Source organism: Aedes albopictus, chromosome 2 (genome assembly GCF_035046485.1).
Source record: "Aedes albopictus strain Foshan chromosome 2, AalbF5, whole genome shotgun sequence".
Taxonomy (NCBI): Eukaryota; Metazoa; Arthropoda; class Insecta; order Diptera; family Culicidae; genus Aedes; species Aedes albopictus.
In genome coordinates, this window is record NC_085137.1 from 54,671,330 (window position 1) to 54,815,508 (window position 144,179).

General features: G+C 39.0%; 2 protein-coding genes and 1 long non-coding RNA gene across 4 annotated transcripts in view; 2 read left to right on the forward strand and 1 right to left on the reverse strand.

The window, feature by feature from the left end:
- Positions 1-33,526: 33,526 nt before the first annotated feature.
- On the forward strand, positions 33,527-97,428 carry LOC109409202 (protein IWS1 homolog A). 2 transcript variants are annotated; one of them, XM_062854854.1, is made up of 7 exons: positions 33,537-33,676; positions 33,912-33,987; positions 89,041-89,371; positions 94,658-95,858; positions 95,915-95,972; positions 96,814-97,008; positions 97,196-97,428. In XM_062854854.1, exons 3-7 carry the CDS (start codon positions 89,092-89,094, stop codon positions 97,268-97,270), a joined length of 1,809 nt encoding a protein of 602 aa, XP_062710838.1. In that variant the 5' UTR covers positions 33,537-33,676; positions 33,912-33,987; positions 89,041-89,091; the 3' UTR covers positions 97,271-97,428. The 2 variants fall into 2 exon arrangements, with proteins under 2 accessions (XP_019538175.3, XP_062710838.1); XM_019682630.3 differs by having other exon boundaries at positions 33,527-33,987.
- LOC134288627 (uncharacterized) lies at positions 58,292-61,267 on the reverse strand. The gene is made up of 2 exons (XM_062853988.1): positions 59,571-61,267; positions 58,292-59,510 (listed from the first exon to the last, which is right to left on the reverse strand). Exon 1 carries the CDS (start codon positions 61,265-61,267, stop codon positions 59,720-59,722), a length of 1,548 nt encoding a protein of 515 aa, XP_062709972.1. The 3' UTR covers positions 58,292-59,510; positions 59,571-59,719.
- Positions 97,429-144,103: 46,675 nt separating the features above from the next.
- Positions 144,104-144,179, forward strand: part of LOC134288922 (uncharacterized) — a 399,892-nt gene continuing 399,816 nt past the window's right edge. The window contains exon 1 of the long non-coding RNA XR_009998176.1: positions 144,104-144,179. This exon is cut by the window's right edge and continues 467 nt beyond it. This is a non-coding gene — a long non-coding RNA (uncharacterized LOC134288922).

Sequence of the window (144,179 nt, forward strand, 5' to 3'; positions counted from 1 at the left end):
GCTATCTTGAATTTGCAGCCACCATCTTGGATTTCAGACCGCCATGTTGGATATTCTAGTCGCCATTTTAGGAGTCCAGACATCTTCCCCATATTAAATATTCCCATCTAGCATGCTTTAAGAGCCTAAACCTCTAGTAAACAGCCGCAAGATGGACCTTGAACATTTGGCTGCCATCTTGAGTTTTGGGCCGACATCGTGGAGCTTCTGGTCTCCAGTGTTGATTTCCACACAAAACTCGTCAACCATGCTAAGGGTTACAAAAATTGCCGCAGTTTGATTTATCTCATGATAGGCTAGTTCAGTTTTATATACGGCCAGTTCTACCGGTGCTGGTCCGGATCACTGAAATGGCCATAACTCAGGAACGCCTTGGCCGATCTGGACCATTCTGGATAGCAAACAATTCCAGTTCGAATCAAGCTATAATCCGAAAAATCGGCCAATGGGAAGTGCCTTAAAAGTGAGTGAGCTTATTTTCCGCATATACATACACACATACAGACATAATCTCAATTCGTTGAACTGAGTTGACTGGTATATACGACTTGATCCACCGAGCCTTTTTTCGAAAAATCGTTTTTTGAGTGAGGGAGCATCCATTAAGTACGTCACGCTAAAATAGGGAATTTTAAGCCCCCCCTCCCCCATTCGTACGGGGTTTTCCTATACCTAATGCATTACTTGTCACACTTTCACAAGACCCACCTCCCAACCCCCCCACCGAAACCGTGACGTACTTAATAGATGGCCCCTGGACATATTTTTAGTACACTAAGTGTGCGAGAAAGGCAAAACACCACTTTGAGCAAATTTAATAATCTTTCAAATGCGATAAATTTGACCATTTTCAAGTTAAGCCAGCTTGAGACAAGCAAAGTCAAAAGCATGTAATGTTCATAACGGTTGAGATTTGACAATATGCGTAAAACAGGGTGGCCACTCAATTTTAGTTTTGGAATTCCCGTCTTTTTCCCGGTTTTCCCGGTACAATTTTTCAACTTTTCCCGGTTTTTCAAAATGGACATTTTTGGAGTATGTAACACGCAACTCTCGTTTTAAGTAAAAAATGGAACAATGTAAAAAAAATCACTCAAAATTATGCATTTAACTAGTAAATACTAATACTTTTCCTCAATAAACCATATTTGAGAACGATTATAGTTTAAAATAATCAAACTGTTTTAGCACTGTCTTGCAACAATGTTCTAAATGATGATAAGAATAAAGATTTTTCAATCTTTTCTTTTACGTGAATTCTAACTTAAGCTTGTTTTTCACACAGCAATGAAGAAGTACTTTACCCTCTCGGTCTTTAAAAAAATCACCAACCAATGATTGAAAATATTCTCAGATAATGATCGGTCACCCCACAAAAGCTCAGTGTATTGGACGCAGCTCAATTTTCTCTAATTTCTCCCTAATTATTTATCCCCGAAAGTACAAATATGTTTTACTAAATTGCAGAAACTTATTCTTATAACAAATTTTACTTCAATCAATTACATCAGATGTGGAGTAATTTGAGTAATATGCAATCAAACGAATCGATTCGAGGATCTTACAGTCTGACAGTGTGAGTAAAGTACTGTCCATGTACATACTGTAGCTCCTAATACTAACATTAGTTTTCTGTTGGAAGTGTATCAAAGAAAAGTTTTTGGGAATACGGTCCTGTTGAAGATAAGGTGAATATTTTCGTGGCATCGTAAAGTGAACGTTGAACAGAAAAACCTGGCTGGTACTTACGCTACTTCTGAATTACTTAAGAAGTTATACAGGGGGTGGCCAAAATGTTTGGGATAGGCAACTTTTTTTTCTTTCACAAAAAAGTTCAACAAGCTGTAACTTTTTATAGAATGCATCAAAAAATCTCAAATTCTGACTGTTTGTCAACTTAGTACATATGTGTGCATCATTGGTACTCATTTGGGCTCGATTGATTAATCTTTCACGAAGTTAGAACCGTTCCGGTAAAACAATATTTTTTTTAGAAAACTAATTTTTGAACTGTCATGTCTCGGAAACCAGTAAACCGAATTGAATGACATTTTGATCGTTTATGAACATTTCTATTTTTTTTTTGCAAATTACCTTACTTTGAAATAGTTGTAAATTAATAGTGATTTTGTATTTTTGATAAGGGCTCTACTATTTTCACAAGTAGTTAGTAATTAACTAATGGGGTAACAATAATATTCTGAAAACTATTACATATATCTAATTCAGTTTGTCTTAAGTTCGTCGAAAATGTTAAAAATTCTGATCGAAAGACACAATTCTTCATCTTTAAATTCACTTTCAATAATTAACCCTTTACTGCCCATGGTTGCTCTAGAGCATCATCGATGTTTGACGAACTCGAAACAAACGGAAATAAACAAATATGATGCAATAGTTTTTACAATACAATTGTAATCTCATTAGGAAAGCCCAACTACCAACACACGTTTCAATAGTAGAACTATTGATAAACAATCAAACAACTAATGATTTACAACTGTAAAACTTTTTCGTTGCTTTCGAAAACTTTGGCCAATTTTGAATATATTTTGTTCGAGCACTTTTTTCGAAAACGCTTTCTTGACATATAAATAGTTGTTCAAAATCGTGGGAAGTAAAGGGTTAAAACAATCCATTATTTCATGTTGAAACTACCAAAGGGTTAATCCTTTATGAAATTGTTTATGTTTGAAATGATGCTGAAGTTCTAAATTTATTCACACATTCGATAATGAACTAGCAAAAATTTGAGAAAAGCAAGGTTGTACAGGATCTGAATCGATAATTTGAAATTAGCTTGCTCATACAGATTATCGATGATTTGCATAAAATTCAAGTATGTATGCTAACCAAATTTCTCTCAACAATCATTTTCCCGGTCATCATCTCAAATTCCCGGCTTTTTCTCGCTTTTTTCCCGGTCGTTCTGAATTCCCGTCTTTTTCCCGGTTTTCCCGTTTTCCCGGTTCGGTGGCCACCCTGGTAAAACATTTTTTTCACCGCTCGGAACCTGTTTGCTTGCCAACGTTCATAAGGTTATCAAAAAATCATAGCCTTGCTGTGTCGCATACATAGGTTCAGTTCAATTTTATATTTAGCCGCTTTCGGAGGGACACCCGGAACTGGTTACGGCACTACCGGCTGTCCCTAATGTGGTCCTAACCTATTTCTTTTATAACCAGTCATCAGGTTATCAGAAAAGCCGTTATTTGTTGTATCGCATGCATGGGTTTGGTACTCTTTTATATTTGGCCACATCCGTCGAGACCGGAACCGGTTCCGCACAACTACCGGTTCAGATATGGTCTGATACTGTTTTCCTGCTAACCGTTCATCAGGTTATCGAAAATGCCTCTGTTTGATGTGTCGCATGCATCGGTTTGGTTCACTTTTATATTTGGCCATTTCCGGCGAGACACCCGGAACTGGTTCCGGAATACAACCGGCTGTCTCTAATGTGGTCCTAACCTATTTATTTAATAATTAGTCATCAGGTTATCATAAAAGCCTTATTTTTTTGTATCGCATGCATGAAATTGGTACTCTTTTATATTTGGCCCCATCCGTCGGGACCCCCGGAACCGGTTCCGGAACACTACTGGTTCAGATATGGTCTGATATTGTTTTCCTGCTAACCGATCATCAGGTTATCGAAAATGCCGCTGATTGATGTGTCGCATGCATGGGTTTGGTACTCTTTTATATTTGGCCACTTCCGGCGGGACACCCAGAACCGATTCCGGAACACTACCGGTTCAGATATGGTCTGAGATTGTTTTCCTGCTTACCGTTCATTAGATAATCGTAAATGCCGTGGTTTGATGGGTCGCATGCATGGGTTTTGTGCATTTTCATGTCTGGTCCCTTCCAGGGGTACCGGTTCCGGAACACCTAAATGGTCATAACTCCGGAACGGCTGGATCGATCCGAACCATTTTCAATAGGAAACAATGGGACCAGATTCCGCGTCGAATGAGCCGTCGATCGTAAAAATCGGTTGATATTTACTATCTAAAAGTGAGGTGACCTTTTTTTGTACACATACACACACACATACATACACACACACACACATACACACACACAGACATCATCTCAACTCGTCGAGCTGAGTCGATTGGTATATGAAACTTGCCCCTCTGGGGGCTCTATCGAAATTTCATTTTTGGAGTGAACATATAGCCTTTCGGTACACCTTGGTGTACGAGAAAGGCAAAAAGTTATGACATTTCAAACATTTCACAATTTTTTACATTTAGTAGAAAAAATTTTTTTTACCGTGTAAATTATTTCGAGAATCACAGTTTGGTGCTGTTTTTTTTGTTAAGGGTCTTGCGGGAGTTAAACAAGTTGTTTTTACGATATTCAATATTTGTGTATTCATTTGTATTATGTATATTATATGTATAAATATTATATGTATTTATATTATATATATATACATGTAATATATATACATATAATATATATACATATAATATTTATACATATAAATGAATTCTCAAATTACACAACAATAATCATAGATTTGACACAATAGGGGTAAGAGAGGGCTAAGAGTTTTGGGTTTGGATTTTATTATGGGTTATGAGATCATGAAAACAGTTTTACTTATTTTTTATTTGATTTTATTTATTTTTTTACAATATCGAACACTTTGGCATTATTGTCAGAACAGTTTGAGTATAGTTTTGCTTTAATTTTATTTTCTGACAATGGAATCAAACAATGGAATTTTTGGGTTCCTTGGATCGTTTTCGCGTTATTATATTGCTCGCTGAGCTCTGAAGCCTTTATTTCGTACTCTTCCGTAGTAGTAAAACAAAATGATAATTTGGTTAAATCTTCTTCTTTTCTACGATTCGCCCATTCAAAAAGTTCTTTCGCAGTTTTAATTGGATGCTCACGTTCTTTGGCTAAACTTGCTCTTGTGGCCATGCGCTTTATTGTTCCTCCAATAGCATCACAAGGACCTTTGCCATGTGACGTAGCAAAAAAATGCCATTCTGCATCAATTCCGTACATTGATTTAAATTGACATAGGCTCGAAAAATTCTTACGGTTTTTGTACTGCGACGCTGCTCCATCAGACATAAAATATATCTTTTTGACTTCTTTATGTTTATCAACGCGTAAAAAGTTAATCATTTTGGCAATGAACAAGTTTACGGATATTGAATCGTGCCTTAAATCTTCGGAAATTACAATGAAACTAAAGTGTTCAATTTGCGAACTTCCATTAAAATAAATAACGAATGGATGAATTGTAGCTTGTTGCACGTTCCAGTGATGGGACTGAACTTCATCTTGCAATACAAAACTGTAATTTTCAGAAAAATCACAAATGACTAAAAATTCACCCTTTTGTAACGTATTTTTCGTATTTTTTAAAAAGCTGGATTGCTCTGTTTTAATGAAATCGTGAGGGATTAAACTTTCTAATTTCAAGCAAAAATATGACACAAACTCATCTACAGGTTTTACAATTGTCCCAAGTAGCACCTGCAACTAAAATGGAAATGATCATCGTTGCAAACATGTTGCAACTGAGTTTTCATGAAACAAACAAAATTAAAACCTATTAAAATCCTGTTGGTAATAACAAACTGAGGTATAACATTTTTATAACAACTAGCAAAATGAAAACAAACGTCATCATTAGTCGAAACTTGCGAAACCAATTTGTAACTGAAGTGTAATATTATTGTTTCAACGAATCTTAGTTACAACCGTTTTCAAACCAAATCAACCAAAACATTGATTCTGATTGTTATAAACATGTTGCGCCTGGAACTTAGGGCCCATATAGCCGAGGCGGTAAACGCACGGGTATTCAGCATGACCATGCTGAGGGTGACGGGTTCGATTCCCGTTCGGTCCAGGATCTTTTCGTAAAGGAAATTTCCTTGACTTCCTTGGGCATAGAGTATCTTCGTGCCTGCCACACGATATACACTTGCGAAATGGTCATTGGCAGAGGAAGCTCTCAGTTAATAACTGTGGAAGTGCTCATAGAACACTAAGCTGAGAAGCAGGCTTTGTCCCAGTGAGGACGTTACGCCAAGAAGAGGAGGCCTGGAACTTATTTGGAACATAACGAACAATTTTGACAGGTGAGGTAGAAGTTCCAAAATGTGCGGCAAAATGTTTTTGTGATCATGAAAAATATAAAATGCACTATAAAAAACCAAAATGTTTCAAAAATTATGAAATCATGTACAAATAAAATGTAATTTTTTCTTCATAAATTTATCGACATATTCCAAATTTTATAAAGTTAAAGTGGTAAAATAGAAAAAAAAAATCAGATTGGAAGTATAATAATGACTCAATAAAAAAGCCTCATTTTCGCAGCACTGAACGACTGGTACCTATCACTGGGAATATATGGGGGTTTGAGAAATCTAACGTAACGTACAAACATATTGGGAGTTTCCCACGACAAATTTTACAATGGGTTAAATAACATTTTTTACAAAAAACGTGAAATTTTCCTTACGTAGTAAATGAACAGCCTCTTGTCGACGTAAATGGGAAGCAATTTACCTAGCATAAGTTTAATCGATTCCCGCAAATGTAATAAGTCAACATGGCCGAACTATGGGATTGCGTGAAAAGAATCCAATTTTGGGTAGTATGGCGGGTCCGTGTACTGCGTGCAGCATTGTTGTACTTTGTCAATACGAATTCCCATAGACATGATTTAGCAAATAGTATCTTTCTAAATTCTAAAATTAATTTTAAGCATTTTACGGGTGCATTAAATAAGCTGCTGAAATGCACTCCGCTAAAGCAATATGGCGAGTTAATTTTTACCACAAATGCCTAAATTTTCACTCGCAAATTGATAGGTAGACTGAGGCGCGTTGGGAATACGGAGCCAAAATGCGTGACTTACCGATAAATCTGGAGCGGCACACAAATTGACGTTCTCGGTCAGACTTTTTTGCGGTATATTTGTGCACATAATTATTGATCACTTGAACGAAACTGTGGGTGCATAATCACTGGCAGTGACGAATGTGGTGACTAGCTGACTAGTTGTCGAACCGGTCACAGTTTGTAAGTCGACTATAAGTTGTATCTTGGTTATAATTCGATTGCGTGTTAAAACCGTTTATATCACGAATGGATGTTTTATATTGGCTCCACCTCTTGCGCTTTTTTAGTTGTAATTTAGTCGTTAATATGACGATTGGTTCAAATGGCATAACTTTCAATATAGTTGCATACAAATTACAGGAACTTATTAATGTCCAAGTGTGTTGCTTGGGGTTTCTAGGTCACACCTATCCGTGGTTACCCATTGCTCAAATGATAACTGATCAATATATTTTTCTTCAAACTCACCGAATAAAGTATTTTCCAATAATGAAGAATCTGGACAATCCGAACAAGATCGTAGATAGCAATTTGATGTTGTATTTTCACACAAAAGACTACCAGTTAACATTTTAATATCCTTTGTTAAATTTATTCTTTTCAAACTATGTAAAATAAGGTTAATATTCTCATGGGTTGTGCACACACAAACATTATGTGTTCCTGAATTGGAAAGAAGCTTGCATTGCCTTGGCCGAAGGCTTGCAAATGAGGAAAAACCTACTTTAATATTATTGTGAATTTCCTTGAAGCGTGTGTAAGCTTCTTTCAATGTCGTCATCATTAATCGTTTTTGGATTGCTTGACGCTTTCCATCTTGTTTTACTGATACATAATCTTTCTGGCCAGGCATAGCTCGACTTACTTCATCATCTTCAAAATATTGAACTACTATTTCTTTTGCCTCGTCTGTTAACGCATTACTAGACCTAGTATTTTTGGTTGAAAGACAGTTATTCTTAAATAGTTTTGCCTCTTTTACTGTATATCTATTGGTTTCGAACTCATCAATGGCATCTTGAATAGACCACGAACTTGGCAGCATCGACAAAATCAATAATTTTTCTTTCCTTGTCGTGGCCGGATTCGAGAACCTTTCCTTCATATTCATAATTACCTCATCGTAGTCTGTATTTTCCACATCCTCAGGTCCTAATTTGAAGAGGTTTCTACGTACATTTACATTTACATACATTTCTACGTACGTTTATTTCACGGTATTTTTTCTCTGGATAATAAACGTAGTCCATCTTCGTCCATTTGATCGGAGTCACTTTTATCCCAGCTATGCCCTCGTTAAAGCGTTCGATGTTTACCTTTTGAATACACTCATCTTCCGATTGATTTGTTGAAACAGATGTCGCTGATGGTACGGTGGCAAGGCTCTCTGCACTTGGAACTTCTAGTAATTCCTCAGTTGTTGTCGTTTTCGAACTTCCTGCGCCCTGCTCTTCCGATGATATACAGATTGCTCGTTTGTCAACGTTTAGACGGCAGGACGTGCAAATGCGTAAATTTGTATTCAATGTGGACATTGGAGCATAACCTGTCGCTTTCAGTTTATCTATGGTGCTTTCGGTGAGATTTCGTAACTCTTTTGAGCACTTTTTTTCTGCAAACGGCCTACAACAGTTGAGAAAGCGACTACTCATGTTGTTCGTTAGATTTTAAACAAAATCACTTTCATGTTTTTACTGACTAGTTTGGTGTCGTTTACTTGACTGAAGAAAACTTTTACTTTACAATCCTTAATAACCATAGCGGTAGTAATTTTTTGCTTTTTCGTGAGCATTGCCATGGTACCTATCATGCATTTGTTGTTGTTGAAGTTACTCGCTTCCTCCCGATATTTATGATTCTATTCTCTGATAGGTAAATTTTTGCAGGTAAACTAGACGTCTAGAGCATTGTCGTGGTATGCACCTATTATGTATTTGTTGGTGTTGCAGTTACTCGCTTTCTCCCCATCATAAAATCTATTATCTAAGAGGTAAGTTTTTTGCAGGTAAACTAGACGCATTCGTCTATATAAAACTTTTGTTTTGCAGCTTTTATCTTAAAAATAATATTACTTATGTTTCTTATTATCAACAGGTTTTAACCCTATTAACAGAATTTTTCGCCAGTCACGTACAATAAAAATAATGACACTATCAATACTTTTGATCACTACACTGGATCGCGTCTAAGTTTCCAATAGATGCTATAATAGTTATGAATAATTAAATAAAAATATCATGAAAATAACTTGTTTAATTCATGCGGTAGCCTTAACAATAAAATCAGCATCATAATGCGATTCTCTGAATAATGTACACGGTAAAAAAAACATATTTTTTTTTACTAAATGTAAAAATTGTGAAATGTTTGAAATATCATAACTTTTTTGTTTATTAGTTTACCATCACCAAATTTTTATGGTAGATAGCTAATATAATGGACCGTTTTCCCTGAAAAAATCACGTTGGTAAAAAGATAGGGTTTTGAGATATTTGAGTTTGTGTGACAAAAATGATATTTTTTTAATGCAAAAAAAAATTTTTTTTACAGTGTATATTTTCTTAGCAATCCCCATTAAGTTATCTAACTTTGCTGAAAAAATCATAACAATCGAACGAACCGTTTTTGCTGTGCAGCTTTTTGAATATTTTTCAACCATTTTCACATACACCCTTTTGAAAAGTTAGACGTGACTCTATATGAAGATTTGATATCGAAAAATGACGTTTTAGATGAAATTGAAAAACTGTGCAAAGTTTCAGATATTTTTGAAATGGTCGCTCAGGATCGACTTGCGTGCCTCCGTGGAATCCCTCTTCTTCAATCACTTAACCTAATTTACAGCTCTTTTGTCCACTAGGGCACTGCGTGAGCGATTCCAATTGGCAGTTGCACTTACACTCTTTTTGTGCAGCGCCTAAATTCTAATTCTCTTAGGGTATGTGTCCCATCAGTAATCTTACGCTCCCATATTCATCCTATTCGAAAACAACCGATTACGGCACCGATTGGTTCCGTTCTTTTTGTTTTCATGGGTGCTCACTTCTAACAAAAAATACAAAAATAAGAAACAAAACAAAAAGCGCTTCAATCGTTTGTTTTTCGTAGGATGAAAATGGGAGCCACATGCTTAACAAGGGAACCAATACCCTATATCGAACTGGTTGCCGTTGTGCTGCTTTCACTTTCCACCCTATCATGGTAGATTGATGAGCACGAGGATGTTGATGTGTGGCTGTTGGTTGTTCCTTTTTCCAGTCCGATTGGGGGTTCATTATGAGGGGCCGTTCGGCGTTGTCCAAGTATCCGGGTACATTTGAGCCATGGGCTCAGAAGAGGGTCAGTGTCAGCTGCTCTCAGGGGGAAAGAGCAACTGACAAAAGTGCCGGGGCTGGGATCGAACCCATGATCATCTGCTTATGAAGCAAACGTGTGACCAATTGCGCCACGGGCCCCGGCACAAATCATGATATTTATAACTCTTCTTCTTCTTCTTTTGTGGCTCGACGTCGCCACTGGAACTTGGCCTGCCTCGCTTCAACTTAGTATTTTTTGAGCACTTCCACAGTTATTAATTGCAGGGCTTTCTTTGCCTGCTATAGCATAGATTTGTATATTGTGAGGCAAGAACAATGATACAATATGCCCAGGGAGTCGAGAAAATTTTCCCGACCGGAACGGGAATCGAACCCGCCGTCTCCGGATTGGCGATCCATAGCCCTTACCACTAGGCTAACTAGGGACCCCAAATGTTGTTTCATAACTCATTGTATTATAATTTAGTTTTGAAGCTTCTAAATTTGGGAAATAATGTAACAAAATTGTATCAAATAAATCATGTAAATTATAGTGGTATTTTGAAAACACCAAGGATGTTGAACATGATTATATCACAATGAGTTATAAATATCATGATTTGTTAGGATTATGTTATATTTCTGTTACAACTTTCTAGTCGGGAACCAGTAACCCTGAGGCTAAAATTCAAATCACATTTTGATATAATTTTGACATGATCATAACAAAATAGGCTATAATCATGATTAGACCAGTGTACTTTTTGTTACAATTTTAATTATTTTAACATCATCCTGCAGCTAGTTTATAACATAATGAGTTAGAAAACATATTATAACATCACAACACAATATGATACAAACTTGATATAATTTTCTAGTCGGGATAGGAATCGATTTCTAAAAACTCCTAATTTCTAATTATCTTATGCATATAAAATCTTCCTAGGGTGAAATTTACAGAAACAAAACAAAGACGACCCAAACCGGACGTTCCGTTAGCGAGTTATAAGCGGTCCAATACGATTAATTATGGAATAAATATCATAAAACTCCTGAACGTATTGTTTGGCAAATTCCTTAAGGATATATGTAGAAAATTCTCGACGAATCTCTAAAGAAATCCACGATGAGATATTGAGGGGAATTTACGCTGGAATTCATAAATGAAGTCCTCAAGGAATGTTCGGGGGAGTTCTGCTACAAATCTTTTGAGAAGTATCCCAAACAATCCCAAAGCGGTTCCCAAAATAAACCCTGGGAAAATTCTTCAAAGATTCTTGGAAAAAACTCCAGGAAGGTATCTTTAAAATGCTTCAATAAATTCTTGTAGAAATTATTATTAGAAAACTGTTTAAATTATCAATGAAATGTGCAAAGGAAAACCTGATAGAAACAATTGCATGAATTCCGTAAGAAATTATGTAGATGAATTCTCCGAAGAATCCCTTTAGAAGTTTGCAGAAGAACCCCAGTATGAGTTTCTGAAAAAAAAAACACTATAAGAATCATTCTACAAATTACTCTAAAGATACTATAACGATCCATAGAAAAATTTCCCAAAGAAACCCTAAAGAAATTCCAATGAAATTCTTCGAGTAATTTCCGATAGATTTCCAGGATTGATTCCCTAATGAATTGCTGGAGGAATTAAACACAGAATACCTGGAAGAATAATTGAAGGAATTATTGAAGAAATTGCCCAAAAACCATGAAATAATTCCTGATCGAACGCCAGGAGAATTTCTCGATAAAATACCTGAAGATATTGCTAATGGAACTGTTAGATAAGTTCCTGAAGAAATCTCCGAAAAAAATCTTCAACGGTTTCCTTGGGAAGTTCTTCAAGAAATCTCTGCATAAATTTCTCCAAACAATCCCCAAGTAATTGGTGGGAATTCCTGATGGAATTCCTCAAAAAGAATGCCTTGTAGAAATCCCACAAAATAGCCGGTGGAAAAACTCTTCAGAAAAGGATTATAAAAGAATATCTAAAGAAAATTCCCTAAAGATTTCTTAAAAGAATTCCTATGAGAAAATCTGGAGTTCGTCCGTAACGAATCCTTATAGGAATTCATCAGAAGTACCAGAAATTCGCCAACAAGTCCCTGAAGAAATTCTCAAAAAAATAGTTGAAGAATATTCTCTGAATGAAGAAATTACTGGAAGAGCACTCCCTTGAAAAAAAATACAGATGATTCCTGTATAATATCTCCAGAGAATCGTTGAAGAAGTTCCAGATGGAATTCGTGAAGTAATTTCCAAAAGAAGTTCCTGAATGAATTCTCCAAAGACCCATTGAAGTGACATTTATTGAAATACCTAACGAAATTTCCAATGGATTTCCCTCCCTGGTTGCCCTCAAGCAACTTCCGGAATAATTTTCTAACGATACTCTTGAAAAATACTACAAGGAATTCAAGCGGCAATCCAAAAACAAAACAAAAAAAAACGATGGTGAAGTAAACCTCGATAGAATGCCCAAACGAGCCGTTTTGAGGAATTTTCCGAAAAAATCTCTGAAAAAAATCCCAAAGAACTCTTATGTAAAAAACTAAGACTGAAACTCATAAAAAAAAGATTAAAAAACAAACAAATATTCACTTTGAGTGATGATATACTTTGTGTTCTCGGAACTGCTCAAACCATCTCCTGTCTCTCTGATAAGTACCTTTTAATGTTGCCCTCGAAATCAACGTGTTCGACACAAATTTAAATTCACTCAAACGATCGTAAACCGTTTACTCCAGCCATTTCGCCAAATGCACACCGAAAAAACCCGGACACATCTCGAGAATTGCATGTATCTTCGACGTCAATTCCCTCTAGCAGTCAGACAGTCGGTCGGTCGTAACCGGAGAGTCCATTGCCTGGTTGGGTTTCCCCGCGCTTACGACGACGTGGCCCATCATGAAATGGCTATCTCTCCACATGCCAAACACCGGAACTAACTCGGCTGCTAGCTTGTGCAACACACTCGCTCGCTCGATGCAGACCGATTCGGGTTAGATGACTTCGTCGAATTCACTTTTTAAATAAATAAGGCGAGCAAAATGTTTTCTCCATAATTTAGAATATTCTTGGTTGTTGTTTTTTTCCTTCTGGTGTGGCCCCAACTCTTTCGGCGTGGTTAGCTGCTGCTGCTGATGGTGTGGTTCAAGAGTTGGACCGTTTTTGCAACCCACACGAAATTACTCTCTCCCTCTTTGCTGTACTAAAAGTCTGCACTCTGCTTTTTTATTAATGACGAAGAACATAACACCAAGGACTACGACAGGGGTTTCCAAGTGGAGATGATTTTACTTTAATGGGAAACATTTACTGAGATCTGAATTGATATTGTAGATGTCGTTGAAACTTTAGCACTTTTTGTTTAATATTCATTAGAAGTTGAAAAAAATAATGAAAACATTGTATTCGCTAAAATTCACTAACAAGCATTGCCTTTTCGAATATTTACGTGCAGTGTATCAATCAATTGTCCGTACAGCAATTCTTTGGTCAAAATAATTTTTCATTCAAATGTTTATAACTTTTTTAAACGTCAATCAAAAAACGCTGAAACTTTGACCAATCATAAACCATATATTGAAGCTCCATTGGTAAAATTTTTAACGAGATCGATTAAGTTTCCTGAAAGGTATAGAGCTTTTAGTAAAACTTATAAGAATTTTAAACACATTTTTAAAACATTATATCTCAATATGTACTCGTTGACACTTTTTCAATATTTTTTGTAATACAGCTTATACCTAAGGCTTTCATATGCAGCTTCATTTGAGGTTTTATATTTACTACAAAAAATATGAAAAATCTGTATATGTTCAGAGATTTTTTTGGAAATTTATCATATCTTGATCAATAAAAGTGCCAAGTGTTTTCAACTTTTTTAAACTCTCTTAATGTAATATTTTTATACATGACCTACTAAACTACATCTGAGAGTAGGTTCTATGCATTTTTCGTTCAGTTAATGCACTTTTATTGGTGGAAAACGTTTGGCAGATTATATGTGCAAAACTATGGTAATTTTTTAAATATCGTCAACTACATAAGCACATTTTTCATATTTTTTGTAGTGAATATAACACCTCAAACGTAGCTGCATATGAAAGCCTTAGGATTGAGCTGTAACGCAAAAAAAAATGAAAAAGTTTCATCGAGTACATATTGAGATATAATGTTTTAAAAATGTGATCAAAAATATTATAAGTTTTACAAAAAGTTCTATTACTTTCAGAAAACTTATTCGATCTCGCTCAAAATTTCACCAATTGAGCATTGATATATGATTCATGATTGGTCAAAATTTCAGCGTTTTTTATTGGCGTATAAAATAGTTATAAATATTTGAATGAAAAATTTCCTGTACGGACAATTGTATGATACTGATACACTGTACATTACATTACATTACATAATTAAACTCGTTTTCAACCAATCCTTCATGATTCCATCTTGAATTTTGAAGGCACTACAACATATTCTTATTTAATCTCGTATTTCGTCAAGAAATGCTTCAAAATTCTGATAAGGATTTTTTTACTGTGATTGTGTTAATTGGTGAGCTCGTTCCATGCTAAAGTTTCATTGTGGAAGTTAAATAGACTGTTTCTCACGTATATCATGAATGCTGCGTAGCTGTAGAACAAAAGGTCGAAAAAGAAGAGGTCAAACGAACAAAATGTCGACCGACAAAGGGTTCAAAAGAAAAGTTGCCTTTTTTAATTATGCTTCGCTTAACATTTCAGCACTTTGTCGTCATAAAGCTTTAAACCAATTTTTGTGTATTTATATTTGATACATGGAGATTTGAAATTTAAAACAGATGAAGAAATTTAGTTATCAAATTTTCCTTGCCTTGGGAAAACATTGACAACCTCTAAAGTACAAGGACGTCGCCGATGCTTGTGGAACGAAATGCAAGTTAGTTTATTTTTTCCCGTCTTCGTCTTTCGGTTTGCTCTTCCGTGAAATGTTTATGCTTGGTACTGTTCCTGGTGCAGCAGCATCCATCCCCTAAATTTGAGTGGGGGGAAGGGACAGTTTTTTTCTGTACTTTCTTAGAATGGCGCTGCGACCGGACTCATTATTAATGAGCCGATGTACGTGTTTATGTACGGGTGCGCGGCTTTGAGTATGCACATTTTTGTGGAACTTTTAGAGCTGGGGCGTGCTGCTGCAGAGACGACGACGACGGCCACGACCGACCGGCAGAGAGCGGTTGTCGTGTTGTTTTAGATTGAATTCAGGCATGCGATAAGGAATGCACGTTTGATTCAGCACACTGTCAGATGCAGTTTTCCCTGCAGATTCGCAGTATGCATCTACATTTTCCGCACATTCATGCTCGGTGGAAACGATTAGCCATTTTTGGGAAATGCTACATGGGGATAATCCAAATCAACACCAGACCAAAAAAAACTTCCACATTTTTCGCTAGAAGAATCCACCCACGCGAATGGTACGACATTCGGTCGTGGCAAGAAATTAACTCAAGAATGTGAGTACGAACAGTACGATCCGGCAATCATAAACATTTTTATTTCACGTTCGTGTTGCTGCTCTGCATTTCTTATTCGTGGTAGCACTGAGTACGGAGCCAAGACGACTGTGGAGCAACTAGTTCGGGATAGCTTTACGACTCTCTCCCTTGTGAAATGTTATACGTGCTGCAGCATAAAAATGCATACAGGATAATTAAATATAAATAATTCGGGAGTGTGTGACGGAATGGGGGGGAACAACATGATCATTGAGTGTTGAACAACATTTGAATTGTTCATGACAATATCCAGAAAGTGTATAGAAAATTGAATCAGAGCACATTGCGGTAAGAAGTATCAGTATGCAACTTACAGGAATTGTTGTTTTAAGTAGGTGACTAAATAACAGAATAACAGAATAACAGTATAACAGTACACTAAATTCTGTTTTTACGCGATTGATGCGTTCGCGCAAAAAAAGATCGTGTAAAAAAAATCGCGTAACTTCGAGAAATCGCGCAAAAAAAATCCAAAGGAAATTTTTTTTACGCGATTTGCCCTCCGCAAATGACCAAAATCGCGTAAAAAAAAGTCGCGTAACTTCGAGAAAATCGCGTAAAAAAGTCGTGCAAAATAAAATCGCGTAAAAAAATGCGTGTAAAAAAAGAATTTAGTGTATAACAGAATAACAGAATAACAGAATAACAGAATAACAGAATAACAGAATAACAGAATAACAGAATAACAGAATAACAGAATAACAGAATAACAGAATAACAGAATAACAGAATAACAGAATAACAGAATAACAGAATAGCATGAGCATGAGCATGAGCATGAGATGACCGTACAATTCGTAGTTGCTACTCCGTTACTGACCAGAACAGTCAACATTGCACAGGGAACCAAATGGATGGGGCCTGGGTGTAGCTTTCCATCCTCAATGTGCAATTTTGAAGGTTCAAAACTTTATATTGTCAGTACCGGCGCCGGCCACGTCCTTACGGTCATCGGGGAAGGGAAGGAATGTTGGTGTGACATCCGTTGCTACTAGAGACCGTGTGTACCTCCGCATCCCCACGGTTGTCACAGGAAGGAAGTTTGTTAGAAGGAAGGAAAGGGATAGAAAGTTACATAGATCTGGATTCACATTGGTAAGTGATGTGAGCTATGCAACCCTTTATATGATTTAGTCTTCCGCCAGCCGGCTGTCGGAAGAATACAATAATTTTATTGTATGTTTGTGTATTAAATTTAATTATATACCGGGTATGAATAATTTTTAAACCAACACACGTTTTAAGCTTATCGTTTCTCAGTCAGAAAATAAACTGAATGCAATTTCGTTTAGTGTTACTGCCAATGCTGAAAAACCGAAACCCGCGCCGTAGCTTTACGAGAAAACTGGACAACTAAACAACTAGAATCGTTGCTTTTGAGTTTCATCTATGTTTTTGTATTACTTTTTTCGCGTTCCCGTGTTAATAAGATTACGGATAATAAAACCGTTGTACATATGCATTAACCGCGAATGTTCGCAACGCGTAATATAAATTGAAGGTGTGATGAACAAAAATACATTATCGTAAATGTTCGAAAAAGAAATCGAAATTATGGAACTAGGCACGAATAAATCGACGCGGAAAACGTGGTTCACTTGTCACTGTATCGTACGGTAATCTTGACCTTTCTAAGGAAATTGATTCCAGAATAACAGAATAACAGAATAACAGAATAACAGAATAACAGAATAACAGAATAACAGAATAACAGAATAACAGAATAACAGAATAACAGAATAACAGAATAACAGAATAACAGAATAACAGAATAACAGAATAACAGAATAACAGAATAACAGAATAACAGAATAACAGAATAACAGAATAACAGAATAACAGAATAACAGAATAACAGAATAACAGAATAACAGAATAACAGAATAACAGAATAACAGAATAACAGAATAACAGAATAACAGAATAACAGAATAACAGAATAACAGAATAACAGAATAACAGAATAACAGAATAACAGAATAACAGAATAACAGAATAACAGAATAACAGAATAACAGAATAACAGAATAACAGAATAACAGAATAACAGAATAACAGAATAACAGAATAACAGAATAACAGAATAACAGAATAACAGAATAACAGAATAACAGAATAACAGAATAACAGAATAACAGAATAACAGAATAACAGAATAACAGAATAACAGAATAACAGAATAACAGAATAACAGAATAACAGAATAACAGAATAACAGAATAGCAGAATAACAGAATAACAGAATAACAGAATAACAGAATAACAGAATAACAGAATAACAGAATAACAGAATAGCAGAATAACAGAATAACAGAATAACAGAATAACAGAATAACAGAATAACAGAATAACAGAATAACAGAATAACAGAATAACAGAATAACAGAATAACAGAATAACAGAATAACAGAATAACAGAATAACAGAATAACAGAATAACAGAATAACAGAATAACAGAATAACAGAATAACAGAATAACAGAATAACAGAATAACAGAATAACAGAATAACAGAATAACAGAATAACAGAATAACAGAATAACAGAATAACAGAATAACAGAATAACAGAATAACAGAATAACAGAATAACAGAATAACAGAATAACAGAATAACAGAATAACAGAATAACAGAATAACAGAATAACAGAATAACAGAATAACAGAATAACAGAATAACAGAATAACAGAATAACAGAATAACAGAATAACAGAATAACAGAATAACAGAATAACAGAATAACAGAATAACAGAGTAACAGAATAACAGAATAACAGAATAACAGAATAACAGAATAACAGAATAACAGAATAACAGAATAACAGAATAACAGACTAACAGTCTAACAGACTAACAGACTAGGGGCTGTCCATAAACCACGTGGTCATGAGGGGGGGGGGGTTTCGGCCAATCACCATTTTGTATGGACGAATAAAAAAAATTGTATGGACTGATGACCACGCGGGGGGGGGGGGGTGGTTGAGAAGTCCCAAAAAAATGACCACGTGGTTTATGGACAGCCCCCTAACAGACTAACAGAATAACAGACTAACAGACTAACAGACTAACAAACTAACAGACTAACAGACTAAAGCCGTTCGCAATGCTGTTATATTTTGTATGGCGAGTTTTAAAAATTTTAAAACTCGCCATACAAAATAAAATAGCATTGCGAACGGTCTAACAGACTAACAGACTAACAGACTAACAGACTAACAGACTAACAGACTAACAGACTAACAAACTAACAGACTAACAGACTAACAGACTAACAGACTAACAGACTAACAGACTAACAGACTAACAGACTAACAGACTAACAGACTAACAGACTAACAGACTAACAGACTAACAGACTAACAGACTAACAGACTAACAGACTAACAGACTAACAGACTAACAGACTAACAGACTAACAGACTAACAGACTAACAGACTAACAGACTAACAGACTAACAGACTAACAGACTAACAGACTAACAGACTAACAGACAAACAGACTAACAGACAAACAGACTAACAGACTAACAGACTAACAGACTAACAGACTAACAGACTAACAGACTAACAGACTAACAGACTAACAGACTAACAGACTAACAGACTAACAGACTAACAGACTAACAGACTAACAGACTAACAGACTAACAGACTAACAGACTAACAGACTAACAGACTAACAGACTAACAGACTAACAGACTAACAGAATAACAGAATAACAGAATAACAGAGTAACAGACTAATAGACTAACAGACTAACAGCCTAACAGAGTAACATAATAACAGAATTATAAAACAACAGATTAACAAAGTAACATACTAACAAACTAACAGACTTACATGCTGACAGACTAAATGCTTAAGAGACGTAGACATTTCTACATTATTTCAAAGTGAAACTTCTGGAGGAAGCCCTGCAAAAAAGTTTGAAACTCCTTAGAAATTTCTTGAAAGGATGCCTAAAGGAACTCCAGTTGAAATCCCTCAGAGAATTCCAAGAGAAATTCCTAAAGGTATTCTTGGAAAAATCCTTCAAGAAAATCGTGGAAGAATCCCAGAAAGAATTTCTGAAGAAATCCCAGAAGGAATTCTCACAGGAACTCCAGGAGAAGTCTTTGCAGGAATTCTTGGAGAATATATGATGAATTTTCTGGAGAAATTCCTGAAAGTGTTTGCAAATCCCCGATGGAGTTTTTGGGTGAATCCTTGAGGAGATCTTGGGGGAATCTCTTCAGAAATTCCAGGAAATATCCATGCAGAGAACTGCCGTAAAAATCCTGAAATAAACTCCTAGAGAATTACAAGAAAAAATCGTAGAGGAATCCCCGAATTAAAAAATTCCTGGAGAAGTCACTTGAGGAGTTCCTGGAGGAATCCCTCTAAAGAAATGTATGAAGAAATCTCTCAAGGCATTTCAGAATAAAATCTGAGAAATTTCCGAAAGGAATCCTTGGAGAAATCCCAGAAGGCATTCTCGGAGAATTCTCTGAAGGGTCTACTTGTACAGTTTCTGGAAGAGTTCCTACAGAAATCCATGAAGAGTTCCTGGAGAATCCCCTGAAAGAGTTCGTGGAGAAATCTCTGAAGGAACATGGGAAGACATTTCTGAAGTAAGTTCTGGAGTAATCCTTGATAAAGTTCTTCAAAAAATCTCTCCAGAACTTCCAGGAAATTAGTCTCAAAGAATTCAATGGAAATCTCTGATGAAATTCTTATAGGAATCATCGCAGAATACCTAGAGAAATAGGTTAAGGAGTTCCTGGAAGAAACCATGAATGGTCGGTCGATGAAGAAATTTCTCATAGAATTCTAGGAAACCCCCCCTAAAGATTTATACAAGAAATTTCTGAAGGAATTCGTGCGAAAATCTTTGAAGAGTACGTGGAGAAATTACTGGAGGAATCACTGAAGAAAATTTCCAAGGAATTCCAAAAGTAATCCATTAAGGCGAAACTGGAAGCATTTCCTCACTTTTTGGTTTTTGATTTTTTATTAAATAACGAAGCAATATTTTCAAAATCGGTTCTCGTACACATGTAGCGTATGGATCAAGGTATCTCCTGATTTTTTTTTTGTGGTGGAAAATGTGTTTCGTTTTTACGGAAACCATTTTTGATTAAAATTATACAAAAATAGTTTCTGAAAAAATGGAAAACATTTTCCACCACAAAATATACAGAAGATACCTTGATCCATACTCTACATGTGTACGAAAACCGATTTTGAAAATATTGCTTCGTTATTTAATGAAAAACCATAAAAATTAGGAAATGCTTCCAGTTTCGCATTAAGGAATCGCAGGAGAAATTATTGTAGAAATTCCTGAAGGAATCCTAGCTACTGAAGGAATCACAGAAGGAGTTCCTGAAGGAAGCTTTCATGTAATTCCTCATGGAACTTCTATAGGAATTCCTCAAAGAATTTCAGGAGAAATTTTTGAAGGAATCTTTCAGAAGAAATTATTTAACAAATCCCTGAACAAACTGCTGGATGAATCTCTGATGAAATTCCTACAGGAATCGCTGTAGGAATCCTCAAAGGAACTCCAAGAGGAATCTTTAAAGATATTTCTAGAGTAATCTCTGAGGAAAAAAATCACAAGGAATCTCTGCAGAAATTCCTGGATGAATCGCTGAAAAAATTCTTGGCGGAATCCCTGAAAAAAATCCAGGAAAAATTCCTGGAGGAATCGATGTAGAAATTTCTGGACGAATCTCTTACGAAGTTCCTAGAAAAATTAAAATAGTAGTTTACGCAACAAGGTGCAGAATGACGATTTTCACAGCACGAGTTGTTCATTTATCCAACGAGACTTGCCGAGTTGAATAATTACGACGAGTGCTGTGAAAATAGAATTCTGCACCGAGTTGCGTATAAAGTTTATTGCAATTTCATGAATTACCGCTGGAAGATAGTTTTAACAAAAAATTTTCATCAAACTGCAAATTGATGTTCATAGCCATGATTAAGAAAAACTGATCATAGCAGGTTATACTGTGCAGTTGTCGCAATTTTTCATAACTGCGTCCAGACAGCATCAAAAAGTTGATCAAAACTGAAAACAGTGCTGTAATGGTTCATTACGCAACACAAATCAGTGCTGTAATGAATCATTACAGCACTGTTAATTTGGTGCGATAAAGTAGGCCTTTTTCTGGCAGATTTGCGTGAGGTAAAATAGCCGAGGCTTGCGAAACGCCTAGACGACTGACGCCGCTAACCGCACGACCACGAAGCCCACAGTTATTCATGGATTCTTGTAGAAGTTTCTCCAGAGAATCCTCCAGGAATATCTTTTTTGCTATTTCTTCTTTGTTTTCTTCTTCTTCTTCTTCTTTATGTCTCGACATTCGCATTGTAACTTGGCCTGCCTCTCTTCAACTTAGTGTTCTTAGAGCACTTCCACAGTTATTAAAGAAAGCCCTCCATTCTTTGCCAGCCATTGCATGAATTTGTATATTGTGAGGCAAGCACAATGATACGCTATGCCCAGGGATTCGAGAAAATTTACCCGACCGGATCGGGAATCGAACTCGCCATCTCCGGATTGGCGAGCCATGACCCTAACCACTAGGCCAACTGGAGACCCAGTTGCTAAATCTTATAATAAAATGTTATGGGTAACTTTGAATAAAATAAAAACGATATCTTAAAATACCTATATTTGATGGAGATGGTACGATAAGGTTACATATTAACCCAAACTTGGAGTATAACTTACGAGACTTTAATTCCTTAATCCTGTGTAAAAACTGCATATTACTTCAATACATTTTTCAAAAGTTTTTGTGTTTTTTTTTCAATACAATTCCAAAGTTAGGGTTATACTGTTTTCGGCAAAATTGTACAAGTTTTCCACACAAGAATTAAAATTATGGTTCCTGGTCATTTGGCCGAATGCGATTTGGTTGAGGGTCAATTTGGCTGAACGCCGTTTCACCGAATGTCGTTTGACCGAAAAATACGTGAAATGATCATGCCACTACTGTTCTCTATATCAGTATAGCTCAAAAGAACAGTCTATGATTTACAGAACCTCTGAATGATAAACTGAAAAGAATAGCCTATGATTAAAAAAAGGAAATATTTCTGTTGATCATATTGATAGCTGGAACTTCAAAAAATGCCTACAAATTCTTTAGATTATTAATCGGCCGAATGACGCATTTGGCCAAATGGCGTTCAGCCAAACGACATTCGGCCAAATGGCTGGACACACAAAACTCTGTACTTACTTATTTATTTTTGTTATAAAGTTGTTCTGCACAACACATTATGCAATTCCACGAATTGGTGAGCTATAACCATGTACAGGGGATAGTCAAAATAATTGGGACAGGTAGAATTTTCACTTTTCAAAAAATGTTCAACTAGCTGTAACTTTTCGAAAAGGTCGTCAAATATTCTCAAATTTTTACTATAAGTTCATCAACTAGTTGTGTATCAATGGTTTAAATTTGGAAAAGAAGTTAGAAAGATTCTAGAAAAAGGTATAATAAAGCCTGTATCCGCAATAATCGGGACACAGAAGTACGGCTGTAGCTCTGTAATGAATCGGCAAAATAGGCCAAAAAAATGACTGAGAACTCTTTGGTGTATGTTTATTATTTGTGCCAAATTTCATAAAATCGATGCGTTACTTTCAACTGTGGATAAAAAACAAACAGACGTGGTTTTAAACATTTTGTACAAACATGACCAATTTTCATTAACATAGTAGATGGCTCTTTTACGCTACAGTTCAATGTCCTGTGATGATAATTATGAAATTTCGTTAGCAGTTATGATACTTATAGAGACACTTTCAAAATTTCATCAACGTTTATCAATTGGTTTGAAAGCTACTGGTGTTGATAGAGGTGAGTGTTAGTGAAAATTATTCGTGTTTTTCATGTGCGATATTTGCCTATTCATAACCTTTTAATTTCTCTGCCAATTTTCATGAAATTTTCACAGAAGGTAGTTGATTTTGTGTTGCCTGCAAAATTTGATGATTATTGGTATAATACTTTCTGTAGTACAATTGAAACAATAAAGGGTGCTGACTAATTGCTGTCGGAGGGGCTAAATTCACGTTCAGTCCCAATACATGTTTCGGCTATAAAATTGTTGATAGTGCATCGATTTTTTTGAAATTTTGCCTATGCAACAGATGTAGATTGAGAGGTTTGTGTTCAAAATATCAGCCATTTCCTGATTTGGGACAAAGCCATTTCCTTTGTCTAACTCAAAAGTTGCAGCACTGACAAGCAAAACTAGGGGCTGTACAAAATTCAATGGCGCACATTCTACTCTTTTATTGCTACAACATAAAGTACTGCATCGATTCACATGAAATTTTGTAGGTGAAATGAACACATCTTAAGATGTTATTAGGCCAAATTTGAGTAATTTTGATGTATCTATTGCCGAGTTACAGCTGTATTTCGGTGTCCCGAATATTGCGGATACAGGCTTTAGTTCTATAGTTAACTTTGAACTTATATATCTCCGGATTGAACAAACCGAATACAATGACATTTTGATCATTTATGACTAATATAATGAGCTATTGAAAACTTTTGACTAAACTTAAAATTCTCAAAACGAAAGACAATTATAACGATTAGATTCTTCTCTTCTTCTTTATGGCACTACGTTCCCACTGGGACTTGGCTTGCCTCGCTTCAACTTAGTGTTCTTTGAGCACTTCCGCAGTTATTGATTGAAGGACTTTCTTTGCCTACCATTGCATGAATTTGTATATTGTACACTATGCCCAGGGGGTCGAGAAAATTTTTCCGACCGGAACTGGAATCGAATCCGCCGTCTCCGGATTGGCGATTCATAGCCTTAACCACTAGGCTAACTGGAGACCCAATTAAATTATTTTTCTAATATAACACCACTTTATCTAAAACTTCATTATCGTTTCAAAATTCGAGATCGTAATTTTTGCACATTTGAAATCCCTCTAATTGACTTCAATAAATTTATGTTTCGAAGGATAGCAACCAAATGGCTGGTATTAAACTGAAAAAGTAATGGGATGCATATAAAGCTAAAAACCATAGAATAAATTTAATCGCAATAACTTTTTTCTTATAATCAATATCAAATTAAGTCAAACGTTTTTCAAAGTTCATTATATTAGTCATTGATGATCAAAATTTGATTGCATTCAGTTCATTGAGTCCGGAGATATAACAGCTCAAAGTGGGCTATCGGATAATTATACCTTTTTGTTAAATCTTTCTACCTTCGTGTAGAATAGCCCGATCTTTTCCAAATTTGCACCACTGATCATACATTACTAGTTGATGAACTTACAGTAAAAATTTCAGTTACAGCTAGTTGAACATTTTTTGAAAGTTCAAAATTTTTATTCTTCAATCACTTAAACTAATTTACAGCTCTTTTGTCCACTAGGGCACTGCGTGAGCGATTCCAATTGGCGGCTGCACTTAGGGGATGGCCAAAATGTTTGAGATATTCAATAACTTTTCATAGAGTGCATCAAAAAATCTCAAATTTAGACTGTTTGTCAACCTATTATATGTGCATCATTGGTACAAATTTGGGCTCGATTGATCAATGTTTCACAAAGTTAGAACCATTCGGGTAAAACACTATTTTTTAGACAACTCATTTTTGAGCTGTCATATCTCGAAAACCAGTGAACCGAATTGAATGAAATTTTGGACGTACACTAACAATATGTAAATGCGTCACAAACTATCTAAACATTGGTGCTTTTTAAACGTTGAAAAAAGTTTTCATGGATAGACACTTTTTGGATTTTTCTCGAAAAAATGTAATTTTTTTACTTCAATGTCAATAAATTTTAGTGTTGATATCCAAAGATTTTCCACTTCTGTTCTCAAGTTATCTCTAATCAGATACGTTATAGCCTATTTAGATTGAAGGAAGAACACATTTAGTAATTTTTGTGTGGTATTGTAAATTTGACTTATTTTCCTCTATATGGGTAAAATTTTCAACCAGGTATAACTTACTTCGCCGTGAGAAAATATTTCATTTTATAACGTCGTATTAAGTATCAATATGTCGTTGATAAACGTTAAAAAATTCATTCAATTCGGTTCACTGGTTTCCGAGATATGACAGTTCAAAAATTATGTGTTTAAATAATAGTGTTTTACCCGAACGGTTCTAACTTCGCGAAAAATTAATCAATCAAGCCCAAATTTTTACCAACGATGCACATATAACAGGTTGACAAACAGTCAAAATTTGAGATTTTTTGGTGCACTCTATGAAAAGTTACAGCATGTTGATTTTTTTTGTGGAAAAAAAAGTTGCCTATCCCAAACATTTTGGCCATCCCCTGTACACTTTTGTACAGCGCCTTAATGTATTCTATTAATTCTACTATATTGAACTGGTTTTGCCTTTTGCGCTGCTGTCACTTTTCTACCCGATCCATGGTAGAATGATGAGCACGAGGATGTTTATGTGTGGCTCTTGTTCCTTTTCCAGTCCGATTGGGGGTCCGTTATGAGTTGCCGTTTAGCCGATATCCATGTTTCCGGGTCCGGTAGAGCATATGCTCAGAAGAGGGTCAGGTATCAGCCACTCTTGGGGGGAAGAGCAACTGACGAAAAATTGCAAGTGCCGGGGTTGGGATCGAACCCATGACCATCCACTTATGAAGTGAACGTGCAGCCACTACGCCACGGGCCCCGGCAGTTCAAAATTTTACCTGTCCCAATTATTTTGACTATTCCCTGTATATTTATTCGACCTGGATTCGTTTCTGTTGGTTCGATGAGATTCATGGTCACTTAGCTTCAATCAAGGTATCGTACCGATTGCCACACAATTGATGACACCACGTTTGTAGCTTTTTCATCGTGATGACATCTGTCCTTTATTGTGTTCTCTCTCGCATTGTTTGATGAAAACTTCTCCTCACGGTGCTACGAATGCAAAGCATTTCACTTGGTAATTATTGTTATTTTTGAATTCCCAACGTGATCTGGAACCAGCATCTGGTAGCGAAAAATTCGAAGCTCAGTCTATCTGGGCAGAAGAAAGTTTAATGATTCTAGAGATTTTGGTATGTAGAATGGCGACTTCATCGACTTCGCTGCTCAATAACTATCAATAATAAGTGATTTAAAAATGATTTTGCACAAATTTGGTTTCGAATCCCATAAGCAAACATATTTTTGATTTCCAAATTACTAAAAATAGTTATTCATTCTTCAAAAAATAATGATAAATAACATGTAGCAATAGCTGTAAAAATTTGCATATAATAAAATCATAAAAATCTGAGATTCGAAACTACCATTCTTTCACTGTATTCTTTGCATTGAAATCGATGTGGGCCAATAGCAAATAACTTCTCTCGGAAACGCGCGTGGAATCTCAGATGGAGAAAAATAATATTTCGTTTTCCAGAAGTGGAGTAGCGCTGCTCATTTGCAGGAATGGCTATAGGGGTTAATCGTTTTAACAAATGTGACAGGCCATAAATATACATTTTAAACAGCCCGTAGTTGGCACGGCGCTTTCGCTGAGGGTTTTAGAGTATACTCGAGAAATAATTGGTATTCGCCACGGTTCAACCGATTTCTTATTTCCATGATACACCACCGTTAGGAAAGTTAACGTAATGAGCGTACGATTGACACTATTGTGTGCCAAATTTATGGCATGGAAAATCGTGAAACTCTCTCAATTCAATTGCTTCAGCACTTCACCTTGTATCGTTCTCACCTAATCCAATTAATTCCACTAACAAGCATGATGAACAGTTTCTCAATGCAACAACTGCGAGCGTAACTTTCAGTCGCTTCAATTGGCTCTTCAAGTGGCAATCAATTGTTCTGTAAATCGTCGGGAGAATTCAATTAAATTTCCCCACCATTTGACGGCAGATAATCCGGAATAGAGAAAGTACTACCACCACGATGCGATGATAAACCCTATTATTCCGCATCAAACAATCGATCGGAGTATGAGTAGGATAAGACAAGACACGGAAGAATCGGGCAGGCTTAATTTCCTGTTACACAGAAATCGAAGCCAAGGCAGCAGAAGCGCATTCAACGTTGCTCATTTGAGTCTCTATCATTGCGCCCTTCGCCCACGCTGCCACTGGTTTGCAGGCAGTAAAAACCTGTTCCCCATTTCCCGGCCAAGTGGAAACTTCTCCTTATTGCGATTACCCTCGCGAATAAATTCATAAACTGCGTTTAAAGATTATAAGCCTCACTTCCATTCGACTTGCGAATCTGGCAAAACCCGGTATTGTTTATTTAAATAATAATATAATAAAGCGACATTAAATGAAACACGGCAAAGAAAAGGAAAACACGAGCTGCGCTGGGGAGGAACAGTCTCAGGATGCAGAATAGTCTCAGCGACAGAAACTTTTGGGATACACAAAAGCCGAGGGGAAAAACTTTCGCTTCGAAGATTTCGTCGTTCTTTTGCCATGCCATGCCACGCCAAGGAGCCATCAGCCACCTTTGCCAAAGGCAGGTTTTCCGTCTTCGGGGCGGCAGAACACCACGCCACGTGGGAATCTCGAATAAGCTAGTACCTATAGTTGTAAAAGGGGACAGGGCACGAGTGAATGGGACAATAGTCTCAGTTTCGAACAAAAGTTGGTTCCTCAAAAAGTTATTCAAATGAAAAACAAATTGATTATTGTGTTTTTCACTCCACCAGAAGCGGTGCAGAATGAAAGGCAGATCTCTAGCAGGGGAATGGAAATCCGGGAGTTCATCTCATTTATGAAAATGACTGACAAGTGGAATGGGATGGTTAGGGTATTCGAATATTTTAAAATTTCGATGAAATGGAGATTATTTTGAAATGGTTGTCGATTAAATGACATTTATTCATTTTCATTTATTTAGTATTACATCAAATTCGAGATAAAACTAAATCAACAATATTTCTCCATAATAACACGGTTCGTGGCTGCCGTTTTCCATCCTCGATCACGCCCGATGCTGGCCAAGTCACGCTCCACTCCACCTGATCCGCCCATCGTGCTCTCTGTGCTTCACGCCTTCTTGTGCCAACCGGATCTGTCGCGAACACCAAATTTGCAGGGTTGTTGTCCGGCATTCTTGCTACATGCCCTGCCCATAGTATCCTTCCGGCTTTGGCCACCTTCTGGGTGCTGGGTTCGCCGTAAAGTGCAGCGAGCTCGTGGTTCATCCTTCTCCGCCACACACTGTTCTCCTGCACACCGTCGAAGATCGTCCTCGTGTCCGAAGAGGACCACCGGTCTTATTAGTGTTTTGTACATGGTACATTTGGTGCGTGGGTGAATCTTTTTAGACCGCAGCTTCTTCTGGAGCCCGTTGTAGGCCCGAATTCCGCTGACGATGCGCCTTCGAATTTCATGACTCTCGTTGTCAGCCGTCCAGTGCTTGCAAAATGAAGCGTTTTCCCCTGAACGAAGCAAAATTTGCTCCTCTTTGACCGACGCTGTTCAACCCAGAGCGGTAGCTGTATACCTTCATTGGCTAACATGCTTCAGAAGCAAGTGGGAGCATGAGCAATCAATTTTATTATTGAGAGTGAGAAACGGTGGTTCATATGCGTGGTGGCTCTCTGAATCTTTCTCTTCGCCGGCGTATACGACAATGAATATACTTAGTTTTTATCCCGTTATTACAGTTCAAATAACTTAAACTCAAATCAAATCGATTACAATAGTCACGTACAACATTCCCATACCAACAGAATGAATGTTTTTACAAATTTTGAACAACAAATAAAACCACTGAATCATTTCCCCATATTCACACTCACCGCAGCAACTGAGCATGAACGATCACTAGTCAGTTTGCTTCACAAGCGAACTGACCGATGAGGAACAGCAGTCGCAGTTGGTTCGGGTTTACTTCGCTCCCTTTGCGTATTAGTTCGTAGTGGTTGCTGGCGCTGATAACTGGCCGTTTTCTTCATATTCACTCAATTTCAAGCGCTGCAGCCGTCAGTAAGGATCCGAGGTAGAGGAATTCCTCCACCGCCTCGAAGGTATCCCCGTTGAAACCGCTTATGACCCTGGGAGCTACTGCTGCCCCTGAAGGGGGACCACCTAAACCCCAAGCAGCTGGTCTAAGCCGCGACCGCTTACTCGCCCTTGGTCTACCGTCGTGCAGGTTATCCGCTACGATCCACGTGGATAGAGAATGGTGAGCCGGCCGCCTTGATAGCGCCGTGATCGTAAAGTTCGTTTGACCTGAATTCCTGGTGATCGGTTGGCGTGTGCGATGCAGTTGCCGAAGCCTTCCACCTAGATAGGGGGGGGGGGGGGTGCTGTTTGGTAAACTTGAAATTTACGAACGTACGGTGATTTTTCCCGGAACCTTCAGGCACAAAATTAGCACCGATCGCGCAGACGTCCGTGTGCCGACGAGCGCTGATTCCGACTAACTCGGATATTGATCGGCTGGCCCCTCTTCGGCCCGATCTTCTCATTTGGATTCCATCGTTTCTTGATATCCGTTGCCTGCCACATTGCTGCCGTCTTCAGTACTGGGTTGGTAGACCCACCGACACGCCTTGCAACTGGTGCTACCGCACAGTGCTTTCAAAATGCACGTTGACGCGATGGAATTTATCTTTCTTTTTCCCGAGCCATTAAAACCGTCTATCGTGACATTACTACCCAGACGGATCTGGCCGCGTTCGGTTCCGCCTACCAGCATGTAGGTTTGTTTTTGAGGCATTCACCACCAGTCCGACCTTTGCTGCTTCGCGTTTCGGGCAAGTGTACAGCTCTGCCACCGTTCCAAATGTTCTGGCAATAATGTCCATATCGTCCGCAAAGCACACAAATTGACCGGATTTTGTGAAAATCGTTCCCCGGCTGTTGAGCCCGGCTCGTCGCATCACACCTTCCAGAGCGATATTGAATAGTAGGCCTGTGAGTCCATCACCTTGTCGCAGTCCCCGGCGATAGTTCATCCGAAACCCTTACGCAGTTGTGCACACCGTCCATCGTTGCTTTAATCAGTCTAGTCAGCTTCCCAGGAAAGCCGTTTATGTCCATGATTCTCCATAGCTCTGCGCAGTTGATACTGTCGTATGCCGCTTTGAAGTCGATGAACAGGTGATGCGTTGGGGCCTGGTATTCACGGCTTTTCTGGAGGATTTGCCGTACGGTGAAGATCTGGTCCGTTATCGACCGGCCGTCGATGAAGCCGGCTTGATACCTTCCCACGAACTCATTTGTTTTAGGTGACAGACGACGGAAGATGATCTGGGATAGCACGTTGTAGGCAGCATTTAAAATAGTTATCGCACTGAAGTTCTCACATTCCAACTGGTCGCCTTTCTTGTGAATGGAGCAGATTACCCCTTCTTTCCACTCCTCCGGTAGCTGTTCGGTTTCCCAGATCCTGACTATCAGCCGGTGCCGACAGGTGGCCAACTTTTCTGGGCCCATTTTGATGAGTTCAGCTGCGATACCATCCTTACCAGCTGTTTTGTTAGTTTTGAGCTGATGAAAGGCATCCTTAACTTCCCTCAGCGTGGGAGTTGGTTCATTTCCGACCTCCGCTGCCCTGGTGTCGTCGTTTCCTTCGTTGCCGTGGTATCCTGTGCCTACGTTCTCCACGCCATTCAGGTGCTGATCGAAGTGCTGCTTCCACCTTTCGATCACCTCACGTACGTTCGTCAAGAGGCCTCCGTCCTTATCCCTTCACATTTTGGCTCGTGGCACGAACCCGTTGCGGGATGCGTTGAGCTTCTGGTAGAACTTCCGTGTTTCTTGGGAACGGCACAGCAGTTCTTCCAGGCGGCACTTTTTCTCCCGAAAAAGGCGGGTCTGCTGTTTCCGCTTCTGTTTGTAACGTTCCACGTTCTGTCGAGTCCCTTGCTGCAGCATTACCGCCCGCGCTGGGTTGTTCTCCAAAAACGGTTTTGCATTCTTCATCGAACCATTCCGTTCCACGGAATGGTGCTTTCGGCTGCGTCGTTTATGGCTGCTTTCACTGTACTCCAGCAGTCCTCTAGTGACCCCTCATCGAGATCGCCATCGTCTGGCAACGCGGTCTCGAGATTTTGTGCGTATGCTGAGGCGACATCCGGTTGTTTTAGTCGCTCTAGGTTGTACCGTGGCGGTCGTCGGTACCGTACATTATTGATGACGGAATGTTTTGGGCGCAGGTTGTTGGCGCCATGATAGGTCCTGACGTCGATAATGTCGGAGATCGTTTCGTCGTGCACGTTTATTGTGCTGAAGTTCAAGAATCGGCCCTTGATCTTCAACCTGCACATTCTTTCGTCGATCGGCCACCAACCAATCACGCGCCTCTGCATATCACCCATCACGATGAAAGCTGTTCCTAGCTTGCTGATTCTCCAAACTTTGCCTTGTCTAAGTAGACAGTACTGTCTTTTTACGTTCCAAGGCCTATTTTTCGAAAATGTTATTGTCCCATCTTCATACTAGCACAAATGTCCTAAAAGGAGGATAACGTGCCTCTTCTGATACCCATCTGTGTTACCTCATTACTCATTTATTTAGTAGATACCTAGGCAGATACTAAAGGAACAAAATGAAAACGGATTTAATCAAACATTCCGTTCGCAAGTTATACGCCGTACCCTTGCATTTTTACAGTTTGGAGCACCCTACTACAAATGCAATGCCATGTTGGTCGAAATGCCTATTTTCTTTTAGTCAGAAGACGTTCGAATCTATCGATGATGACACAAGTGAACGGAAGTGTTCAGCAAATGCACAGTAGTGGAACCGGCGTAATCTGAATCATATTCATTAAACTGTAAATACCTGCCTCTTTCGAGGCAGGTGGAGTTTTTTTTGGTGTAATTTTCTTGTTGATTTCCGCGGTTGCCTTTATTTCCCTATGTAGTAGCAGAGGATTTGTAGATTGAAAAGCTGAGAATTCTCATTGTGATTTCTTAGCTGCACTGTTCAACATTATTGTTAGTCCCCGTTCGCACCCATCCATGTAAATGATCTCTTTTCAATGGTGAGGATGCAGCGCATTGTTGTGTAAGAGCAGCTGAAAGTTTCTGTCGTATTATCTTCGAATGTACTTATTCAAAATCGGGAACTATGGTTCACTGGAGATGAGAATGGATGGGAGAGAAGAAAACAACCTATTTCAATTACAAAATTGATTCTTCAGAAAACAGCGATACAGGTGTGTTGTGAGTCTTAGACCAAGTCCTTCAACGGGTTTGTATGTTATACAAAAAACAATTCACATTTTGTTTTAAATATTTTATCCAATTGGGTCAATAAAAGATTAGAGATAAAATACTGACAGCTGAAAATCACAACTGGACACTGACTGGCACATTTTTTTGCGTTTATTGTAGAGGTTTTAAACCAGAAGGGTTTATTCACCTTTGACTGGTACAATTGAAATAAGAGATCTGAGGAATCTCTATAATATATACATAACACTAACCATTGTTTTGCACTATAGCCTTCAGTACTTACTTTGCCAAGTGTGCAAACTTTTCCGCACGCATCAACCAACAGCAAAACATACGATTGACATTTCAGATGTTTTGTCAATGTTGAGACCACTGTTGGTTTGTTGGATTATGCGTGTGGAAAAATTTGCATACTTGGTAAATTTCTTGAGAAGTTTGTTCGAGAATTCATGTATGAGTTCCATAAATTCTCGAACAAACTTCACAGGGAATTTCTGGGTGAACTTTTGAAGGAATTCTTAGGGAAACTCTATTTTCAGGTATTTGCATACTTGGTAAAGCGTGCACTGAAGCACACTGAAGGCTTAAATATTTGATTAATTTACCCTGAATCGCTGAATCCCTATCAGACCTTGAACCCAGTAGGCCGCAACCATGCCTGTCATCTGGTTGATGGCGCTAGCAGTGCTAATGTTTTGGCTTAGAAAATACCGAAAGACGCGCGATTACCGTCGAAAGCTTTGCAATCCAAAAAAGTGACACGTGAGCCTCCATTCCAAAAGGTGAAATCCATACAGTAAGGTGCTTCCCACCGCCACCACAGACTTTCCTCCGTTGCAACAAAGAACCGTTTGGATTTTTCCGGAAGTGCATTGCATCCCTGCTGCACTGTATCTACGGCGTATCACAGCTGGCGTTTGTGCTTGTGCGGTCGTAGCGGAACACGATCGAGATGAATTTGAAAATATTTTTAAATATTCAGTGGATATTTTTTATTCTATTTTATGGATGGTGCAGTAGCGGTAGCAGCAACAGTATCAGTGGTAGCAGCAGTGGAAGCAGAATCATCAACAGCAACCGAGACTTCCCACAGGTAAGCAGCGCGGCGCAGATAGAAATTTACTACCGAGGTGCACATACAGACGTTCTTTATGGCGGGAGTTGGCTCTGCTTCAGGTCTCGGTCGTGTCAGTTGTTTTGGTTTGTCAGAGTGCATTTTTGTGTATTGGATTTTATTCTATGTAATGATTATATGATTTACGTGTAGTTTTTATTTGTGTTTGTTTTTTTTACTAAAGTTTGAAAATATTTAACGAAGTTTTTGAATTTGTTGATACAAAACATATCTATCTATATATATAAAAATGCAGTGGCATACGTGGGACCGCGCATAACTTGCGAACGGAAGGTCCGATTTTGATCGTCTTAGTTTTGTTCTGCTAGTTTTCACCCAAGGAAGGTTTATGAGGCAAAAAACATGGAAAAATTGAGAGTTTTCGAAAATCGATTTTCTATACATTTTGACCGGGGATTTGGTCTTGGCTAGAAACCTGAAACGTCAAAAACGCAGTAGGCAAGACAAAGTTTGCCGGGTACTGCTAGTTGTTACATAAAAATGCAATTGAAATGATATACAGTAAAACCTCCATGAGTCGATATTGAAGGGACCATCGACTCAAGGAAATATCGAGTAGTGGAACAAAAATCCTTTGGGAAGCTTTTTGGGGGGACCATCATAGTAACCCAGAAATTATTTTTTAGTATGGAAAAATTTACCTCCGTGAGTCGATATCGAGTCAAGGAACATCGACTCATGGAGGTTCAACTGTAGTTTGATAACGACCAATTTTAAGTAATGTCAAAGGTTTTTGAAAGTTAAATTCAGTTAGGTTCAACATTTAATTGAATTCGATTCTTTGAAAAGTCAATGATGGACGTCTCGTTAATCGCCTAACAGTCAAAATCTTGCCAACAGTAACAGCTTATTCATTTTTTTTAGTGAAAAGTGAAAATTTTGTCTATCTACGTTAAACGTTTCGTGAATGGACCGTTACCTCTTTTACAAATTACAAATTACAAATTACAAATTACAAATTACAATGATGGTTTTTCAGTGCAATGTTGTTGTTCAAAAGGTTCAAAAATGGTTCTTACACTCATTGGTCGAACCTGTCTCTGAAATAGCTCTTTTGCAATTTTTTCCTTTCTCAGTTCAGTGGCAGTGTTTCCAAGCTTAGAAAGAATCCTTTCATTCTCGGTTCGAGTCAAACATGCTGCAGTTATTGTTGAACTTTTCGATTTCGAACATATCCTGGAAAACCATTTCCTATAAAATGCAGCTCGTCTTTGGCGGTGGCTTTTATGTGATGCCAAACTCTAAACCCCCTTCATCTCACCCTGTGGTTTATTGGTTGGTTGGTTTGGTAATGGCCGGTGGTTTACTCCTGTTGCCGTTCGGGAAGTTTTATTTCTTGTTCGTTCTTTTTCTTTACCGGTTCTTGTGTCGAACTGTGAAATGATCTCGTAACACTTGGTATCGTTTCCGGTAGGAGGGCTTTCTCTTTGGATTTTTCAATTTTCGGTTCATGCTCGTTTCCGTTGTTTCAGATGGATAAATGGATACCTATAGGTTGGGTTTCTGTTAACGTTTTTTGCCGCATGATTAAATTTTAAATCACGGTTTGTTATGCTGGGAGCTGTGGCTGAGAATACCGATGGAAACAAGAAGGCGGGACAAATGAATTGCTGTTTTACTCGGTGAGTTGTTTCTGATAGACTTGTATGTTTCAGGAACGCTTCCCGTGCTTGATGTATGGATGTTTTCGTCTAAATATTTCAATTCGCCACAAACATCTCATTGAGTTTAATCTTCAATTGAGGTTTTCAGAGAATCCACTATCCGGATTATTGCATAATCAGAACCTTCTCCTATAAATAAACCGGAATTTCATTATTTCTGGTATCGTTAAACTCATTCCAAAACTCAAGTTTGTGTAAGATTTTTTTTCGAGACAAACGTATTTTCTATCTAGGGTAAGAAATCAAACTTTGAACTAGTCAAATTGTAATCATAATTTGAACCATTTCGAAATTCATTAAAACGACGTATTTTTTAGGCAAATATTGTCCCGAAAAAGATGGTAAACAGCTTTCCGTAATATAACCTGATAACATGGACTTTAAAAGCATTGAAAAATGCGGTTTTTGACATGGAAAACAGGCAATTAAAAAATCACTGAGATTCCACCCATTTCTCCCCAGAGAAAGCACATTTTCGGTGCACTCGTACAGCTCATGCATTGTATCACACGCAATAAGTGAACACGTCAAATGAAAGCTTATTTATCGTAGAATCGACCAACCGAATAATATTTCGAATTATTTTTCATAAAATTGTCTAATTTACGTGATTTGTGCTTGGAGAATGTTATCTTGAATTGAACCATTTGTAATCTAGGTTTGAACTAGTAAACGGGGGCGAGCTGCCAGTGTTGGCCGACAGACTGCGCTAGTGGTTGCTTTGTTTACTCTTGAGGGGTGGAAAATTCCTGATTTAGTTTCCGAATTCTTGAAGAATTCTGATCATTCTGAGCTGAGATTCCACTGCCTAATGATAAATAGTAATAAGAATTAGCAGATTCAAGTGATTTTTGATTGTTTAGCAATAAATTGGCTGTTGTATGAATTGCTCGAGCTGCTGCCGCCAGTAGTTCAAACCTAGATTAAAATTGGTTCAAACCATGATTACGATGGTTCAAATTAAGATTAAAATCACTATTGACAAATAATTGAATTTCTCAATGAAATTTGGTGCAAATGTTAACTTTTTGCCACTTTACGGAAAGCTAATACCCGTGGCTTTCATATACGTGAGACCTTACCGTAGTAAATTATTTCCATGTGGATGAAAAAATCGATCAAAAGTGCCGCTGCTTCAGAAAGCCGCAATTTGGTTCAATTCATGATTACCTACCCTATAAAACCAGAGAACCGTCAGTCTATCAACGGAAATTGAAATTTTAGTTATTTATTAGACTATTTAAACGATGGTATTGGAGCGCAATAAAATTGAGCTATAGAGGAGCTGAAAGTACTATGTACGTCTATAGGAGCCAAGATGCATCAAGCCAACCACATAATTTAGAAAACATTTTGCAACAAAAATCGTTGAAATAAGGATCAAGATTAAGTTAAATCGAATTCTGTTGGAATTCTTCTCAGGATTTTTTGGGAGGTTTGCCAGGCTGTCGTTAGTGATTTCTTCCAGAATTCCTTATGAAGATCTACACAGGACTTGATTGGGGAATTCTTACGGGGAATGTTTCAGGACTGTTTCCTGACATTCCATTAGGGATTTGCTTTATCCTGAACAGGATTTGTCCAGAATCCTGAACAGGATTCGTCCAGAATCCTGAACATGATTCGTCTAGAATCCTGAACAGGATTAGTCCAGAGTTCTGAACAGGATTCGTCCAGAGTCCTGAACAGGATTCGTCCAGAGTCCTGAACAGGATTCGTCCAGAGTCCTGAACAGGATTCGTCCAGAGTCCTGAACAGGATTCGTCCAGAGTCCTGAACAGGATTCGTCCAGAGTCCTGAACAGGATTCGTCCAGAGTCCTGAACAGGATTCGTCCAGAGTCCTGAACAGGATTCGTCCAGAGTCCTGAACAGGATTCGTCCAGAGTCCTGAACAGGATTCGTCCAGAGTCCTGAACAGGATTCGTCCAGAGTCCTGAACAGGATTCGTCCAGAGTCCTGAACAGGATTCGTCCAGAGTCCTGAACAGGATTCGTCCAGAGTCCTGAACAGGATTCGTCCAGAGTCCTGAACAGGATTCGTCCAGAGTCCTGAACAGGATTCGTCCAGAGTCCTGAACAGGATTCGTCCAGAGTCCTGAACAGGATTCGTCCAGAGTCCTGAACAGGATTCGTCCAGAGTCCTGAACAGGATTCGTCCAGAGTCCTGAACAGGATTCGTCCAGAGTCCTGAACAGGATTCGTCCAGAGTCCTGAACAGGATTCGTCCAGAGTCCTGAACAGGATTCGTCCAGAGTCCTGAACAGGATTCGTCCAGAGTCCTGAACAGGATTCGTCCAGAGTCCTGAACAGGATTCGTCCAGAGTCCTGAACAGGATTCGTCCAGAGTCCTGAACAGGATTCGTCCAGAGTCCTGAACAGGATTCGTCCAGAGTCCTGAACAGGATTCGTCCAGAGTCCTGAACAGGATTCGTCCAGAGTCCTGAACAGGATTCGTCCAGAGTCCTGAACAGGATTCGTCCAGAGTCCTGAACAGGATTCGTCCAGAGTCCTGAACAGGATTCGTCCAGAGTCCTGAACAGGATTCGTCCAGAGTCCTGAACAGGATTCGTCCAGAGTCCTGAACAGGATTCGTCCAGAGTCCTGAACAGGATTCGTCCAGAGTCCTGAACAGGATTCGTCCAGAGTCCTGAACAGGATTCGTCCAGAGTCCTGAACAGGATTCGTCCAGAGTCCTGAACAGGATTCGTCCAGAGTCCTGAACAGGATTCGTCCAGAGTCCTGAACAGGATTCGTCCAGAGTCCTGAACAGGATTCGTCCAGAGTCCTGAACAGGATTCGTCCAGAGTCCTGAACAGGATTCGTCCAGAGTCCTGAACAGGATTCGTCCAGAGTCCTGAACAGGATTCGTCCAGAGTCCTGAACAGGATTCGTCCAGAGTCCTGAACAGGATTCGTCCAGAGTCCTGAACAGGATTCGTCCAGAGTCCTGAACAGGATTCGTCCAGAGTCCTGAACAGGATTCGTCCAGAGTCCTGAACAGGATTCGTCCAGAGTCCTGAACAGGATTCGTCCAGAGTCCTGAACAGGATTCGTCCAGAGTCCTGAACAGGATTCGTCCAGAGTCCTGAACAGGATTCGTCCAGAGTCCTGAACAGGATTCGTCCAGAGTCCTGAACAGGATTCGTCCAGAGTCCTGAACAGGATTCGTCCAGAGTCCTGAACAGGATTCGTCCAGAGTCCTGAACAGGATTCGTCCAGAGTCCTGAACAGGATTCGTCCAGAGTCCTGAACAGGATTCGTCCAGAGTCCTGAACAGGATTCGTCCAGAGTCCTGAACAGGATTCGTCCAGAGTCCTGAACAGGATTCGTCCAGAGTCCTGAACAGGATTCGTCCAGAGTCCTGAACAGGATTCGTCCAGAGTCCTGAACAGGATTCGTCCAGAGTCCTGAACAGGATTCGTCCAGAGTCCTGAACAGGATTCGTCCAGAGTCCTGAACAGGATTCGTCCAGAGTCCTGAACAGGATTCGTCCAGAGTCCTGAACAGGATTCGTCCAGAGTCCTGAACAGGATTCGTCCAGAGTCCTGAACAGGATTCGTCCAGAGTCCTGAACAGGATTCGTCCAGAGTCCTGAACAGGATTCGTCCAGAGTCCTGAACAGGATTCGTCCAGAGTCCTGAACAGGATTCGTCCAGAGTCCTGAACAGGATTCGTCCAGAGTCCTGAACAGGATTCGTCCAGAGTCCTGAACAGGATTCGTCCAGAGTCCTGAACAGGATTCGTCCAGAGTCCTGAACAGGATTCGTCCAGAGTCCTGAACAGGATTCGTCCAGAGTCCTGAACAGGATTCGTCCAGAGTCCTGAACAGGATTCGTCCAGAGTCCTGAACAGGATTCGTCCAGAGTCCTGAACAGGATTCGTCCAGAGTCCTGAACAGGATTCGTCCAGAGTCCTGAACAGGATTCGTCCAGAGTCCTGAACAGGATTCGTCCAGAGTCCTGAACAGGATTCGTCCAGAGTCCTGAACAGGATTCGTCCAGAGTCCTGAACAGGATTCGTCCAGAGTCCTGAACAGGATTCGTCCAGAGTCCTGAACAGGATTCGTCCAGAGTCCTGAACAGGATTCGTCCAGAGTCCTGAACAGGATTCGTCCAGAGTCCTGAACAGGATTCGTCCAGAGTCCTGAACAGGATTCGTCCAGAGTCCTGAACAGGATTCGTCCAGAGTCCTGAACAGGATTCGTCCAGAGTCCTGAACAGGATTCGTCCAGAGTCCTGAACAGGATTCGTCCAGAGTCCTGAACAGGATTCGTCCAGAGTCCTGAACAGGATTCGTCCAGAGTCCTGAACAGGATTCGTCCAGAGTCCTGAACAGGATTCGTCCAGAGTCCTGAACAGGATTCGTCCAGAGTCCTGAACAGGATTCGTCCAGAGTCCTGAACAGGATTCGTCCAGAGTCCTGAACAGGATTCGTCCAGAGTCCTGAACAGGATTCGTCCAGAGTCCTGAACAGGATTCGTCCAGAGTCCTGAACAGGATTCGTCCAGAGTCCTGAACAGGATTCGTCCAGAGTCCTGAACAGGATTCGTCCAGAGTCCTGAACAGGATTCGTCCAGAGTCCTGAACAGGATTCGTCCAGAGTCCTGAACAGGATTCGTCCAGAGTCCTGAACAGGATTCGTCCAGAGTCCTGAACAGGATTCGTCCAGAGTCCTGAACAGGATTCGTCCAGAGTCCTGAACAGGATTCGTCCAGAGTCCTGAACAGGATTCGTCCAGAGTCCTGAACAGGATTCGTCCAGAGTCCTGAACAGGATTCGTCCAGAGTCCTGAACAGGATTCGTCCAGAGTCCTGAACAGGATTCGTCCAGAGTCCTGAACAGGATTCGTCCAGAGTCCTGAACAGGATTCGTCCAGAGTCCTGAACAGGATTCGTCCAGAGTCCTGAACAGGATTCGTCCAGAGTCCTGAACAGGATTCGTCCAGAGTCCTGAACAGGATTCGTCCAGAGTCCTGAACAGGATTCGTCCAGAGTCCTGAACAGGATTCGTCCAGAGTCCTGAACAGGATTCGTCCAGAGTCCTGAACAGGATTCGTCCAGAGTCCTGAACAGGATTCGTCCAGAGTCCTGAACAGGATTCGTCCAGAGTCCTGAACAGGATTCGTCCAGAGTCCTGAACAGGATTCGTCCAGAGTCCTGAACAGGATTCGTCCAGAGTCCTGAACAGGATTCGTCCAGAGTCCTGAACAGGATTCGTCCAGAGTCCTGAACAGGATTCGTCCAGAGTCCTGAACAGGATTCGTCCAGAGTCCTGAACAGGATTCGTCCAGAGTCCTGAACAGGATTCGTCCAGAGTCCTGAACAGGATTCGTCCAGAGTCCTGAACAGGATTCGTCCAGAGTCCTGAACAGGATTCGTCCAGAGTCCTGAACAGGATTCGTCCAGAGTCCTGAACAGGATTCGTCCAGAGTCCTGAACAGGATTCGTCCAGAGTCCTGAACAGGATTCGTCCAGAGTCCTGAACAGGATTCGTCCAGAGTCCTGAACAGGATTCGTCCAGAGTCCTGAACAGGATTCGTCCAGAGTCCTGAACAGGATTCGTCCAGAGTCCTGAACAGGATTCGTCCAGAGTCCTGAACAGGATTCGTCCAGAGTCCTGAACAGGATTCGTCCAGAGTCCTGAACAGGATTCGTCCAGAGTCCTGAACAGGATTCGTCCAGAGTCCTGAACAGGATTCGTCCAGAGTCCTGAACAGGATTCGTCCAGAGTCCTGAACAGGATTCGTCCAGAGTCCTGAACAGGATTCGTCCAGAGTCCTGAACAGGATTCGTCCAGAGTCCTGAACAGGATTCGTCCAGAGTCCTGAACAGGATTCGTCCAGAGTCCTGAACAGGATTCGTCCAGAGTCCTGAACAGGATTCGTCCAGAGTCCTGAACAGGATTCGTCCAGAGTCCTGAACAGGATTCGTCCAGAGTCCTGAACAGGATTCGTCCAGAGTCCTGAACAGGATTCGTCCAGAGTCCTGAACAGGATTCGTCCAGAGTCCTGAACAGGATTCGTCCAGAGTCCTGAACAGGATTCGTCCAGAGTCCTGAACAGGATTCGTCCAGAGTCCTGAACAGGATTCGTCCAGAGTCCTGAACAGGATTCGTCCAGAGTCCTGAACAGGATTCGTCCAGAGTCCTGAACAGGATTCGTCCAGAGTCCTGAACAGGATTCGTCCAGAGTCCTGAACAGGATTCGTCCAGAGTCCTGAACAGGATTCGTCCAGAGTCCTGAACAGGATTCGTCCAGAGTCCTGAACAGGATTCGTCCAGAGTCCTGAACAGGATTCGTCCAGAGTCCTGAACAGGATTCGTCCAGAGTCCTGAACAGGATTCGTCCAGAGTCCTGAACAGGATTCGTCCAGAGTCCTGAACAGGATTCGTCCAGAGTCCTGAACAGGATTCGTCCAGAGTCCTGAACAGGATTCGTCCAGAGTCCTGAACAGGATTCGTCCAGAGTCCTGAACAGGATTCGTCCAGAGTCCTGAACAGGATTCGTCCAGAGTCCTGAACAGGATTCGTCCAGAGTCCTGAACAGGATTCGTCCAGAGTCCTGAACAGGATTCGTCCAGAGTCCTGAACAGGATTCGTCCAGAGTCCTGAACAGGATTCGTCCAGAGTCCTGAACAGGATTCGTCCAGAGTCCTGAACAGGATTCGTCCAGAGTCCTGAACAGGATTCGTCCAGAGTCCTGAACAGGATTCGTCCAGAGTCCTGAACAGGATTCGTCCAGAGTCCTGAACAGGATTCGTCCAGAGTCCTGAACAGGATTCGTCCAGAGTCCTGAACAGGATTCGTCCAGAGTCCTGAACAGGATTCGTCCAGAGTCCTGAACAGGATTCGTCCAGAGTCCTGAACAGGATTCGTCCAGAGTCCTGAACAGGATTCGTCCAGAGTCCTGAACAGGATTCGTCCAGAGTCCTGAACAGGATTCGTCCAGAGTCCTGAACAGGATTCGTCCAGAGTCCTGAACAGGATTCGTCCAGAGTCCTGAACAGGATTCGTCCAGAGTCCTGAACAGGATTCGTCCAGAGTCCTGAACAGGATTCGTCCAGAGTCCTGAACAGGATTCGTCCAGAGTCCTGAACAGGATTCGTCCAGAGTCCTGAACAGGATTCGTCCAGAGTCCTGAACAGGATTCGTCCAGAGTCCTGAACAGGATTCGTCCAGAGTCCTGAACAGGATTCGTCCAGAGTCCTGAACAGGATTCGTCCAGAGTCCTGAACAGGATTCGTCCAGAGTCCTGAACAGGATTCGTCCAGAGTCCTGAACAGGATTCGTCCAGAGTCCTGAACAGGATTCGTCCAGAGTCCTGAACAGGATTCGTCCAGAGTCCTGAACAGGATTCGTCCAGAGTCCTGAACAGGATTCGTCCAGAGTCCTGAACAGGATTCGTCCAGAGTCCTGAACAGGATTCGTCCAGAGTCCTGAACAGGATTCGTCCAGAGTCCTGAACAGGATTCGTCCAGAGTCCTGAACAGGATTCGTCCAGAGTCCTGAACAGGATTCGTCCAGAGTCCTGAACAGGATTCGTCCAGAGTCCTGAACAGGATTCGTCCAGAGTCCTGAACAGGATTCGTCCAGAGTCCTGAACAGGATTCGTCCAGAGTCCTGAACAGGATTCGTCCAGAGTCCTGAACAGGATTCGTCCAGAGTCCTGAACAGGATTCGTCCAGAGTCCTGAACAGGATTCGTCCAGAGTCCTGAACAGGATTCGTCCAGAGTCCTGAACAGGATTCGTCCAGAGTCCTGAACAGGATTCGTCCAGAGTCCTGAACAGGATTCGTCCAGAGTCCTGAACAGGATTCGTCCAGAGTCCTGAACAGGATTCGTCCAGAGTCCTGAACAGGATTCGTCCAGAGTCCTGAACAGGATTCGTCCAGAGTCCTGAACAGGATTCGTCCAGAGTCCTGAACAGGATTCGTCCAGAGTCCTGAACAGGATTCGTCCAGAGTCCTGAACAGGATTCGTCCAGAGTCCTGAACAGGATTCGTCCAGAGTCCTGAACAGGATTCGTCCAGAGTCCTGAACAGGATTCGTCCAGAGTCCTGAACAGGATTCGTCCAGAGTCCTGAACAGGATTCGTCCAGAGTCCTGAACAGGATTCGTCCAGAGTCCTGAACAGGATTCGTCCAGAGTCCTGAACAGGATTCGTCCAGAGTCCTGAACAGGATTCGTCCAGAGTCCTGAACAGGATTCGTCCAGAGTCCTGAACAGGATTCGTCCAGAGTCCTGAACAGGATTCGTCCAGAGTCCTGAACAGGATTCGTCCAGAGTCCTGAACAGGATTCGTCCAGAGTCCTGAACAGGATTCGTCCAGAGTCCTGAACAGGATTCGTCCAGAGTCCTGAACAGGATTCGTCCAGAGTCCTGAACAGGATTCGTCCAGAGTCCTGAACAGGATTCGTCCAGAGTCCTGAACAGGATTCGTCCAGAGTCCTGAACAGGATTCGTCCAGAGTCCTGAACAGGATTCGTCCAGAGTCCTGAACAGGATTCGTCCAGAGTCCTGAACAGGATTCGTCCAGAGTCCTGAACAGGATTCGTCCAGAGTCCTGAACAGGATTCGTCCAGAGTCCTGAACAGGATTCGTCCAGAGTCCTGAACAGGATTCGTCCAGAGTCCTGAACAGGATTCGTCCAGAGTCCTGAACAGGATTCGTCCAGAGTCCTGAACAGGATTCGTCCAGAGTCCTGAACAGGATTCGTCCAGAGTCCTGAACAGGATTCGTCCAGAGTCCTGAACAGGATTCGTCCAGAGTCCTGAACAGGATTCGTCCAGAGTCCTGAACAGGATTCGTCCAGAGTCCTGAACAGGATTCGTCCAGAGTCCTGAACAGGATTCGTCCAGAGTCCTGAACAGGATTCGTCCAGAGTCCTGAACAGGATTCGTCCAGAGTCCTGAACAGGATTCGTCCAGAGTCCTGAACAGGATTCGTCCAGAGTCCTGAACAGGATTCGTCCAGAGTCCTGAACAGGATTCGTCCAGAGTCCTGAACAGGATTCGTCCAGAGTCCTGAACAGGATTCGTCCAGAGTCCTGAACAGGATTCGTCCAGAGTCCTGAACAGGATTCGTCCAGAGTCCTGAACAGGATTCGTCCAGAGTCCTGAACAGGATTCGTCCAGAGTCCTGAACAGGATTCGTCCAGAGTCCTGAACAGGATTCGTCCAGAGTCCTGAACAGGATTCGTCCAGAGTCCTGAACAGGATTCGTCCAGAGTCCTGAACAGGATTCGTCCAGAGTCCTGAACAGGATTCGTCCAGAGTCCTGAACAGGATTCGTCCAGAGTCCTGAACAGGATTCGTCCAGAGTCCTGAACAGGATTCGTCCAGAGTCCTGAACAGGATTCGTCCAGAGTCCTGAACAGGATTCGTCCAGAGTCCTGAACAGGATTCGTCCAGAGTCCTGAACAGGATTCGTCCAGAGTCCTGAACAGGATTCGTCCAGAGTCCTGAACAGGATTCGTCCAGAGTCCTGAACAGGATTCGTCCAGAGTCCTGAACAGGATTCGTCCAGAGTCCTGAACAGGATTCGTCCAGAGTCCTGAACAGGATTCGTCCAGAGTCCTGAACAGGATTCGTCCAGAGTCCTGAACAGGATTCGTCCAGAGTCCTGAACAGGATTCGTCCAGAGTCCTGAACAGGATTCGTCCAGAGTCCTGAACAGGATTCGTCCAGAGTCCTGAACAGGATTCGTCCAGAGTCCTGAACAGGATTCGTCCAGAGTCCTGAACAGGATTCGTCCAGAGTCCTGAACAGGATTCGTCCAGAGTCCTGAACAGGATTCGTCCAGAGTCCTGAACAGGATTCGTCCAGAGTCCTGAACAGGATTCGTCCAGAGTCCTGAACAGGATTCGTCCAGAGTCCTGAACAGGATTCGTCCAGAGTCCTGAACAGGATTCGTCCAGAGTCCTGAACAGGATTCGTCCAGAGTCCTGAACAGGATTCGTCCAGAGTCCTGAACAGGATTCGTCCAGAGTCCTGAACAGGATTCGTCCAGAGTCCTGAACAGGATTCGTCCAGAGTCCTGAACAGGATTCGTCCAGAGTCCTGAACAGGATTCGTCCAGAGTCCTGAACAGGATTCGTCCAGAGTCCTGAACAGGATTCGTCCAGAGTCCTGAACAGGATTCGTCCAGAGTCCTGAACAGGATTCGTCCAGAGTCCTGAACAGGATTCGTCCAGAGTCCTGAACAGGATTCGTCCAGAGTCCTGAACAGGATTCGTCCAGAGTCCTGAACAGGATTCGTCCAGAGTCCTGAACAGGATTCGTCCAGAGTCCTGAACAGGATTCGTCCAGAGTCCTGAACAGGATTCGTCCAGAGTCCTGAACAGGATTCGTCCAGAGTCCTGAACAGGATTCGTCCAGAGTCCTGAACAGGATTCGTCCAGAGTCCTGAACAGGATTCGTCCAGAGTCCTGAACAGGATTCGTCCAGAGTCCTGAACAGGATTCGTCCAGAGTCCTGAACAGGATTCGTCCAGAGTCCAGAGTTTCAGAAATGCATCCAACAATATATTCCTGGGGATTCTTCCTGGATCTTTTCAAGGATTTATTCACAAAAATTCTTTCGAAGTTTTTTCTCATTTATTCCGCTATTTCCCTTCAGATCGCTAGGACTATTTTTTTCCTTTCTTCAAGAGATTTCTCCCGGAGTCTTGTAGGAATTTATCCTGTTATTTTTCCAGAGGTTTCTTCAAGGATTCCTTGAGGAGTTCCTTTCGACATTTCTCTTGAGATTTCTTCAGGGATTTCTTCTTAGATTTCTACAGAGATTTCTTCCCAGATTTTGTCAGTAATTTATTTAGGGATTTTTCCTTAAAACATTCTTTTACAGATTTCTCCAAGATTTTCGAGGGGCTACTTATGAAATTATTTAGATTTCAAGATTTTAGGGATCGCTTCATGGATTTCTTCCAGGCTCTTTGGATCATTTCCGTAATTCCTTCAGCTGTTTGTATTGTGAAAAGTAGCATACCTGTTGGTTCAATTTCCATCCGTGAACGTAGATTTTTTTTTCGCAATTCAGTTCTCAATTATTTCATCGAACATGTGTTTCTGCTGTGTACATGAATGTCAACATTACAAACCGTACTAATCATCCTTCCAGAAACATTCGAATAACATATTTTTTCTTGACCTCCCTGAAGAAGGCCCAACCAATGATAGAAAAGTCAGATGAAATAGTATCAGCCCTTACAGCATAGACAGTGTTAGATAAATGATCATGGATATTACGCTAAAGTGCAGGCGATTTGCGTACACTTTACACGCAGTTAAATGGGAGGATTTACGCATATGGACTCATATGGCATCCTATTCTACATCATAAACGGCTTCGTGTAGACTGGCTGGGCTGGACTCCAATTTAAAGAATGGTTTCACAGCAAATCATCCCAAACCCATTGACATTCATAACAATTCACACATCATCTCCAGTCTTATCAATCAGCTTCCGGGCAAATGATTCGATGACTTCCCCTCTGTTGCAGTGTAATTTTCATCGTTCAGAATCGTACGAATATTCATCCATCATCGTTGTAATTTTTGGCTTTTAACGATACAAAACTCACATGTGTTGCATAATTAAAAATCAACTCAACCCCTCTCAATTTGTTCGCATCAACCATCAGCCATCGAGAGTCGAGTCGGGAGTGTATAATTTTCCCTTTCAGTAACAGCAGCACCAAACAAACTGGGAAAAATGTGTAGGTGTTGTTCCGCAGAGGAAACTCACCACCCTCCTCCGATGGACAAGTATACATAGCGTATAGGTGCCCAGATATTGGTCTACTTGTTGGCGCTGGCTGTCGACAACCGTTCGCAATGAAAACATTCAACCAAACTGTTGCACCACCTATTCACCACCAATGCTCGGGGTGTCTTTTCACTCTTCACACGTGACGACGACGTCTCCAACGGTGGCTACCTACATACAGCAACTCATCCGACACGGCCTGGCAGGAGGAAGGCTAATCAACATAATGTTTCCACCTATCACATACCCCTTTTCCGTACACGCAGAAAAATAAATTGTAAACACAATTAAATTCTAGTTCAAATCAACCGATTTTTCAGTTTACTATAGCGACAAACTGATTTCTAGTTTAAACTGAACTGTCCTATTTTTTGATAATACAAATATTTTCGTTTGTCGAAATTGTTGACAGTTTGTTAAAACAAACAGAGATTTGGTATTTTAAACATGAAATAATAGATTGATTCAAACGACTGCACTTTTGCCACTAACAAACCCGGAATGTTATTGTGTTGGTGACGGCAGCAGCTGCGGTAGCTCGGAAATCTATTTTTAGACCGTCGGTAAGCGGATGGGGAGGAGAACGACTAAAAAAAGTCAAAAAAGTCGAAACCGATCAACTTTTTGTGGATGCTGTCGTGAGTACCTGCGCGTTATCCATCATGACCAAAGCTGCACTTGGAAGTTGGCGTGATGGATTTGCTGCACCTTCTTCGTTGTGGCGATGGTGGGTAAGCATTTTATAGATGTGTGAGTGCTTTCGGACCATGTTTATGGTTTTTATTTTGTTGAAACAAATGAAATTTTTGACATTATATGAAATGATGGTAATCGGTTGTTTTCATCGATAAACTCTAATTGAAAACAATTAAATATAACTTTGGAATAAGTAAATTCTCAGTTTGAAAATCAACCATGCGTTTTATTGTTTTAAACAAGCGCCATTTTTCTGCGTGTACGCTTAACGATACCTAACATACATACCGTTCTAGTTGGGCATGCACGTCCAATTCTACGTACATCTGCACAGCACTCACCACGCTGCGGGTGAGTTGTTTCCTGTAGGCGGTAAAAAGGCTATCCAGTGGACGTATGAATGTGAGATGCTGAAAGACATTCCTAAATGGTAGCACTTAGAAAAATCGTTCTCAAAAATGATCTCTCCCAGGCACCTGGTCGAATCGGAAACATGTTTCGTGGTGTACCTTGACAAAACAACAGAAAATCATCACCGCTGCTACACTGCTGGTACACAATGCTCATCATAACTGGCATATCACTTTCTTTTTATTGTTTCGTGTAACGTTTAATTTCCATCTCTGACCAAAAAAAAAATTCTCATTTCGCATTCCATGGTCGTTGGCCTTACCGTACCTATTAACAAACTCCTTCCATTTCCTTTGGCTTCCGTTTGTTTTTGGTTTACGTCACTCATTTTGCCTCCAGCTATTGCACACCTACGAACCGTAGATCGGGGTGAAATTTATAAGTTTTCACATGCATAAAGTTGCTAAAGTTTTGTATTGTGTAATTGTTTCTATTGAATATAGAAATAACTTACCGTCCTGAACGGGTGTATACATATTTACAGGTGTTCCTGACAAAATCATCGAAACAGGTAAAATTTTTACTGTTCAAAAAATGGTCAACTAACTGCAATTTTTAGAGAAGTGTACCAAATGTTCTCAAATTTTCACTAAAAGTTGATCTACTAGTTGTCTATTAATGGTCTAAATTTGGCAAAGTTCGGGCTATTCTACATGAACTTCAAAAGAATCTAGTAAAAATCATTATTATCCGATAGCCAACTTTGAATTGTTATATCTCCGGAATCCATGAACTGAATGCAATGAAATTTTGAGCATTTATGTCTTATATAATAGCTTCGAAAAACTTATACTTAACTCAAAGTTTTCAATCCAAAAAAAAAAATAGTGATCAAGTTATTTCTCTAATAAATCAAAAATTGGCTAATTTAATTTTTCGACTTCGCCTAAAAATTCAAGATGGGAATTTTAGCTCATTTGAATTACAAACTGAATTGACCACTAGTATGGGACACGCTTGTATGGAAAAAATAAATCCTCGCTCCAGTCGACTTTTAAGATCCCATTTAGGTCCCATATCAACTGTACAAAATTTCAGCTCAATCGGTGTAACTATAATTTAGCGCAAGCGGTTCAAAGTTTTCATAGGATTTACTATGGGAAAAGTTACACTTTCAGATAAAAAATCCCAGAGGTCGCCCCTTGTCTCCTTAATTTAAATTGATCAACGCTTCTCGTAGAAAAATTATTTATGAAACTTTCCTTCGAAGACCGCAAAACAATTGGATGCTTGTGGAAAAATTTATTGATTTATTACCGATTAGTGATCCAACGAACGGCTTTTTGTTTTGTTTTATCAGCAGCACTGGTGCTGCCGTTGTTGCATGGGGTGGCGGGAGGCATCACCACCCCCAGAAACAGCAGCAGGCAAGGCAGGAGCTACAGTGCTGCTAACAAAACAAAACAAAAAGCCGTTTGTTGGATCACTAATCGGTAATAAATCAATAACTTTTTCCACAAGCATCCAATTGTTTTGCGGTCTTCGAAGGAAAGTTCAATAATTGATTAATCTACAAGAAGCGTTGATCGATTTAAATTAAGAAGACAAGGGGCGACCTCTGCGATTTTTTATCTGAAAGTGTAACTTTTCCCATAGTAAATCCTATGAAAACTTTGAACCGCTTGCGCTAAATTATAGTTTCGCCGATCGCGCTGAAATTTTGCACAGTTCATATGGGACCTAAATGGAATCCAAAAAGTCGACTGGAGCGAGAATTTGATGTCTGTCCCATACTATTGACCACTTGAATATGTTTTGAAAGAAAGTTGAAAATAGCCAGCAATAAATTGAAAAAAATGTTATGGAATGCATGTTAAAAATAGACCAATTTTCTAAAAAATCATACAACAAAATGAATCGCTATTTATAACTTTTTTTTCTTATAAACAATTTAAAGTTATGTAAACGATACTTAGCACGAATACTTGCATAAATCATGGATGGAGTTGCAAAGATGAGTATATTGATTGCCATTGCAGATTTTGCTACTATCTACTATAAGAAAGACCCACTCTTCTCCATACACCTGGCCAAGTCCTTGCAAGCATTTTTATTAATTTTATTATCAAGTTAGAGATCGTCCAGAACTGAAACGGCTTCCAATAGAAGATAGGATGGTGAAAATAGCGAATAGTCAAAAGATGTTTGGCCATGTAACAATTTGATGGACGAATCAGTAATCGGAAAGATCTCACCAATATCCGTCTCGTCGAACGATTGCACCCACGCTTTGTGAACTTTCTATTCCTTCTAAAGCACTCAGAGCAGCAACTCTCAGGAAATACCCCAAGTGCCGATTTCTTATGATGCGCATGGGATAGCACTGGCGATGATATCGGAATCCTCGACGATGCAATCCATCAATCCGGCGAACAACCAATTGCACTACATACAGTATGCACTTTGTTTCGTTTCACTGATTACGAAACTGTATAAAACAAAAATCCACTATAAAAAGCAGCATCCGTACGCGAAAACTCTTCGATTTCATAGGTGCACCAAGCACTTGAGTCAAAAAAAAACTTAATAATTCAAATCACTGTCTCTTCTTTTTCTTGTTTTATTTTATTTGTTGAACTAGTGTTGTTTCACGTCATTTTTCTAAAATTACGAATGATCTCAGAAAATTGTTTGTTGAATTGTTTTCTGGATTTCTGATGTACAAGCGTAGTTTTCGATTTTACCAATCGCTTCTTTCCGGAATCATAACTGTCTTTCACTAATATCATTATCATAGAACATTTCAGTGATATACAAACGACCAATCCAAGCAGAAATATCATAGGTTATCTAAGTTTTTGAAATTTACTACGCTCCAGGACAGTAAATGTCATTAGAAATGATTTTCCACGACTTCATCGATTTCCCATAAAAAAATAAAATTACATATAGGTATTGCACACGAATAAAAATTCGCGTAGGTAATGGTGGAAACTGAAAAATGTCATGACATTTTTTTCTATGATAATTCGTGACATTTTTCATCCCTGACCTAATAGTTTTTTTTTTGTAAAACTTTCAATATTGCTCCATGGATTTCGTTAGAAATCCTCCAAGAATTCCAATTGAAAAGTCTTACACGGATTTTTTTTCAAAGTTCTTTAGAAAAAAATCCTCTAGAATTTTCAACGGAATTTTAATTAGAGAAGCCTCTAGAAATTCCTCTCATAAATTTCTCTTGCAAAGCTTTTATGGATTTCCTTAAAAATCCTTCATAGATATTTTTAGGAATCCGTACTATAATTCCACGGAATCTTTCGGAAATGCGTTCAGCGATTCTCCAGATTTTTTTCTTGATAATCTTTCAGAGACTTTTTCAGATATTTTACATATACTACTTCAGAAATTCTTTCAGGGATTTGTTTAGAAATTTCCCTATAAATTCCTTCAAAAATTCCTTGTGAGATTTATCCATAAATTGGCCCAAAGAAATCTTCTATGGGTTTATTCCAAAATTAATCCATGGAGTTCTTCAGAAATAGCTTCAAGAATTCTGTCTTAAAATTTGCCAAGGTTTCTCCTTTGGCTATTTTTTGGATATTCTTCCAGAAACTCTCTAAAAAATTACTCCACGGTTTCCTTCTGAAATTCCCTGCACAAGAATTCTGTTTCTGGTTTCAGTAGATTTCTATAGTTTCTGGTAGATTTCTATGAGCTGCTTTTGAAACTCCACCAGGAGTTACTCTACAAATTATTCTGAGTATTCGTTGAAAAAAAATCATCGGGAATTTTTCCAGGGCTTCTTACATAATTTGCTACATGGATTTCTTTAACAATTCTTTGAAATTTTCTTCAATAAATTTTCCCACTGGTTTATTCAGGCGATTTTCCGGATATCCATTCTAGAGATTCCCTTAAAATTCCCACATGAAATGGTTCAGGGTCTCCAGTTAGCCTAGTGGTTAAGGCTATGGATCGCCAATTCGGAGACGGCGGGTTCGATTCCCGTTCCGGTTGGGAAAATTTTCTCGACTCCCTGGGCATAATGTATCATTGTACTTGCCTCACAATATACAAATTCATGGAATGGCAGGCAAAAGAAGCCGTTCAATTAATGACTGTGGAAATGCTCAAAGAACACTGAGTTAAAGTGAGGCAGGCAAAGTCCCAGTGGGGGGACGTAGAGCCATAAAGAAGAAGAAGAAGATGAAATGGTCCAAAGATTTCATCAGGGATTAATCCAGAAACCCTGCAGAAATTCCTACAGAGATTTTTGCATAATTACTTTCAGAAATTCAGGCAGGAATTCTTCCAGTGATTTCTGCAGGAGCTCATACAGTGATTCATACAGAATTTTCACCAGAGATTTCTCAATTTTCTACCCCAGGAATTTATTCGGCATTTCCTCCAAGCATTCCTCCAATAATTTCATCACGGATTCTGTAAGAAGTGAAGTAGTCCTCACATAAATGAAGCAGCACTTGTTTATTGCGTGTCTCGATCTGTCTCGATTAGGAATAATACAATGAGTGTCAAACTAACCTATGCTAACTTGATCGGCTTACTAGATCTGCTCATATGCTACAGCTCGGCCATCCTGATCAAACACATCGCCCCCGATGTGCACTATGCCTGATCGACTTCCGTTTTCCACAATTTCATATTTGTCGGATCGAATATACCCGTAAAAGGTAAACGAGTTAGTTGGTATCCTTCTATATCACCAATTACAATTACGATTATTCGCGAGCACCTTTTTAACTATGTAAGGTCCCTTAAAATGTGGTTTGAGTTTAGACGATCCACCGGAATTTGAATGATGAGGTATATACACTAGATCACCTTCTTGATAAACTGAAGTAGACTTACATTTAGAATCATATTGTTTTTTATTATAAAGCTGAACGGCTCTATTGACAGCTATGGGTTTTTCTCGAATTTTCGTCAAATCTCTTATCATTTCATTATTTGAATTTAGAATATTTTCTACGTTTGCATTTTCAGAAAACCGTTGTGTTATACCAAAAAGAACATGAGATGGTGTATTAGCAATCGATCTACAAAACGTATTATTTATAAAATGTTCAGCATCTTGTAAAATACATGTGAATAAACGACGAGGATTTGAATCAACTAACTTTGCCAATACTGGAGTTAGAACTCTGTTGAATCTTTCAACCTACCCATTAGCTTGAGGACATGCAGTAGCAGTTAGAATGTGCTTAACATTGAATTGCTGTAAAAATTCATTAAAACTGTTAGACGTAAAACAACTTCCGCGATCGGAGACTATTTGAACAGGTGCTGAATAACTTGAAAAATACAATTTTAAGTGTTTCAAAACTTCGCTGGTATTCGTCGTTTTACATGGGTATAGCTTTAAAAATTTTGAAAAAGCATCAACCACAACAAAAACATATTTAAATTTACAATTGGACAATGTCAAAGGTTCAAAGTGATCAATATGAACTGTATGGAAAGGAACACTGCCTTTCTCTACTATATTCAATGGTCCATCTCTACTAAAATTTTTCTTCGAAAATATAATACATTAAGACAGTTTTCAATATATTTGGATATTTTTTCTTTCATTTTTGGAAACCAATACGATTTAATAATATTTTCATAAACTTTTTCAGTGCCAAAATGTCCAAAATCATCATGATGCATTTTTAATATTTGGTTGACCATGTTTTTGTGAACATAAAACAGTAATTGATTTCTTTTCCCCTTTCTGTAAACAATTCCATTATTTAGCTCATAGTTTTTGTCATCTTGAATTTCTAAAAGTTGACGAATTTTTTCTATCTCGGTGTCTTGAATTTGACTAGCTATGATAGCCCTCTCAAAAGAATCTAAATTATTTTCAATAACACAAATTTCTGGGATTCTAGATAAAGCATCAGCATGTTTCATATTAGAAGAATTTCTATGTATGACGTCGTAATCATATTCAGATAAAAATATTTCCCATCTTGCTATTTTAGCGTTGATATCTTTCTTTTTTAACGTTTCTTTCAAAGCAATACAATCCGTAACAATAGTAAATGAAATACCTTGTAAATATATATTAAACCTTTTAATACAATTTACTACTGCCAGTGTCTCTAATTCAAATGAATGTAATCTTGATTCATATTTATTTGTTCTTTGGCTGTAGTACATGACAGGATGCATGTTTCCATTTGATTGTTCTTGCATTAACACACCACCAAATCCATGAGAACTTGCATCAGTGTGTAGCAAGCATGTTCTAGCTGTTCTAGCATGAGGTGAATAAATTTTCAAAATTGGATCCGCAATTAGTTTATTCCTCAATAATTCAAAAGCGTTCATCTCTGTCTCTCGAAAACTGAAACATTTTTTATCTTTTTTTAGTAGGCCATATAATGGTTTTGCAATCATAGAAAAATTAGCGATAAACTTTCTAAAATAGCTTGTCAAACCAATAATAGTTATTTATGCAACAAGTTGCAAAATGATGATTTTGTCAGCACGAGTCGTACATTTATCCAACGAGGCTTGCCGAGTTGGATAAATACGACGAGTGCTGAAAAAATCGAGTTTTGCAACGAGTTGCATACAAAGTTTTTTGTAATTACGAAAATTTATTTACATCACGGATATTTCTTGGAATTGGAAAATTTTTGATGCATTCAATGTGTTTTTCGCTTGGCTGTATACCATTTGCACTTATATGATATCCGAGATATTCGATATTGGTTTTCAGAAATGAACATTTTGCCAATTGTAGCTGCAAATGATTTTGGTTTAAAATTTCGAAAACTTCTTTCAATATTTCATAATGCTCTTCGATTGTCTCAGTTGCTATTAAAATGTCATCCATATATATCCTGATTTTTCCTTTTTTCAAAAGAGATCTAAATATTGTATTGATAAATCGCATAAATGCTGAAGGTGCGTTACATAATCGAAACGGAACTCGCGTATATTCAAATTGACCTAAATGTGTAACAAATGCAGTGAATTTTTGAGAATTTTGATCAATATGAAGATGATGATATCCATTTTTGAGGTCTTAAGTCGAAAAATATTTTTTTGTTTTTTAAACTATCAAGTTGATCCTCTATTAACGGTAATGGATATCTATCCTTTATGGTTATTTTATTTAATTCTCTGTAATCGACACACATTCTCCACGATTTATCTTTTTTCTTTACTAGAAATATTTTACTAGCAACAGAACAACTTTCTCTAATCACACCATCTTTTAATAGTTTATCTATTTGGGATTCAACTTCAATTTTCTGGCTATGCGATAAACGACGTGGGGAAAAGTTGAATGGTCGGTTATCTGATAAATTGATAGTCATTGTGTATTTAAAATCTGGATTTATCGGTTTTGAATTTAGATTACCATAATATTCATTGAAAAGAGATTTGATCCTATTAATATTTTCCAAAGAAATCCCTGGGCTTGGATTATATCTTCCAGGAAGCTTTGATTTCAGGCATGTGGTCGATGTGCTTTGCAGTAATGATTGGAATAGCTGAATGTATAATCAATGGCAAACAATTCTGTAAAAATCAGATCTTCGAGTCATCTGATATAGTTATACTGATCATGACGCTGCATAGTATATCGAACATTTCTCGAAGTCATTTATGTGCCGGGAAAATATAATTCCAAGTTGGAGAGAATATTACAAACTGAGGGAGGGTAATAGGCCCAGTCAGACCCCTGAATGGGCAATGTGGGTTAGTGTATGGGAATGCCATTGAAGGTTTGTAATATTCTCCGAGGCTTTCGAAATCCAACAGGGCGCGTCCCCGGGTTGCGGATAGGGGGAAAAGGGAGATTTTTCACATTTGTACTGTAATCAGCCAATGTGGTATTATCTCCTATGGTGTTGTAGTGCGAATGAATGATCTCATTCTATGGGAATTCGAACCTTGTAATGTATTGTTTATCAACTTCAATTTTCTAAGCTTGATAAGGTTTTGAAGACAAACATGAGATAAGAGAATTGCCTAATAGGAAAGTCACATCAGCAAAGCTTTTACATATGCAAATACTATCCATGGGGTCATGTCTAGCATTTAATATGTATGGCAATGACTAATTCTTACCTAGCAGGGGTACTACAAGATCACGCGGACAATTCGATTAAAGGCTTAATTGGGGATAATATATTTTCCAGAACTGAAGGGACATTTTTTCCGGGGTGACTGGCGAGTCGGAGAGGGTAGAAGTTTCCGTTTGTTATAATTGACAAAATAAACAATCGGGCGCTTTTTCTTTCTATGACTTGCTTGGTATTTTGTGGATTATTGTTTTTTGGTTTTGGAAGGTATGCGATTCACTATTGAGCCTTAAAATTATTTTGCATCTGAATAGCATTGATATCGTCAAGTCTGCACCAACACCCTAATCCCACACCAAAATACCCTTTTCCTATCCCATGGCGTTTATGTGGTCAGCAAAGACTATTCAGCCATTACCCCTCCTTATCATCGGCTTTGGACTGACTTGCGCTCTCATTGCCCCACCAAATGCTGCAAAATGAAAATGAAAATGAAAAATGAATTAATTGAAGAGGTTGGTTGGTTATCCGAACGTCATTAGGTTTTTGTAGTTTTTTTTAAAAAACTATTTTAAGTTAAAAATTTATTAACTATTGTGAAGGGATGCTGGGGTTTGGTGGTTTAACCCTCCCCATTACCGACGTTTCATACACTAGGCACCCCACCGCCTTTTGCCGAAATTGGGAAAAACCCCACCCTTGGCGCCACTTCTGTGCACGGGCCTGACTCAGGCTCATGTCATTTTACATCATATCCATATACACTCCCTCAAAATTACCCAATCTTCTGCGGATGGATTGTATGAACAAGTTACTCGCCTGTTCAGGTCGCGTTCTTATTTACCGGTAATCATGTGTTATTTGTCTACGACGCATGTCCAGGAAATAAGGATTCACCCTCATTCTAGTTTTTGGACGTATCCACTTTCGAACGTTTTTGATTCGTTCTAATCCGTATCTCATTTAATTTTGCTGGCGTAAACAGGAATACCTACCAACAAAATACGTTCGAAAGTGGATATGTTCGTAAACAAGAATAAAATGAACATCTTGTGCTTTCTTGGCGCAAAGCATTGATTGCGAAAACATGGCAAAGAGCTGTTTAGGAAGTCAACCGGTTCACTTTTCGGGCGATCGGGTGACCCGGATCATTCTAGAACAGAACCATTGCTCTATAACTCACTTCACTGTGGTCCACACGTCCGCTTTATAAGCGGATGGTCATGGGTTCGATCCCAGTCCCGGCACTTGCAATTTTTCGTTAGTTGCTCTTTCCCCCGAGAGCGGCTGACACCTGACCCTCTTCGGAGCATATAGCTTTAACGGACTCGGAATTTGGATATCGGTGAACCGCAACTCATAATGGACGACCCCCAATTGGACTGGAAAAGGAACAGCAGCCACACATCAGCATCATCGTGCTCATCATTCTACCGTAGACAGGGTAGAAAAGTTGAAGCACCACAAGGCACCAGTTCGATATAATTGAATTAGAATATAATACATGTAGGCGCTGTACAAAGTGTAAGTACAGCGTCCAATTGGAATCGCTCACGTAGTGCCCTAGTGGACAAAAGAGCTGTAAATTAGGTTAAGTGATTAAGAATAAAAAAGCTCACTTCACTGAGTCAAATCTTCCATTTTTTGCATATTTTTTTCATTTTAAACATTGGATCAGGCTGTCAGCCATGAACAGCACAAACAATCAAAATATATTTGATGATTTTGTTAATATTAGTATTAAGGACAAACGTCTTGAAATCCCGCTTCAAAAGTGCATCAGAACTTCAAACGCACAAATCTCAAAATGCAAGCTTCAAACAACAGTGCATTTGATTATTCTGTTCTTGCTCACTTATAATAAGCTTAAAATAAAAAGATCAGGTGCACTGGTTTTGTTTACGAAGAGATTTGTGCGCTCAAAATCGTGAGTAGGTGCCAAAGTCGGCCATTGCGGCGGCCATTTTGGGATTCTAACAAGTCTGTCCTTAATATTTTTGATTTTTATCAAAATTTTGATACGAGATCGGACTGTCTAACCCCTTGTAACCAACTTTTCCTTCTGTAACGTTATATGTTCTGCCGTGTTCCTTGCTGCAGCATGACCGCCTAAGTTCTTCTCCACTTAAATTTCTCTGCTCTCCTCGTCACTCCAATCGATCTGTTGACTCCGTCCCAAGCATCCGATGGTTCTCTCGGCTGCATCGGTGATCCCTTCTTTAACCATATTCGTCAGCTGGTAAGCGCGTAATTTTCCAATCATCGGTCTATACTCCTCCTCCTGGAGGCCTACCTGAACAATGAGCATTTCGGTCTCCTGTAATGATCTTGACGTCGTGGCTCGCTTGAACAGCGGTCATACTCGCGTTTGAGCTGCGTGTAGAATGCACCCTTCTCATATGTTGCCGCAACTCTGGTAGATGGTATGATTATCTCTAAATTTTTGCTCCATGGAACCTGTGCAACACACGTCCTGCAACGCTGCGATACCGAATCCGCGGCCGTTTACTAAATCGGGGAGATTGCGGGTGCCCCCGGTGAAGTTATGACAGATCGTTAGTTAGTTAGTTAGTTACCTTGGTTAGTTTAACGTACGAGCTTACAATCACAAGTCCTTTTTATTCGCAGGTGTCGTTGCCATTGGTTTTGATTCGTATTATCTCTTGTTGCTGAATTTAACTGAAGTGAACGAAGCAACTTGGTTCTTAGAAGAAGGTGATTTTATCGGCCGTATCAGTCTAGGTAGCAGCAAAAACGGTTTTGCATCTACATCCGACGGTTTCGGTAATTTATTTTACCTTTTTCAAGGACTCTAAAAAATTGTTTTACAAATAATTTTAGTTTTACATAATTGTTCCTGTTTTGTGCATCCCTATAACTTACAGAAGCTCGTTTTCTTGTGAAGACCCGATTGAGCTCTACGGAATGTTGTCCATGTATTGGATTAAAATGGCGCTCACTTTGGCTAAAGATAGTGGATTAAACAGTCAACTATTTTTCATTTTAAACATCTTTTTGAACTTACTGCATGTGTGCCAATAATTGTGGTGCACACTGTATTGTAGGTGGCGTGTTTTATGCACAGTGACTAAATCCCTGTCTCTGATTTTCGCTATAAAATTTTGATTTTCTTCTCTACGTTCCACTTGTTTGACAGCCTACGCGCTGGTTTAGCTAACTTTGTGTGTATTGTTGTGTGGATGGGCGATCGTTGGAGCCATGTGTATAGGTGTTTGCATGTGTACCTGTGTTGTTGACATTCTCATTTTCGTTTTCGTTTCGTGTTTTGTTTATCTTTCCTATTTCGTATAGAATTCCGGCATAGACCGAATGCAGACCTTCAGTATCCGATCTTCTGTTTATACTATTTTTGTTGTTTTTTATGTGACACATTTCGAGAAATTGTAGTGTACGTGTGTTTTTGTGTTTGTCTAATACTTTTACCTTTTTTAGGTCGAAGCGGTGTTGTTTTATGATGCTGTGGCTCATCAGTGCGGTTCGTTCCCCTAGTGTTGTCATCTGTGGATCGTCGATGTTTATACCCTCTTCTAACATTTTATCCATTTTGTTGTAGTGTGATTGATGTCCATTCATCCTTGTTTTTAGGCGATTAGACGTCATCCCTACGTATGAGGCTTCGCAATCGTTGCATAGAATGCTGTAAACAACATTCGTCTGGTGATCCAATGGTACTTCGTCCTTAACCCTGGTGAACATATCCTTGACTGTTTTCACATTGTATTTAGCAAGTCGTATGTTATGATAGTCCTGCTTTAGTACCCTGTCTATTTTCGAAGACAGGCGAGGTATGAATGGAATGCTACGGTAGGTATGTTCCAGGTTATCCAGCTGTAGCGACCGCTGCGTGAGAACTTCATCGGATCTATTCTCGTTCATTCTGTTTGCTATTCGGTGCCTCAGAGACTTTGGGTAATAATTGATTTTCAGCTGTTCATCAATGATTTTGACCTTTGCTTGGTTGTCTAGGTCAGTGGAAAGCAGGTTTACACGACTGGCAAGATTTTTAGCCATGTTCAACTTTTGGCTCATTGGATGGCAAGAAAAGTAATTCAGAAACCTTCCGCTTGCAATGGGTTTCTGATACCATTGTGTTGTTACCTTTTGGTTACTCTGCCTGATGAGGAGCATATCCAAGAAAGGTAATTTGTTGTCCACCTCTAGTTCGTAGGTGAACTGGATGTGAACATCATAGCTGTTGAACGTTTCTAGTACGTGTTGGAGTTGATTTAGTGGAATGGCTGTTATAAGATCGTCCACAAACTTTCGCAGAAACGGTAGGGGAATCTTGAGCATGCGAATAACGGTGTCCAGCAGGGTTTCCATCACCCAGTCTTCTATAGACGGTGAGAGTGGGTTGCCCATGGCTGTACCAAATACTTGAAGGTAGTGTTGTCCATCGAACCGGAAGTAACTGCTGTCAATGCAGAACTCCACGATTTCGAGGAAGAGGTCCAAGTTGATGTTTGTATTTGGACTGATTTCGTTCCACCGCATGATGATACTGTTAATCACTAGGGATTTCGGTATCGACGTGAATAGTGCTTTGACATCCAAAGAGATGAGCACGTGATCGTCGGGTAGGGTGACGCCGTTTATGAATTGGCAAAACAAGAACGAGTCTTTGATGTTGTAGGAGCTTACCAAGGATTGTTGGATGATCCGCCCTACGTATTTGGATAGCTCGTACGACGGGGACGTCATGTTTGGTACGACGGGTCTCAACGGTAGTCCTGGTTTGTGAGCCTTAGTTTCACCAATCAGTTACACCCTACATTACGGTATTTACATCGGGCTTGTTTTATGCTTCATATTTCGCAATTTTAAAGCCTACAAGGTGACTTCCCCTCCTTTCCTGTCAGAGCTAACATTTTCTCAAGCTATGTAGCTCTTATTTTTTTGCAATTTTGTCCAGAATCGTTGCACAAATCAAAGATTACAGAACAAAAAGGAAAGCCGACCCTCACTTTTCCCGTCCACAGAACAGGTCCCGGTGTCCCTACTATGGGAGCTACCCGTTTTCCCAAGGACGACGAGCCGTGATGGACAGCTGAAATGAAACCTCCACGACTCGAAGAAAAACTCACCGTTATTAATGAAAGAGTTGCCCGTCGGTCGTTGGTCGTCGTCGTCGTCGGAGTCGCAGCCGCTCCCGGGATGATGATGGACCACAATGAAAGGCAGCGAGAGCAACGGAGTCGGATGCCTTTGTCCTCCCACACTCGTTTTGTTCGTATACCTATTCGCTCGAAAACCGCAAGGTTTGTTTGTTTTGCTCATTTTGGTCGCGTGAAAAGAAATTATGAATTGTTTTCGTATTTATTTTTGCACTGCTGGTTCTTGGTTGGCCAGGACTTTTTTTTTTGAGTGAATGCATCCCCTATTTTCTAACGGACGATGCTCTGAGGTACTGAATTCTGTGACAGTTTTTGAATGATTAAATGCTGAGATTGAAGCATGAAAAACTGGCAAACTTTTTTCCTTTTATGTGATGTTTTTTTCTGTTTATCCAAAATGCTTTTTAGATAGAAGTAACTCCATCATCAAAAATTAGTTTTACTTTGTGCGGCAGCCGTGATCATTGTCCGAAAGGCAAGTTACAAAAGCCAAACAAAATAGTGATATCAATATGGTAAAAAGCTTTCACAGTAATAACATGCTCTTCATTTAGCCTACTAGAAGGAAATGTGGAAAAGTGATTGTGTGATTAGAGTATACAATTATAATGACATTTTATGCAATTTCCGAGAATTCTGGGCCTAGATTCAGTAGGCAGATAACCAGTATGAAATAGGATCCAATCAGCCTAGCACTCCAAAGTACCACATGGTTGTTGATCAGCTATGCACCGTAAACGAACACATTTTCAATTTTCCCTATTGGACATCAATCACATCCGTCTGAAGTCATCCATCTGACACCCTCTATTAACCTGAGATATTTGTGCTCGATATCAACCTCCTTTCGTTCCCATTCTAGTGCACTGCACCTTTCAAGAAAAAAAAAATGGAAAACAAACAAACCACGTTACTTACACGCCCGTTTCTCACCCCCACACAAATCCTTCCCATTCCACCACGTGAACGGTGAACAAACCATTTTAGCGGTTCCGAGGTTATTTGTTTCTCTGATCCGCAGATTACTGGCAATGTACACATTTCGAGAGCTCTGGGGCGAGCAACTTCGAAAAAATACTCTCTTTCACAACTTGTAGTAGGGGAACGTGGAATAATATTCATCGTCCAACCACTGTTGATGAGGGGATCCGACTGTATTTTGTGCAACTCGGATTTCCGGCTACGCAGTCTAAAGGAATCAAAAAGGGTAGTTAGGGTATCGCGCCACTTGGGCGGTGGCTTCTATATTCGTCTGTTTTCCACTATAACTCAGTCAATTTTGAACCAATTGACTTGAAAAGTTGTACACGGGTAGATACTATACCTATTTCCACGGGATATCTTCAAATATTTCTCTAGCAATTCATCCAAAAGTACTTCTTTTCTGCAGGAATTCTGCTGGAAATTTTCTTCGAAAATTACACCAGGGATTTATCAAAAAATTTCGCTCGGATTCCTTTTAAACTAACGCCAGAGACTTCTTAAAAAGTTTACTTTTTTTAGAAATTTCTATTTTTTTTTTGAACCCTGAATTGGTTTTTTCGGAAATTCTTCCAAGGATTCTTCCTCCAGTTCCATCAGAAATATCTCGTAAGATTCCTGCAAGAATTTTTCCAAAAATTGTACAAAAAATGCTGGAAGAATACTTGATAAAATTCTTTAAAAAACTCTAGGTTATTATTTTGAAGATTAACAGAATCAATTCTTTAAAACATTCTGGATGTAATTCTGGACAAAAATTCCTGAAACCATTTCATCAGTTATCTCAAGAATGTTTGAGAAAATACCTGAAAAACTTCTAAAGATTAGACAATTTTTATAAGAAATTGTAAAAGCAAACCTTCTGCACAAAAATCTCCAAAGTACTGCATGGAGAATTTTTTTAAGGAACCCCTGTAGGAAGAAAATTGAAATCCGAGGAAATCACTGAAGACATTTCTGGAACAAAAAATGATTTTTTGAAGGAATCATTGACAGATTACCTGGAATATCTGGAAAACTCTCTGCAAGTATTCATAGGAAATTATTTTGAAAAATTACATGAAAATGCCAAGACATACGTTCTGGATTTTTTTTTTACAGGAATTGCTGAGAGAATATTTGGTGAAATTCCTCAAAAACATCCCTGAAGAATGGTCTGAATAAATCCTAAGCCATCCATGCTGGAAGAATACCTGGATGAGCTTCTGGAGAATCTATCGCAATATTCTTGAAAAGTTGCTAAATAAGTGCTTGAGAGACTGCACGAGCTATTGTAGCAATCCATGTAAGAATTTCCGAAAGTGAACTTTTTCAAATTGATTTTTTTTAATTTCTTAAGAAACTCTTCCGAAGACTAAATTAATGTTTCAGGAAGAGTTTCTAAAAGAATTGCTGGAGAAATCCCTGAGGAATATATTATATACATGTATGAGAATGCATTCTTAAGGCGAAACTGGAGGGATTTTTCGGGAACAATGCTCGCTGAAATTCCTAGAATAATTGCTCCAAAAAACTTATTTCCATATAAATTCCAGAAAAAAATGATAAATTCTGAAAGAATTCCCGTTAGAATTTCTGGCGGTGTCCCTGGCAGTAATCGTGGAGAAAATTCTAAAAAGTACATGGAAAGGTTTACATTCTAAAAGAATTTGCGGCGGAATCTTTAGAACAATTAGAACTTAAAAAGAGTTTGAAAAAATCAAGAATAACAATATTTACTTGACATTTCTTGATTTATAGACTTTATGTTATTTATGTTATTTATTTATTATATATTTATGAAGTTGATCAACTTTTTGCCATAATGCATCTCATTCCTGCTGCGTTCATGACCTTGTCATAAGCCGGTGTGGAAAAGTAGCTTATACTAAAATGAATAAAATAATAGTTATGTTGCAGAATGAAGATTTTTACAGCGCGGGTCGTACATCTATTCAACTAGGCCTGCCATACACCTTAATTGCAAATTTTTGGATTGGACTACGATAGATTTTAGCTTGAAAATAGCTCTTTCAGTCTTGACAAAATTCAAATACAGCTATTTTATCTTGTCCGACGTTTCGGTCTCATTTAGGACCTTCCCTTTTTAATTTAATTTAATTGAGTCCCTCCCTGGGCTTTGGATCAATATTGTCTAGGGAAGAGTGTCTTCTGAGGGCCCTCTTGTTTCACTTGTTGCTAGTGTTGTTAAACCATATTTCTTTATTACTTTATTGTTATTTTTCTGATATAACAACATTAGATTAATGGGTGCGACAGGAGTGACCATCAAAGCCACTTATGTACCCAGGATAGTTCGATCCAATAGCCAACGGCTTCCTCAATGGCCGACTGGGTGCGTGCTTTGGGTGGCGGATTTAAGCAAAGGAAGGGGAATCATACTTCGATTGACTTCATCGGATAAAGTGCCTTCCGATAAGCGTTCTTGTATGAATCACCTTCCATCGTCTCGCAGTCAAAATTGAATTTAATAAAGCAATTAAATGTTAAAAAACTGTTAAATTGTATTACAGATTATATTACAGATTTGTCCTCATTTCAACTCTAGACATTATTTTCATTACTGTATTAGTTTCAATATTTAGTTATAAAATTTGAGAAAGAGTATAGCTACATGACTGCGAGACGACGTGGACCACATTGAGGAAATAATTAGTCGATATAGGGTAGTTGGACCATTAGGGAGGGGCCTCTATTTTGGGCATTTTTCTGCTGTTGCTCGGCCGGTTGCACTGGTTGACTGTATTTCTTTTGCGCGATGAGATACTTGCATTATCTACCCGAGCACGAGAATTTGGGTCAGTTGGTTCGATGTTGATTGGGTTGTGCCAGGGGAATGCCTGAGATGGTTGCCACTGCCCAGATAGTTCGGCTTCCTAATCAAATGTTGAAATGTTTAAAGGCCCAGCTATGCTGCAAATACAAAATATTTTATTTTCTTGCAAATTAAATATAATTAAAAATACTTTAAATTATGATTGATATTCGTGATAATTTTTTTTCCTGTTTGATCACATACACACTAATACTAAAACAGTTACTGCTATTATTTATAAACATAAACACTAAACACATAATAATTACTAATCCATTTTTCCTACTTTGTTTTTCTCTATAAAATTTTGCATGGTTCGCATCCTTGCGAAACATGAACGGTGCATAAGCACAAGCTTTTTCAGATTAACACATGGAAGATCTTCGAAAGACAACCAGAAGCTAACAAACACAGTATATGGGGAAGTATCATCGACATATGTAAGTAAACAAATGTAAAATACTCTCCACGGAACCTGAATTCTAAGCGTGCAAAGGTAAATAACTAACATACGGCGGGAAACAATAATTTATCAGGAAATTAAGTGGATGGAAAATTATTGTTCGCAGTGTAAATGAAAATTTAACTAAAGTTACGCGTACGAATGAATAACTAGTTTTCAAGTAGTTTTCTTCTTTTTAAAAGCTCTAATTCTCTTTTTTTTTGCAAATTTGTGGAGCTTTTGCAGCCGAATAGCATTGATATTGTCAAGTCCGTACTAACTCCCGGCCCGAGTTGCAACACTTAATTGTGCTTATATAGTTCCGAAGCTAACGCGTGATCAATAACGTCAATGCGTCTCGACACGACACCTACTTCTTTGACTAAGCTGGACAACATTACTTATGTATGACAAGGAAAATATGTCTACGTTTTTAAATGTTGGTATTATATGAAAAGTGAAGGAGTATGACGTGTTTTCTACAAGAAAAACTAGTAGGACTGACAGAACAATTCGAAGATTTAGCCGTATATTGCCTGGATCTAGGAGCATTTACTGTTAGGTGCAAATGTTTATTAGTTATGAAGCTAATACGTTTTCAATGAGACCAATTAGTCTGGACATCTTAAATAATAATCTGCAATAAATGACGCAAAAACATTATGACCAGCAATTACTGACATAATGAACATAACTACTTGATATAACACTTCAATAGAGTAGATGCTACATATTTGATATGGGGCAAAACAGTAACGCTACTTAAGTTTGGGAATCTAAGGCAACTAACTGACAAATTGACAAGGACCTAACGTACAGCATGGACCTTTTTACAGAAACCAATTTCATACTGTCTACCGTATTTGCATTATTGTGTCTCAAGTCTAGTCCAATACCTTTCCCCAACCTATATCATTACCCTTCCGATGGTGTTCATGTGGTCCGCACGGACTATTACGGCCATTACCCCTCCTTGATCTTCGGCATTGGATTGACTTGCGCTCTTATTGCCCCACCAACTGCTGCAAAATGAAAATGAAATGAAAAAATGAAATTTAATTGAGTCCCTGAAAAAGGTCCTAAACGAGACCGAAACGTCGGATAAGATTAAATAACTGTATTTGAATTTTGTCAAGAGCCATTTTCAAGCTTATTTTGCAAAGACAAAACTTCACTGCAATAAAATGATTTGCTTTAGTATCATTGTGTATCATCTGATGGTACAATGGAAACACCTGCTTGTTCTAGACTCGAAATTTAAGTCAAGCCAGCCGTGCTACAACCGTCACTTCTTACCGTGGAGTAACAGGTTGTTATAAATGTTGTTATCCAAACAATTACGTTATGGTTTATAAGACAACCGGAATGAATTGCATTGTAGTTTTGTAACCAATACGGCAAGTATAAAATGGAATTTATTGAGGTCGATTAGCAAATAGTTATTTATGTAACGAGTTGCAAAAAGTTGATTTTTTCAGCACGAGTCGTTTATTTTATGCAATGATTTTTTTCATAATGCAACCCATTTGAGTTGCATAATGTTCATAATGCAACTCAAATGAGTTGCATTATGAACATTATACAACTATTTTTCATTATGCAACTCATTTCAGCTGCATAATGAACCAGTTCGGAAAAATAGCAAATAGTTATTGATGTGACGAGTTGCAAAAAGTTGATTTTTTCAGCACGAGTCGTACATTTACCCAACGAGGCTTGCCGAGTTGGATAAATACGAAGAGTGCTGGAAATAGTAGTTTACGCAACAAGGTGCAGAATGAAGATTTTTACAACACGAGTCGTACATTTAACCAACGAGGCTTGCCGAGTTGGATAATTACGAAGAGTGCTGTAAAAATCGAGTTCTGCACCGAGTTGCGTACAACATTTTTTTGCAATTTCATAGATTACCACTTAAGGATAGTTTTCAACAAAAAATGTTCATCAAACTGCACACTGATGTTCATAGTCATGTTTAAGAAAATCTGATCATAGCAGGTTATACTGTGCAGTTGTCACAATGTTTCAAACCTGCATCCAGAAACCATCAAGAATTTGATCAAAACTGAAAACAGTGCAGTAATGGTTCATTACGCAACGCAAATCAGTGCTGTAATGAACCATTACAGCACTGCTGATTTGGTGTGGGAAAGTAGGCCTTTTCCTGGCAGATTTGCGTGAGGTAAAATAGCCTATTACGATGAGAAATTGAAAAAAAAATGAGTTTTGCAACGAGTTCCATACAACATTTTATGCAATGATTTTTTCATAATGCAACTCATTTGAGTTGCATAATGTACCGGTACGGAAAAATAGGTCATTATAATACTGAAATGAGTAAAATAAAATTGAAATTATGATACTGAATGGCATAAATATTTTTATTAATAAAAAAAAATCGACTTTAACAGCACTTGTCCTATTTATTCAACTTGGCAAGTCTCGTTGAATGATGTATGACTCGTGCTGGAAAAATCTTTATTTTGTTACTCGTTCTTCATAGGTTTTGTAAAATAGAAATTATCATAATAAATTGCATAAAGCTGATTTTTTCAGCACGAGTCGTACATTTAACCAACGAGGTTTCTAGATTTACCAGAAGATACATATTAGTCCACCATCCCATAATCGACAGTCGCTTTCGCTTCCTGTGCCTTGGTCCTCTTACCACCATCGCATCGTGTCACTGGCAGCCACACAATATGCCTGGAACGTCGCCCGGGCGGAAACCAAACGAAAAGATAAGATTTGTCTCATACATATAATACAGCACCGCACCGAGGTGAATCTCTGCAACCGTAAATGCTAGGTAGACCATCTTTTCCGTGATAGAGAAGGAGGATTCCGAAGTCATGTTATTATGATTATTATCCCTCTTGTAGTCCCGTTTCCCATAGCTTTGCCATCACACCGTCTTCGTCGCCACCGTCCCCTGAAGTGGATAAGGGTAATCATCTCAGCAGCCTGGAAGGAACCACGTCCGCGGTTCGTTCGACCGACCGACCCATGTCGGTCGGAGTGTGTGAATAAACAGAACGAACGGTAATGCTCCCTCTCGATATCGTTCGCTGGCTCAGGGTTTGCACGGATAAATCGGAGCTCGCAGTACACATAGTAGGATTGTCACGAAAGTATGGTTCAGCATTTTCGGAGGAATGCAGTTTCCCGACGAGGATATGTTTGTTTGTTTCGGAACTTTTTCCAATACGCTTCGGAGTCATTTGTTTCAGTCATTTACCCCCGAAACGGCAGTCAGTGCTGTTGGAGCAGATGGTCTTGGGCAAAATTAATTTAGAATTTTTCGCATAATTCGAGTGGCTGGCTGTGCTCCGTCAGCGGACATAAGGCCAAATTTAGTGACTTGAACGATGGAGGACCAAGTCGAAAGAATTTCAGTGGGTTTCTTTACCAAATAAATGCTACACCACTTGAGGCTATTTCGCCGTCGGTCGATCCGTCAGCCGCTGATGTTTGCCATTGCAATTGAAAGAATAATGTTGGCGGAAATATTGTGATCAGTTGAATTTTACATGTTTATGGCATATACCAGATTAATTGGTATTTCGGATAGTACTTGGAAAGACTTGAAAATTAGATTTAGAATGTTGATTATTTGGCAAAACGAGAGATGAAATTATAAAAAAAAACATGTTCTATTGGGATTCGAGGCCACGACTCCGTAACGTTAGACCAGCTATTAGTTTTTTTTACAATTTCATCCCTCAATTTGCCAAATTATCAACATTATGTGTCTTCCTACATATTTTCAAATTTTGCAAGCAATTGAATTTCCTCTAAATATTTATCTGGTTTTTAGAATTCAAAATTCAGAACTATCACAAAATAGTGTTAACTTTAGATTCATTGAATTTAAGCCGATGTTAATCCCATTATTTTCAAGTTGGGACAAACTTATGTCGCAGGGGTTGTTTTGTCGCAACAAATACAAGTTGCGACATTGTCATTATTGTTGCACGATGGTTGAATTTTGATTCACTGGGCTCTCTATTGGCCGTATAATAGCCCTATAAGGTCAAAATGGCGAAATATAGTGTTAATAATAACTTAAGTAGATAGTTATCAAGTAGAGTTTTAGGCTTCTTTATCGCGAAACCCAGAGCAGATAAAAAGTGTCGTCTTCGACAAAGCTCAGATGTGATTCTTGTAGCTGGTGGTTTTGCCGCCAGGTGGTGCCAGGATCGAAAGCAGGTAGAAATGTGTCATCCTCGACAAAGCTATTAGGAAGGACAAGAACATGCTGGTGATTCATCAACTCTTTGGTGATATCGACGCTAGGTGGCGTCAGTCATCAAGTAAAATTTTAGACTTCTTTATCTGGGGATCGAAAGCAGATAGAAATGTATTGTCTTTGACAAAGTTGTTTAGAAGGACAAAACATTCGGGTGCTTCTTCATTTGGCTGGATATTTCGCCGCCAGGTGAAGCTAGATATCAAGTAAAGTATTAGACTTCTTTATCTTGGGATTCAAAGCAGATAGAAAAGTGACAACTTCGGCAAAGTTGTTCAGAAGGACAAAGTCATTCTTATTGTAGAGGCGTTTGATGAGATAAGAGGAAAATCGTTTGTTTACATAAAAAAAGTCAAATTTTTGTCGTCAGATTTTACTAATTTTTTGCACTAGAAGTTGCTATTTTCGATTTGCAATAGCTTCCATTATCATCATTCTTGATGCCCACGCCGACAGCTACCGGATTGGTCAGCTAACAACAAATCCGGGAGATCGCCCGCCGGAGGCATAGCAAGAGCTCCTCAAATTAATTACATATATTGTTCGTAAGTACCTACCGGATCTAAGCGCATCTGAAAGAGAATTTAATTTTCTTTCCAAAAAGTGCTCGTTTGTTTCTCTCCGATGCTGAATTCGATACGAAAAAGTGAAAAAGTGCACTTTGCCTATGCTGCGCCATGGCACTTTTTAGCGGAGTCACTCTTTTCGTAGGGCTCTCGTTCCTGCCACAAGATGCAGAGGGACCGTTAGCTTCCGTCTGATTTGCCTATATAGTAAAGTTTTCGACTTCTCTATCTAGAGATCGAAAGCAGTTAAGAATGTGTCGTCTACGACAAAGTTGTTTAGAAGGACAAAATTATTCTGGTGATCCACTTATTCGTTGGTGATTATGGCGTTTATGGCGTTTATGGAGGTGGCGTTAGTTATGAAGTGAAGTTGTAGACTTCTCTATCTGTAACGTCTTCGACAAAGTTGTTCAGAAAGACAAGAACATTCTGGTGTTTCTTCAATTGGTTGGTGATCTCAGCAGATAGAAATGTGTTTTTTTCGACAAAGTTGTTAAGAAGGACATGAAAATTCTCGTGCTTTTTCAATTGTCTGGTCTTTCACCGACAGGTGGTGCTAGTTTTAGACTAAATCTAAGTCTAAATTTTAGACTTCTTTTACTTGGGATCCAAAAAAGATAGAAAAGTTTCGCCTTCGACAAAGTTGTTCAGAAAGACAAGATTATTCTTATTATTCACCAATTATTTGGTGATTTTGCCGCTATATGGAGCTAGTTTTCAATAAAAAAAATACTTCTCTATCTCGGGATCCACAGCAGATAGAAAAGTGTTGTCTTCGGAAAAGTTGTTCGGAAGGACAAGAGCATTCTGGTAATTCTTTACACAGCGCAACATTTTTTTGTCTCAAGAGCAAAGTTATGTGTCTCTGACAGATTTTGGGCCGCTGAATCTGAATCCGGGCTCAGATTTGCTCCAACACGTCACAATTTTGAGCTATACCTCAATTTATAGGGCAAAATATGCGATTTTGGACTTTTTTGGCTGCAAGCCATTAAGTATGGAAATATTTTTTTAAGCAATCAAAAGGTTAATTGGTCAATTAACATCTAAATTAACGACTCATGCAAAATATTTCGTTTTACCTAATCAAATTTGATAGATTTAAGCATTTATGTTAGTATGAAAACTTGCATGCAACTTTTGGAGAGTGACTTGTATGGGAAATATCGTACCTAACATAAATCGCTTAAAACTATCAAATTCGATTTGGTAGAACAGCATATTTTGCATGAGTCGTTAATTTAGATGTTAATTGACCAATTAACCTTTTGATTGCTTGAAAAAATATTTCCATGCTTAATGGCTTGCAGCCAAAAAAGCCCAAAATCGCATATTTTGCCCTATAAATTGAGGTATAGCTCAAAATTGTGACGTGTTGGAGCAAATCTGAGCCCGGATTCGGATTCAGCGGCCCAAAATCTGTCAGAGACACATAAGTTTGCTCTTGAGACAGATCAAAAGCTAATTTTTGTTACGCTGTGTTAGTTAGTGATTTTGCCACTTGATGTCGCTTGTTTTCAAGTAAAGTATTAAGTACTCCCCAGATAGAAAGCAGATAGTTTGCTTCAGGTGCGCATGGAAATGTATGGAGAAAACGTGGCTTGATTTACAAAACTGCAGATAACTTTTAATAGGAAAAAAAGACATTTCTTATTTTTTGATATGTTATGTATAAATGTCTCAGCATTCAGTTGAATTCAAATTTTGAAAATCGGTGGTTGCCATCATGTTAAAAAAAGTTTTGGTATAAAATCCAAGATGGCGACCAAAATCAATATGGCTGACTCAACTTTTTATAATTGTAAATAGTAACTTTATCTTTCCTCTTTTCAACAACATTTTATTTTGAGGTGGTTTGAAACGAAAATTCCGATTTATAACTGTTTAAATGAGCCACCATTTGACCAAAATCGAGGGGTCTGCAAAAATTCTTGTGGCTCTAATTAACGAGGGGTCCATCAATTTGAGTAACCAAATGCATTTTCCTTACTTTTTTAGCGAAGACTTTCAGAAAATCGCCACCTGAAACATTTTTTAAGATAAGGTGTAAATAGTGGGCCGGTCTCAGCGAGAATTACTCATATTCAGGGGATGACCAACATGTTTGGGATAGGCAACTTTTTTTCTCTCACAAAAAGTTTAACATTAAATTTCATTACATAACCCCTGTATGTATTATCTTAAAACTGTGATGATCGATGTTTGACATTATACAGTGCTGCCAGTGTAGAGATAATTTTGAAGAATCAAATTTTACAAAGACAAGTACTTAAGATAAATCTAGATGACTTGCTGATAATGTGCTACGTTGATTCAAACTACAATGAACATGAGCACCATCCCAATTGTAGTGAATTACACATTCAGATTTGTGTGAAAAATTAGCCTAAGCTAAAATTCACGAATAAAAAGAATTAAAAACAAACATTCAGCTTTTTATTAACAGTTCAGCAGTGTTGCCAGCTTGAAAAAAAACTTCGTTTTATTTTATGCAATAGAGTCTGATATATTACTGACATTGATAAGAAAATATTCAGTAATATATGATTGTATTTGAACAATGTTGCCATCTTACATAAGAAATAATGATATCAGGAGCTATCACTGGTTGTCCTTTATTTTCGTCTTTGTTTTAAACTTCAATGTTTCAAGTTTTCAATAGAGCAATGTTTGAAATGGACGTTAATCTAAATTTTGGATGTAAAAAGTGGGCGTAAATAAATTCGGCGTAAAATAAACCGACGTAAAGTGAGGTCGGAGTGTACTACGGGCAGTTTTGCTTGAACATTCTCAGATGGAAAATAAATTAAATAATATCAAGCCTTCAAATTTCTATATGAGCATTTCATTTCTGTCAGTACTGTAACTTCCGGACGTCAACAGCCAAAACAGCACCCACCCACGCCTCCGTTATTGAATGGTCCCCCCATTCACAGAGGGCGTATAGTATTTCGTTTGCCCGCAGACACAATTACCATCAATCATTGTTCCATTTAGAAAACCGGCTGCAAAGGCGAACCGAACTAACGAGTGCGATCATTGAAAAATCACGCGCCAGTCAATAAGAGTAATCGCGATGATTGAAACCGGAAAATATACATCCCCACCGGGGCTGAGGCGGTGCAGATAATCACTTCCTGCCAAATTTCGCGGGTGAAATGAATCCAACCAGCGCCAGCTCATGGTTGGCAGTAGGTGCTACAGAATGCCTGACTAATGAAAAGCTATTGGTTCGCTGTAATTGTCGGTTTAGCTTGCACTCGACTGGAGCTTGTTAGAAATGGTTCACAATAGATCCATCATTGGGCCATTTGCAATGAGCAGAAGTGGATTTTCAGTTGCTAATGCTGTTCAGTGATTTATTGTAGTAACTCGCGAAAAAGAATGAAAATTTATTTTGAATTTTTCCAATTTTAAATCATTTTATAATAAACACGAGCTTCAAGCTAAATAAGAGTTATGAAAGAATCGGGTACTATAGCTCTGAGGTTCAGATTTGTTATTTTTGTAATTGGGGATATATTTCCCCACAGGGAACGTCTGGCAGACTCACGAGCGCACAAAAACGTGTCATAAAAATTGCAATCTTCTGCAGCAGTTCAAGTACCTGCTAGACAAGTCAAAATATTTCCAAATTGCTCACAGGAAACCAGAAGAACCTCTCCCACCATTTGCTCAATTCCTCTTTATAATCTTACAATTAGGTGGCTTAAGATGCATGCCTCGGTTTGGCCGCGGAAATCAGCGCGACTGTCATATTCCCAACCATTGAATTCAGTTTCATCGACATGAAACCGTTTCGAATGTGGATGGGTGGGTGCGTGGTCCCTAATCGCTAAGGAATTACGCGAAAAATTATTATCATTCACCTGAACAATGAGTAAAAGTACCTATAGCAGCAACAGTTTCAGGTCTTAGACGATCCTCTTGCGTGGAGTCGGTGCTGGAAGTAAATTAATATAAATAACATATTACGTTGCTTTTATTGGTTTTATTAAATGTGTTTTTCAAAAAAGAAGGAAGGTAACTTGGTAACTGGCAATCGTGGCCGTCGTTGTCGGAAACGGTGCGGTGTTGCCTCTTACGACTGGGAATTCAAGCGAAAGACAAAACAACGAACGGAGATACCGAAGCGCGTGCTTGCGGGTCTGGAAATTGATATCCGCAGCTTTGTAAAAGTGTATAAATGCTTATTTTCGACCACCTGATGCTCGGTGAGCGCGGAAAATTTCTTCTGGGACGGATGAATCATATTTTCCGGAAGTAAGTTGAGCGGTTGGGTGTCGTTTGGAGTATGGTACTTTCGCTGGATATGTAGAAGGTCTTGCCAGCGAAATGTTGTGTGATAACTTTGGGATCGCAAATCGATGGGAGGAGTTTCTGTTTAAAATTGAACGAGAACGGAATGATTTCGACAAATGTGAAGAATTTATTTTAGACTTTTTTGTTTTTCTCTTTTCGTGAGGTGTCAACTGATAACATGCCTATTTCGTGAGTTTGTGTTCTATCAGAACTTCCAATGTTCCCGACAGTGCTGTCATGGTAAAAGCAGAGCTTGTTATTCAAGGTTTTCAAAATTTAAGCACCTCCTGTACTGGTAAGCTACCAGGGAAATAATTTCACTGTTGCGCCCATTTGCGAATAATTCCGGAAAACCCCAAGAAAGACCAAGAAATTTCTAGATAATTCTCCACGGTTACCTCCAGGGACGCCGCAATAATTCCATTGAGAATTCTTTCAATATTTATCAAAAAATTCCTGGAACGTTTACAGGAAGAAGATTTTTTTTAGGATTTCTTAGAACAATTTAAGTAAGATTCCTCTAAAGATTCCTCCAGGCATCCCTCTTAGTATGCATCTCGGTCCATGCATCTCTTTGGAAGTTTCTCCAGGGATTCCTCTGAGTTTCCTTCAGGAATACCCTCAGGAGTTTTTCAAAAAAAAAATGCAAGTTCCTCCTGGGATTTCTGAAGGTATTCTATAGGAAATTCCTACAATGATTGCTACATAAGTAAATGCTTGTATGTGTTACTTCATGTCTTCAAACATTTTTGAAATATTATCAGAACTTTTTCCCGAAGATTTTCTTTCGGAATTCTTCATCAATTCTTCTGGAAATATCCCAGAAAATTCTACTAGAAGCTGCATCATTAGCAGAATCGTTTGGAGAAATTCCTAAAGATACTAATGAATATCTTCAGGAATTCTTCCAAACATTTATTCTAAAGATGCAATTCCATGAGATATTCTTACAAAGATAAGAGATTCCTTCCTTTGAAAAATCGGAAAGTTTTTGAATATTTTTAATTTTTTATTCGAAATTCTCAAGAGATTGTTCTGGAAGTTACTTTTGGGGATTCTGTAATAATTCCTTGAGATGTTCTCCAAATATTCTTTTGGAATTATATAAATCATCTTTCTAGAACTGTTTCAGATTTTTTTTCCAAAGATTCTCTCAACAATTCTTGCTGAATTTACTCGAATCTATGCCTTAGCGCTTTTGAAGGATTTTTTAAATAAAATTTTCTATGAATAACTGCTGAAGGTTCTCCAGTTATTTCAGGTATTATTTCAAAGATTCCTTTAGAAGTTCCTTTTTTTTATTATTTCCTTAGTTCTTTGAAGAATTCCTCTGTTTTTTTTTTATATTTTATTTTGCAAGTTTTGTCAAGGTATTTTTGTATACAAATCCCTTCAGAAAGTTTATATTAAATTTTTCGGAAAACTTGTTCAGATTACAAGGATCTCTTCCGAGGGTTTCTGCAAAAAAAACCCTGGAGGATGTTTCAAGAATTCCAGTACCTTTGTCTGCAATTTCTGCAGATATTTGGTGGGATATTACTTAAGACACGTATCTGAGGATTTTTTAAGCAACCTCCTCTGCAATTTCTTAAGTATTTTCCGTTGGAATTACTTGCAGAGTTCTTCCAGAAGTATCAATTGATTTTTTTTCCGAGAACTAAAAAAGAATATTAAGTTTTTTCTTTATTTATTCTCCTAGGCATTTATCCAGGAATTTCTCTAGAGATAACTTCAGATATTTATTCATGATTTTTGCACCAGGAATTCCTTCAGAAAAATTTCAATAATTTCTTCTGGGAGTTTCCATCGGTATCTCCATAGATAAAGGAATTTCTTGAGACAATCGTTAAAGGATTTCTTAGACATTCCTTCAATAGTTGTGAGACAATTTCTGGAAAACTCCTGAGGAATATCTGAAACTGTTCTGCAGGGATCTTTGAAGACATCCCAGGAGATATTTCCGATGGAACTGCAGGAGCATTTTCTAAAAGTACTTTGAACAAATTGCTGCAGGAATCAATGAAAGAATTTCTCAAAGAACTTTTAAACTTTAAAATTTAAAGAGACCCTGGAAAGAGTTTCTGAAGAAATCTCTGTAGAATTTGTAAAGAAATTTAAGAATAATTTCTGAAAAACTCCATGAAAGAAATTTCGATGAAATCTCTGTCGAAGTCTCTGAAGATAAAACTATCTCTTAAGAGGAACTTCGGAAGGAGTTTAAGCGGGGACTTCTAAAAGAACCCCAAATTGAATTTCGAGAAAAAAATTAGTAGAATACCTGTAAAACACTAAGGAAGTGAATTTCTGAAGGAATATCTGTAGAAATTTCAGAGGAATTCTCAAAAGAACTTAAGGTACACCGGGGCAAGTTGAAACGGGTGGGGCAAGATGAAACAGCGGGTTAACATGAAGTTATCCAATGATGGTGAACTGCTTGAATGCCATAACACATAGTTTTTGATTCAAACAATCTTTTGGCGAAAGAAAAATTTCCAAATTGTATTGAAATCTATTCCAAAACTTCGTGTTTCATCTTGCCCCACCCGTTTCAACTTGCCCCGGTGTACCTTATGTGAAATTTCTTAAGAATTTCTTGGAGAAATACTTGTAGAAACTTCTCGGGAAACCCTAGGTGAAATGAAAAAAAAAAAATGCGGAATTGATTAATAAGCTGCTGCAGAAATGCTTTATGATAATTCTTTGCAATGTTTTTTCAAAGTATTCCTGGGAAAATCTGAATCTGATAAAAAAAAACTGCAGAGAAACGCAAAAACAAGCGTTTTCAAAGATCATTGAAGAAAAAAAATTGGAGATATTTCTAAATTAGGCATTTTTTGCAAATATTTTTGAATAAATTTTTTATAGAATCCGTGGAGAATTTATTAGAGAAAATGTCGGATAAATTTCCGAAGAAATACGTAGATGAAAATCCGAAGGAAATCCTGTGGGAAACTTTCTATGAACTCATGCAAGAATCTCCGGAGAAAATGTAGGATTTTTTGGATGGAATTCCTTAAGAAATGCATGGGGGATAGGCTGTCCCAAAACAAAATCGATGTTTGAAAAGTCAAGGTGCTCAACTCTTAAATGAAATATACGAATATTTGAAGCATTTTTTGTAAAACATTTCGATTTTCTAAAAAAATGTTTAGAGGTTCCGCCAGAGCAATTGTTAAAAAATGACCCTTTTGATTGGAACTGTTATTTTTTTTTCAAAAATATTTAATCTTTGTTTTAAGAGAAATGGCGCATGTGAATAGTTCCATCAGGTAAAACTTTCATGGTTAATAATAAAAATTGGACATGTTTTTTTTTATATAAATTTTAATCAAAAATGCTCAAAAAATATACCTTTTAACAGCCCTGGCGGAATCTCTAAACGATTTTTTTTTTTGAAAATCGAAATGTTCCACAAAAATACTTCAAATATCTTTCATTTAAGGGTTGAGCACCTTTTCGAAAATCGATCTTTTTTGGGACATCCTAATTCCTCGAGCAAATCCCATGGTGGACTTCGCGAAGAAATTTCTGAACGAATTTCTGAAGGAATTTGAAGGCATGAAAACCATAGTACCGTAAACCGGGGTCAAATTGATCAGCGGGGTGAAATTGATCATTTGGGTACTACATTGTAAGTGCATTCTAAGCGTCGCAATGATCTTAAACTTTTTACCTCATATAGTTCATAGATGTCTAGAGATGAGTTCAGACTTTTATTTGTTTAGAAAAAAGTTAGTTTTGCCTTATTTTTTTTTAGAAATTTGCAATGTATTTCGCACTTAGCTGAAATCATTGCTGCTAAACAATCGATTGCCACTAGGACTTTCCGAATTTTTTTTGTTTTCACATTTTTGTGGAGCTTTGGTTGGGAAGTTATGAAGCTATTCTGAACATGAATAAGTTAAAAAAAGTTTTTTTTTTTTTGACGAAAAAGTCATTTATTGTAACAATAATCACTTATTTCAAAGGCAACCTGTAGGCGTTAAGGGGGAAATTTCAAAATTTTATTTTGCATTATAATTGTCAAATACACTAGTTGTAAGAGTTTTGACGCGTTATTCGGGCTTACAAGAGCAAAATTAAGTGGATAAGGATGTTTATCTTTTTAACCGATGCTTAAGGTGTCATGATGCATTACTGGGCTTTCAAACGAATCATTGACTTTTTGCTTTTCAATTATTGTTTGCCTCGCGTTTTTGAAGTGATAAAATATCGTCAATTCTGCAGCAACGCAGCAGAAAAAGTATCATCGTAATCACTGCGAATGAGCATATAGGATGACACATTTTTATACAAATATTTGCTTTAATAGCAGAGAATTATCACTTTGAAATTTCGAGCCACATATCCAACATGGTTGCCGATGCTGATGATGCCGTAAAAATCCGTAATTGTATACTGATCAATTTCGCCCCAAAGTGGCATCCTCAAATTTTTGATTTTTGAATTAATTTAACTAAAAGTTTAAACTTGTTGAACAAAATTTTGTCACATGGTTCCATAGAGATCCACTGGGTACTGATTTTACAGAAATTCTTTTGGCAATATTTGAATTGTCACCAATGTTATCCGCAAAAGTTGTTTTAAAGTGATCAATTTGACCCCGAATTACGGTATTCACATAAGTCATTACTCTATATTTGTGAGAGCACAAAAAGATCGGGTAAATCATATAAGGACTGTTCAATTTATAAAACGGACAACTTGCTTGTGCGATATCTTTTTTATTTTTCAACAAAATCATTATCAGTTTTTTTGCATAACTTTATATAGCTATTCTCAAATGTAGGAAAAATATAACATTAAGCAAAATGTTCTTTATTGTGTAACTGAAGTGGTTTTCGTAAAACATCACTAAAAACCCATTTCTCACAAATCGACATAACTTTTATCATACTTAACATGCACATTTTCATGGAGTTTTTAATGAATTGGAAGCTTATACTATTCTACTAAAGGTAAAGCTCAAAAGTTGATCAATAATAATGCACCAAGCAGTCTCCAGCTTGATATAGTAAGTTGCCTTGTTTTTAGAGAAATTATTAAAAAATGTTCATTTAAGTCATGTGTTGCAAAATCATCAAGGATTCGGCTAAAAAGTTGTCCAGAGTAGTAGAATATTGCTCTCTGAATGATACAGAAGAAAAATTTACTTTAAATTGCATTTCACACCAAAAGTTATTGCATAAAGATGGTCATTAGGGCAGTTCAGATTTCAAACATGTTGAAAATTCAAAGCTTCCATATGTTCATTACAATCCTTAGTGCAAAACTAGAGTCCTGTCAAATTTTCAGCCACTTCGGTGATGATTGAATGGTGGCCCAAGAGCAAAATAGGTTTGTATGGGAATTACTATGGAGAAGTTTAAAAAAAAAGTTCTCCGCGTTGTAGAGCATTCACACATGGATAAAGTTATAGGGTCAAAGCCAAATTGAATTCTTCAGATATCAATGATGAAAGTTGCCGAAGACCGGAACTTATTTCGACAATCGGCAAAAAAGATATTTAACAAATTCTCACTCGAATGCGCATCTTCTTATACGATGTCCTGCAAGGTGTGCAAGAAGCTAACACGCATACTATGATTGCGTGTCAAGCGTGTCGGTCGAGCTGTGGTCTTCTGTTCAAGCATGCATGGATGAATATTGATTAATAACTTTTTTTTCGTGAGTCAAAATGAGTTGCGATCTTCGGCAACATTCATCATTGAGATCTGAAGAACTCAATTTGACTTTGACCCTATGACTTTATCCATGTGTTAATGCTCTACAGCGTGGAGAACCTTTTTCAAAAATTCTCCATAGTAATTCCCATATAAACCTATTTTGCTTTTGGGCCACCATTAAATCACCACCGAAATGGCTGAAAGTTTGACAGGACTCTAGTTTGCACCAAAGATTGCAATGACCATATGGGAGCTTTGAATTTTTAACATATTTGAAGTCTTTTTTTTTCTTCTAAACCATAGGGGGATAAATCTGCTCATCAGACACCCTAACAGGAAGGTTAGGGTAGTGTGGGGTTAAGGCCGTCTTCTACAACGCCGGTAGAAGCCAGGACTACTCTCTCCTCGACCCACACAGCAAAAAAAATCTTGTGATATCACATCATTTTCGCTGCACATCAGTCGCGTCGTAAAAGAGATGTACAAATTACATCCTTCCCACGCAGCAAATCAGCCGCCGTAGCTTGAAAGTGGGTCTAGCCATCGCTAGAACCGGATCGATGGATGAATCATATATAAGTAAAATATTGGCATGGATTCGTACACGGATCCGTTCATTGTGAGGTATATCCCTTACCTCTCGGCTATTTCACCGAATTAGAAGGTAGGTGATAAATATGATACTGTTTCTAGGTATCTGCTGGAATGGGTTTGTTGACACTTTCCAGTGCCAACCAGGGTGTACATGGTGAGTGTGATAATAGTTGGAAAACAATGCAACAAAGCAAAATTACGTTCGAAATTGGATACGTCGCCAGAAATTACGCGCCTGGATATTACAAAATTATTTGCTGTGCACTAAAACACATTCCTATGGTCGCCAAACCCTACGTCTCTCCGGAACCACCAAGAAGGTATTGCTTCAGAGAGGGGCTAGTGCCCATACATATTTGAAGTCTGAACTGCCCTAATGGTCATATTAAAAAAAATCATACTTTTTGCTTCATCGATGCATATTTTCGACACTAGCGAATCTTGTTATCATATATTTTCAACAAAATTAATCCTATGTTATTGTACAACTTATTAAATAATAATCGGATGCAAAGTTTTTATTTCCAACATCATTGTTGCATTTGCATTAGGTGGCATTGTTATTTGGAAAAACCTTCATAGAACGAAACTGTTTTTATTACTGTGTCTGTAATGGCGCACAGTAACCAAACCAGCAATTCTATTAAGAAGCAGTTTTCTGAATTTAAAACCACATTATTCCCACTTTTGACTGGATGCATAAGAAAATTCATTAATTAATATTTTTGCTTTACAATTGAATTATATTAAAAAAATTGAATCTCACTTGAGACTTAAATATCTCAACATTTAATTTTCCAATTGGGTTTCAATTTTACCAAAATGTTTATTACTCATGCTGCTGCAGCTTGGAACATACTTTTCTGGTATCTAAAACGATATACCATATGTGAGAACAGTAATTTTATATATATTTTCAATTTTCAGCAATCGAAAAATTCACCTCATTTAACACCTGACCGATTTTCTATAAAATAAAACTGTTTTTATTCGATTCAAAAATGATTACTATAATGAAAGATAATGTACTGAACAACGAAGCAAGGGTGGTTAAATTTGAACTACGCGTCTTCTTTTTATAGCCTTGTAAAGTTGTCCGTTGAACAGTCCTTAAATAATTTTATTAAATACAGGAGGGCGGAATACAAATTCCACAGTATGAAATCAGTGTTATTCCTTAAAATATGGGAAATCCCGACATTTTGAAAAATGACACAGATAACTTTTCTTATGTTTGTAAGGTAGCTGAAAATTTAGTAAGAAAATCACATGAGCAAACATAATTAAAAGGCTCTCCTGGCCTTCGAAAAACATAAAGCTGGTTTTTCTCTCACACGATTGGGAATGGGAGCTTACACAAAATATCAGAAAGGTGCCTAGGCAATTTCCTTATATTCAGTAGGGCAAAAACAATTCATAATTACACTGAGAAGTTATTTTCTTATATTTGCGAAGGCGCTCATACAGGAAGTTTACCCTCAAGAGCTGATTACTCAGTGAGTAACTTGAAGTAGCCTCAAAGACACTACTGGTTACCGACAAACAGTTCGGATCGAAATGGTCAAGTGGTTCCGTAGTTTGGAGGAAAGAAGCGCCCGTCTAGCGAATTGGGAGTCGTGAGTTCGATTCCCACCGGAGCACGTGGATTTCTTATCATAATTCAAATCTCAACTTGTTCATCAAACAGTGTTTCTGTTGTGTTCATGAATTTATTATTATTATCACTATTAACGAGATTTTCAGCCCAGGGCTGGTTCATCTCGAAGTGTGCATGAATGCTTGGTTAGCCTAAGCAAAAATCGAGAAAATGATATTTCTTAGAGTCTTATGCCCCATAATGTCAAATTAATTGCAATCAATTTTAACGCATTCTTGTACAAGTTCGTAACTGTTTTATTTTTTTTTATTTTTAACTCTTGCTAGGCACATACAGAACGATATCATAAAAGTCTCCCATGCTACCTAATAAGTAGCCGTCACCGTCATTGCATGAAAAAAAAAATCGTTGTAACCATCTATACTTACCAGATTCTCCCCAGTTTTCGGCAAATAATTTCGCTGACCGTCATCAACCCGTGTACGAGAAGTAAGGGTTACAAGCTGAATTAGTGGCAGGATTACCGGATGGTTGAGTTTTGCTTTTTACCTTTTGCTCCTTGCATTTGACGCCCGCTGTGGTTCCATGGAACCATTGTTACCTCCTTAGATAAAGACGATTTCCTTCTCATGCGCCTACAACCGTACCGTCCGTCGTCGTCGTTATCTTTATTATTGACTCTTGCATTATCATCTCGTTACTGGTACATACGGGTTGGATTTGTCTGTTCATGTACGAAAAGAATGGAGGTTTCGACGATGCCGGGTGTTAGTGCATTGGATTCCGGTATCGGTTTTCAATTTATGTTAATAATAGATTTGGCATTATCATTACAAGAAAATGGAACATAAGCCTCTTGTTATTCCCGCAAGTCGAACCAAAAAAAAACAGACCACTGTCCCCGACAGGAGAGCCCATTCTTTTCCTTGAACGAAGCGTGGACAAATTCGAGGATTACATTGTAATCTTAATGATTATCTGCGCCATCCCTTCCAGTGTGCTTATCCAAATAGACGGCTCTGAACATAATGGAATTTCTTTCTTCGGAAGAAGCCTAGAAGTACTCTTGGTGGAGCAATTTATCATTTCCATTAATTTATTCACCTCACTCCAGGTGGGACGCTTTCTGCTAAGCTGCGGAGCTGTAAGCAAAGCTGACCTTTTTTTCTGTACTGATTTGTTTCGCAGCTGTGTTGGAATCGCTTTTTAAGTAATTACATCAGGTTAAGAAGCGACAATCGTCAGTCAGTGTGACTGAGAATCGGAGTGATAGTGTCACTTCTATCTTAGCTACTGAAATTAGGTAAATAGTGCCTAAGATTTAGTTATTCAAGTTTAATCAATATCATCCAAAACTCTGCCGCTTTTGGGCCTCCTTTATGAGGTTTAAGAGAGACTTCATGGAGCTTCATAGGTGTTTAAGATGTTGGGAAAGGACTGGTAAGATAGCCCTTCACCGTGATAGGAGGGGATTTGCTACTGTGCAGTAGTGACTTTAGATGTGCAGAACACGTTTAATAGCGCCAATTGGGCAGCTATTGCCGATGTGCTCCTGATACCCGCGTACCAGTAAAAAAAATCGGAAGTTACTTCCAGAATCGAGTACTAGTTTACGATACAGAGGTGGATTGGAAGTGCTTTCGCATAATCTCAGAAGTCGCACAAGGTTCGATCCTGGGTCCGGTGTCATGGAATGTCATATACGACGAGGTGTTGAGGTTAAAGTTCCCGGTGGGAGTGGCAATCATCGGGTTCGCTGACGACATTACGCTGGAGGTCTACGATGAATCGATTGAACATTGCGTCAAGCGGTGATTAGGAAACTGAGTTTTTGTGGATGCCCCCAAGGGGGAGTTCTATAACCACTTTTATGGAATCTCATTGCAGATACGCTATTTAGGCAACTCAATAATAGCGGTTTTCCTAGTTATGATTTTGCCGACGACTACCTAACATTGTTAGGCGGTTTGTGCATTAGCACCATTTTCGACCTGATGCAAAACGCTCTTCAGGTAGTTGAGGGTTGGTATCGCCAATATGGTCGTTCGGTAAATCCGAGTACATAAAACATCTATTGTTCTTTTCACGGAAACGAGAAACCGTAATGGTGTTTGACCTTTGCGTCTCTTTGATTCTGAAATCAATGTGACTGAACAGGTAAAGTACGTTTGAGTCATTCTTGATTCCAAGCTATCCTGGAATGTTGAGTTCAAAATCAAGAAAGCTTATATGGCCTTCGGGCAATGCCGGCGAACCTTTGGTACAACTTGGAGTCTAAAATCCAAGTATATCAAATGGATTTACACAACTGTTGTTTGACCGATATTGGCCTATGGATGTCTTGTGTGGTGGCAGAAGGGCGAAGTGAGAACGATCCAATCAAAATTAGCCCATCTCCAAAGGATGTGCTTAATGGTGATGTCTGGAGCGTTCTTTTCAACTCCGACGGCGGCGCTCGAGGTTCTCTTTGACGTTGTCGCACTACACATTCATCACAAACAAGAAGCACTTTCTTGCACTTGACGCCTATGGGTACTCGGTTCACGAGTGGAAACTCCGGTGAACTGCAGTTCAACACACACCTCGTTGTTTCCACTTTTGGTGAACTGGGACAAAGTTGCCCTTGCTCCAAGTGATCTTTTACTATTGCTTAAAAATTTCCATATAGGACATTTTCCACGAAATGCCCTTCCCGAGAAGAGTGGACATCTGGATATCTGGAGAGAAGTATTTCAGACGGCATCGTATGTTACACTGATGGCTCCCTTCTCGATGGTCAAGCAGGTGCTTGTGTTTATTTTCGTGAGCTAAGGCTGCATCAGTCTTACTCACTTGGTAGACACTGTGCCGTTTTCATGCTGAAATCTTTGCTCTTATGTGCGGAGTGCAATCAGCACTTTAGCAGCATATTATGGGCAAAGTAATATACTTCTGTTCAGATAGCCAGGCTGCTATTAAAGCACTTGCTTCGGCCAACTCCAGGTCGAAGATAGTTATCGCTTGTCGAACTCAAATCGAGGAGCTGAATTCAGCAAACGCTGTTCACCTTGTATGGGTACCTGGCCAATGGCCATTCTTCCATCGCTGGAAATGGATTGGCTGATAAGTTAGCTCGCACTGGAGCATCACATGACTTCGTTGGCCCTGAGCTAGCTATTTCGGTATTCAAGTGCTGGGTAAAGCGTCAGATTGACGCTGCCTGCCACACTGGCTGCCACTCAGCAGGAACAATACTGGAGTTTGGAGTCATGTCGTTAAGCAAAATTATATTGTACTGAGCCATCTTTAGGGGTGGCGAAGTATCTTAAGATTTGTAAAAGCAGAATTGCAGCATGTTGGTCAAAGCATTGACTGGCCACTGTCGACTCAGCTATCACATGGCGAATATTCAGCAAGCTGATTTATTTGCATGTGATAGCTGTGAATCCGATTATGGAACTTTGTATCATTTGATATGTAATTGTCCAGTTTTTACGCAACTGAATTTCCGAGTACTCGGTAAACACTTATTAAGTGAAACTGAGTTCAGAAACCTGATTCTTCAGGACGATCTGTTGTTCTTTACCCGCTGTGGTAAAGAGCTATAGGCTCTCTTTACGCTTTATGCGTTATCACTGTGCTCTTTTCAGGGTGCTGTTTGAGCCCATTGGGGTACGCTTATACGTGTATGATGATGCTATTCCCTTACCTGTCGTTTCCACTGTCCCACCCTTTGGCAGCATCCATTTATTACGTAACGCTAAAATCGACATTTTTTGACCCCGCTCCCCTCCGTAACGCTGTTTTGTATAAAAATCCTAAAATTTTTGTATGGTCCGTAACGCTCGGCCATACTCCCCCCTCCCCCTAGCGCGTTACGTAATTTGTGGACGGCGCCTTTTTTCCTTCTCTTCTTCCTCAGGCAAATGATGAATAGGCTCGTGTTCATGGCGACGGCATAAATTTCCCAAATGGAGGAGAACGTGCCTCTGGAGCCGACCTACTGATACCTGATACCTGATCCACGGTGGTGCAGAGGGCCGAATTGAAAGATCTCCATACTGGGCGATTACCCGCAGTCCTGTGCCTACGTTCTCCACGCCGTTCGGGTGCTGATGGAAGTGCTGCTTCCACCTTTCGATCACCTTACGTCCGTCCGTCAAGAGGCCTTCGTCTTTATCCCTGCTTATTTCGGCTCGCGGCACGAAGCCGTTGCGGGAGGCGTTGTGCTTCTGATAGAACTTCCATGTTTCTTGGGAACGGCACAGCAGCTCCATTTCTTCACACTCCGCTTCTTACAGGCGGCGTTTTTTCTCCCGAAAGAGGCGAGTCTGGTGTTTTAGCTTCTGTTTGTAACGTTCCACGTTCTGTCGAGTCCCTCGCTGCAGCATTACCGCCCTCGCTACTTTCTTCTCCTCCAAAACCGTTCTGCACTCTTCGTCGAACCATTCGTTCCGTCGATTCCGTTCCACGTACCCGATGGTGCTCTCGGCTGTGTCGTTGATAGTTGCTTTCACTGTACTCCACCAGTCCTCTAGAGGGGCCTCATCGAGCTCGCCCTCATCTGGCAACGCGGCCTCGAGATTCTGCGCGTATGCTGAGGCGACATCCGATTGCTTCAGTCACTCTAGGTTGTACCGTGGCGGTCGCCGGTACCGTGCATTGTTGATGACGGAGAGTTTTGGGCACAGTTTGACCATCACCAGATAGTGGTCGGAGTCGATGTTGGCGCCACGATAGGTCCTGACGTCGATAATGTCGGAGAAGTGCCGTCCGTCAATTAGAACGTGGTCGATTTGAGATTTCATCTACTGTGGTGATCTCCAGGTGTAACGATAAGAGAGGCTGTGTTGGTAAACGGTGCTACGTATGGCTATAATTTTGGAGGCGGCGAAATCAATGAGTCGTAGGCCGTTTTCGTTCGTTTGCTGGTGGGCGCTGAACTTACCAATCGTTGGTCTGAATTCCTCCTCCTGGCCTAGCATGGTCCTTTTCATCGTTTGGCCCCGTTTGGAAGCATGAGGTAGGAACTTCTGAAGACCAGAGCTATGTTGGAGGTTTTTCCTATAGACTCACCGCTTTGCAGCATTTAAAACTAGTTTCGTAGTGAAAAAACTTAGCACGCGGTCTCCAAAGAATAACACGGGAATCAATAATTTTCCAGGGTGCAGGAAAAAGTCTAGCCTAAGTGCATTTGAACTCAGCCGGCATCAGTATTGATTGACCAAAAATGTCTGGACCCTGTTCATGCAGACCGTCTCCAAAATTCCACCTGTCCAGTACCTACCCAAACACAATCTCTTTGATTTCCGCGTTTGCCACAAAAGCAGTCCAACTTCACCCCATCTGTGTTGTTTACATTCACCGTTCGAGTTTCCTAAGTAGATAATGCTATTAGGTAACTTTAAAGTTTCCTCTTCCCAACCTCCTGTTGGTATACGGTCTAAGGCGTTCCCACCCCTTGTTGTCATTCCATGGTCCGACAAGCATTGTATTAAAGTGAAATCGTGGCCGGCGTCGTGGAGGCTTCCCGCCGCATTGTTGACTGCTAGAATCTGCTACGCTCCAGCCCTCTCGTCTATGATGCGGAACCTATGGAACCAACTACCTACGGCGGTTGAAGCACAGTGGTGCGGTGATGGCGGTGGCCTGCACTTGAGCAACGCCCGGCAAAAGATGCGTTTTCCCAGACTACTGGTTGCTGCAGCACAGAAACTTGGCGAGTGTGGATGAAGATATTATATTTTAAATTTAATATAAGTGTCATTCTCACTTAAAAGCTTTCGGTTCTTGGTTGGCCGTCATCCGACGACGATGGTTCTCCGGTTGGCATAAGGGCTGATGCAACGGTGTAATTTTTCGTTCCACCTCTTTAATGTAGGTTGTCATTTTTCCGCTACGGCATGTATTCGGGACCAGGCAGAAGCTGCTGCAAGAACTCATTAGCTTCTGGAACTATGCTTTCTTGTTTCATTTTTGCATGCATATTTCCTTAGGTTGTTGTCCTTTTTTGTGGTGTGATAGGATTATCAGGTGCAGCAAAGGGGAAAGCATCTCTAGTGCACTCATAATGTCTTAGTTTTTGTGTTGGCTGTGAACAACTTAAATTACGTTACACATTAAATTCTGTTAATTTTTGATGAGTTTCTATTACGTATGTGGGTTGCAGGTGGAAGCGATTGCTGCTGACGTTGCGAATGCTGAGAATTACAATACAGAGATGATAAATGGAAATAGCTTCGAAGAGTTTGGACATGTTAATGCATTAGTTCGACAACTGAGAACGTCTGAGAAACAAAACAAAAATGAAGATTCCAAGCGGAAGACTGTAAAAATGAATGAAGAACATAGGCATTATGGAATAGATCCGATATTAGAAAAAGCATTCAATGATACTTTTGGATACCAAATGGCTACTGATGACCTACGAAGTACTGTGAAGAATGATATTGAAGACGAAGCTTATAATAGAGTATCGAGTCATGAACAAGATTTATTAGGTAAGATTTTACAGTCTTTTAAAACTATCTTCTTAGGAATAATTCTTTTGCTGATCGTGGTTTTATGTACTATAGACCAGTACCTACTCTTGGAAAGCGTTTTAAAACTGTGTTTTATTGAAGAATAGTTGTACTTGCATTGGCGAAGCTAGAAGGAGGGAGCTGGGGGCTGTAACCCCTAGAGAAAATAGATGTCACATAATAAGAAAGGACGCGAGTGTATTCATTAAAACCATGCTGAAGGTGATTTCTAGTCGGTGACTATAAATTTCCTTTACTTTCTTGGGCATTGAGTATTTGCGCGTCTACCAAACAATGCACAAATTCAAATGGACATTGAGAAAGTTAAAATATCTCATTTAACTTCATTCAGGCGTTTTCCTAGTTTCGACGTTACGCCAACTGACTAACTGGAGTTAGCAATCTTGAAATAGCCTGGATCTCTATTCCTCTAAACCTTCAGTTGTACTGTTCCGAGTATAGCGGATAGACAAAATGATCGGGACAGGCAAAACTTTCACTTTTCAAAAAGTGTTCAACTAGCTGTAACTTTTCGAAAAGTGCATCAAATATTCTCAAATTTTTACTGTAAGTTTATCAGCTATATGTGTATCAGTGTTCCAAAATTATAAAAAAAACAGGCCATTCTCCACGAAGTTATAAAGATTCTTGAAAAAGGTAAAATTATCCGATATCCAACTTTGAGCTGTCATATCTCCGAATTCAATGAACCGAATGCAATGAAATTTTAAGCATTTATGACTTGTATAATGAGCTATGAAAAACCTTTGATTTAACTTAATATTTTTAACACGGACGAAAATTATAACGATTAGATTATTTTTCTAATAAAACACCAAATTATTCAAAATATCAACATCGTTTCAAAATTCAAGAAGCAAATTAAGTTCATTTAATTTTTCTCTAATTGACTAAGATATTAATATAATTTGAAGGAAAGTAACAACATAGCCACCAATAAATTGAAAAAGTAATAGAATGCATATTAAAATAGACCATTTTACTTAAAAATCGTGAAAAAATTAAAATCGCCATAATTTTGTCTCTTGTTAAAAAATTCAAGTTAAGTCAAATGTTTTCCATGAGTTCATTATATAAGTCATAAATGGTCAAAATTTCAATTCAATCGGTTCATTGAATCCGGAGATATAACAGCTCAAAGTTGACTATCGGATAATTTTACCTTTTCAAGAATCTTTATAACTTTGTGGAGAATGGCCCGATCTTTTCCAAATTTGAACCACTGATACACTACTAGTTGAACTTACAGTAAAAATTTGAGAATATTTGATGCACTTTTCGAAAAGTTACAGCTAGTTGAACAGTTTTTGAAAAGTCAACATTTTGCGTGTCCCGATCATTTCGTCTATCCCCTGTACATCTTTACGGGATTTTCTAAAACCAGTTTTATTACTCCTATACTGCATATGCTCATCTCAGAACATAATCTTATACAAATGTGAATTGACGTATTTCCAGAAGGATCATTGGAAACATTTTTGAAGGTATTCTAGAGGAAATCCTCGAGGTGTCATTGTAAGAATTTCTGAAGGGGATCCTTGGAGAAATTCTTGAAAAAATATTTCCCGGGGTATTTTCGGAGAACTCTCAAATAATGGATGTCTTGGAAAAATCCTGGACGAATTAAGGATATTCTTGGGTGAATACTGGAAAAAGATGATAAGCGGATTTTGGACCGAGCCTTCGAATAAAATGTTTGAAATAATCCAGAGAGGATTTTCTGAAAAAAATCACTACAGGAATTTCTGGATAAATCTTCAAAAGAACTCCTGGAGCAATCCCTGAAGGAATTTCTGGAGAAATCCCCAGAGGGATTCTTGCAGATATGACTGGAATAAACCCTGTATGAATCTCTGGAAGATTTTTTAAAAGTATACTTAAAGGAATCCCTGGATGAATTTCTGAAGAAATTGCTTGAAGAATCCCGGGAGAAATTAATTCCTAGACAAATTTCTGGAGCAATTTTTGGACGAATTCCTGGAAAAATTTCTAGAGGAATTTTTGGAGAAATCCCTGGAGGAATTCCTGGGAAAAATAGAGGAATCTCTGGAGGAAATCCTGAAGTGACTTCTGGATTAATTTCTGGTGGAATCCCTGGTGGAATTTCTGGAAGTATACCTGGAGGAATTCCTGGATAAACCGCTAGAGGAATTCTTGGAGAAAACCCTGAAGGAATTTCTGAAGGAATAATTGGAGGATTTCCTGGAGGCATCCCTGGACGAATGCCTGGAGTATGCCCTGGATAAACTTCTAGAGAAATCCCTGGATGAATCTGTTGTGGAATTCCTGCAGGAATACCTGAAGGAAACCCTGGAGGAATCTCTGGAGAAATTGCAGGAGAAAATCCTGAAGGGTATACTACAAGAAATTCCTGAATGAAATCCTGGAGCAAACCCTGAAGAAATCCCTGGATGAATTCCTGGAGAAATTTCTGAAAAAAATCTTGAGAAATTTTGGGAGGAATCCTGAGAGAAGTTCTTGGAAGAGTCCCTGGGATATTCTTAGAAAAATCCGAGGAGGAATTTCTGGAGAAATCGCTGCAGCAAATTGTGGAGGAACTTCTGAACAAATTCCTGGCGGAATTCCAAGGGGAATTCCTGGAGAAATCCCTTGAGGAATTCCTCGATCAATTCCTGGAGAAATTCTTGCTGGAATTCCTGCAAGTCCTGTGGAAATGCCTGGATGGAGTTCTGTAAATGCCTTGAGCAATACCTGGAGTAGATCCTGGATAAATTTCTGGAGCAACTTCTGGTGGAATTTCTGAAGGAATTCCTGGAGGATTTCCCCGGGAGATTCCTGAATAAATTCTTGAAGGAGTTCCTAGAGGAATCTAAGGAGAAATTTTTGCAGGAATCCCTGGGAGAATTCTTGGAAAAATGCCAGTATAATCTCCGAGAGGAGGATTTTCTGGGAAAATTTCTGGTGAAATTGCCATAGTAATTTCTGAAGAAATTTCTGTATGAATGCCTGGAATAATTTCTGTAGAAATTTCTGCAGGAATAGCTGTGGTAATTTCTGCAGGTATTCCTGGGGTAATTCCTGGTGCAATTCTTAAAGGCATTCCTGGAAGAGCCCCTGAATGAAATACTGGAGGAAACCCATGAGAAATCCCTTCAGAAATCCCTAGATGAATGCCTGGAGGTTTTCCTAAAATAATTCGGGAAGGAGTTCCTAGAGCAATTCCTTGATGATTTCCTTGAGGAACTCCTGAAGAAATGCCTGGAGGAACCCCTGGAGAATTTCCTGTAGACATGCCTGTTAGAATTCCTGGAGGAATCTCTAGATAAATTTCTTGAGAAATCTCCAGAGGAACTCCAGAGAAATCCCTGGAGGAACTTTGAGATGATTTCCTTGAAGATTCAGGTAGAATCCCTGGAGGAATTCCTGCAGGAATCCATGAAAGAATCATGGAGGAATTATTGAAATAGTTCCCGGAGAATCTCTAGACGAATTCCTTGAGGTAGAGGAGCTCCTGGAGCATTCTCTGCATAAATTCCATGAGGAATCTCTGGAGGAACCTTTGGAGACATGCCTGGAGGAATTTCTAAAGGAATTCCTGGTGGAACTTTTAGAGAAATTCCTTGATGCATTTATACAGGATTTTTTGAAGGAATTCCTGGACGAATTCCTGTATGAATTTTCATATCAATCCTTGAAAGAATTCACAGAGGAAGCCTGGAACAATTCCTGAAGGAATTTCTGGAGGAATTCTTAGAGGAATCCCAGGATGAAATCCAAGTATAAATTCCTGAGAGAATTCCGGAAGGATTTTCTGAAGCTACTCTAGGAGGTAGTATTGAAGAAATCGCTGACTCCTGAAGAAGAACTAAAAGGAGAGAGGAACTCTTGGAGAAATTCCTGTAGCAGTTCCTGAAGGAATCCCTGGAGGAGTTCTTGATGAAACCCCAGAAGGAATCTCTGAAGCAATACCAAGAGGAATTTCTAATGAAATCTCTAGACTAGATAGTTCCTGGAGAAATTCCAAGAAGAGTACTTGAAGGCATTTTAAAAATAATCCCGGAAGTAGTTCCTGAAAGAGTTACCAGGAATTCCCGTGTGAAGAAATCCCATGAGAAATTCCTTACGGAATCGCAGGAGAGTTTATCTGGCAAATTCCTGGAAAAATTTCAGTAGAAGCTCCTGGATGAAAAATCTGAAGAAATCCATGTCTGCATTTTTTTTAGACGAATTATTGAAGGAACAATTGGATGAGCTCGTAAAGAATTTTTTGTACAAAACATTTGAGCAATTCCATGATCAATTTTTAAATATTCTCTAGTAAAATTTTCTGAAAGTATTTGTGGAAGACATTTCTGAAGAAATACTTTGAAAAATCCTTGATAGAATTATTGGAGTACTCTCAGGTGACATTCTGGAAGGAATATATGGCGGAATCTTTGAAGGAATACCTGAGGGAATACCTGCAGAAATACCTTAAAGGATCTCTGGATAAATTCCCAAAGGAAACCGCGAAAATAGCACTGGAGGAACCTCTCAAGATATCTTAGGACAAATCCCCAAAGAAATGTCTGGTGGAATTCCTAGATGCATTATTGAAGGGATCACTGCAGCAAGCTTTGGAAAAATTCCTGGAGAAATTGTTCATACTCTATGTGAGTTTATGCCTAGCTCCAAATCTACAACAGTAAATTTGATTCCTCACAACTAGTGCATACAGCTTAAAAGTTATCTCAAGTCAGCCTCCTCTGAGTTCCCTCTGAAAAAATCCTAGCTACGTCAATGTATACTTGGCAAGCTGTTATTCCTTGATAAAATCAAGAATTTACTTGAAAAAGGCTCAATGGTGGTCTAGGGCATCATGCTTGCTGTCAATAATACTTTCTAATATCTCAAATTACTTTAAATCTTAAACTGGATCAAAAGTGACAATCAATGGTCAGTGCCAAAAGTTAATGTCCTACTGTTCATCACAATATCACCTATTAAAATGTTATTTTCATGAGCCAGAAACGAGTAAAGTCGAACAGAGCACGCAGGTGGAAATCAGCTCATAACCTATCCAAACAAAAGTCAATTGAAACCATCACGAAAGTGGTAGAACAACATTGTGGTAACAATGAATGATAAACAGTCCTCTTTAACAATTTTGTTCAACAATGCCGGTAGAAGTCCCGCGGTGAGGCTGGGTGATTCGTCGAATATTAATCAGACTCTGACCGAGGCTGATTTATGTTACAATGGTTTTCGATTTTCAACAGCATGCTTCGTCATCTCTATTCACAGGTATCAGACGAACGGTGCCCGGTTGGAATGGGGAATCGACACGGCGGCAGCGGGTATCCGATAATGGCAACAAGGATCATCAAAACAACAACGAAACCGATGAGACCGATGATTACGAGTATAAAATTGCAAATCAGGACGGCCCGTTGCTGCCGCCATTGTCGTCATCATTGATGTCGTCCGAAAGGGCAGATTCGGCGGAAATCAATGACATGGTGGTTGCTCTTGGGCAAAGGTCTACCGGTGAGAGAAAGACGGCGGCGGCGGCGGCGAAAGTTGAAAGGAAGTCAACTTTGGGGTGGCTGAAAAGAAAATTATTTTCCATTGAGGGTGACTCGGTCGCCGATGACAGAGATGATGACAACCAGTCTGATTACAAAGTTGATAGGAGGAGGCGGGCGGGATATGCTAGCGAGTTCCCCCGCAGAAGAGGTCCTTATCGTAATGAAGGTGATGATTACCCGAACAAACATGGAGATCCGGCCGGAGATGATTACTATCATCAGTCGGACGATTCACATGCTGATATTTCCGATCTAGGTCCAGCTCAGTCGAATCGATACACGGCGGATGTGGGTGGCCCTGCGACTTACTGGAACAAGGCTAATCGTGAGCGTGAAAGCGTTCAGGATGTGGGTGGACGTGTTGACGGCCGGAATGGTGATAAGGCTAGAGAGTTCAATAGAAGGCGGAAAAGTGCTAAGCCGGTAGGAGGCGAAATGCCGTCCAGTGAAGGTACTTCAAATAAACAGGAAACGACCGCAGATCAACAAACAGTATATCGACAACAGTACGATGATTCGGATCAGGTTGAGAGAACAACGCCTTGCGATTGTGCCGCTAAATGTGCCACGGAAAATAGCATTACAAGCGAGAGTCCGGAAGAAGCAGAGACAACCGAATCTGGTGAGGTTACTGAAGAAGAATCCACTGATGAAACAGCAGAAGAACCCACCGAAAACGAGCAACCACCTCCAGAAGAAGAGAAGGAAGGAGAAAGCGACGAAGATGAATCAACCACTGAAGGAAGCACTGAGGAATCAGAGACCAAACCTGATTTGGATCACCAAAAAGAGGTTTACATTGATCTGAAAATAGGAATAAAGTCAGTTGGAAATCAAAGCTCACCCGCTCAAGATGAACCAATTGAATTTCACAAGAAAATTGTAGTCAAACGGGACGAATTGGACAATAACATGAGGTTCAAATGATCATTTTCTAGCGGTCAATTGTCGTTGATAACATCTTCCTTTTCAGTTCAAAGTTAACCTCTTCCCTGGCTCCAGCGTCCAACTTTCCAGTAGATTTAGTTAAGGTGAGTACGAAAATGGATGAATTTCCATAATGAATTGATCCATTAGTGCCCATTTGACAAACTTCTCCGAATCTTGTGGGCTTCGTGGCCGTGCGGTTAGCGGCGTCAGTCGTCTAGGCGTTTCGTAAGCCTCGGAGTGCGGGTTCGATTCCCGCTCCAGTCGGGGAAAATTTTTCGTCAAACGGAAAATTCTCCTTTGGGCCACTGGGTGTTATGTGTGTTGTCCGTTGTCTTACATATGTAATGTTCAGTCTGTGCAGCCTCTGGCTGAAGACGGTGTAGTGTCTTTTAAATCTCTAAAATTGTCATAATAATGGCCATTTTTCTATGTAAAATTCCACTGGGACGAGCAAAAATAAGTCTACGTAGTTCACTGTATCACACTGAAACAATCACAGTGGATTTCCCCTTGAACTACTTCAAAAACGTTTTAAGAAGAGACGTGTTGAGATACTTCAGAAAAAAGTCATGAACCTTGTCATCACTTACCTGTTTCTCAGAGATGAGATTCATCTGCCTTATACTCAATGTTTTCCAAAGCTGGTAATTTTGAAGTTGCCCCATAACTGTTAAAGGTAGTAATTTTATCTAATTCGTTTAGAACCCGAACATTTTTTGTCCCTCCGCATTAATCTAAATCCTAATCACCCGGAGTTGAACCGCCCAAATTGGATTATGCCACTCGTCCCCAAACATCAGCAATCACCTGAGATTGCTAGCATCCCTTAACCCCCCAAGTCCATCCTACCTGTCACACTAATTTTATTCACATTCCTTTCCTTGTGTGTTTTTTTTTTTCGTCCCTCCAAATCACACCCATTGCCGTTTGACCGGAATGTAGGCCATCTATCAATTAGTGGACAAGGATGACAGCCTTCGGAAGCACGTGGCACCACGTCTGCCGGATCGAACCAAGTTGTTGTCCAAGCTGGAGCAACCTGGCCACAGGCAAAAGATTAATGACCCTCGCCGGGAGGAGAGCAACAGCAGCAGCGCCGGGGAAAGCAGTGATTCCAAGGCAGTGGCAAAAATTGAGGTTAGTAGCCGTTCCTAACTGACTTGTTTTGGGCGATTTTCCCAGTATGGTGTGGTATCAATTGTTCGCATGCTGTGGTTGCGATGGTTCATCTTTGCATGAAATATGTGGAAGAGCATGATTTGTGCAAATGGGACATCTTTGATTTATTTGGTTTGTGTTTTGATTTTTTTTTGTGTATTCACAGGACAATACCTCGAGTAACAAAGCACTGGCAAGTGTGATTGAAGCCATTGGAGAGTTGATTCGAAAAAGGACGTGAGCACTGTCGGCTAATTCTTTGATTGGTTGACTTGGACATTGCGCTGTGCATAGTTTATTTTATAGTTGATTATAATAGTTTGAATTATTGTGATTAGAATTTTCACAAATTTTAATTTGTGAATATGTAATACTAATGATGTAAATTTTATTATTCACCCTGACCAATTTACTGTACCGATTTTAACAAAAATTTTTTTAAGAACTTGGTAATGACAAACGGTAAAGACTGGGTAACGCCAAATACAAACCCCATTGAGACAATTAGTCACTTCCCTGCAACTATCTCTTCATGACTCCGACCGGGCGATTGATTTTGACGCTTCCAAGAATATCGTCATTCGCAACATCTTCTTCCAATTAAGCCTCCATTACATCTGGAGATCACCCATAGTAGACGGAATCTCAAATCTAACAGGCTCTGATTAAAGAACTACACTTTTTCGACATTATCGACTAGACGTGTGCGTCGAAGCGGATTTCACCAGCGGCGGCGTTTATAGTAATCTAAGGCAGCGGCGGCGGCGACGGTGGTGGTGGCGTCATTGGCGTGACCTTATTTTTTTAGTGAAATACATACTAAAAACGTCAATATAGAATAATGCGTTTCCTGTACTTAAGCACAATTTTATCTAATTTGTGTGAAAGGTTCAAACGTATTTAAATCAGCAATTTTAATAAAAACTATCCTTGCAAGAATTATGCTATAAATTTTAGAGAGAGTCCTTGACGACGTTTACCAGGAAATTTATAAAGGATTCCTTTCGAACGAAATTCACAAAGTCGCACGTCTCTTCTAAGGATATTTTTTTTCTAAAACTCACTAGTCTAAAAGTGCTGTCATGGCAAAATCTGATTTTTTTTTAAGTTTTGCTAGGATTCTTTTCAGGAATTTCTCGAAGGATTCCTTCATGCGTTTCTTCAGAATTTCCTGCAGAAAATTCTCAATAGATTCTTCTGGAAATTCCTCTAGAAGGGGGGGGGGGGGTTTATAGGGTTCCTGGATGATCCTCAGATAAAGACTGGACTCGAAAAAAATGAGACACAAAGAATAATGTAGAACCTTTTATTGCGTGCACAAAAATAGCTGATTTTTTTACCAGGAATAGTACATTATGTGTAGCTAAAACCATAACAATTTCATCAAAATCGGTTAAATGTTAGCGGAGATACCGTCGAAACAAGAGACTTACCATTTGAGAATCTTGGGCCAAACAAACATTTTAGAAAATATCACATTTTTTACCTAAAACTGTAGAGCTAAAAATACTAAACCGATTTCAAAGAAAATTTTTCTGTACAAAAAGTTTGCATGTAGATGTATTTTTTTTTATTCTCAATCACATAACCTAATTTACAGCTCTATTGTCCACTAGGGCACTACGTGAGCGACTTCAATTGACAGCTGCACCTACAGTATTGTACAGCGCCTAGATATATTCTATTTTTACTTTATTGCCTTTCTGCTGCTTTCACTTTTCTACTACATGGTAGAATGATGAGCACAAGGATGATGGATGGCCGTTGTTCCTTTCCAGTCCAATTGGAAGTCCATTATGAGTAGCAGTTCGCCGATTTCCAGGTATCCGGGTCCGTTTGAGCCATGGGGGGGGGGGGGGGCTCAGGAGAGGGTCAGCGTCAGCCGCTCTCGGTGAAGAGTAACTGACGAAAAATTGCAAGTGCCGGGGCTGGGAATCAAACCCATGACCATCCGCATATGAAGCGAACGTGTGACCAACTCCGCCACGGGCCCCGACGTAGATGTATTGTGTCAAAAGGTTTGATTTGGCCTTTAAAAAGTTATAGCCATATATGTAGCACTATGTCACAATAAGCAGATGTGGTTTTTGGTATAGTGACATTCAAACTGCTCTAACTTTTAAAATGTTCAATCAAAATGGCTGAAATTTTCACTGAGAACCAATTAACACAACGATTTTACTCTGTCAAAGTTTCAAAAAAAAAATCAGGACAGTGTTGCCAATACTACAGTCAAAATAATGCGCACTGATTTTAAAATGTTAAAAAGTGCCCAAAATTTGAAAACCCTGTTTTTTTTATTTGAATTGTTAAAAAAAAAGTACTGAGCCGAGTATAATGAAATTTTCACCACTTATTATGACTTACTTGAAGAACTTACAGTCGAATTTTTAGACGTTTTTAAGAGCTAACAACCAAGTTATAGCCTAAACAATTTCTAAAATGTTTTTTTTATCGACAATGTTTGCGCTTATACTGAACCGATGATTTTGATGAAATTTTTAGGGCATTGACTTCACATAACATGCTGTTCCTGGTTAAAAAATCAGCTATTTTTGTGAACACAATCAAAAGTAATACATTATTTTGAGCGTCTCATTTGTTTCGAGTCCAGTCTGTATTCCTCCATGAGTGGGATCGTAAACTTCTCTAGAGATTTATAGACACCTTCCTTCAGGGATACCTCCAAAGCTTCTTTCAGGAGTTCCTTAAGGAATTACTTCAAGATTTATTTCTTGATAAGTGTTTCTTGCCTCAATTATCGGATCGCGATCAACCTCAATTTTGCGCCGGTCAAAGTGAGCCACCATGGTATTATGTGACCGTACTATCAATACGGAATTCAGTTCTGGTCACATGGCGCTGTTTCTTTGGCTGGACACCGGCCGAACGGACGTGCCTGACGATCATACAACTTGCTGTGGAGCTCTCTTTCGGAAGAGGTGCGGAAAAATTTCGCACAATAATCATCTGTTTTTCTAAAGTATTCAGTTGAATTCAATAATTCAATCGTGCCGTCATCAACCTTCAGTTAAATTATCATATTTGATACGTGCATGAGCGTTGAGTATTGCCGTCATTATTGTTTGCTCTGTTTTTAACACGAAATTATTGCTGAATCGATAACGTAAAAGTGTAGAACTGTATAATATTTGAAAAATATCGCCTGATTAATTGATTGGTGTATATAGTTATCAGTTACGTTTGTCCCATCTACGACAATTAAGCGAATTAAATTCTCGAGCAGCTATTGCACCGGCCATTCGTTTGTTGTGAAAAAAATGAACAAACATTGTGGAAAGTGCTCTCTTCTCATCAGTATAGATACGGATCCCCATACGATTTGCGAAGGAGAATGCGCCAAATCGTTTCACGCAAGCTGTGTTGGTGTGACTGAAACCGATCTATGTGCTTTATCGAGCAATATAGTATGGATATGTGATGTATGCATGGTATCGCTCTGCAAATGGAGAGAACGTATGACAGCCGATATCGCAACTAGCATCGAGCCGACTCATTCCATGGAAGATGAAATTAACGATTTGAAATGTAAGGTAGCTGAAATCGTCCACACACTGGCGGAGGTTGTTGGAAATCCTGATTCAATTGCTCCGTTTCGTCATTCCACACCCGTATCGTCACCTTATCTTCACGAAGGAACAAATGAAACTACCGACAGCGCATCCCAACAAAGTGTGAATAATAATGATGAGTTTTCGTTGTATTTAACTAATATTGACAGGAATGCCACTGAGGATGATATTAGTTTGATGGTATCGCGGTCCCTAGATGCTCCGATATCAAATTGTAAAGATGTAGTGAAGCTTTTTCCGAAATCGAAAAACATCAATACCGTTGACTATATTTCATTCAAGATCGTACTGAACACGAAACTGAAACCAGTTGCTCTAAATACATCTTCTTGTCCAAAAGGTATAAAGTTCCGTGAGTTTGTTGATCGTTCCAATTACACTTGGAAGCCTTGTCATTGAATATAACTGTTTGTGCACTGTTTTTGTTTGTTGAATAGATTGTTTAGGAGTAAATGGCCTGAAGCTTTTGATTGCTATGTTTATTGATGTATATTGTAATTTTGTGTAGAGCGATTATTATGTATCATGTATTGTAAATGATGAATATGATGTATATGATCAATGTGATTAGTAATATGATAATTGTTTGCTAGATTTAGGTTCGTCGGTATTGTACGAAATTTAAAGTAGGTTAAGTAATTCAATGAGACCAACACTGGTCAGTTGGATTTGTTAAATAAATACAAATACAAATACAAATACAAATATTTACTCTTTCAGCGGTAACCAGGTAAATGATGAAAACTAAATGTATAACAAATTGTCATGCGCTTTCTCGCCAAGGAAAGCATCCCATAAAACCTCATCCACATCCAACTCCAGATATCTATGAAATGGCCCAAGTTCTTGGACATATTCTGAGTAGATATCTAATCAACATTTCCTCCTCATCCCCGCTGATCGTAAGGACCTGGTCAGGTGTCAAACAAAGAGATGGTTCAATGAAAGGTTTGTCAAGTCCCAGGCAACTTTTCTGGCGCATTCAACATCTCTATTGACAGCCATCCCAGGATGTGTACGGTCGGCTATGCTATGCTAAGAGTCCCTTGGAATTTTGTGAAATAATTCTAGAAAGAGTTGCTAAAGAAACTTCTGGAAACTCTCACTTAGAAACCCTTGGTAAAATTCCTACAAGACATTATGAAAAAAATATATGTAAAACTTCCTAGAAATAGTTACCGTCGATGGGGGTGACAATGGGTCTGGGGGGTGAGATTGGGTCAAAACGGAGAAACTTAAATTTGAAATAGCTCATCAACTATCGCCAATTTATGTTGAAAACTTTATATTATTTGAAAGAGGAGATGTTTTTACACGTCATGATGCAGAATAAAATGTTTAGCAATAATGGTTTTTTGTTAAATTTATGGCTTAACTTATATGATGAAACTACTGGTGAATCACTCTGATAAAATTTCTCCATCGTAATGTTTCACACGAGTACCTAATCATAAATTTTATTATAAGTGGTTAGCTGTAGATATTACCTGGTTGATGCAATGAAAAACGCGGGCTGTCATTGCTCTTTTTATTTAAAAATTCAATATTTTTGCCCCAATGTCTAAATATTAAGAATGGGGGTGAGATTGGGTCAGCCAAGTTATCGAGTGCACATAACCTTAACTAAAAATTCAACTTGTTATCCAGTCCCCATTTGACGTTAGAGTGGTGCAATGTTTACCGTATCTTCATAAAAGCCCACTTTTCTTCGAAAATATGTCGAAGAAGTGGCAAGCGGGAGTGTTCATACGTTTAGTGCCTAAAATCATTTATAACAATAAACCCACGCGTTTGGACAGAAGAATAAGTCTACTAAAACTCATACACAATTTATTTAAAAAATCCGCTTTAATGATATTGCGGGAGAGGGTCTAATAATGTGAAATGTTGTGTAACATAATATTTAAACGGCCCTATATCTTGAGATGGAGTGATGTGCTTTGGCAGTATAGAGGCTAATGATCATAAGAGTTTATAGCGGGTTTGGTTAAACATTTCTTATGCAGTATACTAAAAATATCATTTTTTTTTTCAATCGATCTTTCAATGCGCCCTCTCTCGTTGTAATCCTCCCCTTCCCCTCATGGAGGTTGAAACATTAGATGAGGATGGTGATTAAAAATGGCGATACAACATACAAACGTTATTTTATCAAATTTCAACCATTTTTTCGGTTGTATTAGCCCTTTTAGGTGGATTAATCATCTTTTAAAATTACCTAAGTTTTTTTTCCGTCATGATTACATTGTATTTTAAGAAGTTTTGCTAGATATGTTCAATAAAATTAACTTATATTCCTAGATAGGCGATTTCGAATACTTTGACCCATTCTCACCCCCTCGAAGGGGTGAGATTGGGTCAATTTTCAATCATTTGTAGTATAGTAAGCAATTCATATAATCTGATACTTTCTTGCTAAACTGTCATTATCAGATAGAAGGGTATACATACCGAATAAAAAGTTATTCCGACTTCAGTTGTATTTGTTATTTAACAAACATTCTTTGAGTATCCTTTTTTGACCCATTCTCACCCCCAACGACGGTACTAAAATAGTTATTTATGCAACAAGTCGCAAAATGATGATTTTTTCAGCACGAGTCGTACATTTATCCAACGAGGCTTGCCGAGTTGGATAAATACGACAAGTGCTGAAAAAATCGAGTTTTGCAACGAGTTGCATACAAAGTTTTTTTGTAATTGCAAAAATACCCAATCTGTATCACTTTTTCTTGCTACACGAACATGTAATAAGAGGAACCACGTGTCAGCACTCATACGCGTCAACGTGGTGCTTTTGTTCGATCAGGTAGGCTATGATAGGGTTGGTGGGTTGGTGTCAGAAATTTGCAAGTTTCCGTCGTCGTCCTCATACCACAGCATGGGCAAGAGCAAAAGTAGTTTCTGCTGCTGTTTCTACGCCTGATCTGCTGCAGTCCTAATCAGAATCTGAATAGTGAATAGTCCTTAATTGGACCAGTGCAGCTAAGAGGATGTAGAAACAGCAGCTGTATCTACGGTAGCCGCGGCTATTATCGAAAAGTTGGTTTTGGCAAAGGTGCCGAAAAGTGCTACTTTTCAGCACTCTTAAGAGTGCCGAAAAGTAGTACTTTTCGGCACTTTTGTTTTAGTGTAGAAAAGTAGGCCGTTTTATCATAGTAACCGCGAGTGAAAAGTAGGGGAAAACGCAACGCAATTACAAAAATATTTTTAAATATCTTTAAGAATCCGAAGAAAAAATCATACCTTTGAAGAATTTCAGAAGAAATTACTGGTGAAATACGTGGATGAATACGCGAAGAAACTCATGAACTATGTTTTTTTTTTAAATTCACTGAAATAATATCTACTGGAAATATTAAACAAAACCATGGAAGAACTTCTGAAGAATGTCCTGGGGACACTCTATGAAGAAATTTATAGAAGAAGCCCGAAGGAGGAATTCCTCAAAAAACCCTGGGATAACTGTGTAAGTATAATTCCTAGAGTTATTTTTGAGGGGCGAATGTCCGTAAGTTACGCCACGCTTCGAGGCAAGAGGGGTTTTGAAGAGTGTGATAATTTTAGAGGAGTTCTATACAAAAAGTGTTCCGTAGAAAGGAGAGGGGATGAAAATAAACATTTTTGCGTGACCTTATTTATGGAATTTCAAATAAATCAATGGAGCCATTTCAGTGGTTCTGTATAGACATTCTTTGGAAAATTTATGGCGGAGCTTAAAACATGTCTAAAAATATTTCTAAGGGAACATTTGGATTTTTTTAAGTATCCTTGAATAAACTGCTGAAAGAATTCTGGACTCTTTATTTTCTAAAGCTTAAACGCTATTAGAATGTCAGGAATCCATGGATGGTTTTTTGAAAGAATCCCCGGAGAAATTTCTGAACTAATCCATGGAGGAGTTTCTTAAGTATAAAGTTTTTTTTTGAGAACAATTCATGGTGAAATTTCTGGATGGTCCGCTATAGGAATTTCTGAACACTGCATGGATTATTTGCCTTCAAGAATGTCATTCGTCAATTGGCATGGAAATCTTCCAAGATATATACAAAAACCTACATTAGTCCACCTAATGGTGATCGTGATAGTGCCTTTCTCGTCGTTCATGATCTTTCCGTCAACGTTAGCCGAAGTGTTCCTGAATCCTGAGCACACTTTATATAGAAAAGCAACCATTTTGTCGAAGCCATCATAGATGTGGGAAACTTATTGTTGCGGGAGGTGTTTGTTTCCAACGGTGATCCGAATCTGAAAGTTTTGCGGGTTTTACCGAGCTTTGTCGTCTTTTTTCGGATTTTTTGGAATATTTCTGCTTGGCGAAACTAATATCGGTCCCCAAGGGTTATTCAAAAACAAATCCTGAAATTGCTTCAAAAATTGTACGAAAAGTACTTTATGAGTCTTTATTTCATTGCTTCATGGATTTCTACAGATTTTTTTTTACAAATGTATGAATCTCCTGAGATTCGCTAAAGAATTCCTCATGGGGTTGCTTCCGGGATTCCTCTTAAGATTAATTCAGAAATGCCTTAAGGAATTCACCCGGGAATTCCTTCTGTGATTTTTTCGGAAACAACTTCAGCGATCATTTTAAAAACGCCTCCAAGAACTCTTCTAGGGATTCCTTCAGGAATTCTTTCAAAAACTCTTTCCCTGAGGAATTTCTCTTGCGATTGCTTCCGAGATTTCTCCTGGGGTTTCTTCATGAACTTCTCCAGGGATTCCATCAGGAACTTCCAAGAGTTTCTCTACGTACTTTTTGAATGATTCCTTCAGTCAGGATTTCCTTAGGAATTTCAGCGATTTCGTCAATACTTCCTCCTGTGATTTTTTTTTTCTGAAACTCCTCCTGAAATTTCCTTAGAAATCGCTCCTTGGATTTCTTCAGGAGTTCTTCCGGGGATTCCTCCAGGAATTTCTATTGAAAGTGCTCCATGATTCTTCAATGAAATCCTTCAGGAATTCCTCCAGGGATTTCTGTAGGGATTCTTCATAGAATTTATGCAGGGATTCATCCAAGAATTCCTCCAGAGATTTGTCAAGGAATTTCTACAGGCATGCCTCCAGGAATTTCTCCACAGGTTTCGCCAGTCATTCCTCCAGGACATTATTCCTTCAGGAATACCTTTAAAAAAAATGGATCCAGGAATTCCTCCAGGGATTCCTTCAGAAATTCCTCCAAGAATGCCTCCCGGAGGTAATCCAAGAATTATTCCAAGATCTCCCCTAGGGATTCTTGCATGAACTCCTCTTGAGCATCAGGTATAGGATCCCTCATTTGAAAATAGTTACACTCACCTGCTATTTTCACAGCTCAGAAGCCTGCAACCAAGAAAAGATGGATCGACAGCTTTTGTCTTGTGCAGTGAATCAAAATTCAACCATCGCGCAACAATAATGACAATGTCGCAATCTGTATTTGTTGCGATAATCCACCCAGTGCGACATAAGTTTGTCCCAACTTGAAAATAATAGGATAAACATTGTACACAACGAGTATTTTTAAGCCTCGCATGACGATTTTCGAGTGGTAACTTTGAGTCGGTAAACACTGCAACTCTGGTGAAGCTCTATCACCAAACAGTTTCGACTTTGGGTTAGTAATAATTGATTATTCACGAGTTGAAAAGTACGCAACAAATTCAGCTTCCGTTTTGTCTGCAACAAAAAATTTCAAGATATGTTACCAGTAGGGATAAAGAATAATCGTCGCTCTTTGTTGCTTGTTTCGTGCATCTTTTGTCTGACAATTCTCTTCACTGGTCTTGCGGTTTTGTCTAAAAGTTTGCCAAATAGAGAACAGGTCGCACATTCATACCAAAGTCGTGATAGAGCTGTGAAAACGATTCTCCACGAGATGAGTGTATTTTTACATTCACTTCGTGGAGAATAGCCTGCGCAGCTCCCTCATGACTTCGTTATGCGTGTGCGACCCCTACTTTACACGGCCAACTTTTAAACAATACCACAAGGCAAATGTTGTCCATACGTCGTTCCTAGATTGCTTGCTTTTGAGCTGAGAAAACAACTCTTTGCAAGTGAGTATTCCCATCCTTGCCTGAGATTCCTTCAAAGATTCCTTCAGAAATTCCCCCAGGAATTCCTCCTGGAGTTTATCCAGGAGTTATTCTAGGTATTCCTCCAGGAATTTCTTCAGGAGTTTCTCTAGCAGTTCTTCTTAAAGTTCCTCCAGGCATTCTTGCTGAATTTCATCCAGGATTTTTTTCAGGTACTCCTCCAGGAATTCCATCAACAATTCCTCCTGGATTGGTATTTCTTCAGGAATTCCTACAGCAATTTCTCCAGAAATTGGTCCAGAAATTGATCCAGGATTTTTTTCAGGAAATCCTCCAGAGATTGCTTCAGAAATTCTCTCAGGATTTTTTTCAGGAATTCATTCATGAATTTTCCCAGATATTCCTCCGGGAATGCTCCCATGGTTTCCTTCATTTATCCAAAAATTTATCCATCATGAATTCTTCCAGGGACTCCTCCAGAAATTCCACCAGGAATTCCTCCATGAATTTACCAGGAATTCCTTCAGGGATTCCTACAAGGATTTTTTCAGGGATCCTCCAGGAATTTCTACAGAAATTCCACCAAGAATTCCTCTTGGAATTCCTCTAGAAATTCCTCAGGGAAATTCTCTAGGAATTTCCCTAGGAGTTTCTTTAGAAATTTCTTCAAGGATTCCTCCAGGAATAATCATTTTGTTATGTCTTTTCATGAGATTTTTATCCCGACGCTGGTTCATCTCAACTTCGAAATAAATCAAATGTTGAGAGTATAGTATGTAGCAAAAAATCAAGTGGGGCCTATAGTGGGACTGTTGAGATATAAAGGAGTACCCAATGAAAAATCTGCCGATCAGCTATCTAAAGGGTCCTTCGATATATGGAAAATGGGTTAGGTCAGAGAAGTCGCAAAACAGTTTTCCTCACTTATGGTGACGGCACATGGCTTCCATCATTCAGCGTTGATGTTCACCTGCTCTGAACGCTATGCTCCTTTGTCAACATCGCGCACCGCTCCGCACCGTCACGAAACACCATCATGATCCAGTTTCCCAGATCCACCGGAAAGAGCCAAATGATGTACGGTAATGCGATCGGAACTGCCGTGCCGTTCGTGTTCGATGCTGTTGTAAAACCGGCTTATACCCATCGCCCATCATCCGATGGATCCGCGATAATATCGGTGATTATTTCATTAATATTCATCGTAAATCACCACGGCGGCACACACACGCTCCAATACATGGTTGAACGGGGAAAGTACCTACTGAGGATGTGTGACTGTTACAAGCTCCACCACTCGGTGTAACGAAGCGCGTGCTTTGAAGGCTCGTTTGGCCACGCGGAGACCTTGTAAACGATTTGTATATTTTCGATACCGGGGGGCTGCCGATGCCCGTTATCCTCCGCTAGTAATATTGTAGAGTGAGCAAATTGCGGTGGATATTCTGCTCACGTGCAACCGGCTCTCCACGTTGTTGGCTTCCATCTTTTCCCGTGGATAAGGCAGGGCGGGATGGGAAATATTTTTCGATAATGTAAACAGGTTGATGCACACCGGCACTCCGCTGCTAGATGGCTGACTTTGTAGCCTCTCTGCGGAAGTTGGAGTTATTTTGGCGATATTGAAATGGTTTGGAAAGTGGCATGTAAGGTACCTAGTAACTATGGCCTGGCCGGGCGCTGAAGGGATGGGGTCTAAAATTTAAGTGTTCGAGATAGAGCGGTTTCAATTTCGTTGAATGAATTTTGGAATGGGTTTGAAAGCTTTCCTGGGAAAACGGCGCTAGAGGAGAATGCTGAGTGAATTGTAATTTCTGGCAGTTTTCAGATGGATTAAGTTTCACCGACATGAAATTCATTCGCAACACGTGGTGAAAATTATATTTTTGTTTGAATTGTTATTGAAAAGTTACGATAGTCATTCAATTTAATTCTTTGAAATTGTTACTGTTATTTTATATGAAACCAGTAAATAAAGGTTAAAGTCATAGTTTAAAACACTGTTCATGAACATTTTTGCCTTTCTCGTACACTAAGTGTACTGGAAAGGCTACATGTTCACTCCAAAAATGACTTTTTGATAGAAGGCCCGGAGGGTCGAGTCACATATTCCAATCAACTCAGCTCGACGAACTGAGGTGATGTCTGTGTGTGTGTATGTGTGTGTATGAGTGTATGTGAACAAAAAAAAAACTCACATCACTTTTTAGCAGTAAACCTCAACCGATTTTAATGACCGATGGTTCATTCGACGCGGAATCTGGTTCCATTGTTTTCTATTGAAAATGGTTTGGATCGGTCCAGCCGTTCCGGAGTTATGGCCATTTAGGTGTTTTGGATCAGTACCCTTGGAAGGGGCCATACATAAAAATGTAACAAACACATACATGCGACACATTAAACTGCGGTATTTTGGATAACCTGATGAACAGTCAGCAAGAAAACAGTCTCAGACCATATCTGAACCTGTAATGTTCCGGAACCTGTTCCGGGTGTCCCGCCGGAAGTGGCCAAATATTAAAGTGAACCCAGGCCATGCATGCGGCACATCAAATTACGGCAATTTCGATAACCTGATGAACAGTTAGCAAGAAAACAGTCTCAGACCATATCTGAATCGGTAGTGTTCCGGAACCGGTTCCGGGTGTCCCGCCGGAAGGGGCCAAACATAAAAGTGAACCAAATCCATGCTTGCGACATGGATAACCTGATGAATAGTTAACAAGAAAACAGTCTCAGATCATATCTGAACCGAATGAATGTAATCAGTTTCGTACCTTTTAATTCCGCCCTAATTGCTTATCCTTTGACAGATACGCGTATTTCGACTACCACTTGTAATCTTCCTCAGTGTGGCCAAACATAAAAGTGAACCCAGGCCATGCATGCGACACATCATATTACGGCAATTTCGATAACCTGATGAACAGTTAGCAATACAACAGTCTCAGACCATATCTGAACCGGTTGTGTTCCGGAACCGGCTCCGGATGTCCCACTGGAAGTGGCCAAACATAAAAGTGAACCAAATCCATGCTTGCGACATATCAAAGCGCGACTTTTTTGATAACCCAATGAAAGGTTGGCACACAAAAAGACTCAGACCATATCTGAACCGGTAGTGTTTCGGAACCGTTTACGGATGTCCCGCTGGAAGTGGTCAAATATAAAAGTGATCCAACCCCATGCATGCGACACATCATCCTGCGGCAATTTCGAAGACCTGATGAACAGTTAGCAAGAAAACAGTCCGGTAGTGTTCCGGAACCGTTTCCGGGTGTCTCACCGGAAGTGGCCAAATATTAAAGTTAACCAAATCAATGCATGCGCGGCTTTTTCGATAATGAAAGGTTGGCATAAAAAAAAATACTCAGACCATATTTGAACCAGTAGTGTTGCGGAACCGGTTCCGGGAGTTCCACCGAAAGTGGCCGTATATAAAATTTGACAAAACTTTTGCATGTATCACATCAAATCACGGCTTTTCCGACAACTTGATGACCGGTTATCAAGGAAGTATGCTAAGACATTATAGACTGTCAGTAGTTCCGAAACTAGTTCCGGGTTTCCCTCCGAAAGCGGCTAAATATAAAATTGTACCAAACCCATGCATGCGACACAGCAAAGCGCGGCTTTTTTGATAGCCTAATAAACGTTTGCAAGCAAATAGGATCTGACTATTTAAGAGACTTTCGGTAGTGTTCAGCATCCGGTTCCGGGCCGAAAGTGAAACCAAACCCATGCATGCGATACTTCAAATCACGGCTTTTTAGGTAACATTATGAACAGTTACAAGAAAATAGACTCAAGCCATATCAGTGTTTACGGAACCGATTCCGGGTGTCCCGCCAGAAATGGTCAAATATAAAAGAGAACCAATACATGTGACATATCAATGACTTATTCAGTAACATGATAAACGGTTAGCTAACAAATAATCTCAGACCATATTTGGGAGAACCGGTAGTGTTCCAGAACTGGTAACGAGACGAGTAACCCACCAGAAGTGGTAAAATATAGAAGGGAACTAAACCATAGCGGCATTTTTGATAATCTGATGAACGGTCAACAAGAAAATAATCTCAGGCCACATCTAGAACTTGTAATAATAAAATAAAATATAGAAGGGAACCAAACCATAGCGGCATTTTTGATAATCTGATGAACGATCCACAAGAAAATAATCTCAGGCCACATCTAGAACTTGTAATAATATTTCGGAATCGGTTGCGGGTGTTTCATCGGAAGTGATTCAATAGGTGTAAACCAAAATCATGCACATAAAATCGTGGCTTTTTCAAAAATTTGCTGAACGGTTAGCAAGAAAACAACCTCAGATCACATTGATTTTCAGCTTTTTATTTAACCCGATGAACAGTTGACAAGAACATAGTCTTAGACCATATTTGAGACAACCGGAATCGGTTCCAGGTGTCCCACCGGAAGTGGTCAAACGTAAAATTTGACAAAACCCATGCAAGCTGCACATAAAATAGCGGAATTATAAAAGTGAACAAAATATATGCGATCAAAGCGATAAATCAAATCGTGGCTTTTTTGATAACCTGTAGTAGGGTAAGATTAAAAGTGAAGAAATAGTCAAAGTCTTCGTAAATGCAAAAGAACAAAAATAGTCACCAAAGCGATCTCTTCAAATCACACCATTTCAGATTCCAGCGGTGTGAATGTATAGTAGGATGGATCAACGTTTTATGGAAAAATTATAGTTTAATCGCATCAACACCTTATACAGTTTTTTCAATCTTCAATCTCCTTTTGCCTTCAAAATTACTGCTCTTAATTTGGGTGCGGCTGGTTGAGCCCTCGCTCTGCTCATTGCGATTGAAATTTGAATGAAAAATTCACATTTTCTGCATTCTCCTCGTAAGAAGGTCAAATTTTACATGATTACCAATGGTAATAAAATATAGCCTAAAGTGTACTGAAACAAACACAGTAATCTGTGATTGTGAATAAAGTTAACCTTCTTCATGCATTACCTGACGCTTACGCCGTTGCCGTAGTGCACGGAATGGAGTCATATAGACCCCAATACACGACAAGGGTTGAGGTGGTCAAGCAGTCAACTGAGAGGTCTGATATTTTTCAGCTTTGTTTTGCTGTTGAACTTAACATCGGAATATGTACCATCAATAAGTTTCCCAAATCGATGATGGCTTTGTTAAAATTGTTGCTTTTCAATATAAAGTGTTTTCAGGATTCATGAACATTTTGGCTAACGTCGATGGAAAGTTCATGAGTACATATTCGACCTGAAAGACACTATCACCACTAGGTGGATTAATCTGGGTTTTTCCTGAATATCATATTGAGAAGGCTCTCTAGCCTCTAGCGTCTCTGTGTTAGTTGGTGTTATGCATCAGGGAAATCGATGTTTCCTAATTGATTTGGGTTCGTAAATAATCGTGCAATAATAAATCAGTTTTGTAATGAATTATTATTACAGCCTGATGAGCAACTTTCATAACAGTCGACATGACGTTTTTCCAGAAGTAACGCATCGATAAACTCTGGTGTCTGACTGATATGTTCATCGATGTTCAAGCACTACCAACATCCAACCGCACCAGGACAATTCCCGTGTGATTGTTTGTACCGTCATAAACAGACCGAGCGATAAATCATACACGTTTTTAGAGGGAATGACGACGGCAACCACCAGAACAGGCGCTCCCATGGCTTTTGCCAACATTCGATCTGGTTGATGGAGCTTTACCCTGGTAGGTAGGTATACCTATGCTCACTTGTAACGGGTCCAATCGTTTATCCGAAATGTACACCACTGCGTGCGGTGACCATAAACGACGGCGACGGAATTCAAGTAGACTGTAGCAGCAGCTAGCGTTCAATATTGGAAGAGATGAAATTACATTGGATTACATGACGTAATGCTTCACTTGAAAAAAAAAACGACATCGTTTGTTTCAGTCAACGAATGCTTTCTGTGACTTCCTGCAAGTTCATATTCGGTATTGAATGATAGCGTCGTCACTGACGACAACCATCAGCTTAATCAAACTGCTGATCTTTCAAATTGTATCCGCAATTGCTGTTTGCCAAAGCATAATGCAATCCTCTCTATTGGGCGCCCAACATGGTCGATGCTATGAGCTCTACATCCACCCTACCCATTATCCGGAGAGCGGGGGTTGATTTATGATGATGTTGGCGAAACAAATCTCAGTTTAAACACAAAACATCCACTATAAAATTGCCGCACAATTGCACAATCGCAAACCGCGGAGTGGCGCTCTGTGTGGTTCTTCTGTCGATGCTCTCTCATTGCAAGAAGGTCATTGCAGAAGGGAACATAAAAAAGCAGAAAACAATTAACGAAGGATTATACGATTGCTGTCGCTGCTGTTACTGAAGACCGAAGCGCAATAGCAACACGGGAAGCATAAACCGCACGGCCCATTTTTTGACGATTGTTGCAAAATATTTTAATAAACTTTTTTACAATGAACGCAGATCCGCCGAGCGAAGAACGGTGCAGTCGTACAATAGCATTGATTGCAAGGGTCGACGACAGAGCCAACTGTTGGGCTGGATGTAATGGTTTGATTTACTTACTGTACGATTATTAGGGGAGACTGAGGAGACTTGATCCCTGGGGAGACTTGTTCCCCCCATATTTTCTCGGAATCAAAAACATTTTTCTTCTAGCATAATTTTTCCAAAACTACTCAAGGACAAACGACTATGTTTTGGCTACAAGTGATTTCGATTGTACAATGCATGTTTTTTTTAACAGCTGACGGTTTGTTTTCAGACCTTCAGAAATCTTTTAGGCGATTCCGAAAAATCTCAATAACTTTGTGAAAATTGAACCAAATCGTGTCAAAATTACACAGCACATAGTTTAAATAAAATACTTTAAAACTTATTTATCCAAATAAGGATGTTGTTAACATATTTTAATTAATTCGGCTTGGTATACACAACAGTGACATGGGGAGACTTGATCCCTTGAGGATTACACACACATTATACATGTGAAAAATAAAATTCTATTCGGAAGCCTCTATTTACTTGGAATTCTAGTCTATTCAACGATAAAATGTGTCAGATAATTATAACTTTAGTACAAACCAAGAAAAGGGGGATCAAGTCTCCCCATTTTGAGAATACGGCATATCCTTAAAAATTTAAGGAAATCTTACAATTTCAAACACTCCATGTTCATCGAAAATACAAGAAAACTCGAAAAGAAAATGAAAAGGAAGACTCTGGAATTATTTTCCCTTCAAATAAACCATGTGCTCAAAGGGGGATCAAGTGTCACTAATTTTTGAAAAATACATCATAAGACATGCCTCCATAAAAACACAGGTTTGAAAACTTTAACAATAATTTCTGTTGTGTATTAACTTGCAATAGATGTTTACCTGCCATTTTGAACGGAAATCGGTTCTAGTTTTGTGTTTTTTCCTAAAGTTTCAAGTAAATTAAGAAAAAGGGATCAAGTCTCCCCAGTCTCCCCTACTGGGTGAGCCTTAATTTTGCTTCGTTTGATTACTGAAAATTAAGTATTATGTTTTGTTTCACTAACACAATAAGTTTCAGATTTAGATAGAGAAAACAGCTGAAAGATTACGGCCAACAGGATATGTTGTAAGAATGGCGTTTGCCTCAAACCCAATTGGAACAAGAAGGCGTCGAAACGTTTCAGAATTTTTTTTTCTCAGCGATCCCTTCAGAAAATGTTTTAATGAATTTTTAAGAAATTCTCCCCTGATGCCTTCGGAGATTACTCTAAGAATTCCTTCAGGAATCATTCTATTGATTCCTTTAGAAATCTATTAGTTTCTTTCAAAATTTTGGCCAATGTTTCGCCCAAGAATTACCCCAGAGATTGGTTTAGGATCTTTTATACAAAACCTACCTTGGACTTCTTCCGATATTGTTCCATTCATCCTCCAGGAATTCTTTTCCAAAAGTCTTCCAGAGATTTCTTCTGAAAATCTTCCATGAATCGTTTCAGATTTTTCTACAGAATTTTCTTCAGAAGTTTCTCCAAAGATTGTCCCAGTGAAGCTTCCATGAGTTTTCTTACAAAATCCTCCACAGATTTGTACAAGAATCCGTACATGATTTCTTTCAGGAAATCATCCACGGATTCTATTAGAAATGCTTTTACCGATTCCTTGAGAAAATCAAAGGTTCACACATATATTACCCTTTACTGACATTTACCAGATTTGCTGGTATATCATAAACATACAGGAAAACTTGTAGTTAGAAGGCACAGCATATTGCCAATTGACAAATTGAGAGATGAATTTGTGAACAAAATCGTGTTCTGGTGGGATTCGAACCCACGACTCCGTATTCGCTAGACCGGCGCTTTAACCAACTCAGCCTCAGAACAGATAATCCTTCGGAATAGAAAGCCAAACTGAACCCGCGTCCACACTATGAACATTTCTTTTTTCACGAACCATCTTTCTTTCGCCTTAGATGCAAATTTAAAAAAAAAATAGTTATCTGTACAGTAACTATTTTGACGATTTTTTTTCAGAAATTCGTCTAGGGTTTTCTTAGGAAATGTATTTTAAAAGAGGTTTGTTCAGATATTCCCTCATGAATTTCTCAAAAAGTTCTTTTAGGTAGATTTCTATGGGTTCCTTCTGAAACTCCACCAGGAATTACTTTAGAAGTTCTTTTCAGGAATCATTTAAAAAAAAACATTCGGAAATTTCTTCAAGAATACCTTTCGAATTTTCTACGGATATTTCTACAGAAATTCTTTCATATTTTTTTTTAATAAATCATCTCAGGGATCTCTTCAGAAAATTTTCCTGATATTCCTTCAGAAATTTGTACACGAAATCCACCAAAGATTTTTTCAGAAATGGCTCTAGGTATTCCATTAAAAATACCCACATGTCCAGAAATTTGCGCAGAAAATCCTGCTGGAACTCCTCAAGGGTTTCCAGCATGAGTCAACGCAGAGATTCCTGCTTCAGGATATTCCAAATTTACCCCAGAAACTTTTCCGGCATTTCCTTTGAGGATTACTGGAATAATTTCTACACGGACTCCTCAAGATATTTTTTCAAAAATTAATTCAAGGAATTTCTTCAGAAGTTCCTCTAGAAATATATATCTCAGGGATTGCAGGGATTGTTTATGCGTTTCTCTCGAAAATTCTCTAGCAATTCTTCGACAGAATTCTCCAAGAACACTTTTAGAAATTCCTTCAAGAATTTACCCAAAGGATTTCTCCAGAAATTTTCCTAAAAAATTCTCCTGAGAGTCCTGAGATTTTTTCGGATATTCCTCCAGAGATTCATTCAAAAGTACATTCTGAGGTTTCCACGGGGATTCTTCTGAAGGTTTTTTTTGCAGCAAAATCCTGCTGGGATTTGGTCTGAAATTCCTTTGAGGAGATATTTTCGTCTCCAGAAACTTTTTCAGAATTTCAAGGATTGCTTCAGGAATTTCAGTAAGGGGTTTCTTCAAAAGTTCATCCATGGAGCTTTTCATAAGTTCTCCTAAAAATTTCTACGGAATTTCTAGCGAAATTGCTTCGGAAATTCTTCCCGAGGTTTCTCAAATAACTTTTTGAAAAATTCCTTAAGTGATTTCTGCTGAAATTGTTACAAGGATGGTTGAATAAAAAATGCTCCTACGATTTTTCATCAGAAATATCTCCTGAGATGTCTTTGAAAATTCCTGCAAAATTTGTTCAGATATTTCTTTAGGGTACTTTTCAAAGATTTTTTTCTAGAAGGAGCAGTTTCTGAAGTAACCACTTGAAAAATTCCTGGATGAATGCCAAGGATACCTAGGAGAGTACATGAAAAAACATCTTATTTCTCAGATAAAAAAAAACACGAGAGACTAATGGAGGATTTCTATAAGTAATATCAAGTTTAAAAATGCCTGAGAAACTTCTGGGATTTCTGGAAAAATCCTCAAAGGAATTTATGCAGAAATCTTTTGAAATATGTGTGCAGAAATCGCAGGCAAAGGTACTGGTGGAATTCTTGAAGAGATCTCTCAATAAGATACTGTGGGATCCCTCGAGAAATTTCTGAAGGAATTCTTGTTAGAACTCTTAGAGACATCTCAAACAAATGAATGATCCAATTTGTGAAGGGATTTGTACGCATAAATCTCTAAACGATTAACTGGAGGAATTTCTGAACGAAATGGAGAACCCTCTGCAGGTATTCACAGAAAAAAAATCTTGAAAAAATTCTTGAGAATTTATAAATTTCTGCAGGAATTATTAAGATGATCTTCGGAAAAAAATATGAAAAAATCCCTGAAGTTATGAATATTTCCATAGCAATGTGCGGATGAATACCTGAAGGCACTATTAGAGACACCCATGGAAGAACTTCCATATGTTCCATTAGGAGCCCACGCAGAGGACAACTCCAATAATTTCTACACGGATTTTTTTTTAAATATTTATTCAAAAATTCATTCTAGGAATTTCTACGAAAATTCGTCCAGAAATATTTGGGGGATCTTTGCAGGCGCTTGTGTATGCGTTTTTCTAGAAAATTCTTTAGAAATTTTTTCAAAGTCTCAGAAATTCTTGCTGGCGTATCTTCTGAAATTCCTTTGAGGAGATATTTTATCTCCAGAGACTTTTTCATAATATCAAGGGTTTCTTCAGGAATTTCAGTAAAAGGTTTCTTCAGAAGTTCATCCATGGAATTTTTCAGAAATTCGCCTAAAAATTTCTTTACATATTAACAGCATTTTTTTGGAAATTCTTTCCAAGGTTTCTCAAAAAAAAAATCTTTGAGACATTCTTTCTGTGATTTCTGCTGAAATTCTTACAAGGATATTTTTCTTAAATGCTCTTACGATTTTTCATCAGAAATGTATCCTGATATGTCTTAACTCTTAATAAATCCCTGCATAATTTGTTTAGATATTGCTCCAGATTTTTCCGTAGTTTTTTTTCTGGAAATTGCACAAAAAATTCTGAAAAAGAAATTTCTGAAGGATTTTTTTTTGTTGAGAAATTTTTGGAGCAATTTCTGAAGTTATCACTTGAAAAAATCCCTAATATAAGTAAATATCTAGGAGAGCATCTCAAAACCAATTCAGATAATTCTCAGAGAAAAAAAATCATGAGAGATTAATGGAGGAACTCTGCAAGTAATTTCAAGTTAAAAACGCTAGAGAAACTTCTGGAGGGACTCATGGAAAAATCCGCAAATTAATTTTTGTACGCATCTTTTAAAAAATTTGTGCTGAAATCTCAGGCAAAGGCACTAGTAGAATTGTTGAAGAGATCTCTCAATAAATTTGTGAGGGATCCCTGGAGGAGTTTCTGGAGGAGATTCTGGAGGAATCCTTTTAAGAACTCCTAGAGACATCTCGGAAATTTTTTTCATGCAATTTCTAAATGGGTTTGTACACACAACTCTCTCTTAACAATAACCCGGAGAACAGTCTGAAGGAAATCCCGCAAAAACATTAAAAGAAAAACCTGGATGGTTTTTTTAGAAAGCCATTGAAAAAATCAAGAAATTTTTTTGAAGAAAACTTTGAAGTAACACCTGGATGAACTGGAGAACCTTCTGCAGGTATTCACATTTTGTAATTTCTGCAGGAATTGTTGAGATAATCTACGGAAAAAATCCTTGAAAGTCTGAATATTTCCAAAGCAATGCCCGGAGGAAAACCTGAAGGAACTATTAGAGAAACCTCTGGAGATTTTCAGAAAAATCTGTTGAGAATTTTATACAGGAATTTCCAAATCAATGCTCAAAAAATTCCTGAATAAATGGAGTGATTCCTGAAAGAACTTCTGGAGAAATTGAAATATTAATTTCTGAAAAAAAAATCTGGACAAATTTTTGAATTTCTTAAAGGTTGAAGAGTTTCTGAAAAAAAATCTCCCGAATTATTGTGAGAAAAATCTCCCGAAACTACATCCTTTGAAGAAAATTTGGGAAGAATTCCTAGAGAGATCCCTGGAGGAATTCTCAGGAGAATTTTCGAGAAATTTCGAAAATAATTATTGGAGAAATCTCAGAGAAAAACTCCTGCAACAAAAAATTTGACAATATTTCTGAAGTGATTCCTTCAGAAATTTCTGAAGTGATACATGAAGTAATATAAAGCAGTCATTGTAGGAATTTCTTATTGAATCTCTTGAGAAATCCCAGAAGGAATATCAGAAAAAAATTTCGAAGAAACCCGTAGATCAGTTCCAAGATGAATCTCCTGATATTTTTTGAGAAACTCTTAAAAAAGTGCTAAGAAAAATTCCAGGGAAAATTCCTTAAAGCATCTCTTGAGGCATCTCCGGAGAAATTTTCCAAGAAATCCATGTACAGGAATGCATTTTTTAGGGATTCTATCAAAAATCTTTAGAGAAAAACTTATTTAAATCATTCTTAGAATGCCTACGAGAATCTTTTTATTCATTCCAGATTTTTTAAACATCCTCAACTGGAACGAATGGTCCAAAAGTAAAACAGACGGCGTGACCTTTCATAATCCGACAAATTGCAAAATTTGTGTGATCTGTTGACTTGTTATCGAGCCCTTAAGCTGGCCCCATAGCCGGACCGAAACGTTGGCCAAAGAGGCCGAGAGCCAAAAAATCCAGAAAATCAACAATCTTTCAGTGTAAGTTTAAACACATTTGGCCAGACGTTTTCAGCCCACTGTGCAACGACGACAGGGCAATCCTTCAAAACACAACCATTACCATACCGTCACCGAAAAGTAGATTTCATTTCATCCCAATAATAATACAGACTGAGGAGGATAACAAGGATATCAAAACAAGGCAACTTTCTGTGACTTCCATAGATCATCATAAAACATGGTACGGTACGGTACGTTGAGGATGGGGTCTTCCGAGAAAAAAAAAAATGATGTAAATACAGGAGGGTTTTGTTCTGTCTTCTGATTTGGGATTTCTCCCACTCACTCGTCCTGGCCAATTGATTCATGTAGGACATGAAGACAACACGGTACGTTACATTTGGAAATGGAAATAGAAAGCCTTTGCCCGGACACGAATAGTGGAAATGGGAAAAGGTTGTTCATGGAATTGAAAAATAATGTCAAAATTCGATGAGCTCTGAAATAAAAAAAAAACTCTTGATACTTTCTTGTTCTGCTACTTTTGGTAACATTTTCAATGCAAATGTTCACGGAATTGTTTTCAAGCAAAGAGCAGAAGAAACGATAATTGCAATTCTGCTTTTCATCATTTGAACTTATTGGTTGTGGGATTAAAGGCAGGTATTCCTTGTTATTTTTACATTTCACTCCTCGTGGTTTTTATATTTTGTTTCAATTAAAATTCTTGTTATAAATAGAAATTATCAGCTTAACAGGTTAATTTGAATTAGCAAGAATTTCATAAATGTTCAATACGTTTATCCGCTCGCACTGCACATAATACATCATAACCCTAGACCAGCGGTCCACGTGTACGAGTAGAATCATCTCTCGCACCAAGGAAACAGCCGAAGGTGGAAATCGGAAATATCATTCACAGGAAACATTTTGGCAGCTATATTATCTGTAGTAGAGGAGCATACATTGCACATACCTCCATATTCGAACTCCATAACTTCTCGTAACACATCTCCATTTGCAGGCAGAGATACTGTACCTACACTCATTTCCAGCCCGACACTACAGGAGTACTCGAAGCCGACGCAAGGAGGAAGTGCTTTTTGTTTCTTGTAGGCAAGCAAGCCTTCTGCCGTTAGCTGCCTGCTGTATGATGATATTTCCATTTCCATTCGACGACACGGGGGAGAGCATCGTTCACTTGTCCCCGTCCGTGGCTCCTTTTTGCGTTGCGTTTATCGTCATTTTCAGATAGCCCCAACTATTACACGGTTGATTTGGTCGCACGGTTAAATGGGGTTGCATTATACTCTCTGAGAGAAAAGGAAGCAGTACGATTGAATTATTTGCTTATATCTTTTTATATCTGTTTTCAAATAGCAAGAATTCCTAGAAAAAATCTGGTAAAAATTTCTATAGAAATTTCTACAGAAATCCTAACAGAAAGCGCTGGAGGACTCTTTGGAGGAATCACAGAAAGAATATGTAAAAAAAATCCTTGCAGAAACATCTGAAGCAATCCCAACAAGATTTTTTGAACATCAGAGGAATCCCATCAGGCATTTTTGGAAAAACTCCAAGAAGATTTCTATAAAGATTTCTCTAGCACTTCTTCTAAGCATGCTTGATTAGATTTCCTAGAAATGCCTGCAGGGATTGCTCCAAAGATTCATCTAGGAATTTCTCCTACGATTGGTCTCAGGGAGTCCATTTGAAGTTCCTCCAGGAATTCATCTTGTGATTTGTCCAGGGAGTTCATGAACTCCTCCTTTTTCCAAGGATTCGCGCAATAGCTCCTCCACTGATTTCTCCACAGATAGTTTCTGATAAAGTATTCGAAAATCCCCCAGAAATTACTACTGTGGTACCTTTAGAGATATATCCAATGATTCATCATTCTGGCATTACTACTAGAAATTTTTGCAGGGATTTCTGCAGTAAATCCTGGTATGATTTATTCATGGATTTCTCCAGAAATATAGTATTCCTACTGCGAATGCTCTTGAGATTATTTTAGAAACTACTGTTGGAAATGCTCCAGGACTGCTACTGGGAACCCTATAGATCTTTCTGTCAGGATTTTTTCTGGGTTTCCCATGCAGTATCAGCTTTGAATTCTCCAGGAATTCCTGGAGCACTATCAAGAGTAGGCTGTCCCAAAAAATAAATCGATATTCGAAAAGTCAAGGTGTTCAACCCTTAAATGGAAGATATGCGTATTTGAATCATTTTTGTAGCACATTTCGATTTCCTAATACAATCCTGTAGAGGCTCCGCCAGGGCAATTTATTGAAAAAGATCATTTTTCATAAAAATTCTCAAGAAAATCATTTTTTCATCTTCTGATTTTTTTCAAAATTTTTGTATTTTGGTATGGACTTCTAGACATTTTTTTCTTTTATTTTTTGAAATGTCGTGTTTATATTTATGGCAGCACCGTTTTTGATAAAAGGACTATTTTTGAGAATTTTTCATCAAATTTTTTTAAACATGTACATTTTTTATATTAAATCATGAAAGTTTTATTTAATAGTAGGGTAATTTTCCAATTGTTGCAAGGCCAAAAACTCGCCCAATGTTGCACACTCCATGTTATTCTTATGAGGTGTGCAAATTGGCAAATTTTTAGCCGTGCAATAATTGGAAAATTAGCCTACTGTTTATATGCATCATTTTTTCTAAAAAAAAATAATTCAGATATCTTGTCTAGAAGTTGAGATTGTCAATAGTCATAACTGGAAATAATGATACTGAACTTGAAATCTCAGCAAGAACTCGAGAAACTATTTTAGTTGGATTTCCTATAGGAATTACAGCAGTAATTACTGGAATACAAAGAGCAAATTCATTAAGAAATCTCCGAAGATTTTATAGCTGCAATTCCTGTGAGAACTTCAAGAGAACTCTCTTGCGCAAATCCTGGAGGAATCATAGGAGTAGTTTTCGCAGGAACCTCAGCAGGCACTCCTAGAGGAATTCCAAGAGGCATTGGAGATATATTTTGAAAAATCCTTTTGAAGTTCCTCCTGGAATGCCTGATGGGATTCTGTTATATATTAATTCATAAATTCCTCCATGAATTTCTCCAAGGATTCCTTCGGGAATTGCTCTGATGAATTTCTGTTGGTTTCTCGCGGTTCGTTGGTGGTTTCTTTCAGAATACTTCCACAAATTCTTGCTGGGATTCTCCCATAAACTACTGTTTGGAATTCTCCAAGCAATCTTGCTGCGATTTCTCAATCGTTGTCTGATAGCATATCTGCATTTATTGCTCTTAGGAGTCCTCTAGGACTCCTGGAGGAATTCGTGCGGAAACTGCTTGGAAAATTCCAGTAAGACTTCTTGTAGGAGGAATTCGTGCGGAAACTGCTTGGAGAATTCCAGTAAGACTTCTTGTAGGATTCCTTGTAAGAGAAATCCCAGTAGCATTTCAGAAGCAATTTTATCAAAAATTCTCGAAGGAATCTGAAGATGATTTCTAGTTTGATTAAGAAGAAAAATACATAGAAGCGTCCTGACAACTTTTTGGATTTTTGTAAATTTTTCAATAAAATATTCCAAAAAAATTAGGGTAGGTAATCAAAGTTTGAACCAAATTGCGGCTTTCTCAAGCAGTGCAAATTTTAAGTGATTTTTTCTCCCACATGGAAATAATTTACTACGGCAAAATCATATGTACATGAAAGCCACGGGTATAAGCTTTCTGTTAAATGGTAAAAAGTTTGTATTTGCACCGAATTTCATTGAAATATTTGATTTTTCATCGACAATGATTTTAATCTTAATTTGAACCATCATAATCATAATTTGAACCAATTTTAATCTCAATTTGAACTACTGGCGGCAGCAGCTCGAGCAACTCACAAAACAGCCAATTCTATGCTAAACAATTAAAAATCACATTAATCTACTAATTCTCATACCTATTTTTCATTAGGCAGTAGAATCTCAACTCAGAATGTTCGAAATTCTTTAGGAATTTGAAAACTAAATTTGGAATTTTTCATCCCCAAGAGTAAACAAAGCAACCACTAGCGCAATCTACAGGCCAACACTAGAAGCTCACCCCCGTTTGTTAGTTCAAATTTAGATTACAAATGGTTCAACTTAAGATAACATTCTCCAAGTAAGAATCACTTAAATTTGATAATTTTATGACAAATTATGCGGAATATTATTCGGTTGGTCGATTCTACGATAGCTTATTTCATTTGACGTGTTCACATATTGCGTGTGATACAATGCATGAGCTTTACGAGTGCACCGAAAATGTGCTTTCTCTTGGGGGAAATGGGCGAAATCACAGTGATTTTTCAATTGCCTGTTTTCCATGACAAAAACGCTTTTTTCAATGCTTTTATAGTCCATGTTATCAGGTTATATTACGGAAAGCAATTTAACAGCTTTTTCGGGAAAATATTTGCCTGAAAAGTACGTCGTTTTAATGAATTTTGAAATGGTTCAAATTAAGATTACAATTTGACTAGTTCAAAGTTTGATTTCTCACCCTAACATGAATTGGGACAGAAATTCCTGCAAACATGGATTCAGAATTCCTTTCTGATCCTTTGAGAAATTTTTTGAGAGATTCTGTCTGAAATTTTTCGAAATATTTGTTTAGAAAACCATAAATGGATATCTTCAGAAATTCCCCCCATGGATTGCAGTAAAAATATCGCCAGGTATTTCTTATTAAACTTCTGTGACGATTTCTAAAGAAATCTGCCAGGGATTTTTAAGAAAATTCATCAGAAGTTTTTGGAGATTTCTCTAATTAAATCCCTTAACCTTTTGGAGCCGATTTTTTTCGCCGCTGTCGACGCAACTTCGCTGGTGTCGAACACGTTTGTTATGCTCGGTTTCATCGCCGGGGTCATATATGACCCCTCCGGCTCCAAAGGGTTAAGGAACTTTTCTAGAGTTTCGTTCAGAAAACTCAAAGTTTCCTTTAAAAATTACTTTAATGTTTTCTAGAGAATATTCCCACAACTGATTCGAGAATTCTATTATAAGACCTTTGGATTTCCTCGTGAAGCTTCTCCATGGATTCCATTTTAAATTTCTCAAGGAATTCCTTTCAAAAAGTATTACACGGCTTTTTTTTGACGTAGGACTACGTCTCTCTTTTCTATACCGGGTGTCATTCTAAATTTTCAGAAATCAGCCGCGTTACGTTTAAAGTGGAGATTTTGAGCGTTAATAGCTCAGCCATTTCTTGTTGAATTTTCAAAATTTTGGCACCAATCGATTGCAAATCTTTACACCAATTATGTCCAATAATAATATTTGCTGTTTTTCAATAACAAACTATTGAAAAATTGGGAAAAGTGAACCCATGTTTATTCCAGCCAATCACGATCGAGCACATTTTGGAGCACATTTTGGATGCTCCCGTCGAATATAAAAGCTACTGCTTCTTCGCATCTTCCCTCATTTGCCTTTGTCGTCTCGAGGTGAACGCATCGAACGAGAGCTGCCCACTTTCTTCGTTTGCGTTTTCGCTCATTATTCTTTGACGGCCGTGTTGGCTCGGCGTCGGTGGTTGTCGGCAAGGGTGCTGTTGCACATTCGCCTTCTAACCGTCTAACGCGGCAGACGAAGGAAAGAATACGTTTCATCGATTGCTCGGCGGTGGTGGCAGAGGCAGCAAAATCCACAGAAAGATCAGCGACATACGAATTTGCGAGTTGCGTCGCTGTCCTCGGGGCTCGGTCCTTTCGCCGATTGATTGGCGGTGGCGCATTGATGATAGCATCAGGAACATCCAGGGCAACTAGCGGCGGGCCAATTTTCGACGGCGTTCAGCATTCAGCACGGAGGAATCCAACACGCATTGCGTGGCATGATAAATTCATGTCATTTTTTGTCTAAAATCTTTCAATATTCAATCGGTTCTTTTCAGGACCATAGAAAATTATTCATCAAGAGTTGTGAATCAGATAATTATTTCATTCCATCATGGATCGGTAAAAGTGTGGTGCAACCGAAAAGTGAAAGATTGAATGCTTGGTGGCCCCGCAAGAATGATGATGCCGGCCACTAATGGTTCCATCCGGAATTTATCAACCCGAACCATTTTTCGTGAAACATCAACCGAACCATTTTTCGTGAAACATCGATAAATTATAACGTTGTTCGAGTTAAAATGATCTTAACCTTACAATATTTTGATTACTTTATTCGTTAAATGGAAATTTTCTCATTTCTCGGTTGATTAACCGTTTCAAGCGTCTGGTGCATGCGGGGCGGGTCATGCAAATAAAATATACTGAAAAGCCAGCCGAATGGGAGGAGCTTCATCTGCTAATCTAGGGCATAAAAGCTGCTCCCTCTGATTTCTTTCGTCATTTTCGTTGGATCAGTCAAGCAGGGTGGATGTCACCTCCACACCTGAGCACTACCCATCGGCGACTCTCGGCTATCGTGCTGATAGCGTCATGAATCTTATCCACGGCAGAAAGCGGCCTACCAATTTTCGGTGGCATCCTGCAGGATTAGCACGGAGAAAACCAACACGCATTGCGTGGCAAGGCGGTTTCATGCCATTTTCTTCCTGAAATCGTTACTTTATCAAACGGTCCTTATCAGGATCACCAAAAAATGATTCTTCAAGAGTTGTAAATCAGATAATTTTACTCCATCAATCGAGAAAAGTGTGGTTCACCCGAAAAATGAATGATTGATTTCCGGCCAATAATGGTTCCACCCAGAATTCAGCAACGCATTACCCTATCAGAACTATTTTCCGTAAAACATTGTTTAACTCTAACAATTTTCGAATTAAAATGATCTAAATCATCCAATATTTTGTTTACTTTAACGCTTAATGAAATTTTTTTCCATTTCTGGGTTGATTAATCGTTTGAAGCGTCTGAAGCAGGCGGGGCGGGCCATGCAAATGAAATATTCTGGAAAGCCAGCCGAATGGGAGGAGCTGCATCTGCTAATCTAGGGGTATAAAAGCTGTTCCCTCTGATTTCTTTCTGGATTCCGCCAGACTGAAAAAATGTCGAATGTCGGGTTAAAGTCGGGTCAATTTTTATCGAATGTTGGGCCACTGTTGGACCAACATCGATCAACTATTGGGTCTATGTTAGGTTTGGTGGCTAAAATCAAAATAGGTGAATGATAGGTTGATGTCGGGTTTGACGTCATCAACTATGGTAAAAGCTTTAAACCTACAACACCACAAATTTATGCTTCCTAGCTGGGGCTCAATTGAATGATGTGCCTTGACTGAGGCTGGAGCTGAAAATTAGTAAAAGCTCGAGATCAGTCTTACCCAACCAATCACAATCAAGCATAGTTCTGTGAGGCGACACGACGAAACTTATATAAGTGGTGCACACACTCATTTCGATCATTTCATCGGCACACACAGCAGCGGACGGACAGCACCGAGCGGCAGCAAGATCCCAAAAAAGATCCGCTTCAACGGATGAGCAAACGGGTGGCACCGTCCTCTGTCCAATGAAGCCTCGATTCTTTTCGGATCCATCGGCAGTGGAGGCAGTAGCGGAAGCAACATCCAAAGAAAAATCCGCCTCGGCAAACGAAAATTCGATTGGCGTCACTTTTTGTTTGCCGGGGCCCCGATTCTTTCATGGATTGTCGGTGGCAGCAGCAGCAAGATCCCAAAAAAGATCCGCTTCAACGGATGAGCAAGCGGGTGGCACCGCCCTCTGTCCAATGAAGCCTCGATTCTTTTCGGATCCATCGGCAGTGGAGGCAGCAGCGGAAGCAACATCCAAAGAAAAATCCGCCTCGGCAAACGAAAATTCGATTGGCGTCACTTTTCGTTTGCCGGGGCCCCGATTCTTTCATGGATTGCCGGCGGCAGCAGCAGCGAGATCCCAAAAAAGATCCGCTTCAACGGATGAGCAAGCGGGTGGCACCGCCCTCTGTCCAATGAAGCCTCGATTCTTTTCGGATCCATCGGCAGTGGAGGCAGTAGCGGAAGCAACATCCAAAGAAAAATCCGCCTCGGCAAACGAAAATTCGATTGACGTCACTTTTCGTTTGCCGGGGCCCCGATTCTTTCATGGATTGTCGGCGGCAGCAGCAGCAAGATCCCAAAAAAGATCCGCTTCAACGGATGAGCAAGCGGGTGGCACCGCCCTCTGTCCAATGAAGCCTCGATTCTTTTCGGATCAATCGGTGGTGGCGGCATGGGTGGCAATGAATTATACCAAAATGGTTCTTTTAAGGGCCCCAAAGCTTCCGAAAGAGTTATTTGGAGCATTATTCAATTATTTCTAAAAATTCAACTAATTCTAATTTTTATAGTTTAGTTTATCGATAAAGTTTAATTTTTATACTAAATACACACCGCTGTATATTTGGTATTTGAAATTCCAAATTTACTGTCAATGTCATTCCAATCGAGTAGGATACCTGTCAAATGCGCTTTAAAGGCATTGCTCGGCAGCATCATCGTCATGATACGGGAATCATCATTACCAGCAACAATCGCCAGATTTCGAGTCTTTAGCATATAGTGATTTTACTCTGGCCGTTATTTTTGCTGAATAGATACACGTTTACTTCATCTGTGAGCCCCAAATTCTTTATTATGCGTTAAAAATTAGTCCTACGTCAACATTGCGGTTATGTCTCAGACATTACACACTCCTAGTTTTTAGTTTTTCTACAAAGCCTTACATTTCTTAAGAAATCTCTTCTAAATTTCTTTTAGAATATCCTCTTGAGGATCCTTGTGATTCTTTTTCAAGAATTCCATCAGAAAAGCGTCTATGAGTTGCCTCAGAAGATCCTCCATAGATTCTTTCTGAAATCTATCTCGTACGAATTCGGTCAGGAAATCATCCACGGATTTCTTCAGGAAATCTAAAGTTCTGTTGGGTCTCCAGTTAGCCTATTTATCGCCAATCCGGAGACGGCGGGTTCGATTCCCGTTCCAGTCAGGAAAATTTTCTCGTCTCCCTGGGCATAGTGTATAATTGTACTTGCCTCACAATATACAAATTCATGCAATGGCAGGCAAAGAAAGCCCTTCAATTAATAACTGTGGAAATGCTCAAAGAACACTAAGTTGAAGCGAGGTAGGCCAAGTCACAGTGGGGACGTAGAGCCATAAAGAAGTAGAAGAAGATGGTTTAGAAATTCCTACATAAATTTCCTCTGAAGTCAGTAATTCTTTGAGAGATTCTATTAGAAATGTATAGAAATATTTCATTTCATTTATTTATTCTCCGATAGCTTAAGACTAAAGTCTTTTAAATGCTACACAGCTTTTTGGCATGGATTTGGGCATCACTAATTTGATCATAATTATAATAAAAATAACACATTAAAATACACACTTTCTTCTTTCCTTATCCAATCTTGACTAATCAAAATACTCTTGACATTGCTTCTTGAACACAAATATAGACCGTTGATTTTTCATGTAGCTTGGTAATGAATTCCACAGAACAACGCCTCTAACAAAAAATGTTTTACCGTACATAGAAGAAGTGTGAGTGGGTATGACATAATCTCTAACTCTCGAACTGATGAATGGTCTTAGTTTGTCGTAAAGATACCCCGGAGTTTTAGTTGTAGAGATTTTGTGCAAAAACATACAGCAACGAGCTTCAATAAAACTCTGAAACGAATATCCCAAAAGTATTGGTTGCAGGTGCAAAACAGGATCTACCCTTCTTAGATTAAAGACGAAGCGGATACACGAGTTTAATGCTATTCTCAATCGATTCTGAGCATGACTTGAAGCCAAACTAATAAAAACATCACATGCTATAAAATATGGCAATAAAAAGCTTTTGAACAATTTGAGTTTTGTAGAACGATTCAATAAACTACCCTTTGCGTACAATACGCGAAGACAACCGTAGATTGTTCCGCATTGCTTTAATATATGCTTGTCCCATTTGAAGTTATTCTGTATTATGAAACCCAGGACGTTAGCTGAATCTACGAAATCAATGTTATCGTTGCCGATCTTCAAAGCTGGTTTTTCGCTACTGGTGCCACGACAAATCAACATAGCATAGGTTTTCGTTCCATTTAACTTGAGGGTGTTTGTTAGTGACCAGCTACGAATTGCTTCAAGATCGGTATTGATCATGCTTGTAATTTCTTGAATAGTTTTGTTGGTGCAGTCAAGGTACATTTGGACATCGTCAGCGAATAAGTGAAGAGAGCAGTATTTGACGACACTCGGTAGATCATTTATATAAAGACTAAATAAGATAGGGCCTAAAACGGAACCTTGCGGTACTCCTGAGTGAACTGGCAGAAAACTAGATAGAACATTGTTACAGAAAACTGCTTGCTTGCGATTTTTCAGATAAGAATGTATTAAAATAACTGCATTTGTATTAAAATTATATTGTAATTAAAGATCTCTATACTTTTAATTTTCGACACATTATTGAATGGGATATCGTGTCAAATGCTTTTGAAAAATCTAAGAGCACTAGAATGAATTTACTACCTTTGTCTAAAACTACACCTATATCGTCACAGACCTTCAACATTGCAGTTTTAGTGCTATGACCCGGCCGATAACCAGATTGAAAAGGAGACAGCATGTTACTTTCATTTATGAAGGAGCATATTTGATTTTTCAGAATTCTCTCAAAAGTTTTGGACAATGCGCTGATTATGCTTATAGGTCGTAAGTTATCCAAAGATCTAACGTTTGACTTTTTCCTTAATGGGATTATTTTCGTTAACTTCCACGCTTGAGGATAAATGCATGAATCAATTATGTTATTAAAAATGTGCAACATTGGAGCCAAGAGCAACGGTAAAATACACTTGACAAATTTTATTGGAATTTCATCAAGACCAATTGCATTCGACTTAACTTCGTAAACTGCATTAATTATTTCAAAAATTTGCACCGGACGGAAACCGAATCTACTATCATTATTAACTGTTGATCTTAAAGTCGAACGTAATGGTGCTGAGAAATGTCGTTCGACTTTGGCTTATTCAATCCTGTTTGACGTATTCTGTCCCAAAACTCTTTTGTGGACATTTCACCCACAAACTGTGAATTGTAGTAATTCCGCTTTGCTTGAGTCACCAGTCGATTCGATATGTTTCTGAGGATTTTATAGCGTTCTAGATCGTTAACATTAGCAGATTTTTTCCATTTTTTATAGGCGCGATCTCTATCAATCATAGCGATTTGAATTTGTCGATTATACCAGGGATTTACCTTCTTCTTGGATTTATTAATTTTTCGCAACGGAATACAAGTTTCATGAAGTTCTTTTAAGATGTTATTAAATGTTTCAACGAGCGTATTTGGATCTGTATTTGAATAAAATTGGTCCCAATCATATTCATTAAACTTATCAAGAACGAGTTGTGGATCAAATGCATTATAGTCTCGATAAAAAACATCATTGCTAATCGATATAGTGTCATAATCCAACGATGCAAAGATTAGATCGTGATATGAGATGTTGGGAACACTGATTTGGTTAAATCTAAGTACACTTTCCACTTTGTTTGTGAGTAAAAGATCTAGCTGAGATGCACCATTGGTGTGAAAAAAGGTGGGTTCCTCACCGATGTTATACAGCGCAAGAGATGTGAGAGTATCTTTTAAACGTTCTGCTTTGGAATTTACTTTAATGAGATTAGTATTGAAATCTCCAATCAAAATCAAATTCTCATAGCGTGTTCCAAAATCAATTACTTTTTCGTTAATCAGGTCAGAGCAATCGAGATCTGGATGATTGTAGAATAAACCTAGCAGAATTTTATCGTTCAAAGTGGTGAGTTCTATGAACATAAATTCTATACTTTTTTCTCGAATCTCGATAAAAGAAGATTCTAAAAGCTTGTATTTCAAAGATGTTTTTAGGTACATTAACAATCCGCCACCAGTTCTTCCGATTCTATCGCTTCTTAGTATGTTATATCCATCAACATTTAACAAGTCACAGGATTTCCTTTCATTAAGCCACGTTTCACAAACACATGCAACGTCAACTTTTGAGATATTCAATATCTGACTGAACTCATCGAATTTCGTCATTTGCCTTGCACAGATGCTTTGCATGTTCGAACAGCAAATAGAAAGCTTTTTTGGAATAAGTGCTGACTTAACAACGATACCCGGCAAACATATGTTTGTAGAGGCATTGCGTTGATTCATACTAGCCATTGTCTCTAATGAACGTGTTCAACAAGCAACGCAGAGCAATTGATCGGTCAAGATTGTCATTACTACCATTGAAAAATAACATAACACTTTTCCTTTTTCGTGATGCCAATAGACTTGAAATAACAATTTAGTGAAATTACATGATCAGTGTTTACTCTAACATAAAACAGATTTTGACGATACAAACAATTTTCAATAAAAATAATTTGGAAAAAAAATTCGATTTACTCTATTATACGGTAAGTATCACCCTTTCATCGGTAACTCCGCATCCGTCGCAGACATATACAGCAACCCGACCTCCAGCAACAGCAGCAGCAGAGAATTTATCTTCTCCGATCCAGCCCGGCAGAAAAAAAACATGACTTTTAGGAGTGGATACATGGACATATTGCGGGAAGGATTGGAAGGACAGAGATCACTTCGTAGGATAGGTATTTGAGTACTGTTATTGCTTTTAGGATCGGATGCATGGGATAAATCGAGGACGGAAACAACAAGGAATGAGAAAGCTTTCAAGAAAAGGTTTAGTTTGATTGTAAGATCATCCGTAGCTCATCTTCAGTGCCAACACGACGACTCTCACTCTCTGAGTTCTTCTTAACGTAGACAATCCCATCTCGCGTGGTTACCGAATGCAGTTCTCCATTACGCTTCGCCAAAAGCGCCTTACTCTTGATGGCTCTGGCAGGAACAGTCAGGTTTTCATTGACGAAAACCCTGTCTTTCGAAGAGAAGCCAAGTTGATCCAATGTAAGCGATCTTGAGTTTAGATATCTTAAGTAAAAATCGTTACGCTGATTGGTGATCGCAAATTGAACCAAAATCATGTAGCTTTTTCCTGGGACCATGGCAAGTTTGTGTAGACGGCGAATATCCACATTCGGTAGGCAGTGTATTAAACCCAATGTTTGGCACCACTTCCCAAAGTACTCCAACAGGTTCTCTTCTCGTACAAATGGCACTCCGCTGATAACAAGATCATTCCGTAGCTGTGAGCGTGACAAGGCATCTGTGTTGAGCAGTATGTTCTCTCTGTTTCGATCGACACTACAGTTAAATTCGGCCACCGACTTCTCCAATGAAGAGCGCATTTGTTCCAGATCTGTTCTGATGTCTGTTTTCAGGCTGTGGATTTCATCGTACAGTTGCTGAGAGATTTCCCGTTTGGTGCATGCTAGTTGTTTCGAGATTGAGCTAGCTAATTGGGAGATAGTCATATCGTCGTTATCATCACCGTTCCCCTCATCCGTCCTCGCACTGGCTGCGCGTTTGGACATTGTGCCTTCTTTTTTCGACATCGTGAGCACTCAGCAATCCTTCTTCGTAGCAGCAATGGACAAGGCAATGGCGTCTAGCACCTCCAGAATCAGGCGAATTTCTTCGGCAATTACACAGTTATGCAGAAATTCTGCAGCAATATAACACTGTCTTTCCGCGGTCTTCAAAACGTCGTAGGTATGTAATTTCACTAGGAGGGTATCGCGAGCATATTTCACGGTGTTCAAGCTATTTTCATCACGAGCGAAAAATTAATCTACCACTCCATACCACAGACACTCATACATATATAATCGGAAAGTTATCCATGGATATCTCCAGAAATTTCCACAAAGATGCCAGTAAAAAAAAATCTCCAGGAATTATTTGAGAAACTCCTCCGTCGATTCCTACAGTAATCTGCCAGGGATTTTTCAAGAAACTTCGCGAGGAATGCCTTTGGAGATTTCTCTAAGAGTTTCTTCAGGAACTCTTCCAGGGTTTCGTTAAGTAAACTCAAAGTTTCCTTTAAAATTGTCTGCAAAGTTTTCCAAAGATTATTCCTAAAATTAATTTGAGAATTCCTTATAAGGCTCTTCTTGGATTCTTTCTGAAATTTCTCCATGCATTTCTTAAGAAATTTCTCCAGGAGTTCTTTCTAAAAGTCTAGTACGTATTCCTTTATTCCTTTTAAATTATTTTCACAATTTTCTCTAGAGGATCCTCTTGAAATTTATCCAAGAAATCCACGTCTATGAGTTTCTTCTGAAGATCCTCCACAGATTCTTTCAGAAACCATTCTCGTACGAATTCGTTCAGGAAATCATCCACGGATTTTTCAGAAAATTTCAAGTCCAGAATATCTCAAAAAAACATTTACATTTAGTGAGTCACAATTTATTTTTAGCGATTACTTAGCAAATTCTTTATGAGCTACATACCCCAAAACATTTTCCAAGGACTTCATTAAGATACAATGATACGTATTGCCCTTTACTGGCATTTACCAGATTTGCTGGTATGTCTGAAACATATCTACCGTCGTGCGGGGTGTCATTGGGCCAAAGCGGGGTGACATTGGGCCACTATTACGCACGTATAGAATACGAAGGGAATGCATATTATGTGCTAGACTACTAGAATACATAATTCTAAGATATTTTGCATCTACCGTTGGATTCTCTGACTTATATTGAATGCGGGGGTTTGATGGACCAATGTTACCACCTAGGCCCAATGTCACCCCGAACGACGGTACTGAAAAAAAAATGTAATACAAAGCAAGAAATGTTGCTAATTGACAAATTGAGAAATAGAATTTTGAAAAATCGCGTTCTCGTGGGATTCGTACCCACGACTCCGTACTCGCTAGACTGGCGCTTTAACCAACTACGCCACAGAATTAGTAACGATTCCGTGGCATAGAAAGCCAAACTGGCTCCGAAGGCACACCGTGAACACTTCTTTGTCACAAACCCATCTCTCTTTCGGCTTAGATGCCAATCCACAACACACTCGCGTTTGTGCTCACTATGATACCTAAATTGTTTTTTTTTTTACAAAATTGCTCCATGGATTCCTTTAGTATATATTCCAGGAATTGAGTCCTAAAATCCACCAAGATCTCGTTCAGAGACCTGTTTTTTTTTCTTCCAAAAATACTTCTAGGGATTTTTTAAGAAACTTCTCTAGCGCTTTCTTCAAATCTTCCTAAATGAATTTCCTGGGAATTTCCTTTAAGAATTCTTTTGGGAAAACTTCAATGGGTTCCTTTCAAAATTCAAGCTGGGAATGACCTCGGAGGTATTTTGAAATTCTTCTTATTATTTACTTGTTATTTACTAATCTAAGCGTTTCTATGGCAATTTCTGTCGGAACTCTTTAGAAATAACTATGCGGATTGTTCTAAGAATACTTTCAGGAAATCCTTCTGAATTTTTTATCAGAGGAATTCTTCAGTAATTCAAAAAAATCTTTGATAAATTTCTCTGAAACATCGTGAAGTTTACCATAAAGTTCTCACGAATTTCCTCCTGTGATTCCTTCAAGAACTTCCCAGGGATTTCTTCAGATATTTCTCCAGATATTTCAGATATTTCTCTAGAGATTTATTCAGTATTACTTTTTGAGATTTCTACAAGTATTTTACTGGAGGTGTCTTCAGAAATTCCTGCTCGGGCTCGTTCAAAAATATCTTCAAATATTTTTTCAGAATTTTAAGAATTTCTTCAGACTTTCTCAAAAGTTTTCCCATGTAGTTTTTTCTTAGATTTTCTTAGATTCTCTAAATAAAAAAAAATGCAAATTCTTCCAAGAGTTCCAAGGGATTTTTTATTTTCAAAGTACTACCTAGAGAAACCTCTGAAGACAATTCAGCAGAAACAAAAAAAAATCAGGAAGAATTCTTCAGAGATCCACTGAAGAAATTTTTGAAGAAAATGATAAGTTGATAGAATCTCCGAAAGAATTCCAAGAAGAGTTGTAAAACTTGTGAAGTTGTAAAATTCATAGAAGAATTTCTTGTCATTTTTTTAATGAAAATTACCTTGTTATGTATTCTTATTTCAGAGGGCCCATATAGCCGAGGCGGTAAACGCACGGGTATTCAGCATGACCATGCTGAGGGTGACGGGTTCGATTCCCGGTCGGTCCAGGATCTTTTCGTAAAGGAAATTTCCTTGACTTCCTTGGGCATAGAGTATCTTCGTGCCGGCCACACGATATACACATGCAAAATGGTCATTGGCAGAGGAAGCTCTCAGTTAATAACTGTGGAAGTGCTCATAGAACACTAAGCTGAGAAGCAGGCTTTGTCCCAGTGGAGGACGTTACGCCAAGAAGAAGAAGTATTCTTATTTCACCAGGAATTTCCGAGAGAATCTTTGGAGAAATCCCTGAAGCATTATAAAAAAAATCTGAAAGAATCCCTGAAGAAAGGGCTGAATATATCCTAAGCGATCCCTGCTGGAGGAATACCTGGAGGAGCTTCTGCAGAAACCCTTGAACGACCAGAAGAATCTATCGAGAATTTTCTTTGAAAATTGCAGAAAGAATCTTTGATTCTATGTAGTAACACTCGAACAAACCTCTGAAGAAAATCCTACAATAATTTCCAAAAGGATTGCTTGAAAGATTGCGGATTTTCTAATGGATAACCTTAGAGGAATTAAAAAAAAATCTCCAAGAAATGCATCGTTTGAAGATACCTTTGGAGAGTCCTTTAAAATTTTCTATAAGAAATCCGGGAGAATTCCCGAAAAAACTCTTGAAGGAGATTCTGATAATATTCAGGGAGGAATTTCGGAGGACATTTTTTTGAAAAAATACATTTGGTAACAATCTTTGAAGTAATTTTCTAAAGAGTCACTAAAAGAACCTCAGCAGGATTTTTTTTTGGGAAACCCAGAGTTTCAGAATGAATCTTTTGAGAAATTCCTTCAGAAACTCCTGAAGAACACCCAAGGAGTATTTTCGGAGGAGTTCTTCAAGAAAAATCTGGAGAAATTAGAAAAGACATACATAAATGAGAATGCATTCCAAAGGGATACCTGGGAAAATTTCTGGAACAATTCTGGCTGAAATCATTCTAGGAAATCCTCCAAGAATCTTCTGTTTATGTTTATTCTAAAAAAAAGAGAAACCCTGAAAGAGTTCCTTAAAGAATCGGTAGCGATGTCCATTCAGATCATCAAGGAGAAAATTATGAAGAAGTACATGGGAAGGAGGACATTTAAAAAAAACCTCTGAAATTCTTACTGAACGCCGAAAAGGAATTTCTGCAAGAATGCTGCTTTCCGATAGTGTGAAGGATTAGCTTAAGTTGACATTCACAAACAAAAAGAAATGGAAAAAATCCTTCCACTATAATAAGAAAAAAATATTGACGAAAAAGTGAGAAACTATTTCATGGTTTTCATTGAAGTATAATTCTTAATTAGGCGCAATATTGAATTCACTTTCATGGAGACTAGGCTGTCCCAAAAAACTAGGAGTGTGTAATGTCTGAGACATAACCGCAATGTTGACGTAGGACTAATTTTTAACGCATAATAAAGAATTTGGGGCTCACAGATGAAGTAAACGTGTATCTATTCAGCAAAAATAACGGCCAGAGTAAAATCACTATATGCTAAAGACTCGAAATCTGGCGATTGTTGCTGGTAATGATGATTCCCGTATCATGACGATGATGCTGCCGAGCAATGCCTTTAAAGCGCATTTGACAGGTATCCTACTCGATTGGAATGACATTGACAGTAAATTTGGAATTTCAAATACCAAATATACAGCGGTGTGTATTTAGTATAAAAATTAAACTTTATCGATAAACTAAACTATAAAAATTAGAATTAGTTGAATTTTTAGAAATAATTGAATAATGCTCCAAATAACTCTTTCGGAAGCTTTGGGGCCCTTAAAAGAACCATTTTGGTATAATTCATTGCCACCCATGCCGCCACCACCGATTGATCCGAAAAGAATCGAGGCTTCATTGGACAGAGGGCGGTGCCACCCGCTTGCTCATCCGTTGAAGCGGATCTTTTTTGGGATCTTGCTGCTGCTGCCGCCGACAATCCATGAAAGAATCGGGGCCCCGGCAAACGAAAAGTGACGTCAATCGAATTTTCGTTTGCCGAGGCGGATTTTTCTTTGGATGTTGCTTCCGCTACTGCCTCCACTGCCGATGGATCCGAAAAGAATCGAGGCTTCATTGGACAGAGGGCGGTGCCACCCGCTTGCTCATCCGTTGAAGCGGATCTTTTTTGGGATCTCGCTGCTGCTGCCGCCGGCAATCCATGAAAGAATCGGGGCCCCGGCAAACGAAAAGTGACGCCAATCGAATTTTCGTTTGCCGAGGCGGATTTTTCTTTGGATGTTGCTTCCGCTGCTGCCTCCACTGCCGATGGATCCGAAAAGAATCGAGGCTTCATTGGACAGAGGGCGGTGCCACCCGCTTGCTCATCCGTTGAAGCGGATCTTTTTTGGGATCTTGCTGCTGCTGCCACCGACAATCCATGAAAGAATCGGGGCCCCGGCAAACAAAAAGTGACGCCAATCGAATTTTCGTTTGCCGAGGCGGATTTTTCTTTGGATGTTGCTTCCGCTACTGCCTCCACTGCCGATGGATCCGAAAAGAATCGAGGCTTCATTGGACAGAGGACGGTGCCACCCGTTTGCTCATCCGTTGAAGCGGATCTTTTTTGGGATCTTGCTGCCGCTCGGTGCTGTCCGTCCGCTGCTGTGTGTGCCGATGAAATGATCGAAATGAGTGTGTGCACCACTTATATAAGTTTCGTCGTGTCGCCTCACAGAACTATGCTTGATTGTGATTGGTTGGGTAAGACTGATCTCGAGCTTTTACTAATTTTCAGCTCCAGCCTCAGTCAAGGCACATCATTCAATTGAGCCCCAGCTAGGAAGCATAAATTTGTGGTGTTGTAGGTTTAAAGCTTTTACCATAGTTGATGACGTCAAACCCGACATCAACCTATCATTCACCTATTTTGATTTTAGCCACCAAACCTAACATAGACCCAATAGTTGATCGATGTTGGTCCAACAGTGGCCCAACATTCGATAAAAATTGACCCGACTTTAACCCGACATTCGACATTTTTTCAGTCTGGCGGAATCCAGAAAGAAATCAGAGGGAACAGCTTTTATACCCCTAGATTAGCAGATGCAGCTCCTCCCATTCGGCTGGCTTTCCAGAATATTTCATTTGCATGGCCCGCCCCGCCTGCTTCAGACGCTTCAAACGATTAATCAACCCAGAAATGGAAAAAAATTTCATTAAGCGTTAAAGTAAACAAAATATTGGATGATTTAGATCATTTTAATTCGAAAATTGTTAGAGTTAAACAATGTTTTACGGAAAATAGTTCTGATAGGGTAATGCGTTGCTGAATTCTGGGTGGAACCATTATTGGCCGGAAATCAATCATTCATTTTTCGGGTGAACCACACTTTTCTCGATTGATGGAGTAAAATTATCTGATTTACAACTCTTGAAGAATCATTTTTTGGTGATCCTGATAAGGACCGTTTGATAAAGTAACGATTTCAGGAAGAAAATGGCATGAAACCGCCTTGCCACGCAATGCGTGTTGGTTTTCTCCGTGCTAATCCTGCAGGATGCCACCGAAAATTGTTAGGCCGCTTTCTGCCGTGGATAAGATTCATGACGCTATCAGCACGATAGCCGAGAGTCGCCGATGGGTAGTGCTCAGGTGTGGAGGTGACATCCACCCTGCTTGACTGATCCAACGAAAATGACGAAAGAAATCAGAGGGAGCAGCTTTTATGCCCTAGATTAGCAGATGAAGCTCCTCCCATTCGGCTGGCTTTTCAGTATATTTTATTTGCATGACCCGCCCCGCATGCACCAGACGCTTGAAACGGTTAATCAACCGAGAAATGAGAAAATTTCCATTTAACGAATAAAGTAATCAAAATATTGTAAGGTTAAGATCATTTTAACTCGAACAACGTTATAATTTATCGATGTTTCACGAAAAATGGTTCGGTTGATGTTTCACGAAAAATGGTTCGGGTTGATAAATTCCGGATGGAACCATTAGTGGCCGGCATCATCATTCTTGCGGGGCCACCAAGCATTCAATCTTTCACTTTTCGGTTGCACCACACTTTTACCGATCCATGATGGAATGAAATAATTATCTGATTCACAACTCTTGATGAATAATTTTCTATGGTCCTGAAAAGAACCGATTGAATATTGAAAGATTTTAGACAAAAAATGACATGAATTTATCATGCCACGCAATGCGTGTTGGATTCCTCCGTGCTGAATGCTGAACGCCGTCGAAAATTGGCCCGCCGCTAGTTGCCCTGGATGTTCCTGATGCTATCATCAATGCGCCACCGCCAATCAATCGGCGAAAGGACCGAGCCCCGAGGACAGCGACGCAACTCGCAAATTCGTATGTCGCTGATCTTTCTGTGGATTTTGCTGCCTCTGCCACCACCGCCGAGCAATCGATGAAACGTATTCTTTCCTTCGTCTGCCGCGTTAGACGGTTAGAAGGCGAATGTGCAACAGCACCCTTGCCGACAACCACCGACGCCGAGCCAACACGGCCGTCAAAGAATAATGAGCGAAAACGCAAACGAAGAAAGTGGGCAGCTCTCGTTCGATGCGTTCACCTCGAGACGACAAAGGCAAATGAGGGAAGATGCGAAGAAGCAGTAGCTTTTATATTCGACGGGAGCATCCAAAATGTGCTCCAAAATGTGCTCGATCGTGATTGGCTGGAATAAACATGGGTTCACTTTTCCCAATTTTTCAATAGTTTGTTATTGAAAAACAGCAAATATTATTATTGGACATAATTGGTGTAAAGATTTGCAATCGATTGGTGCCAAAATTTTGAAAATTCAACAAGAAATGGCTGAGCTATTAACGCTCAAAATCTCCACTTTAAACGTAACGCGGCTGATTTCTGAAAATTTAGAATGACACCCGGTATAGAAAAGAGAGACGTAGTCCTACGTCAAAAATATCGAAGTTCGAAAAGTCAAGGTGCTCAACCCTTGAATAAAAGATATGTATATTTGAAGCATTTTTGTAGAACATCTCGATTTTCTAAAAAATTATTTAGAGGTTCCGCCAGGGCGATTTTTGAAAAATAACCCCTTTTTATGAAAATTCTCAAAAAATCAATTTTTCATAATATTTTAAAAACTTATAATTTTTTATCAACATGTTTGTATTTTTCTATGGATCTCTAGGCATTCTTGAAGGGTTATTATTTTTGAAATATTGTATTTATATTGACGACAGAACTATTTTTGTGCTAATCAAAGGACTATATTTTCTGACTTTTCTTTAAAATTCATTTTTTTTATCAAATTTTAAACGCGCACATTTTTTTATTTTCAACCATTAAAGTTTTATCTGATGGTACTATTTGTATGCGTCGTTTTTCTAAAAAAAAGATTTAAAATATCTTGTCTAAAGGCTGAGATATTACGTTTTTGGTGAATGGACAATATTTCAAATATTTGCAAAACTTTGGATACTTGGAATATTATATTATAAGGTCTTTGTGACACTCTAATGTACGTATGTTAAAAAGAGTAAGATGCTCAAATTTTGAAGGAAAATTCCCAGAAAATAATACTTTTATAAGCACGAAAACGGTTCTGTCGTCTTTATAAACACAATATTTTAATAATAATAATTATTCAAGAATGCCCAGAGGTCCAAAGAAAAATGCAAAAATATTGAAAAAAAATCAAAAGTTAAAAAAAATATTAAAAAAAAAGATTTTTTTGAGAATTTTCATGAAAAAGGGCCGCTTTTTCAATAAATCGCTCTGGCGGAACCGCTTAATGAATTTTTGGAAAATCGAAATCAAATATGCATATGGGTAATTCTCGCTGAGACCGGCCCACTATTTACACCTTGTCTTCAAAAATGTTTAAGGTGCCGATTTTCTGAAAGCCCTTGCCTAAAAAGTAAGAAAAATGCATTTGGTTACTCAAATTGATGGACCCCCCGTTAGTTAGAGCCACAGCAATTTTTGCAGACCCCTCGATTTTGGTCAAATGGTGGCCCATTTAAACCGTTATAACTCGAAAGTTTCTCCAAAAACCACCTCAAAACGAATTGTTGTTGAAAAGAGGAAAGATAGAGCTACTATTTACAATAATAAAAAGTTGGATCGGCCATATTGATTTTGGCCGCCATCTTGGATTTTTATACCAAAACATTTTTTTCACCATGAGGGCAACCACCGATTTTCAAAATTTTTACATCAATTGAAAGCTGGGATATTTATACAAAACATATCAAAAAATTAGAGATGTCTTTTTCTTCTTTTAAAAGTTATCTGCCGTTTCGTAAATTATGCCACTTTTGCGCACTGGGCCCGTTTACATAAATGCAGCTATATTTCGCAATGTTTACGAACACGAATTAAAATTCTGAACCACCTAATGGAAAGCTGAAAGTTTAAGCTTTTCAAAACATTAAAAAAGTTATAGAAACAATGCCCGCTTCATTGAGAAACAGGCAAAAACGGAAACGAACCTCCGATTTGGCCAAATTTTTCGGCACGCGCCTTTGTGTATACATGCAGGCGTAAACTCGGATGCTGTTGTATGTCTTTGCCGGCGCGCTTGGAAATGTATGGAGAAAACGTGGCTTAATTTACAAAACTGCAGATAACTTTTGAAAGAAGAAAAAGACATCTCTAATTTTTTGATATGTTATGTATAAATGTCCCAGCTTTCAATTGATGCAAAAATTTTGAAAATCGGTGGTTGCCCTCATGGTGAAAAAAATGTTTTGGTATAAAAATCCAAGATGGCGACCAAAATCAATATGGCCGACCCAACTTTTTATTATTGTAAATAGTAGCTCTATCTTTCCTCTTTTCAACAACAATTCGTTTTGAGGTGGTTGTTGGAGAATCTTTCGAGTTATAACGGTTTAAATGAGCCACCATTTGACCAAAATCGAGGGGTCTGCCAACATTGTTGTGGCTCTAACTAACGGGGGGTCCATCAATTTGAGTAACCAAATCCATTTTTTTTTACTTTTTAGGCGAGGGCTTTCAGAAAATCGGCACCTTAAACATTTTTGAAGACAAGGTGTAAATAGTGGGCCGATCTCAGCGAGAATTACCCATATATTTCTTTTAAGGGTTGAGCACCTTGACTTTTTGAACATCGATTTTTTTTGGGACAGGCTAATGAAGGCTTGCCATTAAACCTTGAGTAAACAGCTGTAAAAATCACAAGAGAATCAAGAGGTAGAATAAAGTACTGTTGTCCAATGTTATTCTGTTTCACGGTATGTACCAACACCAAGCCCCAATCCCTCAGCCAGTGCCAATGCCTCTTCTCTCGAAAAGGAATCAACTGAGATCCCCTTGAAAGCTTAAATTACAGCATCGCAGGCCCGAGACGCCCGAGCTTGGGATGGTACCAACATTTGTGCCAATTTTGGTTCAATTAGCCACCGCGCGGTTAATGGCCAATCCAATTAGTGGTAATGATTCAACTTCGAGAACATCAGACCAGCCAGCCAGCCAGCAGTAGTAGTAGCAGCTAGCGCGAGGAGTCGTTCTGCTAAAGTGGTCCTTCCTGGAACACGACCACCGCCGGTTGAAAGTGAGAATTTCATCCCCCACTCGGAGTGGGCGGCTTGGTCATCAGAACCCGAGTATGAGGATTGATATGTCGGAGAGGTGTGAGAAGTGATATGATTTTCATCCATTCATTCGTTCGTCCGTCGTCAGTTTCCTGCCGCAGATTGGCACTTTCGTGCGGTGTGTTACATGAATGGAGCAGAGTGGTAGGGAGCGAGTGCCGCCATGTTCAACAGTGATTGTATTAATGAATGGTATATAAAGCGAATGAATAGGAAATGTGGTGATGAATCGTTAAACAGTCGCGTCAAATTTAAGGTGAGGAATTGATTCGTTTATGGTTGTTGTTTTATTGGAGTTTCGTAAAAAAATACCTTTGCTAGCTGATGCCCTTAAAAGATAAGTTAATAGTATAAGTAAATCACCACTACCAGTAATAAAAAGCAAATAAATCCTAGATGTCTGGTCCAACGAAAACCGCTAAACCGCGTAATAACCCGCGCCTTCAGCTTTCACAAGGATTGAAGCGCAACAGGGGGATAAACATAAATATAAGGACACACATGCTTCCGGTGGTATGGTAGCATTCAACCAACGCCGCCGATGGTTGCTAGCTCTTACCAGGGTGGCAACAAGGACCTTTCCCCCCAGGGAAAGATAAATAAGCATTAGGACAAATTCTCCCACAAAATACATTATCCGTCCGCGGTGGGTTCCTCGGAGGTTTCCTTTTTTGTGTAGTGCAGCAGCGTACGGACGGATAGCCCTATCGGTGTTGGCTGGTGCAGTCTGTGGCACCCTCTTGAAGTCTGTTAGCAACGTGGACCACAACGATGACGGTCGCATGATTTTATTGTATGGATTACTTTATGTCTTATTGATAAGTCTCCCCGCGTTGCGTTGGATGCCAGTAGCGCCGTGCAGGAAAACAGGATTTTGATCTCGAAGATACCAGTACAGCATTCACATGGTATATTCATAGATTTTGTGTATCTGGCACAGGGTCGTGCAATTTCGAAAGGAAAACATGACGTACGACGACTGTAGCAAATCGTTTCCCATGCGAACGGACTGCTGTGATGCTTCATCTCTCACCCAGCAACACACTCGTTCGTTGCTGATACAGAAACAAGTGTGTATGAAACATGGGATGATACACTTGGATTTTCGTTTCATTTATGAGTCATTGAAATACTTCAACATGCTAAAAACACTATTTAAACCACATTTTTAAATAGTGGAGCACGCCAATAGAATGATAATTATGTTCTATGAAAGAGGATAACAAATTCGACCACTTAAATCCAATTAACTGGCGCCCGTAACCATTGAGAGACTAGCGCGCACCAGTGAGACCAGGGGCGTACAATTTCGTTTCAATGATACACTTTCATGCAACATTTGAATGAGTGACTTCAAGTGTTTCATA

Excerpts from the sequence above, each read along its gene's own strand:
- LOC109409202 (XM_019682630.3), top strand. The coding sequence starts at position 33,847 with ATGAATTTGAAAATATTTTTAAATATTCAGTGGATATTTTTTATTCTA. Across the intron at positions 89,372-94,657 it reads TCATGAACAAGATTTATTAG|GTATCAGACGAACGGTGCCC; the intron begins GTAAGATTTTAC and ends CTCTATTCACAG. Across the intron at positions 95,859-95,914 it reads GAATTGGACAATAACATGAG|TTCAAAGTTAACCTCTTCCC; the intron begins GTTCAAATGATC and ends CTTCCTTTTCAG.
- LOC134288627 (XM_062853988.1), bottom strand. The coding sequence starts at position 61,267 with ATGACGTCCCCGTCGTACGAGCTATCCAAATACGTAGGGCGGATCATC.